Here is a 142,980-nt window from a genome sequence, read left to right as displayed (position 1 = left end):
TTAGTTTCATGTTTGTGAACATGGCCCCTTTGTCTGTAACTGCTCTCCTATTATTCTCCACTATTCTTTCTTTGGTGAGCATATTTGTAGAGAAACCTCTATTGTTTCTTTCTTTCCATACGATATACACACTAGCTCCCAAGCACAAATTACAAATTAAATGGTTAAGGTCGTTTCCTTTCAAATTAGTCGTCAATTTTCTAATATAACTCTCCCAATCTTGAGTGCTGTATGTCGTAGAGGCCAAGAATGTTCTTCCAAATGAAGGAGCTAAACTCACATTAGAAGAAGAGATGGTCGAGGGTTTCATCCTCTCTATTGCAAAGGTTGCATGTGGTGTCTGTTGGGTATAACCCCATATCTTACAAGTTTGTCTTTGGTGTTGATTCTCTTCTTGATAGCAAGCAAAGGATCAAAGAGGTTCTGGGATATTGTTTTTGTGCCATACAAGCCCGTGCCATCCTATTTATCTTTTCTTGTGCGAAATTCCTCCCATGCTAATCTTATGGAAAGGTTGCCATTGGGCTGAGGGTCCCTTTTACCCAATCCTTGCCTCCAAGAGGGTTAAACCCGATGTTATCTTTAACCCCCACAAGATCTCTAGAATTGGTGACCGGCCAATTCCATTGCCCATTTTCAATAATGTCACCAACTTTTGTCTTTTTTGTAAGACCAGAGTCATCTATGATTCGGTCACCATATCTTCTATGGAAGGGCTTAACAGGTGTCAATTTTCATACCACAAGGAAGTATCAGTAACATCTCCAATAAGCATCTTTATTTTACATTTAATTTCTTCTTTGAGTTTTATTAGTTTCTTCCATAGCCAAGGGCTTTAACCTCCCATTTTGATCTCCCATAAGTTCTCCCTTCATAGCCGGTTCCTTTTGACCCAACTGGAGCTATTTGGTTGTACAAGATTCCACAAGTGTTTTGAGATTGCCTCCTTGTTCCATTCTTTACTAGACATTAACCCCAAACCCCCTTCATCTTTGAGTGCATACATCTCATCCCAAGCTACTTTGGCTTTATGATTATTTAAATTAACCCCTGACCACAAAAACGCTTTTAAAGTTGAGTCAGTCTCCTTGAAAATCTTGGAAGGAAGAAAGAAAAGAGAGAACCAATACACTTGAATGTTAAAGAGGATGACTTTCATAAGGGTAAGTCTACCCGTACAAGAAAGAGATTTGCTCCTTCACGAAGTAATCCTCCCAAGGATTTTGTTCATTAACGGTTTGCAATCATCACTTGAGAGTTTGGTGGAGCCTATGGTAACTAAAAGATATTTGAATGAAGGCTTTCCTTCTTCAAAGTTGAGAACCCTGCAGATGTTGGCATTTTCTTCACTACTCACTTCGGAAAGAAAGACCAACAATTTGAGCTCATCCCAATTTATGCTTCCACAAAATATGTATAATAAAGACCAACAATTTGTTTGAATTAGAAGCAATAGTACACATATTTTTTGAATTTGAAATTAATACAAAAATTAAACTTTAAAATATTTGGTTTATTTGCTTCTAAGAATAATTTTTTAATGCATTTTCTACATGCACATACCAAAATCCAAGAGGTTGAAATAATTAGATTTTTCCCTAAAACAATATCTGAACTAACATAGTCTCCAAGTTTGATATTCAGCTACAGCATAACGTCATTTAACTTGTACTTTATTTTTCATTATTTGCTTTGTATTCTTGTTATTGGATTCTTGGATTGTTATTTTAGTTGGACTTCCATTTTTTTTCATTATTTGTTTTATATTCTTGTTGTTGGATTTTTGGATTGTTGTTTTAGTTGGACTTCCACTTTACGATTTCAGTATTCTCTGTTATTGAGATTGAAGTTGAAAAGAGTAAGCTTATGATTGTGTATTGGATTGTTGCTCGAACCTCCTCCTTTTGGCATTTTCTTGTATTGGCATTGCGTTTGAAAAGAGAAAGCTTTGTTTTCTATTCCAAAACAATGAACTTCTTCTCTCTATTGGCTTTCGGCACTTTATTTTATTTCTCCTTTGTTGTTATCTAATAATTTCCATAAGAGTTTGTTGAATCTTAAGGGATGATTCTCACTCATAGAATAAAATCTTTAAGGACAATGATTTATGATCACACCTTAAATTTTTTTTCTTACTGTTTTGTCTCTGATTTCTGACTTACATGGTTGAGTCTAGGGTCAATTCACTTCCACAAGGTTTGAGGATAGGATTGAATTTGAACCAAACTTGTTTGAGCTTAAAAATAAGCTCAGTTCAAACAAACCCGAAATGAGTGCAGTTCAAGTGAACTCAAGCTTGAGTTCGAGCCTGAGAGTTAAATATTTTTTAGCTCTAGATCAAGTTTTAACAGTGTTAGACTCGCCAAGCTTATGAGTCTGAAAAATTTACACATATATCGATTAAAATGATATCATTTTGACTATTATATATTAAAACGATATTTTTTTATTATCAAACCGAGCTTAAAGCTTGATTCAAGTTTTAGCTCAATTTCCCTTAAGTGAGCCGAGCTTGAATAACATTAAAACAAGCTTGAGTTTGGATGATAACATATCGTTGTTATTTTACTTTTTAAAGTTTGTATGCATAACACTTACAACTGTACAAACATAAAAACTTTGAAACTAGGATTATCGAAATCGTAGACACGAGGAAAATATTTCATTTTGTCCAATTGCTTCATCATCCAATGCCATTTTTCCAACTCAGCAACATCGTGGAAGGCTACAAAATTCGAGAGAAGATTGAATAACATAGTGTTTTGAAAGAAAATATCTCAGAACCCTAATGCTCTATCTCAACTCCTACTTATTCTACCTTCCCTTTCTCACATCTAGGTGAAACGGTGTAGTTCAACAAAAACTCATCGTTTTAACTCAACTTTTTCTGTTTCTTTAGGTTGTTAGTGCTTCTACTCCGTTACTCAGTTGTCAACCCTCTTGTACAACTTCTTTCAGCTTATTGAAAAATAATTTAATTATTGATTAATTTTCCATTCTAATAGATTTCAACAATTTTTTTTTTTTTGTGATTGGGGTTGAAGTTGAAAAGAGGAAGATTATGATTATTTGTTGGATTACCGATTAGACTACCCCCTCCTTTGACATTTTCTTATATATTTTGGCATCGCATTCGTATAGGAAAGCTTTTGAGCCTTTGTTTTGAGTTTTAGTATTGCCATCCCATGGGGTACGATGCCCCTTGTACTCTGCATTTTTTCTTTATCTATAAAATAACATTTTCCAAATATATATATATATATATATATATATATATATATATATATATATATATATATATATATATCTGGAACTCTTTGAAGACAATAAGCACCCAAATGCTAAATGCAAGCCGAATGGTAATGGTTTCAAGTGCAAGGCAAGCAGTCTCTGGTCTACTTGCTGTTGGTGGTAGCAGTGCTACTAGATATCTTGCAAACAATAAATGCAGAAAGCTTGGACATAATACTTCCCATTTATTCTTTCTCAACTTTTCAATTTTCAATTTGCTGAGGTAGATTGTAACTTAAAATAAGAACGTAAGCTGATAATGTTGTCATTTGATTATGTTTACCATAAGCTTTCCTCACTGCAACTTTTAATTTGCAAATCAACAAATTTATATATTTATCAAACTAACTTGTTCAAATGTTGATTTTTATGTCTTTTCTTTCATAACAATTTATTTTGATTTATCTTTGTGTTAATCAGTAACATTGGGATTACACATTCAAGGATATCATAAAATAAAGTATAATGATGGTTACATGTAGAGTTGTTGATGGGGCATAGTGTATTTGACCTGACTTGTTTAAGTTCAGGCACGTAAAAATATTTCAGGCTTATGCTTTGGGTTTGCCTACTGGGGCCTCAAATTTTTTGTTTAGGCCCATCATTAAAATTTTCAGAGCTTTGGGCTTATTTTGAACCTGCTCTACAACTTTAAAAACTTGTCAAAAACACTTTTGCAATCTCAAATATGTTTAAAAACTTAACAAATACACTCCTGCTTAATCTTATAATAAATTTTCGGGCTCTATCAAGTCCCAAGCTCAAACAACTTTTGTTTAAGTTTAAACCCAATAACTTAATAGGCAATTTTTTCATCTAAGTTCGTCAAGACCCAAATTTGTTTGGCCTAAAACTAATTTTTTTGGGCCAAACAACTAGGTTTCAGGCTTTCCCAGCTCAATTGACAAACATAGTTAACATATAACGATGATCCATTACTTTACATGCTATAATAATTTATGTACTAACATAACGGATACTAACAAATACTAGCTACCGACATGTTATTATTTAAATAAGTGATTTTGAAATTAAAAAAAGAGAACAAACATCAGTATGCGCTAGTACATACTCGGCTCAAATTGGAGATATTTATCTCCATTTGTAAGTCCACACTTTCCCCCAAATTGTTTAATTTATGGATTGACCAGAGGATTTGATCAGTATTTGATGGGAATGAAGATGGGGATTGAGCTGATAACAACCGATGAAATGGGATCTAAAATGCATTTCGAATGTAGACAACCAAACAGACACTGACTATTTTGAGATTATTTAGAGTGGGTAACATGGAAATACAGATATACATAACCAAACAAACAGTAGGCTTATCCAGTTCAAACATTATTAATGTAAATCTAGTCATGAAATAGAGAAAATTTCCCTCGGGGATTCATGACATTACGAGCAACCCAATATATTTCACAAAGTAACAACCACACCTGACAACAATCCAGGAAGGAACACGTAAAAAGAGCTACCGCATCAAAATAAGCAGGGATCAGATAACTTCTTGCACTTGCTCAAGACTCTGACAGAATCTCCAAGAATGCTGGAATCACTGAACAACAGGATAAGATACAGAAGAAGAAAAAGTCTGAGAAACGTATTGATAAAACACACATCATCATAATTTTTGTTAATCAAAATCTTGTAAGTTTGCTTTTGGATGTCTACTTTGGATACCCAGCTCATCAGCCAATCTTCTCTTAGCACAGCAAGCACTGTGGCAATATGGGATGTCATAATTCATCGTCCTTAGGATTCAAGGTTCACATACTATTTTACCAATATTCTCTTACCGGAGGGATATGGGATATCACAAAGCTGTTAATGTATATTGCAGAAAAGTTTGTGAAATCAACGTCACACACACACACACACATATATATGTGCAGGAAAATCTGTGAAAGAGACAATGAATTGTAAAGTTTAAATGATCATATATATTTCCCTTGATACAGCATGTATTATAGTTAAAATTTTGCATCATCTACAGAAACAATCCACATGTAAAGTACCCCAAACATAGAATCCAAATATTATGAACAACATTTTTATAGCTTAATTTATGGTGGAGACCAATACTTGCAGCCCATTTAAATTTCATCCTTGAATCCATAAATTTATGAACTATTGGAAAAAAAAAAAAAACCTGTAACCGATAATTGTAATTTAATCTGTGCATATAATTTGAACAATTTTCCAAGCTTATAAAGTGAGAACGAGAAGGGAGATATTTACACATACCTGAACATTCATTATTCCCTTGATGATGAAGCAACGGCAGGGTCAGAAGTGAGGGAGTTCCACTGCATCCCGTCTGGCAGCGATGACAATCCTGGGCAATTGATGATCTCTAGCGTTTTAAGTGAGCTGAGATATGGAAACCATAGTGGTAAGCTTTGGAGATTGCCACATGCTTCAATGCGTATGTAACTCAAAGCCTGAAGAGTGGCAGCTGAGTTAATGAAGAACTCGAATAGCATACAATTGTTAAACACTAGCTTCTCCAATCTCTGCAGATGTGTTACATCAAGTGCCCCACCCGCGAAAGTACAATCATGCAAAATCAATGTCCGGAGTCTGGTGAAACGCAAACTTAGTTCAACGTAACAACCATGTAAGTGCAAATATTGAAGAGAAGTTAAAATTGCAATTCCACTGACATGTGCAGTTAGTTCCAGATGTCTAAGTCCGATCATGCGCTCCATATTACAAGGTAACTCAAGCCTTGAACAACCAACAAGTGGCAGGGTTTGCAGACTATAAAGCTTACAAATATTTTGAGAGAGCTCTGTTAGTTTTTCTTTCTTCATGGCTTCATGCATGGTAACTGCTTTCTTCATGGCTTCATGCATGGTAACTGCAGCAGTTACTTCTTCATGGGATAATGGTAACTGCTTCATGCAGTTACTTCTTCATGGTGTAATGGTCTGTAACTCCCATGCATAACTCCACAAGTTACGTAGCATTCTTGATGGTAGAATGCTTCTTAAGGCTATAAATAGGGTCCCTGGGTGAGCTTTTTCTACACAGAAAACATACACCATACTATGAGAAAAAGAGATCACCTGGAAGAAGAAAGTTTACAACAATTTCCAGAGGATTATTCTGCATCAAATCGTCAAGCAATGGCTGGAGGTTAGTGTTTAATATTCCGCAATTTAATTTGGTTTCTATCTTGCATACTCAGTATATATATGCTTAGATAGAGACCATATCCATGATTCTAACATTTGGTATCAGAGCTATTTTATGCCTCTGCCTTGCTTTGATGTGTTAAACATGCATAATTTTATGAAATCCCGAATTTCTTTAGAAAGAGAAAGTTGGCTGTTGGCATTTTTTGAATAAAATTTTTATTTAGATGAATTCTACATCAAAAACTGAAAATTTTGATATATGGAACGTCAAAATCAGAGTTTTGTAGGCTGATTAAGAGTGCAAAATGTATACGGGTCTGAAACCGGGTCTGTCGACCCGAATCTTGACCCGGCTAGAGGTCAGGGACGATCTTCAGATGACATGTCGTTTGCTTTTGGTTTCTACAGACGACATGTCATTTGCATTCATCTCCAGTGGATGACATGTCGTTCATCTACTTTATTAAAATGTAAAATTTTCCTTCAGTTTCGTGTCTTGATCCCAGGCCACAAGGCATCAGGTTCTGAGTAAGACACTTGCCGCTCAGCCAGTTTCATTTTCATTGAAAATTTGGGACATCGTGCATTGTTATATGTTTTACCTTTAGTTGCCATGAATAATAACTTTGTTAGGGTTAAGTTTGAATATTTTTGGCCTTAATAAAATATATTTTTTATAATATGTGATTGCCAAAATTATTATTATTAATTTTAATTGGATAATTTAAGTTTCATTTATCCAATTTTTAGTGTTTATTAAATAATTTAATATTATTTATATGATTAATTTTATGCATAATTTTAGTTTAATTGAAATTATACTTTAAATAATTTCTTAAGGATTATATGCATAAAATTAGATGTTATGTGATTAGTATAATATTTGATTGATCATAGAGTAGCCACAGTATATTTGATTATATCAAAGTTATACATTAAGTATCTTGAAGTCATATTTAGTTATATGACATCAATTGTAATTAATTATGTAAGTATGATAAATCTTATCCCACAGGAATTTTTATTATATTTATGTGATTAATTAGGATGAAATAACAAATTATTTTTCTTAATCTACCCACAGGAATTAAGAAAAGGAATATAATTTGGTAGTTTTATCATACGGTTTATATATTTGTAGATAAACCTATTTAAATTAAAAACTTAGCGCACAGGCAGTTTTTATGTTATATGGTTTATATATTTAAAACATGTTTATACATTGGTAGAACATGATATTAATTTTGATAGCTTCAAATTTAGTGACTTAAGCGTGTATGTTAATATTTATTTGCAGTTATTCAACCTGTGAATTTCTCTGATAATGTATGTGATGTTCCTATTTTGAGTGGTGACAATTATAAAATTTGGAAGGAGAGAATTCTTCTCCAATTAGAGTGTATGGACATTGATTATGCTATTAGGAAGGATGAACCACCTACAGCTACAGAAACTAGCACTCAGAATGAAATTGCCCTGTATGAACGTTGGGAGCGATCTAATCGCTTGAGTATGATGTTCATCAGGACACGCATATCTGCTAGTATTCGTGGTTCAATCCCTGAGTGTAATAATGTCAGGCAATTACTGAAGGCTATTGATGAACAGTTTGAGTCTTCAGATAAAGCACTTGCCAGCACTCTAATAACAAAGTTTACATCAATGAAGCTCACTAGTGTTAAAGGTGTGCGTGAGCACATCATGCAAATGAGGGATCTTGCGACTCAACTTAAGGCTCTTGAGATTGAGATGTCTGAATCTTTCCTGGTGCATTTCATTCTAAATTCTCTTCCACAACAATACGGACCTTTCAAAATCTCTTATAACACACATAAGGAAAAATGGTCAATCAATGAACTTCTGACCATGTGTGTACAAGAGGAAGGAAGGTTGTTGATTGAAATGAATGAAAGTGCACATATGGTTACACAAGGGAAGAAGAAGAAGAACCAAGCTAAGTATAAGGGAAAGAATAAAATATTCAATCAGCCCGAATTTAAGAAGGAATCCAAATGTTTTTTTCTGTAAAAAGAAAGGACATGTCAAAAAGGATTGCAATAAGTTTAAAGCTTGGCTTGAAAAGAAAGGTAATCTAATCTCACTTATATGTTATGAATCTAATATGGTTGATGTTTGTCATAACACTTGGTGGATTGATTCTGGTTCTACAATCCATATTTCAAATACCTTGCAGGGCTTTCTAAACCAAAGGAAGCCGATGGCCAGTGAACAATGCATCTATTCAGGAAATAAGATGCGTTCACATGTGGAAGCGGTCGGAACGTGCAGATTAGTTTTAGATTCTGGTTTTGTTTTGGATTTAGAACGAACCTTTTATATTCCAAGTTTCTCTAGAAACTTGATTTCTATTTCAAGACTTGTACCCTTTGGATTTTCTTTTACATTTAATGAAACTGCATTTAGTTTGATTTATAAATCTGCAGTTGTGGGAAATGGTACATTGTCTGATGGTTTGTTCCGAATTCATTTACAAAATAATGTTTCATTTAATTTGATGTATGTTCAAGATAATGTTGGTATTAAAAGAAGTGTTATGAATGAAAATTCTTCTACATTGTGGCATCGGAGATTGGGACATATCTCCATAGAAAGAATTAAAAGGTTAGTGAATGATGGAGTACTAGATACTCTAGATTTTATTGACTTTAATACTTGTGTGGATTGTATAAAGGGAAAACAAACCAACAAGTCAAAGAAAGGTGCCAAGAGGAGTTCAGACATATTAGAAATCATACATACAGATATTTGTTATCCTGATATGGATGCTTATGATCAAAAATACTTCATCTCATTCATTGATGATTATTCACGATACATGTATCTCTACATGCTCCATAACAAGAATGAAGCATTAGATGCCTTTAAGGTTTTCAAGGCAGAAGTAGAGAAACAATCTGGAAAACAAATTAAAATCGTGAGATCAGATAGAGGTGGAGAATATTATGGTAAATACACTCATGATGGACAAGCACCTAGTCCATTTGCAAGGTTTCTTGAAGAAAATGGGATTGTTGCCCAATACACTATGCCTGGTTCTTCGGACCAAAATGGTGTAGCAGAAAGAAGAAACCGAACTCTATTGGACATGGTGCGGAGTATGCTTAGCAGCTCCAATCTTCCTAAATCACTGTGGATAGAAGCTCTTAAAACGGCAGTGTATATATTGAACCGAGTTCCAACCAAGGCTGTTTCTAAAACACCATTTGAGTTATTTAAAGGTTGGAAACCGAGTTTGCGACATATACGCGTTTGGGGATGCCTGTCTGAAGTAAGAGTTTATAATCCACATGAGAAGAAATTAGACCCAAGAACTATAAGTGGTTATTTCATTGAATATGTCGAAAAGTCTAAGGGTTATAGATTTTATTGTCCATCACATAGCACTAGAATAGTGGAATCTCGAAATGCAAAATTTCTTGAAAATGACTTAATCAGTGGGAGCGATCAATCTCAGGATTTAATTTTTGAGAAAGATCATTCAGGTACTCAACCACCCATTTCGAGTAATAGATTGGTTGTTATTCACAACACCCCTCAAGTTCAAATGGATATTGAACAACCAATCAATGAAGTTCCACAAGTTGCTAATAATACTTTAGTAGATCAAACTGTTCAACAACCTTCAGATATTGTTGAACCACCAGTTGTACACTCTACTCCACAAGAGGATAGTGTTACAACATTAAGAAGATCAACTAGAATGAAGAAATCAGCTATTTCTAGTGATTATATAGTGTATTTACAAGAAATTGACCATAATTTAGGAGCCGAAGATGATCCTGTTACGTTTTCACAAGCAATGGATTGCAATAAATCTATTTTGTGGTACAATGCTATGAAAGATGAGATGGAATCTATGAAGAGTAATGGAGTCTGGGATCTTGTCAAGTTACCTAATGGGGCAAAGGCCATTGGGTGTAAATGGGTCTATAAAACAAAGAAAGACTCATTAGGTAACATCGAGAGATATAAAGCAAGACTCGTTGCTAAGGGTTTCACTTAAAAGGAGGGAATCGATTATACGGAGACCTTTTCTCCTGTATCTAAAAAAGATTCTTTCCGTATTATAATGGCATTAGTAGCCTATTTTGACTTAGAACTGCATCAAATCGATGTGAAAACGGCATTCCTCAATGGAGATTTAGAGGAAGAGGTATATATGAAACAACCTGAAGGATTCTCCTCTAGTGATGGTGAGCAATTGGTGTGCAAGCTTAGGAAGTCCATATATGGATTGAAACAAGCATCTCGTCAATGGTATTTGAAATTCCATGAGGTTATCTCTTCATTCGGTTTTGAAGAGAATATCATGGATCAATGTATATACCAGAAGGTCAGTGGGAGTAAAATTTGTTTCCTTGTTCTATATGTGGATGATATATTACTTGCAACTAATGATAAAGGATTGCTTTATGAGGTGAAACAATTTCTCTCTAAAAACTTTGATATGAAAGATATGGGTGAGGCGTCTTATGTCATTGGCATTAAGATTCATAGGAACAGACCTCAAGGCATACTAGGTCTATCTCAAGAAACCTATATCAACAAAGTTTTAGAGAGATTTCGAATGAAAGATTGTTCACCAAGTATAGCACCAATTGTGAAGGGTGATAAGTTCAATTTGAACCAATGCCCTAAAAATGAACTTGAAAAGGAATAAATGCAGAACATTCCCTATGCTTTAGCTGTTGGAAGCCTTATGTATACTTAGGTTTGCACAAGACCTGACATTGCATTTGCTGTTGGGATATTAGGAAGATATCAGAGTAACCCAGGTATAGACCACTGGAGAGCTGTAAAGAAAGTGATGCGGTACCTTCAAGGGACCAAAGAATACATGCTTATATATAAACGGACTAATAATTTAGAGGTAGGTGGTTACTCCGATTCGGATTTTGTTGGTTGTATTGATTCAAGAAAATCAACATCTGGATATATTTTCTTGTTTGCCGGCGGAGCCATATCTTGGAGGAGTGTCAAGCAGTCATTGATTGCTACATCTACCATGGAGGTTGAGTTCGTTTCTTGTTTTGAGGCTACATCACATGGTGTATGGTTGAAGAGTTTCATATCTAGGCTTAGGATTGTGGATTATATTTCTAAGCCGATAAAAATTTATTGTGACAATTCAGCTGCTGTTTTCTTGGCTAAAAATAATAAAAGTAGTAGTCGAAGTAAACATATCGACATTAAGTATTTAGCCATTAAGGAACGTGTAAAAGAAAATAAAGTGGTCATTGAACACGTCAGCACTGAATTGATGATTGCCGATCCTTTGACAAAAGGCATGCCACCAAAAAGTTTTAAGGATCATGTAGAGCGAATGGGAGTTGGTCTCATGTCGTAATTGTGATGGGAGTGAGTTTCATCATGTGATTTGATGTATATACATTTTCTATAATAAAATTATTCAGTTTTTCAATTGATTAAGTTTTCTCATTTTATGTGCACATTTTGGTTGAGAAAATAATCAAATTTGGACCCAGAATAAACATAAGGTTTATTCATTAAGATATAGAGGAATGAATACATCGTGATACATGAAAGATAATACTCGTTCTTAGAGGACTTATCGCCATGATTCATGTATTTTATTTCTTTACTTCAGTATGTGGATTGATGGGTTACAGACAAAGTGGGAGAATGTTAGTTTTTCTTTCTTCATGGCTTCATGCATGGTAACTGCAGCAGTTACTTCTTTATGGGATAATGGTAACTGCTTCATGCAGTTACTTCTTCATGGTGTAATGGTTTGTAACTCTCATGCATAACTCCACAAGTTACGTAGCATTCTTGATGGTAGAATGCTTCTTAAGGCTATAAATAGGGTCCTTGGGTGAGTTTTTTCTACACAGAAAACATACACCATTCTATGAGAAAAAGAGATCCCCTGGAAGACGAAAGTTTACAACAATTTCCAGAGGATTATTCTGCATCAAATCGTCAAGCAATGGCTGGAGGTTAGTGTTTAATATTCTGTAATTTAATTTGGTTTCTATCTTGCATACTCAGTATATATATGCTTAGATAGAACCTGGGAGGTTCCTAAATTCTAACAAGCTCCTCCAAAATTAAATTCCAAGATAAGTCAAGAAATCTCAAGCATTTCAATTTACTGATGGAACCTGGGAGGTTCCTAAATTGTAGACTTTTTAAGCATAAGAATCGCAAGTACTGGCAATTCAATAGGCAAGTATTAATCAAGGATTCATCAGAACGTGTAGCATCCAAAATTGGAAAAATGATGGTCTTTACCCGTCTTAAACCCCTCAATATTCCTGGAACTTCAGAGAAAATTTCAGAGTGATTTATAAATGAGACATGTCGAACAATTTTGGCCACTTTTGGGTAGAGTCTAAGATCTACAATTGAGCACTCTGTTTGTCCTTCCTCCACTATGAAATCATGTATAAGATCATGAATTTTAAACGTAAAATAAAAACCATGATCTTCCACATCTTGAAAGAAACATCTGAAAAATAGGACCTTACACTACAGTAACCCAACATCTTCCAACTCTTCCATTTCATTATGAGGTGTAAGAAAACAAGCTGTCAGCCAACATCGAATCAGATATTCACTATTAAAACGATAACCCTTAGGAAATAAGGCACAATATGCAAGACATTTTTGTAAGTGATAAGCCACGTCGTCGGTCAACAAGGCTTTTAAGCCAAATCCTAAATACCTAGATAATGTCAGCCAGTGAACCACTACATGCGGCATGCAAGCAGAGAGGTGAGATGCAAGCAGGGAAATGGGACATAGTGGAAGCAGTTATGAGAAGTAGTGGAGGCAATTTTGTTTACGTGTCTGTGTTGGTTTATTTGTTCATGGCTTGGCTTATTTAAGCAGCGAAGGATTCTGTTATTGGATCATCAAGAAATTGCATTTCAATTGTGGTATTTTCTTACCCAAAGAGAAACCATTCTTAACACTTACATTATCTAAAGTTAAGATCTATCATTGGTATTAAAGCAGGTTACTAATGGGGACTAACAAAGAACGTATTGAGTACTTGGGGTTTGGATTGGGTACCGTTCAGGAAGGACTATAGTGGATGGAAGAAGCTCTCAATCGAATTTCGAGTATGTTGATTATAAATTAGGAGAATCCTAACAATGGCAATCCTCACTGAGAAGGCAACGATGGAGGTCGACAGATCATCTCTTCCAAAACGGCTAAGTTGTAATTTCCATGATTTTCAGGGGATGACCCAACCGAATGGTTCAATTGTGTGGAGCAATTCTTTGAATACCAAGGCACCGTCGAAAACCAAAAGGTTCCTATGGCCACTTACCATCTTGAAAGAGAAGCCAACCAGTGGTGGCAGTGGCTATGAAGGACTTTACAAGAGGAGGGACAAGTGATTACATGGGAAATATTCCAAGAGTAATTATGGGCTCGTTTTGGACCATCAGACTGTGAAGACTTTGATGAAGCTCTCTCAAGAATCAGGCAGTTGGGAACATTGAGAGATTATCAATGTGAGTTTGAGAAGTTGGGCAATAAGGTACATGGATGGACGTAGAAGGCATTGGTAGGTACATTCATGGGTGGCTTAAAGGCTGAGATTTCTGATGGGATTCGGATGTTTAAACCGAAATCCCTTAAGGAGGTCGTTACCTTAGCACGGATGAGGGACGAGTAGCTTACATGGCAACAAAGGTTAATGCGCCCACCACCTACAAGAACTTTAGCTCTTCCACAACTAAGGTAGCTCTTGCTACCTTAGTTGTTCTAGTCAGGCGTTTATCATGGGAGGAGATACAGAGGAAAAGAGTGTAAGGTCTCTGTTTTAATTGTAATGAACGATTTACAGTTGGCCACAAATGTCAAAAACCTCAGCTATTACTCTTGGAGGGTTGCGCAGGTGCTGGTAATATGGTCTGTGAGGACGTCACTGATCAACAAACGGGGGAAGTTATTCAAGAGGAGATACGAGAGAGGTGCAGGAACCTGAACGTGAACCAAAAATCACCTTACATGCATTAACGGGATGGACTACTCCAAAAACAATGCATGTGACAGCAACGATAGGTTCTCTCGGAGTAGTGGTGTTGATCGACACTGGATCAACACACAACTTTATTAGTAATCGTCTAGCAAACATGCTCTAATTACCAATAGTACCAATAGAAACATTTACGGTTCGTGTTGCAAATGGCGAGAGATTGAAATGTCAAAGACGCTTTGATAAGGTAAGGGCACATTTACAAGGAACTGAATTTTATCTCACCCTCTTCTCGCTGCCGTTATCAGGTCTTGATCTAGTACTTGACGTTCAATGGCTGGAGATGTTGGGTTCTGTGGTTTGTAACTGGAAGCAATCAACTATGGAATTCATTTAGGATAATCAAGTCCGAAAGCTATAGAGGATAGGTGAGCAAGCCATTCGGGAGGCTACATTGAAAGAAATAAAAAAAGACTATCGAAAGGACCACGCATTATTTGCCGTAAGCTTTTTGCCAACTACAGAAGTTACATCACAAAGGGGGATACACAATGTGAAACAACAAGACTTGTTGCGGGTACTACACGAATACAGGGAAGTGTTCAAGGAACCTTCATGTGTACCACCGGTGCGAGAGGTAGAACATTGGATTACACTTAAAGAAGGCAGCAAGCCAATCAATGTACGACCCTACCGATATGTCCATTTTCAAAAGGAGGAGATCGAAAAGCAAGTTCAAGAAATGCTGAATTCCAGGCTCATTCGTCCTAGCACCAGTCCATTTTCTTCACTAGTCTTGCTTGTAAAGAAAAAAGATGAAAGTTGGCGATTTTGCACAAATTATAGCGCACTTAATATTACCACCATCAAAGACCGTTTCCCTATTATGGTGCCTCTTATTTTACAATGGTGGATGACATGCTCGATGAATTATATGGTGCCTCTTATTTTACAAAGTTGGATCTACGGGTCGGATATCATCAAGTAAGAGTAAAATCCTCTGATATTTATAAAACCGCTTTTCATACTCACAATGGTTATTATGAATATCTTGTAATGCCTTTTGGCCTTTGTAATGCACCTTCTACATTTCAGGCCATTATGAACTCTATATTTCAACCTTACCTTAGAAAATTCTTCTTGGTTTTCTTTGATGATATATTTGTATATAGTTCAACTTGGGATAAGCATATAGTGCACATTGAACAAACCTTAGAGATTTTAAGGCAGCATAAGTTTTTTGCTAAGACAAGCAAGTGTGTATTTGGCCAGCAAGAATTGGAATATCTGGGTCATATTATCATGCCTTAAGGAGTGAAAGTTGATGACAAAAAAATTGCAGCCATGCTTGCATGGCCCCGACCTACTAATATTTCTGAATTACGTGGTTTTTTAGGATTGACAAGATATTATAGGAAGTTCGTTCAGAGTTATGGAATCATCGCATGACCTCTTACCCAATTACAATGCCAACGCCAAGACCTGCTTTTGTTCAAAGGAAGAGTGGTTATTCCTTCCCAAGAGGTGCTACAAACCAAGCTTATACATGAGGGTCACGACACCAAAATTGGGAGGCACTCATGAGTGTTACGAATGTTCAAGCGGCTGGCTCAACAATTTTATTGGCCTAAAATGTACCAAGCAGTCCATGAATACGTCAAACGAAGTAAAGTCTACCAGAAAATGAAGTCTGAGACATTTTCCTCTATCGGACTCCTGTAACCCTTGCCTATTCCATGCCAAGTTTGGGACGATATCACTATCGACTTCATTGAAGACTTACTGACATCTCACGACAAGGATACAATTTTGGTAGTTGTCGACAGATTAAGTAAATTTGCCCATTTCTTAACTTTAACACATTCTTTTACAGCTAAAGGCGTGGCTGAAAAATTTGTTGAAAGGGTTGTCAAATTACATGGTCTTCCTAGATCAATCACTAGTGATCAAGACCCTGTTTTTATTAGCCACTTTTGGCGAGAATTCTTCCAGATGTCAGGTACTAAGTTGCAACTCAACTTTGCCTACCATCCACAAATCGACAGACAGACGAAAGTGGTCAATCGTTGTGTAGAGCAGTATCTCCGCTGCTTTGTTCATCAATGGCCACATAAATGGAGCTCCTACATTCTGTGGGTAGAGCTGTGGTACAATACGACATTCCATGCCTCTACGGGAATGACCCAATTCCAGACGTTATATGGTTGTCTGCCTCCCCCACTTCTCATTTACCATAGCGGCTTATCTTCTGTGCATGATGTAGATTAGAGTCTCATATCTAGAGCAGAGTTATTGCGCCAACTTAAAGCTAATCTGGAGATTTCTAGTAATCGCATAAAGCAGACAGCAGATCAGACAAAAAGAAATGTGACTTTCGAAGTAAGTGATCTAATGTTATTTAAGCTACATCCTTATCTCAGCATTTCGTTTTCAAACACGCTTAGTAGAAACATGCTAGTCGATTTTATGGTCTATACCCAATGTTCCAAAAACTTGGAAAGGTTGCATACAAACTTCAACTGCCGAAGGAACTCGCATTCATCTTATTTTCCATGTTTCCTTGTTAAAAAAATTCGTAGGAGACATGGCGGTGCTATTTACTGACTTGCCACTAGTAACCGATGAGGGCACCTTTATATTAGAACCGTAACAAATATTGGACACTCGTTGGGTTAAACAAGGAAACAAATTTGAAGAAGAACATTTAGTCTAATGGAAGCGTCTACCACCGAAGGAGGCCACTTGAGAGACAACTCATTCATTGCTAGAGCAGTTTCCATCTATGGACCTTAGGGACAAACGTCTATTGGAGGAAGGGAGTATTGATAAGCCATATCGTCGGTCAGCAAGGGCCTTTAAGCCAAATCCTAAATACTTGGATAACGTCAGCTAGTGAGCCACTACATGCGACATGCAAACAGGGAGGTGAGATGCAAGCACGACATAATTGCATGCGACATGCAAGCAGGGAAATAGGACGTAGTAGAAGCAGTTATGAGAAATAGTGGAGGCAGTTCTATTTACATGTCTGTTTTACGTGTTTATGTTGGTTTATTTATTCATGGTTTGGCTTATTTAAGTAGCCAAGGATTCTGTTATTGGATCATCAAGAAATTGCATTTCAACTGTGGTATTTTCTCACCTAAAGAGAAACCATTCTTAACACTTACATTATCTAAAGTTAAGATCTATTAGTTAGTCAGGTGACAGAAAAGCATAACTCAATTTCAACGCGGTTGACATATTACGTCTTTCTACTTCACTTTTCTGGTCTAAATAATTCTTTATAATTAGCAACCCATGACTCCAATCATCAGTTTGATAAAGTAGAGTTCCTAAGCTTCTTATTATTAAAGGAATGCCATTTGATTTTCCTACAATTTCTTCGCAGTATGTATTATCACTTCTCTCATCCCCATCTCCAAACGCCAATCTCAGAAACAGTGACATGTAATGCTCATGAGATAGGGCTCCTAAAACATATAGGGGAATAGTTCCTGTTATTACTACAACATTTTTACTTCATGCAGTAACTAAAATTTTACTCCCATCGGCAGCAAAAGCAGCAAAAAAATCTTTGACTTTTCTCCATTTATCATCATTTTCATTTCTTACATTATCTAAGACGAGTAAAATTTTCTTATCTTGAATAGTTGGTTCCAAACTGTCAAGCAACTCATCCACTGTGAAATCAATAGGTCTTCTATCAGCTGCAAACATATCAACATTTTTGAAGAAATAAGCATACTCTGTATTAGTTGCAGAGGTATAAACATATTTGAGCAACCTAATTACGTCAAAGTCTTGGGATAAATTTACCCATAGTTTTAGTTGAAAGTGTTCATTGATTGTTGTGTCATTATACACTAGTCTAGTTAGGGTACATTTTCCCACACCTGCAGTTCTGAGTATCAAAATTGTAGACAACTTTTCGACGTAACTTGGTTGCTTTAAAATGTCTATGATATTTCTCACATCATGGTCTCTCCCAATTGGAAAAATATCCTCAGAATAGATTTTCTTTATCTCCTCTAAAGAAAGACATCTAACGACAATAATGTCGTGATTTGTTATCACTTCTCTCATCCCCATCTCCAAACGCCAATCTCAGAAATAGTGACATGCAATGCTCATGAGACTAGGCTCCTAAAACATATGGGGGAATAGTTCCTGTTATTGCTGTAACATTTTCACTTCATGTAGCAACTAAAATTTTACTCTCATCGGTAGCAACAACAGCAAAAAAATCTTTGACTTTTCTCCATTTATCATCATTTTCATTTCTTACATTATCTAAGACGAGTAAAATTTTCTTATTTTGAATAGTTGGTTCTAAACTATCAAGCAACTCATCCACTGTGAAGTCAATAGGCCTTCTATCAGTTGCAGACGTATCAACATTTTTGAAAACATAAGCATACTCTGTATTAGTTGTAGAGGTATAAACATATTTGAACAACCTAATTACTTCAAAGTCTTGGGATAACTTTACCCACATTTTTAGTTGAAAGTGTTCATTGATTATTGTGTCATTATACACTAGTCTGGCTAGGGTACTTTTTTCCGCACTTGCAGTTTCGAGTATCAGAATTATGGACAACTTTTCAATGTCACTTGGTTGCTTTAAAATGTCTATGATATTTCTCACATCATGGTCTCTCCCAACTAGGAAAAAATCCTCAGAATGGATTTTCTTTATCATCTCCTCTAAAGAAAAATGCCTAGCGACAACAATGTCGTGATTTGTTATCACTTCTCTCGTCCCTATCTCCAAACGCTAATCACATAAATAGTGAAATGCAATGCTCATGAGACAAAGCTCCTAAAACATATGGGGGAACAGTTCCTGTTATTGCTATAACATTTTCACTTCGTGTAGTAACTAAAATTTTACTCCTATCGACAGCAACAACAGCAGAAAATTCTTTGTCTTTTCTCCATTTATCATCATTTTCATTTCTTACATTATCTAAGATGAGTAAAATTTTCTTATCTTGAATAGTTGGTTCCAAACCGTCAAACAACTCATCCACTGTGAAGTCAATAGGTCTTCTATCAGTTGCGGACGTATCAACATTTTTGAAAACATAAGCATACTCTATATTAGTTACAGAGGTATAAACATATTTGAGCAACTTAATTATGTCAAAGTCTTGCAATAACATTATCCACATTTTTAGTTGAAAGTGTTCATTGATTGTTCTTTCATTATACACTAGTCTGGCTAGGGTACGTTTTTCCACACTTGCAATTCTGAGTATCAGAATTATGGATAACTTTTCAACGTCACTCAGTTGCTTCACAATGTCTATGATATTTTTCACATCATGGTCTCTCCCAACTCGGAAAAAATCCTCAGAATGGATTTTCTTTATCATTTCCTCTAAAGAAAGACGCCTAGCGACAACAATGTCGTGATTTGTAATCACTTCTCTCGTCCCTATCTCCAAACGCCAATTTCAGAAATAGTGACATGCAATGCTCATGAGACAGGGCTCCTAAAACATACGGGGGAATAGTTCTTGTTATTGTTGTAACATTTTTACTTCGTGTAGTAACTAAAATTTTACTCCCATCGGCAGCAACAACAGCAAAAAAATCTTTGACTTTTCTCTATTTATCATCATTTTCATTTCTTACATTATCTAAGATGAGTAAAATTTTCTTATCTTGAATAGTTGGTTCCAAACCGTCAAGCAACTCATCCACTGTGAAATCAAAAGCCTTCTATCAGTTGTGGAGGTATCAACATTTTTGAAAACATAAGCATACTCTGTATTAGTTGCAGAGGTATAAACATATTTGAGCAACCTAATTACGTCAAAGTCTTGGGATAACTTTACCTACATTTTTATTTGAAAGTGTTCATTGATTGTTGTGTCATTATACACTAATCTGTCTAGGGTACTTTTTCCCACACTTACAGTTTCGTGTATCGGAATTATGGAGAACTTTTCCACGTCACTCGATTGCTTCAAAATGTCTATGATATTTCTTACATCATGGTCTCTCCCAACTAGGAAACTATCCTCAGAATGGATTTTCTTTATCATCTCCTTTAAAGAAAGATGCCTAGCGACAACAATGTCGTGATTCGTTATCACTTCTCTCGCCCCCATCTCTAAACGCTAATTTCAGAAACAGTGACATGCAATGCTCATGAGACAGGGCTCGTAAAACATATGGGGGAACAGTTTCTGTTATTACTATAACATTTTCACTTCGTGTAGTAACTAAAATTTTACTCCCATCGGCAGCAACAGCAGCAAAAAAATCTTTGACCTTTCTCTATTTATCATCGTTTTTATTTCTTACATTATCTAAGACGAGTGAAATTTTCTTATCTTGAATAGCTGGTTCTAAACCGTCAAGGAACTTATCCACTGTGAAGTCAATAGGCCTTTTATCAGCTGCAGACGTATCAACATTTTTGAAAACATAAGCATACTCTATATTAGTTGCAAAGGTATAAACATATTTGAGCAACCTAATTACGTCAATGTCTTGGGATAACTTTACCTACATTTTAGTTGAAAATGTTCATTGATTGTTGTGTCATTATACACTAGTCTGGCTAGGGTACTTTTTCCTACACCTGTTGTTCCGTGTATTGGAATTATGGATAACTTTTAGACGTAACTTGGTTGCTTCAAAATGTCTATGATATTTCTCACATCATGGTCTCTCCTAACTGGAAAAATATCCTCATAATAGATTTTCTTTATCATCTCCTCTAAGTAAAGACGCCTAGCGACAACAATGTCGTTATTTGTTATCACTTCTCTCGTCCCCATCTCCAAACACCAATTTTAGAAACAACGACATGCAATGCTCATGAGACAGTGCTCCTAAAACATATAGGGGAACAATTCATGTTATTGCTGTAACATTTTCACTTCGTATAGTAACTAAAATTTTACTCCCATCGACTACAACAGCAACAAAAAAATCTGAGTTTTCCTCATTTATCATCATTTTCATTTCTTACATTATCTAAGACGAGTAAAATTTTCTTATGTTGAATAGTGGTTCCAAACCGTCAATCAACTCATCCACTGTAAAGTCAATAGGCCTTTTATCAGTTGCAAACGTATCAACATTTTTGAAAACATAAGCATACTCTGTATTAATTGTAGAGGTATAAACATATTTGAGCAACCTAATTACGTCAAAGTCTTGGGATAACTTTACCTACATTTTTATTTGAAAATGTTCATTGATTGTTGTGTCATTATACACTAATCTGTCTAGGGTACTTTTTCCCATACTTGCAGTTTCGTGTATCGGAATTATGGAGAACTTTTCCATGTCACTCGATTGCTTCAAAATGTCTATGATATTTCTTACATCATGGTCTCTCCCAACTAGGAAACTATCCTCAGAATGGATTTTCTTTATCATCTCCTTTAAAGAAAGACGCCTAGCGACAACAATGTCGTGATTCGTTATCACTTCTCTCGCCCCCATATCTAAACGCTAATTTCAGAAACAATGACATGCAATGCTCATGAGATAGGGCTCATAAAACATATGGGGGAATAGTTCCTGTTATTACTATAACATTTTCACTTCGTGTAATAACTAAAATTTTACTCCCATCGGCAACAACAGCAGCAAAAAAATCTTTGACTTTTCTCTATTTATCATCATTTTTATTTCTTACATTATCTAAGACGAGTGAAATTTTCTTATCTTGAATAGCTGGTTTTAAACCGTCAAGGAACTTATCCACTGTGAAGTCAATAGGCCTTTTATATCAACATTTTTGAAAACATAAGCATACTCTATATTAGTTGCAGAGGTATAAACATATTTGAGCAACCTAATTACGTCAATGTCTTGGGATAACTTTACCCACATTTTTAGTTGAAAGTACTCATTGATCGTTGTGTCAATATACATTAGTCTCGCTAGGGTACTTTTCCCCACACCTGCAATTTCGAGTATCGAAATTATGGAAAACTTTTTGACATCACTTGGTTGTTTCAAAATGTCTATGATATTTCTCACATCATGGTCTCTCCTTATTGGGAAAATTTCCCCATAATGGATTTTCTTTATCATCTCCTCTAAGGAAAGACGCCTAGTGACAACAAAGTCGTGATTTGTCATCACTTCTCTCGTCCCCATATCCAACCGCCAATTTCAGAAGCAATGACATACAATGCTCATGAGACAGGCTCTTAAAACATATAGGGGAACAGTTCCTGTTATTGCTGTAACATTTTCACATCGTATAGTAACTAAAATTTTACTCCCATCGACTGCAACAACAACAAAAAAATCTTTGACTTTTCTCCATTTATCATCATTTTCACTTCTTACATTATCTAAGACAAATAAAATTTTCTTATCTTAAATAGTTAGTTCCAAACCGTCAAGCAACTCATCCACTGTGAAATCAATAGGCCTTCTGTCAGTTGTGAACGTATCAATATTTTTGAAAACATAAGCATACTTTGTATTAGTTGCAGAGGTATAAACATATTTGAGCAACCTAATTACGTCAAAGTTTTGGGATAACTTTACCCACATTTTTAGTTGAAAATGTTCATTGATTGTTGTGTCATTATACACTAGTCTGGGTAGGGTACTTTTTCCCACACCTGCAGTTCCGTGTATCAAAATTATGCATAACGTTTCGACGTAACTTGGTTGCTTCAAAATATCTATGATATTTCTCAAATCATGGTCTCTCCTTACTGGGAAAATATCCTCAGAATGGATTTTCTTTATCATCTCCTCTAAAGAAAGATGTCTCGTGACAATAATATCGTGATTTGTTATCACTTCTCTCGTCCCCATCTCCAAACGCCAATTTCAGAAACAGTGACATACAATACTCATGACATAGGGCTCCTAAAACATATGGGGGAACAGTTCCTTTTATTGCTGTAACATTTTCACATCGTGTAGAAACTAAAATTTTACTCTCATCGGCTGCAGTAGTAGTAAAAAAATCTTTGACTTTTCCCCATTTATCATCACTTTCATTTCTTACATTATCTAAGACGAGTAAAATTTTATTATCTTAAATAGTTGGTTCCAAACCGTCAATCTACTCATCCACTGTGAAGTTAATAAGTCTTCTATCAGTTGCAGACGTATCAACATTTTTGAAAACATAAGCATACTCTGTATTAGTTATAGAGATATAAACATATTTGAGCAACCTAATTACGTCAAAGTCTTGGGATAACTTTGCCCACATTTTTAGTTGAAAATGTTCATTGATTATTGTGTCATTATACACTAGACTGACTAGGGTAATTTTTCCCACACCTACAGTTCCGAGTATTGGAATTATGGACAATTTTTCGACGTCGATTGGTTGCTTCAAAATGTCTATGATATTTCTCACATCATGATTTCTCCCAACTGGGAAAATATCCTCAGAATATATTTTCTTTATCATCTCCCCTAAAGAAAGATGTCTAGCGACAACAATATCATGATTTGTTATCACTTCTCTTGTCCCCATCTCTAAACACCAATTTCAGAAACAGTGATATGAAATGCTAATGAGACAGGGCTTCTAAAACATATGGGGGAACAGTTCCTGTTATTGCTGTAACATTTTCACTTCGTATAATAACTAAAATTTTACTCCCATTGGCAGAAACAACAGTAAAAAAATCTTTAACTTTTCTCCATTTATCATCATTTTCATTTCTTACATTATTTAAGACGAGTAAAATTTTCTTATGTTGAATAGTTGGTTCCAAACTGTCAAGCAACTCATCCATTGTGAAGTCAATTAGGTTTCTATCAGTTGCGAACGTATAAACATTTTGAAAAAATAAGCATACTCTGTATTAGTTGTAGAGGTATAAACATATTTGAGCAACTTAATTACGTCAAAATCTTGGGATAAATATACCCACTTTTTTAGTTGAAAGTGTTCATTGATCGTTGTGTCATTATACACAAGTCTGGCTAGGGTACTTTTTCCCACACCTGCAGTTCCAAGTATCAGAATTATGGACAACTTTTCGACGTCACTTAGTTGCTTTAAAATATCTATGATATTTATCACATCATGGTCTCTCCCAATTGGGAAAATATCCTCAGAATGAATTTTTCTTATCATCTCCTCTGAAGAAAGATGTCTAGCGACAACAATGTCATGATTTGTTATCACTTCTCTTATCCCCGTCTCCAAACACCAATTTCAGAAATAGTGACATGCATTGCTCATGAGATAGGGCTCCTAAAACATATGGGGGAACGGTTCCTATTATTGCCGTAACATTTTCACTTCGTGTAGTAACTAAAATTTTACTCTCATCGACAGAACCAGCAGCAAAAAAATCTTTGACTTCTTTCCATTTATCATCATTTTCATTTCTTACATTATCTAAGACGAGTAAAATTTTCTTATCTTGAATAGTTGGTTCGAAACTGTCAAGCAACTCGTCCACTGTGAAGTCAATAGGCCTTCTATCAGTTGCAAACGTGTCAACATTTTTGAAAAAATAAGCATAATTTATATTAGTTGCAGAGGTATAAACATATTTGAGCAACCTAATTACGTTAAAGTTTTGGGATAAATTTACCCACATTTTTAGTTAAAAGTATTTATTGATCGTTGTGTCAATATACACTAGTCTCGTTAGGGTACTTTTCCCCACACCTGTAGGTCCGAGTATCAAAATTATGGACAACTTTTCGACATCACTTGGTTTCTTCAAAATGTCTATGATATTTCTCACATCATGGTCTCTCTTTACTGGGAAAATATCCCCATAATGGATTTTCTTTATCATCTTCTCTAAGGAAAGACGCCTAGCGACAACAATGTCGTGATTTGTTATCACTTCTGTCGTCCCTATCTCCAAATGCCAATTTCAGAAACAGTGACATACAATGCTCATGAGACAGGGCTCCTAAAACATATAGGTGAACGGTTCTTGTTATTGCTGTAACATTGTCACATGGTGTAGTAACTAAAATTTTAACCCCATCGGATGCAACAACAGCAAAAAAGTCTTCGACTTTTCACCAGTTATCATCATTTTCATTTCTTACATTATCTAAAATGAGTAAAATTTTATTATCTTGAATAGTTGGTTCCAAACCGTCAAGCAACTCATCCACTGTGAAATCAATAGGCCTTCTATCAGTTGCGGACGTATCAACATTTTTGAAACAATAAGCATACTTTGTATTAGTTGCAGAAGTATAAACATATTTGAGCAACCTCATTATGTCAAAGTCTTAAGATAACTTTACCTACATTTTTAGTTGAAAATGTTCATTGATTGTTGTGTCATTATACACTAGTCTAGCTATGGTACTTTTTCCCACATCTGCAGTTCCGTGTATCGAAATTATGGACAACTTTTCGACATTACTTGGTTGCTTCAAAATGTCTATGATATTTCTCACATCATGGTCTCTTCTTACTGGGAAAATATCCCCATAATAGATTTTCATTATTATCTCCTCTAAGGAAAGACGTCTAGCGACAACAAAGTCATGATTTGTTATCACTTCTCTCGTCCCCATCTCCAAACGCTAATTTTAGAAACAATGACATGCAATGCTCATGAGACAGGGCTCCTAAAACACATGGGGAACAATTCCTATTATTACTATAATATTTTCACTTCATGTAGTAACTAAAATTTTACTCCCATCGGCAGTAACAACAACAAAAAATTCTTTGACTTTTCTCTATTTATCATCATTTTCATTTCTTACATTATCTAAGATGAGTGAAATTTTCTTATCTTGAATAATTGGTTCCAAACCGTCAAGAAACTCATCCACTGTGAAGTCAATAGGCCTTTTATATCAACATTTTTGAAAACACAAGCATACTCTATATTAGTTGTAGAGGTATAAACATATTTGAGCAACCTAATTACGTCAATGTCTTCGGATAACTTTACCCGCATTTTTAGTTGAAAATGTTCATTGATTGTTGTGTCATTATACACTAGTCTGGCTAGGGTACTTTTTCCTACACCTGCTGTTCCGTGTATCAAAATTATGGAGAACTTTTCGACGTAACTTGGTTGCTTCAAAATGTCTATGATATTTCTCACATCATGGTCCCTCCTAACTGGGAAAATATCCTCATAATGGATTTTCTTTATCATCTCCTCTAAGGAAAGACGCCTAACGACAACAATGTCGTGATTTGTTATCACTTCTCTTGTCCCCATCTCCAAACGCCAATTTCAGAAACAGTGACATACAATGCTTATGAGACAGGGCTCCTAAAACATATAGGGGAACAATTCCTGTTATTGTTATAACATTTTCACATCGTATAGTAACTAAAATTTTACTACCATCGACTGCAACAGCAGCAAAAAAATCTTTGACTTTTCCCCGTTTATCATCATTTTTATTTCTTAGATTATCTAAGACGAGTAAAATTTTCTTATCTTAAATAGTTGGTTTCAAACCGTCAATCAACTCATCCACTGTGAAATCAATAGGTCTTCTATCAGTTGCGAACGTATCAACATTTTTGAAAAAATAAGCATACTCTGTATTAGTTGCAGAGGTATAAATATATTTGAGCAACCTAATTACATCAAAGTCTTGGGATAACTTTACCCACATTTTTAGTTTAAAATGTTCATTGATTGTTGTGTCATTATACACTAGTCTGGCTAGGGTACTTTTTCCTACACCTGTAGTTCTGTGTGTCTAAATTATAGACAACTTTTCGACATAACTTGGTTACTTCAAAATGTCTATGATATTTCTCACATCATGGTCTCTCCTAACTGGGAAACTATTCTCATAATGGATTTTCTTTATCATCTCCTCTAGGGAAAAACGCCTAGCTACAACAATGTCGTGATTTGTTATCACTTCTCTCGTCCCTATCTCCAAACGCCAATTTGAGAAATAGTGACATACAATGCTCATGAGACAGGGCTCCTAAAACATATAGGGGAACAGTTCCTGTTATTATTGTAACATTTTCACATCGCATAGTAACTATAATTTTACTCCAATCAGCTGCAACAGTAGCAAAAAAATCTTTGACTTTTCCCTATTTATCATCATTTTCATTTCTTACATTATCTAAGACGAGTAAAATTTTCTTATCTTGAATAATTGGTTTCAAACCGTCAATCAACTCATCCACTATAAAGTCAATAGGCCCTCTATCAGTTGCAGACGTATCAACATTTTTGAAAACATAAGCATACTCTATATTAGTTGCAGAGGTATAAACATATTTGAGCAACCTAATTACGTCAAAGTCTTGGGATAACTTTACCCACATTTTTAGTTGAAAATGTTCATTGATTGTTGTGTCATTATGCACTAGTCTGGCTAGGGTATTTTTTTCCACACCTACAGTTCTGGGTATCAAAATTATGGACAACTTTTCGACGTCGCTTGGTTACTTCAAAATGTCTATGATATTTCTCACATCATGGTCTCTCCCAACTGGGAAAATATCCTCAGAATAGATTTTTCTTATCATCTCCTCTAAAAAAAGATGCCTAGCGACAACAATGTCGTGATTTGTTATCACTTCTCGCGTCCCAATCTCCAAATGTCAATCTCAGAAACAGTGATATGCAATGTTTATGAGACCAGACTCCTAAAATATAAGGGGGAACAGTTTCTATTATTGCTGTAACATTTTCACTTCGTGTAGTAACTAAAATTTTACTCCCATCAGCAGCAAAAAAATCTTTGACTTTTCTCCATTTATCATCATTTTCATTTCTTACATTATCTAAGACGAGTAAAATTTTCTTATCTTGAATAGTTGGTTCGAAATCATCAAGCAACTCCTCCACTGTGAAGTCAATAGGCCTTCTATCAGTTACGAATGTATCAACATTTTTGAAAAAATAAGTATACTTTGTATTAGTTACAGAGGTATAAACATATTTGAGCAACCTAATTACGTCAATGTCTTGGGATAACTTTACCCACATTTTTAGTTGAAAATATTCATTGATTGTTGTGTCATTATGCACTAGTCTGGCAAGGGTATTTTTTTCCACACCTACAGTTCTGAGTATCAAAATTATGGATATCTTTTCGATGTCGCTTGGTTGCTTCAAAATGTCTATGATATTTCTCACATCATGGTCTCTCCCAACTGGGAAAATATCCTCATAATAGATTTTCCTTATCATTTCCTCTAAAGAAAGACGCCCAGTGACAACAATGTCGTGATTTGTTATCACTTCTCTCGTTCCAATCTCAGAAACAGTGACATGTAATGCTTTTGAGACTAAACTCCTAAAATATAAGGGGGAACAGTTCCTGTTATTACTGTAACATTTTCACTTCGTGTAGTAACTAAAATTTTACTCCCATCAGCAGCAAAAAAATCTTTGACTTTTCTACATTTATCATCATTTTCATTTCTTACATTATCTAAAACGAGTAAAATTTTCTTATCTTGAATAATTGGTTCCAAACCATCAAGGAACTCATCCACTGTGAAGTCAATAGGCCTTCTATCAGCTGCAGACGTATCAATATTTTTGAAAACATAAGCATACTCTGTATTAGTTGTAAAGATATAAACATATTTGAGCAACCTAATTACGTCAATGTCTTGGGATAACTTTACCCACATTTTTAGTTGAAAGTATTCATTGATCGTTGTATCATTATACACTAGTCTCGCTAGAGTACTTTTTTCCACACCTGCAGTTCTAAGTATCGAAATTATGGACAACTTTTCGACGTCACTTGGTTGCTTCAAAATATCTATGATATTTCTCATATCATGGTTTCTCCCAACTGGAAAAATATCCTCAGAATGGATTTTCCTTATCATCTCCTCTAAAGAAAGACACCTAGCGACAATAATGTCATGATTTGTTATCACTTCTCTTGTCCCCATCTCCAAATGCCAATCTCAGAAATAGTGACATACAATGCTCATGACACAGGGCTCCTAAAACATATGGGGGAACAGTTCATGTTATTACTGTAACATTTTCACTTCATGTAATAACTAAAGTTTTACTCCTATCGACAGCAACAACAGTAAAAAAATCTTTGACTTTTCTCCATTTATCACCATTTTCATTTCTTACATTATCTAAGACGAGTAAAATTTTTTTATCTTGAATAGTTGGTTCCAAACCGTCAAGCAACTCATCCACTGTGAATTTAATAGGCCTTCTATCAGTTGCGAACGTATCAACATTTTTGAAGCAATAAGCATACTCTGTATTAGTTGCAGAGGTATAAATATATTTGAGCAACCTAATTACGTCAAAATCTTGGGATGACTTTACTCACATTTTTAGTTGAAAGTGTTCATTGATTGTTGTGTCATTATACACTAGTCTGGCTAGTGTACTTTTTCCCACACCTGTAATTCTGAGTATCAGAATTATGGATAACTTTTCGACGTAACTTTGTTGCTTCAAAATGTCTATGATATTTCTCACATCATGGTTTCTCCCAATTGGGAAAATATCCTCAGAACTGATTTTCTTTATCATCTCCTCTAAAGAAAGACGCCTAGTGACAACAATATCATGATTTGTTATCACTTCTCTCGGCCCCCCATCTCCAAATGCCAATCTCAGAAATAGTGACATTCAATGCTCATGACATAAGGCTCCTAAAACATATGGGGGAACAGTTCATGTTATTGCTGTAACATTTTCACTTCGTGTAGTAACTAAAATTTTACTCCCATCGACAGCAACAACAGTAAAAAAATATTTGACTTTTCTCTATTTATCATTATTTTCATTTCTTACATTATCTGAGACGAGTGAAATTTTCTTATCTTGAGTTATTGGTTCCAAACTATCAAGCAACTCATCCACTGTGAAATCAATAGGCCTTCTATTAGTTGCGAACGTATCAACATTTTTGAAAAAATAAACATACTCTGTATTAGTTGTAAAGGTATAAACATATTTGAGCAATCTAATTACGTCAAAGTCTTAGGATAAATTTACCAACATTTTTAGTTGAAAGTGTTCATTGATTATTGTGTCATTATACACTAGTCTGGCTAGGGTACTTTTTTCCACACCTGTAGTTCCAAGTATCAAAATTATGGACAACTTTTTGATGTCACTTGGTTGCTTCAAAATGTATATGATATTTCTCACATCATGGTCTTTCTCAACTGGGAAAATATCCTCAGAATTGATTTTCTTTATCATCTCCTCTAAAGTAAGATGCCTAGCGACAACAATGTCGTGATTTGTTATCACTTCTCTCGTCCCCATCTCCAAACGCCGATCTCAGAAACAGTGACATGCAATGCTCATAATAAAATTTGCAACCATTTAATACTGCAAGGTACGCGTGCACATGCAACGTAAGGATTGATGATTCATGGCGTTGTCATTTTAAAGGTAGAACGATTTTTTGGTGATTCACAGTTTGCATATATTTGGCGGTTGGCGTGGCAGTAGGAAGGGAAGACACCTGTTGAAAATAGAAAAAATCGGACGCGTAAAAAATTTCTCGACGGTTGAAAACTCTATACTCAAAAGACGTGTTGCAGTTGGTATTAAATGCAGTATGATTATTTTGAAATCAATGGTGGGAATTTTTTGGCATAAATCGACGACAATGGATTAGTCTAGGGAAAATAAGCAAATAAACATACGACATGTGAAGGGGCTTTATGTCATTTCACTCCAACTTGAAAAAGATTTTTCTATCTCATCAACAAACAATCAACATGTGTCCAACCAACGTCAAAATTCAAATTTGAACAAAACTAAGGCAACGCCTTTTGGCCTTCATTCTTTCATTTGACATTCCATGTGCATTATTGTTTCGACTGCCTTGTTTGATTTTACTTGAGTGTGATCACCGGTAAACTTTTAACTGTGACGACAAAGACGACCATGATAACACATTGTTCGATGTAACCAAGGGTGAACGAAGTAGTTTAGTACCAACGAAGACAAGAAAGTACAACTTGTTTGGTTGGGTATAACTTACTTGATCACTAACAATTCTAATGACGAACGTAGTGGTTTTTCATGGTGAGTTAAGAAAGGACGACGATGAAATCTGCTCCAAGAGAGGCCTTTAGAAAATATTTCGTGCCCTCGAGGTTTATTCTTTTGGCTACCTTGTTTATCGATGTTATTGAGTGCATTGTTTGCGTGACGTAAAACATAATATGTTTGTAACAGTTTTTGGTTTATTAGGGTATTTAGGTACTATAATAGTTTGTGTTATGTTATGGTTATGCATTATATGTATATTTTAGGGCAACAAAAAAAAAATTAACGTGGGGGTTTTGCATATGCACTGTTTACTTATTATTTAGGGTTTACTTATATTTTTGTGAGTTTTCAGTTCTATGTATTGAGTGTTATGAAGTTGATGTTTGTAATAGTTTTTAGTCTTTTAGGGTATTGTAATAGTCTGTATTATGTTAGGGTTATGCATTATATGTATATTTTAGTGCAAAAAGAAAAAATTAATGTGGGGGGTTTTGCATGTGTACTGTTTACATATTATTTAGGGTTGGCTTGTATTTTGGTGAGCATTCAGTTCTATGAATGAGTATTAACTACTTTTGTTTGGCTTCTGTATGAGTATTTTTGGTAGCGTTCAATTTTGTGTATGAGTTATATGTTAGGGCATGATCAGTTTTTGTGTATAAGTATTATGTCTCAGTTTCTATTTCATAATGTAGCATACTGTCATGAAGGCTCAAGTGAATGCCTATTTGCTTACTGTTTAGAGTAATTTTACACTAATGATATTCTTTTGTAATATTGCATACATGTTCAGTATCTCATAATAGTGCATACTGCCATGTTTCTATTAAAGGGGAGTTGTTGTTGTGTCATTGGGTAAGTTGCATCATTGTTACATAAGCTAGGAAACCCGTGAGTGTAGTGCTACTGACACGAAAGAAAAGGTTTCCTTAAACCTTAATTCTCTTTGGTATAACAAGGCTTTGTAACAGTGTTGCAAGTTGCAACAATAATTCAACAACAATGTCATATTGTCATGAATGCTCAAATGAGTGCCCATTTGCTTACTGTTCAGAGTAATTTTACACTAATGATATTATTCTGTAATATTGCATACGTGTTTAGTATCTCATAATAGTGCATACTGTCATGTTTCTGTTAAAGGGGAGTTGTTACTGTGTCATTGGGTAAGTTACATCATTATTACATAAGCTGGGAAATCCAAAAGTATAATACTACTGACGCAAAAAAGAAGGTTTCCTTAAACCTTAATTCTCTTTGGCATAACAAGACTTTGTAACAGTGTTGCAAGTTGCAACAATAATTCAACAACAATGTCATATTGTCATGAATGCTTAAGTGAATGCCCATTTGCTTACTGTTCTGAGTAATTTTACACTAATGATATTTTTCTGTAATATTACATACATGCTTAGTATCTCCTAATATTGCATACTATCATGTTTCTATTAAAGGGGAGTTGTTGTTGTGTCATTAGATAAGTTGCATCATTGTTACATAAGTTGAGAAACTCGAGAGAGTGTAGTGCTACTGACACGAAAGAGAAGGTTTCTTTAAACCTTAATTCTCTCTGGTGTAACAAGACTTTGTAACAATGTTGCAAGTTGCAATAATAATTCAACAACAATGTCATACTGTCATGAATGCTCAAGCGAATGCCCATTTGCTTACTATTCAGAGTAATTTTACACTAATGATATTTTTCTGTAATATTGCATACATGTTTAGTATCTCCTAATATTGCATACTGTCATGTTTCTGTTAAAGGGGAGTTGTTATTGTGTCATTGGGTAAGTTGCATCATTGTTACATAAGCTAGAAAACCTGAGAGTGCAGTGCTATTAACGCGAAAGAAAAGGTTTCCTTAAACCTTAATTCTCTTTCGTGTAACAAGGCTTTGTAATAGTATTGTAAGTTACAACAATAATTCAACAACAATGTCATATTGTCATGAATGCTTAAGTGAATGCCCATTTACTTATTGTTCAGAGTAATTTTACACTAATGATATTCTTTTGTAATATTGCATACATGCTTAGTATCTTCTAATATTGCATACTGCCATGTTTTTGTTAAAGGAGAGTTGTTGTTGTGTCATTGGATAAGTTGCATCATTATTACATAAGCTAGAAAACCCGAGAGTGTAGTGCTATTGGCGCAAAAGAAAAGGTTTCCTTAAACCTTAATTCTCTTTGGTGTAGCAAGGCTTTGTAACAGTGTTGCAAGTTACAACAATAATTCAACAACAATGTCATACAGTCATGAATGCTCAAGTGAGTGCCCATTTGCTTACTGTTTAGAGTAATTTTACACTAATGATATTGTTCTATAATATTGCATACATGTTTAGTATATTCTAATATTACATACTGCCATGTTTCTGTTAAAGGGGAGTTATTATTGTGTCATTGGGTAAGTTGAATCATTATTATATAAGCTTGAAAACCCAAGAGTGTAGTGTTATTGTTCTAACTATTAAGCAAAATCAATCTACCTTCATTCTTAAATTAAATATTATTGTTTTAACTAATTTTGTATTATAGGATGAGTTCTATAATGTTGTTCACTCTTAAATTTGAAGCTTGTGGCATATCATATGAAATAAGAAATGTTGATCTAGAGGAGTATAGCTTAATTGTGTCCATCAAGGATGTGAAACACTGTATTGCAAATGAAAATAAAGAGGTGCAACTTTATTCGAGTGAGCAGATAAAAGTAGAAGCTAGCTCAACTAATGGAGAAGGCAAATACATCATTGACAGTGATGAAGACATGATGTATGTCTTTGTAGAATATTATAAAGTAGGTCAATAGATTATTCAAATGTATGTTGAATTTATTCCAATACAGAGTAGAATTTTTCCACCTGTACCACTTCCAAATAGTCAACCCAACACCCAACCATCTGAACCTAACACACAAACATCAGAGCCCACCTGCACACCATTACACCTAAAAAGTCAACCTAACACCTAACCAACAAAACCTAACTCACCTAACACCTTCATAGCACTTGTAACAATAAGGTTGTCTGAAAGTTCTTATGAGGATGAAGTATTTAGCCAACATGATGATGACTTACATTGGAGTGATGCATCGCATAAAGATGAGATTGTTAGTCCTGCTGAAGTTAAAATCAGATATGAATCTATTGAGGATGATGAGGAGACATGAGGACGTTTTCCTTGTGCACAATTCACACAAGTATTAAAGTCAGTAAATTCTAGAGTATCTAGTACCTTATTATTCACTAACTTTTTAATTCTTTCTATAGAGATATGACCCAATTTCCAATACCACAACATAGAGGAATTTTCATTCATAACATTTTTTTTAATACCAACATTATTTTGAACATATATCAAATTAAATGAAACATTGTTTTGTAAGTGAATTCAAAACAAACCATCAGACAATGTACCATTTCCCACAACTACAGATTTGTAAAACAAACTAAATGAAATTTCATGAAATGAAAAGGAAAATCCAAAAGGCACAAGTCTTGAAACTGAAATCAAGTTTCTAGAGACACTTGGAATATAAAATGTTCGTTTCAAATCTAACACAAAACCACTATCTAAAATTAATCTACATGTTTCGACTGCTTCCATATGTGAACACATCTTGTTTCCTAAATAGATGTACAGTTCACTGGCCATCAACTTTCTTTAGTTTAAAAAGCCCAGCAAGGTATTTGAAACATTAATATGTGTTTCTATCTATGCACAAACATAAATACGCAACATAGAAACAAATATAAAATTAACAGAATATAAAATCTACTAACCTCCAGCCATTGTTTGATGATTTGTTGTAGAATGAACCACTAAAATCTTTGAATGTTATGTCTTCTAGGTGATTTGATTTTACAATATATGGTATATGTGTGCTTTTTCAAATCATTGACCTACGGACCTTGAAGATGACTTAAATACATCTTACCATAAAGAATGAAAAACTGAAGCATTTGTGGATGAGTTATGACATAGGAGTTACAAACCATTAAGGCATGAGAGTTACAGACCATCAATATTCATAACAGTTTCTTCATTTACTGCTTGAAGCAATTACCGAGAAGAAGAAACTAACAATCAACTGTTATGAAGATGCGACATTATGGTTTGGCAGGGTATACTTATGGATTAATGTTGTGGAACTCTTTTTTTAATTTAGACCATGCTTCGTTTGCGTCTGAGCTAGCGAAATTTTGGTGAAAATGTTATGATCCACTACATGGTGAAAATGCTATCATCCACGGCTTGTTGAAGGATGAAAAGTGTTGTTTTATCCTTCTGCATACTTTCTTTCAATTGCTTTTGTTGTTGCTTAGACTGAGATACAGTGTAGGTAGATTCGTAGAATCCATCATTAACAATGTCTCATAAATCTTGGGACAAAAAATATGTCTTCATCTTAATGCTCCAATTATCATAATTTTCCTCTTCAAAGATAGGGATTGGAACAGGGATAACAAGTGGATTGGAGATTCCTGCGGCCATGATGACAGACTCAAGGTTCTGATTTAACCTATTTCCTATGTATATATGTATTGATAAAAATTCATACTTTTTTTGGGTTGGTTGGATTTACCAGGCCCTCTCCCTTCTGCTAAGTTGGTAATCTACATTGAAGAAAGGTTTATAATAAGCTTGTGAAGAAAAGGCAATTAGTTGTAACAAATAAGAGACATTGTACCTGTGGATCAATGCTTTGGCACTCTTCTTTCAAAGCGCACCATGTTTTGTTCGCCATCTGAGCTAAGGAAATTTTGACGAAAATGTCATCATCCATGACTGGTTGAAGGACAAAAAGCGTTGCTTTATCCTTCTGCTTACTTTCTTTCAACTGTTTCTACTGTTACTCAAACTGAGATACAGTGTTAGCTGGGTTGTAGAATTGATCATTAACAATTTCCCATAAATTTTGGGATAAAAGATATGTCTTCATCTTAATGCTCTATATATGGTAATTTTCCCCATTAAAGATGAGGATTGGGACAGAGATAGCAAGTGGATTGGAGTTTCCTTCCACCATGACGAGAGACTCAAGGTTCAGATTGAACATGTTTCCTATGTGTATACATAATCGATAAACAATAATCAAAAGCTTAACTTATAAGTGAAAAGTCTGTTATTTATAGCCATCATATTTCACTTATTGATGATAAAATAAAATAAATTAAATAATGGGGTTCAAAGCTCTTAAAACTTGTTTTGGATAATAAGAGAATGATGGAAGGTATATTTAAAATAGGTAATATTTTAACAATGGATTAAACTATAAGATTAGATGTTATATATCATATCGAAATCATATTTCACATGCCTTCTTGAATAATAATGGTCAGATTCAATGCATTTTAATGATAACTGTAAATCTAAAAGGAAATAAATATAACACTTTTAAGTAAATCTCGTATCGACACATTATTTGGGATTTTAAAATGAACTTTATTAAATACTCTACTTCTAAAAGTTTTAGGTTGAAATGAATAAGTAAAATCATAATAGACTTTATGTAAAGTGAATAACATGTTGACATTGAATTGGACTATTATACCGAAATGTTATAATAACATTAACATGTGATTAGATGATGTGATTATTTACTTTTTATTACACTTTAAAATCACCTAAAGACATTGTCATTTTTATTTACATGGATAAATTAGTATTAGTAGGAATCATAGTTTTGTTCTTCTTGTTAAAATATGACTAGTTTTAGTTGATATTTGATTGGAATAGCATTTAAATTTTGAGTAAAATAAGAATTTTGATTTGGTATCTAAGAATCATTTTTAATTATAACAAGGGCAAAAGACTATGTACACCCAAGGTTGGATGAAATGACAAATTTTTGCTTTTCAAGTTTCAAAAAGTCAAATTCTCAGATGTTATCAATTTTTATTAATAAATTCCATTTAATTGTCTTTAAAATAATTGTTTTTATCTTTTTATTAAAATTACAAAATTACCATTAATACTTAATATAAATATCAAATTATTAATGTATTTTTATCAGTTTAAAAATTTATCAATTAAACTCTTAAATATATCAAAACTCTTAACTGTTGAGAGGCATATTGAAATTTAACAAATTTTAAAATCACTCCAAACCTTTTTTAAACTTCTAAAAAGTCTCCTAAAATTTTATTAATACCTCTAATATTTTCAAAAATCACTATTCACCCTTAAACATACATCATTTTAGATATGAAAAATACAACAAAAATTAATGCAAAATGACTTTTTTACAATTATACATAATAGAATTCACTTACAAAAATAAATGACAGGTGAGAATCCAATTTTTAAAATTTAAATAGTAAAAATTTATAGTATTTGGTGTATAAGTTATATTATTTTCGTTCTGATTTCACACAAACATATGCGCATATCATATGTAGGAGAAAATCACGAAAACAAATTCATGGAGATCCACAATACCTTCTGCGACTTTTTTAAATTTTTCATTATTTTAGAGTTCTTGGTCAACTATTGTCACATGAATCCATTTGGTTTTTTATCATGCTTCGATTTGTAATCTAAAAGATAATTGACTTCAATAAGGGAACACCAAGTCTTTTTGTTTTCTGGGTTCTTGGTCCACTAGTTTCATATGTATGTATATTTATATTAATTGTGCTTTGATTTTGTAGTCTCCTATATTTTTAAAAAATTATAAAATAATGTGCTAACCATTAACAAGAAAAGAGAAAGTCTTTCTTTATTATTTCTTAATCTACCAAACTCACATGTCAATGCAGCTATCAGTCAAGTCACGACTAACACTAGGTATTGATTGATATAATAGTGAACATGATATAAATCTTTGAAAAACATTTTCTAGAAAAACAAGTAAAAGCCACTGTCAGGTTTTGCGATAATAGTTCTGCAGTAGCTTCCATGGCAGGATTAAGCATAGTGAGATCAAGTTTCACTATATCAACAAGTTGAAGAAGAGTTAGAAGTAACACTATTTCATTGATAATATCTCATTTGAATAGCTGATTAACTACTTAAAATTGGGAACTAATTTAATCTATTCATGAGTATTAGGCAACCGACATTACTACTACTAGACATTACTAATACTATATGTTTTGCTCAATTAATGAAATTACATATCATCAAAGTGAGGAAATCAACCTCTGAGTCTTGAAAATAAGAAAGAATCCAACATTTCTCAGTAATTTTTTAATTTTTTAAATTTATTTATTTCTCTTTATATAAATTTATTCAACTTTTTTTATTTTTAATTTTATTTATAAATTTCTTAATCTCAATTTTTTCATTATATTTTTAATTTAATTTTCTCTTATCAACTCTCTTTCAAAAACTATCTAAAGTATTATAAATAAAATATTCGAGATACTCTCTTTGTTTTAATAATTAAAAAATAATATATGTTTAAAAATTTTAATTAATTTTTTTAAATATTGTTTAAATGGGTCACGCTGACCCGATTAAGGCTCGGCCCGGCTTGGCCCTATATATATAGGGTCGGGCCTTGGGCCTTCACAAATTAATGAGTAGGCCTAAACAGAAGGCTCATTATTGTATGGGTCTAGGGCCCGACCCGACCTATTATCCTAATAAGCCTACTAATTAATTTCACTATATCAAATTGGGTTTACACAGTTTTATTATTCTATTATTAACTAATTTAATCTACTCTTGATTATTAGACAATCGACGTCATTAATACTATAAGGGTGTTTGGTTGAGAGAGATTAAATATTACTCTTATAATATATTTTATATTATTGTTAGGAAATTTTATTTAGTTTTCTTTAAAGTGATTGTTTTATTTTTTAGGAATTTTACTTGATTTTTTAAAAAATAATTGTTTTATCTTTTTATTAAAATTACGAAACTAATATTAACACTTAATAAAAATGTTATATTACCAATATATTCTTACCGGTGTAAAATTTTATCAACTACACCTCTAAATCTTAACACTCTAATCAGCACATATTAAAGATTTTAACAACACCCTTAAACTTTTTTCTAATTTTCAATAGCTCCCCTAACAAATTTCAAACATAAGTCATTTTGAATAGATAAAATAGAATAAAAAAATCTATGCAAAATAATTATTATATAAATTTAATTAATAGAGTTCAACAATATAATTAAATAATAAGTAAAAATATAATATTTTAAAATTTTAAAAATAAAAATTTATCGATTCAACACATCGTGAAGTTTTTGGTGTTCTATTTTTTATGTAGTTTATGTTAACAGGTGTGAACATGTCGGAGAAAACCACAAAAACATATTTATGGGGAGCACCAAGTCCTTTTTTTTTTTTTTAACCCATTTTATAAGTTCTTGGTCCACCGGTGTCACTTGTTATGTATTTATTTTAAGGCCAAACGACTATTTCCCACCCAAGGTTTAGCGTTTTCTCAAAAGTCCCCCCTTTAACTATGGAAACACCAAACACCCACCCATGGCCGGTTAGATTTAACCAAACCCTAACGGCTGAAAATTTTATCTCCTTTTGCCCCCCTAAACTTTAAAAACTAAAATTTTCCCCTCGCTTAAGTTTTAAAAAATGGCAGTTTCACCCTAGGGTTTGGTTTTGAAATCTCCGGCGACCTCTCCGGCTCCGTTGCCGACGGCCGCTCTCTCCGGAAGCAACCTCTTCTTCCGGCGATCTCTTTTCTCCCATTTGGAGGTCCGATCGGCGCCCGGAGACGCCGTGGGAGACGAAGACTTTGTCGGGAAGACGAAGTTCTTCGTCTTCCCAGACGAAGCCGACGCCGTCGTCCTCCTCTGGGAAGACGGTCGTCTTCCCAGAGGTCTTCTTCTGGGAAGACGATCGTCTTCCCAGACGAAGATGACGGCGTCGGCTTCGTCTTCCCGACGAAGTCTTCGTCTCCCACGGCGTCTCCGGACGTCGATCGGACCTCTAAATGGGAGGAAAGAGATCGTCGGAAGGAGAGGTTGCTTCGGGAGGGAGCGACCGTCGGCAACGGAGCCGGAGAGGTCGCCGGAGATTTCAAAACCAAACCCTAGGGTGAAACTGCCATTTTTTAAAACTTAAGGTGAGGGAAAATGTTAGTTTTTAAAGTTTAGGGGGACAAAATTAGATTCTATTTTAGTTTATTTTTAATATTATAGCCAAAATGACGATTTTACCCCTACCACCGTTAGGGTTTAGTTAAATCTAACCGGCCATGGGTGGGTGTTTGGTGTTTCCATAGTTAAAGGGGGGACTTTTGAGAAAACGCTAAACCTTGGGTGGGAAATAGTCGTTTGGCCTTATTTTAATTGTGCTTGGATTTTGTATTCTATTATATTTTCAAAAAAAATATATAAAATAATGTCCCATCCATTAATAACTAATGAGAAAGTCTTTCTTTGTTAATTCTTAATATGCTAAAGTGACAGCCAATACTCAATAAAACAAACAGTCAGACTAATAGTTGGCACTGATTGTCATAGCAGTGCACCTAATAAACGTCATATCATTTATCATATTATAATTCGATCACATCTAACCGTCCTCAAAGCGGTGTCAACTCTCAAATCATGTAACAAAATGATTCAAAATGATTTCTTGGAACAATACGATATTCAACAAAACTTTAAATATCAATAAAATTTAAATGAAAAATAAAAAATCATCACCTAAAATAATTTGACACAATTTACGTTATTCATGAAACTCAATAAATCGTGCAATAACATAATAGTAAATCAAATTTTCCAAATTTTAATTTAGTTTTGATTAATCTTAAATACATACAACAACAAACATAATTAGCCAAAACTAATTACAAGTATATTTTTTATGAAAAATATGTTAAACATTGGGTTTTTAGGCGTCAATAACCTATAGTGTAGTAGAATTAAAAATTTTAAAATCAAATAATCTTGAAAAACCTTAATTAAGATATCTATTTTATACGTAAGATTCATAAATATATAAAACACTCATAAAATAATTTAGGATTATACTTGTATTGATGATTTTTTCAAACTTCATGTGTCTTGAGACAGAATATTATCCAACCTTTATGATGCAATGTCTATTAGATAATGAGGTTGTACCACCTGACTACAAAGAGAAAACAAATTCTAAAGGACAGACTCCAGCAACAGTATTCACTGAGGAACATAAGGAACTCGTTAAAGAAGGTGAGAAATGGATAAAAGATGCAGCAACGTCATGTTCGGTAGCAGCAGCATTCATTGCTACGATAGTATTTGCAGCCGTAATCACTATCCCTGGTGATTACGCTGACAATGGCCTCCCACAACTATATGGACAGGCAGCCTTCAAGATCTTCAGTGTTTCAAATGCTCTCTCTTTGTTCTTATCGATTTCTGTCATCATAATGTTTTTGTCTTTCTTCACTGCACGCTATCGCGAACAAGATTTTCTTCGCGTCCTGCCCAATATGTTACTTTGGTGTCTTTCCATGTTGTTGCTCTCTCTAGGATCGCTGATAGTAGCGTTTTGCGCCTGTGCTTATTTGGTGTATTATGACAGAAAGACATACTGGATAATTGCTTTGGTTTTTGCATCAGCTTTGCTGCCTCTCTCATTGTTTGCATATTTTCAGTATGCCAGATTACATGACGTGCTCATTTCCATGTTAGCTCCAGCGTTTCTCAGCAAGCGAAGAACCAGCGTCCTCTATTAGATAATGAGGTTGTTGGATGAATTAGACAGAATATAATGACACAATTTCATACATAAGCCAAGAGAAATGGATTTAATACCAAAATTTATCCTTATTATATTTGTTTAAATCTATCATCTATGTACTCGTGTCTAGAGTTTAGGGTTTTCCTCCTACGGCAATATCGCCAACAAATAACAGCAAAAGTACAGTTAATCGATGTCATCAAACGCATGGATGAATTAGTAAGGTTGTTGTGCAATGTACCCATGGAAAGTTTATACTAAAAAGAGTCTTACCTTAAACCATTTTAACTCACATTGCATCTGTTGAGCTGCACTAGAAATAGCGTTAAGTTTATTTCTGGGTGCCAATTTTCCAGCAAAGTGCAGGATGTTGTTCTTTTCAACGTCTTGGGACATCAATAACAAATGTTTGCGATCACTCATTTGATATATGAGTTGGAATACCTTTTCTTGACGGTTCATGATTGCCAAATGGAATATATTATGATTCTTTTTATTTGTAAACCAGATTGCATCAGGATATGACTTTATAATCTCTTCCATGACTTCGTAATTCCCCAATTCTGCTGCTCTAAGAAGAGGAGGTTTCAATAAGAAGGGAGCAAGGTTTAAATCCTTTGTAATTCCCTTGCACAAGTGCTTGACAAGTTCAAGTGCTTTGTCATGCATCAACTCTGTCTCTTCTCTTTCCTTCATGCAAATCGGAACTGCAAATTGAGCAGACTCAACAATGACAACCATACAGTTGAGTAAACAAGAAGAAAACATCTTATTAAAGTTTCACAATATATATATATATGTATGAATTCATCCAAAAGTGTACATACAATGAGATTTTACCTTCATATGTTGCTTGAAACTATAGTGTTTATAAGAATAGCTAAATGCAATACAAATGTTCACTCGTGATCGTGTGATCAGTGTTATTTTAACATTATACCATGAAGAAATATATACTCACCATTAGAAGGGGCGAGGAATTTCCAAAGCTTTAGCTTTCTTGATTCTCCAGGTGAAAATGCAGATGCCTTTTTGGTTATTTCACTCAAAAGAGACTCGCCACCATAAAACGTTTCTGTAGCTAAAGCTGGATCTTTTTTAACCAAGTTTAAAGCCAAGTCTGAGACATAATGATGTACATGAATTCAGGATCCTTAATCTCAATTTGAAGAAAAGTACTGAAAATATGTATCAATAAAGTGAAATGAAACTTTCTAATAGCAAAAGAAAGACATAACTCACCATAAAATCCAGAACTTATAAGCATTTTAACGAAAAAAACACCAGGTGTACGGTGAAAACTTGCAGCAGAAGCATAACCCAAATAATTATTGCTGATACTCTCGCTGATCCGCCATAAATATTCGATCATCTTCTTTTGGCCATGTACAGTGGCCTCAATCAAAGGTATCCTTCTAGAATCGTTTGAACTATAAAATAGACTTTTTTCTTTATCTGTCTCTAATATCATGGTGGCTGCTCGGACATTGCCAACAATTGCAGCAATGGAAAGAACAGTGTTGCCCTCTTTATTTCTCAGTGACACTTGATCCATTGACATATTCGTCAATAGATACTCAACGATATGATTGGCCTGGCCTGTCCCAACAGCAACATGAAGAGCTGTGTCCAAGTTTACTGTGATCCCCGCTTCTAATGCATGCTTATCCTGTACACAAAGTTCTCGTACATATTTCAGATCACCTTCGAGTATAGCTTTATATAGTGGCAGGTATTTCTTCCAATCGTCTGCAATAAAAAGAAATAGAAAAACATTCATACTATCATCCACGGCTTTTTGGGTTGGTTGGAATATTATTTATTTTTATATTCTACGACTAACCTGGCCGTCTCCCTTCTGCTAAATTGGTAATCTGCAATGAAGAAAAGGCCATAATAAGCTTGTGAAGAAGAGGCAATCAGCTGTTATAAAGATGCGACATTGTGGTTTGGTAGGGCGTACCTGTGGATTAATGATTTGGAACTCTTTTTTTAAGTCGGACCATGCTTCGTTTGCCGTCTGAGCTAGGGAAATTTTGGTGAAAATCCTTTCATCCACGGCTTGTTGAAGGATGAAAAGTGCTGTTTTATCCTTCTGCCTACTTTCTTTCAACTGCTTTTGCTGTTGCTTAGACTGAGATACAGTGTAGGTAGGGTCGTAGAATCCATCATTAACAATGTCCCACAAATCTTGGGACAAAAAATATGTCTTCATCTTAATGCTCCAAATATCGTAATTTTCCCCTTCAAAGATGGGGATTGGAACTGGGATAGCAAATGGATTGGAGATTCCTGCGGCCATGATGAGAGACTCAAGGTTCTGATTTAACCTGTTTCCTATTTATATATGTATTGACAAAAATTCATACATTTTTCGGGTTTGTTGGATTTTAATATTCTACTACTTACCAGGCCCTCTCCCTTCTGCTAAGTTGGTAATCTGCATTGAAGAAAGGTTTATAATAAGCTTGTGAAGAAGAGGAAATTAGCTGTAACAAAGAAGAGACATCGTACCTGTGGATCAATGCTTTGGAACTCTTCATTCAGAGTGCACCATGCTTTGTTTGCCGTCTGAGCTAGGGAAATTTTGACGAAAATGTCATCATCCACGGCTTGTTGAAGGACAAAAAGCGCTGCTTTATCCTTCTGCTTGCTTCCTTTCAACTGCTTCTGCTGTTGCTCAAACTGAGATACTGTGTCGGCCGGCTCGTAGAATCCATCATTAACAATTTCCCATAAATCTTGGGACAAAAGATATGTCTTCATCTTAATGCTCCATATATGGTAATTTTCCCCATTAAAAATGGGGATTGGGACAGAAATAGCAAGTGGATTGGAGTTTCCTTCCGCCATGACGAGAGACTCAAGCTCCAGATTGAACCTGTTTCCTATGTGTATACGTAATCAGTAAACAATAATCAAAAGCTTAACTTATAAGTGAATAAAGCATGGGTGAGAAGTCCGTTATTTATAGGCATCATATTTCACTTATTGATGATAAAATAAAATAAATTAAATAATCTGTGGGGTTCAAAGCTCTTAAAACTTGTTTTGGATAATAAGAGTGATAGAAAGTAAATTTAAAATAGATAATATTTTAACGATGGATTAGATTATAAGATTAGAAGTTATATATCATATCAAAATCATATTTTATGTGTTTTTTTGAATAACAGTGGTTAGATTTAATGTATTTTAATGAGAACGATAAATCTAAAACAAAATAAATATAATACTTTTAAACAAATCTCATATCGACATATCATTTGAGATTTTAAAACAAAATTTATTAAATAGTCTACAACTAAAAGTTTTGGGTTAAAATGAATAAGTAAAATGATAATAGACTTTATATAAAGTTAATGATACGTTGACATTGAATTAGACTATTATATCGAAATGTTATAATGACGTTAATATGTGATTAAGTTATGCGATTATTTACTTTTTATTACATTTTAGAATAACCTAAAGGCGTTGTCATTTCTATTTACATGGATAAATTAGTATTAGTAGGAATCATAGTTTTGTTATTCTTGTTAAAATATGACTAGTTTTAGTTGATATTTGAGTTGAATAGCATTCAAATTTTGAGTGGAATAAGAATTTTGATTTGGTATCTAAGAATCATTTTTAATTATAATAAGGGCAAAAGACTATTTCCACCCAGGGTTGGACGGAATGACAAATTCCCGCTTTTCAAGTTTTAGAAAGTCAAATTCTCGTATGTTATCTATTTTTATTAATAAATTCTATTTGGTTTTCTTTAAAATAATTGTTTTATTTTTTTATTAAAATTACGAAACTACCATTAACACTTAATATAAATATCAAATTATTAATATATTTTTATCAATTTAAAAATTTATCAATTAAACTCCTAAATATGTCAAAAGTCTAACTGCTAAGAGACATATTGAAATTTAACAAATTTTAAAAGCATTCCAAACTTTTTTTAATTTCTCAAAAGTCCCCCAAAATTTTTATTAATACCCCCCAATATTTTTAAAAATCACAATTCACCCTTAAACATACATCATTTTAGATATGGAAAACACAACAAAAATTACTGTAAAATAACTTTTGTACAATTTTACATAATAGAATTCACTTACAAAAATGAATTACGGATGAGAATTCAATTTTTTTTAATTTAAATAGTGAAAATTTATCTTACTAACAAATTGATTTAGTATTTGGTGTATTAGTTACATTGTTTTTGTTCTGATTTCACATAAACATATGCGCATATGTAGGAGAAAATCACGAAAACAAATACATGGAGATCCGCAATACCTTCTGCGACTTTTTAAAATTTTTCATTATTTTAGAGTTCTTGGTCAACGATTGTCACATGAATCCATTTGGTTTTTTATCATGCTTCGATTTGTAATCTAAAAGATAATTGACTTCAATAAGGGAACACCAAGTCTTTTTGTTTTCTGGGTTCTTGGTCCACTAGTTTCATATGTATGTATATTTATATTAATTGTGCTTTGATTTTGTAGTCTCCTATATTTTTAAAAAATTATAAAATAATGTGCTAACCATTAACAAGAAAAGAGAAAGTCTTTCTTTATTATTTCTTAATCTACCAAACTCACATGTCAATGCAGCTATCAGTCAAGTCACGACTAACACTAGGTATTGATTGATATAATAGTGAACATGATATAAATCTTTGAAAAACATTTTCTAGAAAAACAAGTAGAAGCCAGAGTCATGAATTGCGATAATAGTTTTGCAGTAGCTTCCATGGCAGGATGAAGCCCATTGAGATCAAGTTTCACTATATCAACAAGTTGAAGAAGAGTTCGAAGCAACAATATTTCATTGGTAATATATCATTTGAATAGCTGATTAACTACTTAAAATTGGGTTTGCACCATTTTATTATTAACTAATTTAATCTATTCATGAGTATTAGGCAACCGGCATTACTAATACTATATGTTTTGCTCAATTAATGAAATTACATATCATCAAAGTGAGGAAATCAACCTCTGAGTCCTGAAAATAAGAAAGAATCCAACATTTCTCAGTAATTAACATAATAATGAAATTATACATCATCTAAGGGAATTTGATTGGAATATGATTCAAATTTTGAGTAGAATAAGAATTTAGATTCAAACTTAGGTATAATTAAATATCAAAATTCATCTTTATCTATAATAAGGTCAAAAAACTATTTCCCACCCAATGTTTAATAAATTCTCACCCTTCAAGCTTTGAAAAGTCAAGTTTGTATTCGTCTTTCACTTTTGTTAATGAATTTTATTTGGTTTTCTTTAAAATAATTGTTTTATTTTTTAGAAACTTTATTTGATTTTCTTAAAAATGATTATTCTATCTTTTTATTGAAATAACAAAATTAATATTAACACTTAATAAAAATATTATATTACCAATATATTCTGACTAATTTAAATTTTTATTAATTACACTTTTAAATATTAACACCCCAATCAATTGTTGAGGGGCATATTAAAACTTTTAATAACACCCTTGAACTTTTTTCAAATTTTTGAAAGCTCCCCTAACAAATTTCAAACATAAGTTATTTTGAATAGATAAAATAAAATTATAAAAATTATAAAAAATTATTATCTTATTAATTTAGTTAACAGAATTCAACAACATAATTAAATAATGGGTGAAAATATAATATTTTAAAATTTTAAAGATAAGAATTTATTAATCCAACAAATCGTCAAGTTTTTGGTGTTCGATTTTTTATGTTGTTTATGCTCTGATTTCACGCAAACAAGTGTGAACGTGTTCGAGAAAATCACAAAAACACATTCATGGAGAACACCAAGTCTTTTTTATCAAGTTCTTGGTCCACTGGTGTCACTTGTTATGTATTTATTTTAATTGTGCTTTGATTTTGTATTCTATTATATTTTCAAAAAAAAAATATTACAAAATAATGTCCTGTCCATTAATAAGTAATGAGAAAGTCTTTCTTTATTAATTCTTGATCTGCTAAAGTGACATGTCAATACTCCATACAACTAACAGTCAGATTAACAGTTGGTGTTGATTGGCATGATAGTGCAAATGATAAACGTCTTATCATTTATTACGTCATAACTCTACCACATTTAACCACCAAGTTGACGTCTAGTGAGATCGAGATTGTGTTTGTTTTGTCATCCATAACACTAGATGAACCAGTTGTGGCTGGATCTCGTTGACTTGATCCACTTTGAATGTTTGACTCTCGTCACGATGTGAGATCCATAGGAGAATATGATTGTTGGGAGTTTGTGTTGTCACATGTCTATCCGTGGCCACTTGCATAAACGCTCAAGACCAATCACCGCCCTGCACAAGTGCGTCCAAATCCACAATCTACACATCTTCGATCTAGAATTAATCTTTCCTCTTTTCTAGTTCAATCGACTCCACCTTGTTGCTGCTCATGCAATTTCGTTTTTGTATTTTTTTTTTAAAGTTATAAGAGGTTAACATGGCAAATGAGATTAAATCTCCCACGTTCACTTATTACTACGTATATAAATAAATGTTATTAATTTATTCATATATCTAATATGAGAAATTGTTAATATATATTTAAATAATTTTAAATTAAAAATATAATAATATTTAATCACATAATAACACATTATTATTAATATTTAAATTGATATTTATTATAAATACACGACCATTCATACTTTAGACTGAACATAATAAATAGTGTTGAGAAATTGAGGCAAAATAGCACTAAGATAACCAGAACCAGATGTCTCTCGATAAGTGAGCTAGTGAACATGGCCATTACAATACCTGGCATCTTCTTCCCATTGGAACCCACATAAAAGTTGAAACAAGCTACAAAAGCCGAAGGAGGCAATGCAGATAGAATAGTCATGATCCGTGAGTATTAATATTCATCAACTGAAAGGAGATTAAAAATTGTGAAAATGACAACTTAATGTTTGAAAAGAAGGCTTTTTTTAACAGTTTAACTTGTCTGAAGTAAGTCCGTCCTGTACTGTGATCAAATCGGGAAGCACAACTGCACCGGATTTTTTCCAATCCTGAGCATCAGGTGTCTTGAACCTATCTAACAGTATTGCATGCATCCCCACACTCTTTGCAGGGACATAGTCTTTGCGAAAGCTGTCTCCAATGTGCAGAACTTCATCAGGAGCAATATTTCCAGCTTTTTCGAGGGCGATCTCATAGATTCTTGGATTGGGTTTCTCAACGCCTTCAAGACCAGAAAATACACCAAAGTCCCACTCAGTTCCCTGAATTGTAAATTGCAGGAAGTTTTTAGGATCTCTAGTGCTCAGGATCAAATATATTTTGAAAAAGATAATCTCTTTACCTGGCTCAAACCCAAGGCTGGAAGGATAACATCCTGATATCGGTACTCTGCATTGCTAATAATCCCAACTTTAAGACCCTTTCCACGCGCCCATCTTAAAAATGGTTGAGAGTCTGGGAAGACTGTATAAGGTGCAGATGAACCAAAGGATGCATATATGCGTCTAAATATCTTCTCAAATGTCTCCTCGTCATACTCGTATCCTGCCTGTTAGTGCAACAATTCATGTCATATAAATAAGTACAATCATAAAACTTATAGATAAGTAGTGTGTTCTTGAAAATTTTACAATTGAAGCATGCAAAGTGTATTCAGGATAGGGGCTCTGCTATCATCAATTTAAAGATAACAATCCCCTTCCCATCAGAACAAATAAAAAAAGTGCCTTCAAACTGTGATTCAATATGCAATAAAAAAGCCAAGCTAATCTGGCCAATGGCTCAATCATATATCTCACCCTGACAAAGGAATCTCTGACACAAGTTTTCCACCAGACAATGTTGGGCATTTTTGCTGCATAACCGAAACATGGATACTTTGCAGCCATCTCTTTATATGCCAGTTTAAAGCCCTCATGAACACGCTTGTAGTCAGGACAAGGGAGTCCAACAGCTTTGGCTGCCATACAATAGTAGTCACCAAGCTCCCCTTTGTAAGCCAACAGTGTACCAGTGACATCCACAGTGATACAGCTTAATCTTGACAACAATGACATTGTAGCAAAAATTCTGCAGTAGGTTTGAACAAACACACACTACTTGTATGGAGATAATTTTATTTTCAGGATCCCTCTCAATCGTGGATCAACTTCAGAGAATCCAAGAAGTTTGCATCTGCATAATTTTCCAGTGTTGGTTAATTATAGCCAAAAAAAAAGAGAGATGACTATCAAGCAACAAAGTTTATGGCATAAACCATCAATTTTAGTTTAGTTTTCCCTGTAGTGGCCAATGCTTAATTTGCCAAAAAATGTGACCAAGGTCATTGAAAAATCCTTCACCATTTTAACATCTTGATTACTAAATAGGGGAAAAATAGAAGCTTAAACTATAATAACAAAGTCACAAGTTCTATGATTTCATCTTTCATCAGGACCAACTTGGCATGTACTGTTGAAAAAAGTTAACATGAACAACAAAGCCAGGCAACAAAATCGGCAAACAAGGAAGAACCAAAATTAAAACATTTTAACAATCAAGTTTTCACTCACCATTATAAAAGTTTTCCATAAAAGGGAATCACTAATAGCCCTACATAGCTCTGATCATGATAAGAGCACCACCCAGTTAGTCAGATGCGATATGAAGAAACAGTAGACTGATAATCAGAAGACACACAAAGTAAATGTTAAAGAAGAATTATCAAAACCTTCGGCATATGAAAGAAACCACACTTGAATATAACAGCTACCAAGTTTATATTGTTCTTCCACCAAAATCTTAGAGTTGCTAGAACCTTATTTTTTTATTAATGACACAATGACATGAACGCAATTCAAATTGCCATTCTTTTCCAGTTATACAGGTCGTTGTAATACCCTTACAAAATCTTACATCGATAAAACATGAAAGAGATGTCGGGTATATGTGTGTATCCCATATCAATTGGGAATGATAAGGCAAGACTGCTTAAATAACTTGCAAATTCCTAAACTGTCAAAAGTCTTGACTCAAGACGCAAACAATATCTTGATAGTGAGTCGGATTATAAAGCGATGGTCTATTAGATTAGGATGTTACAAATGATAGGGCTGAATGTAACACCCCCAGCAAATCCGCTTAACCACGGAAGAGAGGGGCACAGTTCCCCTCTGGCTACTAAGATTATTCAACAAATTGGTCAAAACCTCCAATAATTGCTATTGATCACCTTAATACTAGCCCTTTTAATTTAAAAAAAAGGAAACATAATCACCATAAAGACACATTACAGAAATCCACAACACATAGCAAACCGCAACAAAAAAAGATCACAAAAAACAAATCAAAATCAAAACTTTGGACTCCATAAAGGCACAGTGATTTCTCATAAGCAATATCTGGACATTGCATAAAAATGCAGATAACCCAATTCACCTCCAAACTAGTTCAGAAAATCATTTCTTCATCCGATATCAAAGATAAATAATAGAGTCTATTCACAAAATAAACAACAGCAGGTATCAAAATATCAACTTTCTAAACAAAATCAAAACCTCATATTCATATATTACACACCGCCCCAAAAAAAAAACAGAAAAACACAACAAAATATAGTCAATAAAGCAACGTGAAAAGAACAAGATGGTAAGGCAAACTGAAATTCAAATAAAAAACCCACTAAGAGAAAAGGAAAGTAAGACATACCCAGAAGCTGAAATGCAGAAAAATCTTCAGTGTATTCCTGTCTTGTCCCAATGGAATAAGTTTACAAAAGCTACAGTTTCAGTTGCGCTGCTGTTTCATGAGTTCAATGAATTTAGGTGAAAACTGCCTGAAATGGTATTTAAGTATATGTTAACTTGCCTTGTTAGAAATCTTTGTTCAGTTTTACCTAATGTACCCTTCATTTTTGTCTAATTCAATTTTTTTCTATTTCAAGTTTCAGTTCCCCCCTCATCCTCTCGTTTTCGTATTCTTTTAGCCCTACCCTGTTGTGATCCTGCTTGAATTGCTTCTCACTTGCCAAATGAGTCACAAATGTTTTTTACAATAGGGTCCAGGGTAGATTCTAGTCAAGGTAGCTCAAACTTGAATTTATATTTAGTTCGAATAAGACAAACTTGATAAAACTCCAATTTGATAGCTTGATTCAAATCTAATGATTCATCAATGTTTTTACATTGGAACTCTTAGTGATTTTTCTTTTACTCCAACAATTTTTCTTCTTCTTGTCAATATTACTGGTCAACATTCTAATTTACTTAAGTTTGATGTTCTCGATATGATTTAAACTCTTGTTGTCCTAATTAATCGAACTGGTTTCGGTTTGAATTCATACCTAAATTTAGACTTGGTAGTTTGTATTATTAGATTATGTTTGTATTATGTTAATTCAAGTTTCGTGTTAGAGACATCTAACTTCAATCTAACTCAAATTAAAATTATATCAAAATTTTTTAACTTTAACCCAACTTTTTAATATTTGAATTAACTCAATTCGACCCAAAATTATTTATTGTTTTTACTCTTCAAAGTGTTTTATTATTTTAATTTTTTACTAAATTACCCTAACCTATCATTAATAAAACACACAATATAACATTTTGTTTTATTGACAAATCATCAAAAAATTTACATATAAAGACTTTTAAAATACATCAACAATTTGAGTAACCAAATCAAATTTTTATGACTTAATAACAAAATAAAATATTTAAATAAAACTAAAAAATAATGTGTAATTATAATTAAATAAAGATACAACTCTATGTAATTTGTAAAGATTTCAAATTTTTACTATAATGATACAATATATAATTATAATATAAGTTAGTCATTTGAAAAACATGTCTATAATCTGGCTAACCAAATCAAATTCTTACTATTTAATAATAAAATAAAATATTTAAATAAAAATAAACAATGCATGAATAGTTATAATTATACAAAGATACAACTATATACAATCTATTAACGTAATATTTCTGTAAAATATTTGTATCGATTCGGATTATATTAAGTTACTTTCATGTGAATCCTAATACTATACGATATTTTTCCTATCGTGTCGTGTTAGGTTAATATGTTATATCGAAAATTGTTAGTTCTACCTAAATTAGGCCATAATTCTCCTCTAATTATATTTTTTTAAACATTTGTATTATTGACAAACATAATTGACAAATAGACAAGTCGAACTAGGTTGATACAAATGCGAATAAAATATATGCAAGTCAAAACAGATTGAATATACAGGTAATAATCTCTAAAACTTGTACCGACCCATGCGGGTACGAGTCGACCTATGAATTACCCGTTAATATTAATTTCTCACTATATCTCTTTTGTTTTTGTTGTTTTAATGTATTCATTTTGTAATTTTTAATATTTTTCTCTTTAAGTTAATAAATATTATGTGAGGAAACAAAAATTTAAATCAGATTATAAAAATGTTTTCCAATAGAATTGAAGAATTTTAGGATTGAACACGGAATGAATATTTATAATAAAATGGTTAATACTAATATTTTTTAAATTTATTTTCAACACAATAAATTTTTTAATTTTACAATGGATTTGAGTTTATTTTATGTCAAAAAATAAAAAATATGTGAAATTTGTGTTGAATGTGTTGTAAATTTGATGTTAAAAATAAATAAAAAATAAACAATAGGTGAACTATGAGCATATCCAACTCACTCACAAAAATTCATTACCCATGCGTACGATCTAAAATGGGTGTAGATTTAAAAGTGTAAAACTCATATCCGTTTTTACACAGATTACCCTCATATATTGTGGATAATCCGCTCGTTTTGCCAAGTCTAATCGAACACGTATAGAGAAAAAAAATTTCGATTCTTTATCCAAGATAAAATAATTAATTCAATTCAAATATTTTTTTTTTCAAAATGCTCCTCATTTGCAATTTTTTTAGAATTTTAAAAAATTCTTAGTGTTGTGATGATATTTCATATATATTTGACAATTTTAACTTTCAATAAGATAAAAAAAATATAAAAGAAACTGCTAATAACCTTATTAATATTGAAAAAGGTAAATAATATAATACCCAAAAGCTGCATTACTACATTCTACATTGTTTCAATAATCAATATAACCAGGATTAATTACATAAATTTGGCTTCAATGTGTGTTGAAGATGTAAAATTAAAGATAAGGGTGCAAATGAAAGGAACTCCAATTCAAAGGGATGATAAGTAATTATCAGAAGTTGATGATACTTAAAAAAAAAAGGAAGTTGTGAGAATCTTAACCCAAGAAACAAGGTCCCAAAACCAGGGACTGTGGCCTGTGGTATTGTGATTTGCAAAGATTTAGGTACACACTATATAGATTTACTTATTTGATATTTCAAAACTCATTTTAATTCTGTAAATATCATTTCATTATCACCCATACCGTGAGCTCTTCCACTCTTTTGGTGGAGATAGGGATACATCATTGATAGTTCTTTCTCCTCTTTAATGACGGTGAATTCAAACATAGTTAAGAAAGAATAAGAGTTAGTTTGAGTTTGATTCGAATTTAAAATGACCAACTTTAGATCGAGCTTTGCTTAATTAACAATAAGTTTACTAGATAAACCATTAGAAAAATGTTAAAGAAAAAGAAGGTTCGTCAAAGACAAATAAAATAAATCATTAAAGAAAATAGAAAATCACTAAAAAAATATGAATTTTTTGACGATTCAAACTTACCCGAATTATCTTGAATCTCATCGAGGCCTAAATATGACATTTATAATACTTGTAAAATAATTTAGAACTCAATGTTGAATATTAATGATTGTGACAGTTCAGCTGGAAAAGAGAAAAAGAAAAGTAAGTCATCCCACAAGTTGTATATCCAATGCATACTCTAGGGCAACAAAATTGATAGGACATTGATTTATGGCAAAATTTGTAGACAAAAAAAACTTTATCTTTAAACATGTTGAAACATAGAAACTTTAATTTTGATGAAAGTAAATAAATCTATTTATGCCCCTGGTTTCATAGCATAAACCTGTTCTTGGGGTGTGCACATGAATCTTTTATGGTCAAACTTACTTTCACCAAGAAGCTTCGTTGCAAGTCATGACCATTGGATTCAGACGAATAAGTGAAAGCCAAAAGTGGTTGTTGGGAACGTGTTTTGGTCCACCCACGTGGTTTCCTTATTCTGACACGTGGATTAATCCAATAAAGTTTAATAAAATATTATAATAATTAAAAATAAAAGAAATACAAACATATAATATGATAAGGTAACTTATAAAAACATGTGTTGGTCTATTAAGAGCTTGCTAAGACATGACTTAAAAGACTTTAGGTTGTGTCATAAGTCTTAGCATACTTGCACCAACGATACAAACGAGCAAACTTTGGCTAAACATGGCCCATGTGCATAGATGACTGCATTAGAATTCAGTCCGATATAATCTATTATCATGTCTGACTCTATGACATGTCCAACATGGGCCTGCCCACTGGGAAAGCATGCCCTGTAGAGGAACAACCCGCAAAAAAATTTAAAAAATTTAAGAACCGAATAAATACATAATATGATTCGCTGATTTGCTAGAGCCCCAAGGCACGACATAACCGCTGGGCATTACAGGTCATACCAAATTCAGCCCAACAAGGCCGACATTCAATTCAGCCATCCATAAAAAAAGATTGGAGAAAACAACAACAATTCTCAGTTCCTGGAAATTACAATAAAAACTACTGTAACGTATATAATTCAATCCCTACTTGTAATGAGACAGAAAAGACAACCCAATTATTGAGCTAATATTCGAGGTCCAAACATTAAAATTTTGCACTTTTTGATATAAGAAAGTTAGCACTGTTACCAATTCATAATGGGTCATTCTGGCTACAAAATAAGAAGCAAGCAATCCTGATGATTGATTAGATCAACTATTTGAGTGCTCTTGAGTAGTCAGGCAGTTGATGCGATTTTCACACACAACACCAATCAAGAATCGTCATAAGATTAAGAATACATTCGAATCAAGTTTACTCAAGTTCGATTGCCAACACAACTTAGTCAATCTCGAATCATAAGTATGCAATATTATCAAGCTCGCATTCAAACTATAAGGGTGTTTGGCTCGATAGACTGGCAAGCAACTCGAATATGCAAATATAACAACATCACTTTGACCAACTAGTGTTGCTATATATAACGACTTCATTTTGCTATATAACTTAAAGTTTAAATGACATAATTTTACTCTAACTATATACAATAGAGTCAAAATGACATTATTTTACTCGTATCTACAATATCAAGTCCATGCAAGTCATGCTCGAGCATCATCTATCATATCGAGCTTGAGCTCATATCCTTAAACTAGCTGAGCTAGCTCAACTTCTCTTATGCCGAGCAAACCCAAGCTTGACCTTGGCTCAACTTGAATCCACCTCTACACAAGAGATGCTCTAGAAAATGTTTAATTTTGATCAAGTTCTGCAACTTTGAATAGCATTCTGAGTCAAATGGAAGATCTGAATTCATCCTGCTTTTTAACAAGAGGAATGTACGCAAGCAAGAATAAATGACATTTTTGCAAAAAAGTCATATCCAGTAAAGAATACAATCCACCAAACAAACATATAACATGATAGTCTTAAACTCAGTTCCAAATTGAAATAAGGTACTTGTGGAGTTAAGAGGCCTCGGTAGAAGGTTGAGTCACACCAAACTTCACTAGCAACTTGTTTAGGGACTCTGGTGAGAAGATTTGGTACTTCACTTTTCCAGAAGGTGTAAGGAAGACCTCAGCCAATTCAAGCTTTTCTGATGTAAGACTTGTGCTATCCATTGTCTTCGTAAGAACCTTCAGGGCAAGCTGAACTGCCTCTTCTCTTGTGATATCATCCTTGTAGTCCTGCTTAAGGATTGATTGCGCTGCCTGGTTGTTTGCCCCAATTGCTGCAGCCTTCCAACCGCTGTAGTTTCCACTTGGATCACTCATATAAAGCTGGAAACCATAGTTTTTATCCCAGCCTGCGAACAGAAATGAAACACCAAATGGACGAAGCCCACCAAACTGTGTGTAGCCTTGCTTTGTATCACAGAGAGATTGAACAAGCTGTTCCACGGGCATTGGCTCTTGGTAAGCATAGGTATACCGCTGAGCTTGCACTCTAGCAGTGTTGATGAGGATGTTAGCATCGGACATTATCCCCGCCACAGCACAAGCTACATGGTCATCAATCTTGTACATCTTCTCTGAAGATGTTGAGGTCTGAAGGAGTTTGGATGTAACCTTCTTTTCACCAACCAAAATAACACCATCCTTGGACAATATTCCAATAGCCGATCCTGCATTCCCAATGGCCTCCATTGCATACTCAACTTGGTAAAGGCGACCTTCTGGGGAGAAGATTGTTGTGCGGCTATCATACCTTCGAGACATTTTATGTCACACTAAAGAAGAAAGAAATCAGTCAACGGAAACCAAGAAACAAAGCCTCACGTTTATACTACCAAGAAACAACCTAACTCTCTTTCCTAGTATTTTTATTTCTTTCTCTTTTAAGTTTGTCAACAGTTCTAATCTTTTTCAAGGCAGTCATGCACAGACTCCATACACATGCAGCAAAGATGAGAAAGTTTATCAGACTAACATGGTACAACAGGAAACCAAGGTATGATGAAAGGATCTTAGGTCTTACACAGAGGATTCATATGACAAACTACAATTTATTTGTTCAAAAAAGAACCATATTCCAGTATGTAAAAAAGAATTGAGAAAATGGACATTGCTAAGAACTAATTGCGAAACAGGAATAATTTACAAGCACAGAAACAACTTCAAAGCTAAACACTAATGACCAATTGAGTAAATAAATCATTTCCACATTAGGGAAAACCTATAAGACATCCCAGAACGCATCTCAGGAAAGCAACTCTATTGGCTAAACTCATCAAAGCATACAGTGAACATAACCAGCAAGCATTCACCAATCTTATCCAAAATTTGGTATTTAAGCAAAGAAGAAATAATCACTAAAATATAGACTTAAATCAAGCAAAGCCCTAGCTCGATATCACCAAAAATACCCTCTATCAACGGATTTTGAAAAGCCACTATCACGCAAGAAACCAAAAACATATATATATATATATATATATAGTTTATGCTATACGAAGAGCAGAACTTCTAAATCCTTTCTGAACAATCACATTTCATTAAAATTCCAAACTTTATTTCCCAATATATTTACGAACTTTATTCATGACATAGCAACATGTTCAGGTTTCATAACGAACAAAACAACACATTACATTACATCAAACGCTAAATCAAAGAAACCCCACTTCTCAAAACAAGTATTTTTCTCCAGAAAAACCAAACAATCAAACTCAACGGCTTCTGTTTCCCTCATTTTCCCAGCAACCAAACAGATCGTTAATAAAAAATTTCACACGCAGCACCAAATCGAACCCAAAACAAATAATATTAGCATATGAAATAGAGGAGAAACGAAGTAAACGTTAGAAAATGGAAAGACCTAGCTTGCCTGAGAATCAAGAAATCTGAGACACGACTTTTGTGTAGTTTCAGTTCTTTTGCCTTTAAAACGATGAGAAAAACCTTTAACACCCTAAAGGTTTACTAATTAACAAAAACCCTCTGACTTTATAAAATCAGAAAGCACCCCAAATAGATGAATAAAATTACACACACTAACTATAAGTACTAATTTATAATATAGTGGTTCGGTAATAATTTAATTAATGATTCAATTCAAACTAAATTTTAACTCAGATATTGGAATTGGCTAAAACTAAGATCATTTATAAATACAAGTTAACTTTTTAGTTTAAACTTAATTTATTTGATATAAATTTAAAAATAAATTTGAACAATTTAAATTGAATTAACTTTAAATAACGGTGAGGGGAGGGTGATAGCTTTTTTTTAATCAATTATTCTAGAGGGCGTAAATTACCGTATATCTTAGGGTGGTTAGGGTGATTATTCCATAACATAAAGTAGCCCTTGTCCTCTCCCTCGCAAGCCGGGTTCTGGAACACTCAAACCGCCGCTGCACCTTTACTTCCTCCGTCAACTCGCGACACTGCCAACGGCCAAGAAGGCCTCGGAGCTCTAGCTCTGACGCCGCCGTCAGCTCCAGTTCTAAAAGGTTTTTTTTTTTTCATTTTTCTTTTCCGTTTCGAATTTTTATAGTATTGAAAAGAACATTGATTGTGATGAAGATTCATAATTCTGAAAACTAGACAAATTAGAAGCGCTTGACACTGATTTCAGTTGCTCGTGTTTTTGCTTCAGCAGGGATTGAGATCTGTAATGTTGAAAATCTGGAATTTTAAAATTGGAATTAAACTTATGTGTTACTTTATGGAATCCTTTCAAATTTTGATTTTTTGGCAATGCTTTCAGTGCTGAAATGGACCGGTGAATTATTTAATAAATGTTAAAGATAGTATTCAAAACAATTTCGTATAATTAATCATTTAATATGAAATTCAAAATATGTTAATATAAAAATGATACATAATAAAAATAAACAATAAATCAAACATGGTGTGGCCTAGTGGTTCTTTCCTACTTAAGCAAAAATCGAGTCTTAACCTTTGAAAAATAAAAAATTGCATTTAACATCATGTTGATGTTAGAATTGGGAGGATTCAAGTGGTTGGACTCGGTTGACCCTCATCCAAAAGCTAACCCTGGCCAGTTTTCAAAACCTTGCTTTTTAGCTCATATTATTGCGTTGAAATATTGAGTTGTGACTTATCTTTATTTATTGGCCAAACGACTATTTCCCACCCAAGGTATGCTGCAATCTTAAGTTTTCACCCTTTAATTATGGAAACACCAAACACCAAACACCCACCCATGACTGGTTAAATTTAACAAAACCCTAATGGTGGTAAGGGTAAAATCGTCATTTTCTCTATAATATTAAAAATAAACTAAAATAGAATCTACTTTTGCCCCCCTAAACTTTAAAAACTAAAATATCCCCCTAGCCTAAGTTTTAAAAAAATCGCAGTTTCACCCTAGGGTTTCATTTTGAAATCTTCGGCTCCATTGCCGACGACCTCTCCCTCCCGAAGCATCCTCTCCTTCCAGCGATCTCTTTCCTCCCATTGGGACGCCCGATCGGCGTATGAGAAGCCGTGGAAGACGAAGAACTTCGTTGGGGAAGACGAACCCAGTCGTCATCGTCTGGGAAGACGAACTCAGTCGTCATCGTCTGGGAAGACGATCGTCTTCCCAGACGAAGACAAGACGACTCATCGTCGTCTGGGAAGACGATTGTCTTCCCAGACGACGAAGACGATTGTCTTCCCAGACGACGAAGACGATTGTCTTCCCAGACGACGAAGACGAGATTGATTGATCTCGTTTTCGTCGTCTGGGAAGACGATTTATCTTCCCAGACGACGTCTCTCTGCGCCGGATGAGTTGGGATGGAGTTAAGGGGGGCCGTCGGTGGAAAAGAAACTGTCGGGAGGGGAAGATGGCTGGTGATGGCACCGGAGAAAGTGAAAGGGTTTGGAAATAAACCCTAGGGGGGAAATGCGATCTTTTCAAACTTAGCTTAGGAAAAAAATATTAGTTTTTAAACTTTTAGGGGGGAAAATGAGATTAAATTTATCACCATTAGGGTTTTGTTAAATTTAACCGGTCATGGGTGGGTATTTGGTATTTCCATAGTTAAAGGGTGGAAACTTGAGATTGCAGCATACCTTGGGCGGGAAATAGTCGTTTGGCCTTATTTATTTACTGTCTTTTAGCTTTTCTTGAGCAGCTCTAGTCAAAAAGTTTGAGGGAAATGTTTTTATCAGATGGTTAAGAAAGGTGATGAAGGGAAGAAATATGAGGATGATGTAAGGGATATGGAAACTGAATTTTAGTCTAATGTGGAGGATTTTGTCAAAGATAATGAGAAGAAAAGAAAGAAGAAACAAGAGATTGGTGGAGGTGATGATGGTATTCAGTTAAGTGCTGGTGAAAATGGTGTTGATGAGGATAAGAAGAAAAAGAAGAAGAAGAAGAAGAAAAATGAGAAGGAATACGAGGATAGCATTGATGATGTTGAATTAAGCAGTAGTCGAATTCAGGGTGTTAAAGAAAGTGATGTGAAGGATAAATAGAGGAGAATGAGGACATGCTGGAGAGTGGTGACAATGATGCTGGATTTGATGATAATCCGAATATTGTTGTAATGGGTAGGTATGTGCATAAGGTCAAGAACAGGAAGAAGAATAGCAAGAAGATGGATGAATGTGTTAATGACTTTGAATCAGGCACTACTCAAAGTGAGGCTGTAATTGAGGGGGATGTTGATAGGAGTGTTATGGAAAAAGCAAAGGATAAGAAGAAGAAAAAATTTGAAGAAATTTTTGCATGGCAGACAAATCAAGAAGAACAGGATTTTGCTGAAACTATGAAAGGGGAAAAAAATTATCAAAGGAAGAAAGAACAACATAAGAGGGACAAGGAGGGTGATGATGTCTTTGTAACAGACAAGGTGACCAATAGAGACGACAAAAGCGGAAGGGAGCAATTTGATGGAAATATTATGGAGAAAATTGAGCTTTTAGGAAGAAGAAGAGGAGAAAAAGTAAGAAACACATCGATGCAGTGGGTGATGTGAGCACTGAAGTTAGAAATGAAGTTGAAAATAATGATGCAAAGAGTAGAAATATAGATGGGTCTGTTTGTTATTGAAGAGGGTAGCAACAAAGAAAAGAAGAAGAAGGCCAAGTCAGTGGAATATCATTCAAAGGGAGGCAGCAAAAAAGTGCCAAGAACAGAAAAAGGTGTATCATCTGAAAATTCTACACAGAGAGAGAGCTCTAAGAAAGTAATTTTTTCTGATCAGGTGGAGGTTTTTCCTTTATCTGATGCCAAAAGTTCTGATGATGGCTTGGTGTATGCTAAGCGAAACTCTCCAGAAGAAGATCAAATTATTAAAAAGGCTGTTCTTAATTACAAGTCTCATAGATTCGGTGAGGAAGGTCTAAATATGGTTTTGTATTGTAGATATCACCCAGAAGTTAAACACTGTTGGAAGGATATTGGAGCAGCCTTACTGTGGAGGCCTTCTGATAGTGTTTATTGTCGAGCTCATATTATATTTGAAAGAGATCAAAACCATAAATGGGCCCCTGAAGAGTTAGAAATTATAAGAAAGTATCATGAAAAACGTGGCTCTGATTGGAAAAAGTTGGCTGAGGTGCTTGGCAAGCATAGGCATCATGTGAAAGATGCATGGTGGAGGATAAGATATCCTAATATGAGGAAAGAATGATGGTCTCAAGAGGAGTACCAGAAATTATTTGACCTGGTGAATATGGATTTGCTTATGAGGACTTCGGAAGAAAAGAAATCAAAGCATGGAATGCTGCGAGATAATATCCATTGGGAGGCAATCAGTCAGAAACTGGAAACCAGAACAAATTCTATGTGCTGCCTGAAATGGTATAATCAGCTAACTTCACCATTGGCTGCTGAAAGGGAAATGGCGTGATACTGATGACTACCACATGGCGATCGCTCTCTCCAACTTGGATGCTACTTGTATGGAGGATGTTGACTGGGACAATCTTCTCAATGGCAGGTCTGGAGTTATTTGTCGAAAGCAACGGAACCAAATGGTCAAACACTTGGGTCTAGGTAGAAACAAATCATTCGCTGAACAGGTTGAAATCCTTTCAACAAGATATTGCCCAGATGCAGTTGAAGCTAGGGAGGCCTGTAATAGCAAACCAGCAGTTGACTGATCAAGATTTTTTCTTTTTTTAAAGTAACCGGGAACCCCATCTGTCGAATGATGAAGATACTGATTGGCTAATAGTATTGCCTTACCCATAATCAAGACGGAGACATGCTGCAGGATTTCCTTGCAGAGGACATACAAGTTTATAGGCTTTGTACTTGTATTATTACCTTCTGGTAAGGGTGGCTTGGAGTCAAGTCAAGTCTAAATAAGAGTTGGCTCAAGATTATTTCGAATCTAGAAAGTTTAATTTAAGTGAATTTGAGCTAATGATGAGTTGTCAAACTAGTTGCTAGAGAAGAAAGGAAAACACCGGAGAAGATGGGTATTTCATCATTATCAATGAAAAGCCGTTGGAGAAGATACATTTTTCAGCGACTTAATTAAATTGAGCTGAATCAACTCAAACTTGAGTTGGGATTACCCTATCTAGAGTTTGAGCTCATTTGAGCCAAGTTAAGTTCGGATTCAACCCTACTTTTGAAGGTGTATTAATGATTGTTCTTTGTTATTGCTTAGTCCTTCAATTATATGCTTCATGATTTGGATTATATGAGGTGTGTTTACGCACTAATGTAATACCACCTGTAAAGATGATTTGGATTGTATGAGGTAACATTACCGCAATAAGTTTTGGCACTATTAGAATAGCACCTGAAAGAGATAATTTGGATTAATTGAGGTAAGGTTACTGGCAATGTCTAACACAGCACTTGAGCACCAGATCTCACAGTGGTATATGAAAGAGAATTTGCATTATATGTGGTACCCATCAAGGTCAGCACCAGTGCCTAAGGTCACTATGTCCAACTTATTTTATCACCGAACATTGGACTTCTAGTAGCGGTAAAAACTAAGTTCCGCCTCTCATTCCTTTCTCTATTTTTTTTTTATTTAACAAGTCTTTTTTTTCTTTTTTGGAACATCCCTTTAAGATCACAGCGGCTATACGATGAAATCCCATATCTAATTATCGGTTCCACCATTTATCTCTTTTCACAACCATTAACTTTATCTCTTGATTTTGGCCGTTAATCTATCGGGAAAGAACACTTTTTCACTTACAACTTCTCAATTTTAGAGTTAGATTTGAATTTTATTCACAATTTGGATGAAACAAGCTGAGTTTAAAGTCAAGAGTTGGGGATTGAGTCCATTTTCATGAATAATCTAAATTTGAAACTTAGTTCAAATCTAATCCAAAATCAATTTGCTTCCAAATTGACTTCAAGCTTTGATTATACAAACTAAGCCAAGGTTGATTAAAGAAATTTAGTGAATCGGTTTCAAACTAACTCTTTTAAAATCAAGTTGATTTAGATCAATTTTAACTTTACTTATTTTTTGATTCAAAAATACTGATATCACCTATATATATATATATATAAAATCACATGGTTAAAATATAGTTTTATTTTTAATTTAAAATTATTATATTACACAATAATATACATTATATATGTACATATTTTTGTATTTAAAATAAATACATATAATTTTATTATTAATTTTGATACCTAAATTTAGTAAAATCTCATATGCATTAATAACATATTAATATTTATAATCGTGTTTATATTTCCTATGTGAATTATTATCTAACGTCGTTTTAAATGATTGATGTTAAGAATACTATTAAAACTTGACATTTCTATTAAAAACTTACAATTAATTTGTTATTAAAAAAAAAAGATTTCACAATATTATTGAATGGGACCTTTTTTCTTTGGTTACAATATAATTATATATATAATAAATTAATATCAAGATCTTTTAATTTAATTAGAAAATCATTTTTGTATCGATAAATAGCATTAATTTTTTTTATTATTAATAAATAATTTGAAGTATATTTGGTTTAGAGGCAAATTGCTGCGAGTTCACTTAATCCCTCTGCACGCTCCCTCCGCCTTCGACAAACCGCCCTCCGCCGCCAGCGACTCCGAACCCGTCATTAACACTTCTTCGTATCCTGGTTGGCCTCTTCCTTTCTTGATTTTGATTGTTGTCCATAGTTCTTTAGCTGCCTCACGTTTTCAGTTAATGTCTAAATGCTCTTGAAATTAGAATTTTTTTTTTTTTGAATTTATGGTTTTTGAAGTTTCTTATGAAATGGGTTACGCAAAAAATTTAAACTTGGATTTATTTTTGTACTTTGCAGTGTTGGTCTTTCATTTTATTATAATCTCTGGTTGAAGGGACCTGAATTTTATTTTTTATTTTCAAATTTGAACTAGCGTTCATGCATTTAAAAGTTTCAGTTCAGTTATTGTGTTAATCACAGCGATGTCTAGTAAGTTTAGTTGGAGCATACTGGATATATTAAACTGAGCAATTGTGTTGATCTCAATGGGTTGGGTAACTTTAGTTTTGAGTATGGTAGGTATATTGAACTGATGTGTTGTGTATTGAGAGCATTGGCCATGTTACTGGTAGCATTGTGCAGCCCCGTTTGTATGAAATTAAGGTAAAGAAACATATAAGTTGATTGGACACATCTTCCATTAATTGCCAGTGTTAATCAGGGAAAGATGAAACTGAGGAGAAAACAGAATTCTAAAACCTTGGAGTCCTATACTAAGCTTTCTTTATTTTGCTTTATGTATGTCCTGATGTTGAAGCTGATTCTTGTTATATATTTTTATTTAATGCAATAGAAAAAAGGGTGTGTGTTGATTAAGAGAAAGATTGATGGAGATTGATAGAGCTGATGGCCGCTCACCAAACCAATTGAGGCCATTGAGTTGCTCTCGCAACACCCTCCACCGTGCTCATGGCTCTGCCAGTTGGTCTCAGGGTAAATGCTTCTAAGAAAAGCGCTTTTTTGATAAATAATTAATATTCATGTATTTAAGTTTTTTGGGGTTGATTCTAGGAGAAACAAAAGTTCTTGCTGCTGTTTATGGACCAAAAGCTGGAACAAAAAAGAATGAAAATCCTGAGAAGCCCTGCTTTGAAGTTATTTGGAAGCCTAAAAGTGGACAAATTGGTTAGCTCTTTTACTTTCCTTTATTTATTTATTTTGCGTGAAAATCATTCACCTTGATCAGTTAAGCACTTGTTCGTATGCTTGAAAATTAATTAATTTTGCTGTTGAGAATTGGTCTAATTGTAGGCAGAGATCTCACATGATGGTAGGATTTTTATATTGTCTCATAAAACTTAGGGAGATCAATCATAATCTTCCTTTTCGAATAGTTCATTACGGTCTCTATGATATAAAGTATAAACATTAAATACTGATGTTTTTTCCATCTAATTTTCCCAAATTTGCCAAATATTTAAGGGAACCTGGAGAAAGAATACGAAATGATACTCAAGCGAACTATACAAAGCATATGCATTTTGACTGTCAATCCAAATACCACAACCTCAATTATAATTCAGGTAAGGTTTTTTATTTTAATACTGCCACTAATTAATACTGTAGTTCTCTTCGAGTGATCCTGTTGCTTTAAATCTAATTCTTGATTCTGAGTGTGGTTCCTAGTTTGACTGACTAGGGTTCCTATGTCATTAGTGTTACTTATATTACATTTTCTACTTTATAGATTATGCAATCTGAACATTGAATATTTTTAATGGTGTATCTTTGCAGGTTGTCCATGATGATGGTGCTGTATCCTTTGACTACATATTTCAATGTTGTGTTTTGTTAGTGTCCAGACTGATATAATTGGGAATTATTATATTTCTATGGGATGAATTTACCTTGTCTTTATTTTTTAATATCAAGTTGATGACTGTTTCTTGACTGTATTTCTATAGCTTCTACCTTGTGCTATAAATGCAGCGTGTGCTGCTCTTGTAGATGCTGGAATTCCTATGAAGCATCTTGCTGGTAGTTTGTCACTACAACTGACTGTCCTCTCTCATATTTTTAAAACTTGAACACAGACAGTGATATTTTTTACTGGATTATGCAGTGGCAATATGTTGCTGCTTAGCAGAAAGTGGATATGTGATTCTGGACCCCACAAAGTTGGAAGAGCAGGTTAGTTTAATTTTCTTGCCTAAATTCACAACATTTTTTTGCTGATTTAAGTAAGGTTGCAGGAATTATCTGGCTAAAATGCAGTTTAATTATAACTGCTTCTTTTTACATTAGTCATTTTGCTCAGATCAAAGGCACTCTACATTTAGATAGTACACAAAGGATATTGATCTTGTAGTCTTATAATTACAGGTCGGTGTTATAGTGCCTTGAAGTGTGGTAAGAAGTATAGCCATTCTTTGCAGCATATGTGAAGCCATATACTTGCTGAAAAATAGACTAGTTGGGTGCTTATTAAACAAATGTAAATTCCTATTCCTAACATTCATATCTTATGTAACTGTAGAAAATGAAGGCATTTGCTTATTTAGTGTTTCCAAACTCAATACTCTCGGTCCTTCCAGAAGGATCGTCATTGGTGGAAGGTGAACCCATGGAGCATGGGATCATTACATCTGTAACACACGGTGCAATGTCAGGTATGTCAATTCCTGCTTGTCTATGTTTCATCTGTTAACATTTTTTAGTATCCACTGCCAAGGGGAAATATTGTGTTGCTAGATCTTTTTTCTATCTGATTTCTTGTGTAAATCTGATCTCTAGTGGATGACTATTTTCACTGCCTTGAAAGAGGCCGGGCAGCAAGTGCAAAGTTGTCTGATTTTCTGAGGAGGAGCTTGCAATCAAAATTCCCAAGTGACTCATCCAATGCTGCGTGATTTCATAATGATTGATTGAGAACATTATTCACAAAAATCTTCAAGTTAAGCGATCCATCCTTTGCCACCTGTTGTCTACTGGTAGAATGACTATTGTATTATAAGATTATATGCCTGAATGAAGACATTTGATGTAACTTCAAATGGTAACAAAACCTTTTGTAATGGTAGGGAATTCTGATACCCCAACATAGCTGGCTTATTGTACCTGGAAGCACTTCACACTATTTTGCAGAGATCTGATTTTTGGCCATTTTAGCCTATTTCATTATTAGGGTTTTTCTTTTCTCTTTACATAATTGATAATACATGACCTGAAAAGCGTGTTTTTATAAATTCAATAATTTTGTACATACAAATGATGAACACTAATGTGTATAAATAAATTAATACATTATTATACAACTAAGTGGGGATTTTGAATAAGAGATAAACATATTGTTCTTTCTCTGTTGATTTCACACATTCTCCACTTTGTTCACTCTTTAAGATTTTCTTCAGTTGGGGGGAGTAATATTGTCACGATTTAGACCTTTTACTAACACATAGTAATATCTATAGCCATAACATTCACCACTGGATCAGCATCATTTTAGTATGATCAATGTTAACATTTTGATGCCTTCTCCTTTCTTAAAGCATCCCATATAGAATTTAGAGTGGCTACACTCTGCAGCTCATTGAAACTTCAACAGTAGTTCACTTAACAATCTTTAAACATGTAATAGCAGCATCGGAAGCCAGAAGCAACTGCTTGGTAAAGCTATTCATATTATACACATGGTGCAGTCAGTTATAAGTTGTCACTTGATCTAGACCAGAGAATCCAGACATACCTGACGTAGGAACGCAGTACTTATTCAGTATATAAAAAATGAGGAAAAATATACATATGTAATACCAGCTGAACAAGTGCAAGACCAAGATGAACTCAGCTGAACAAGTGCAAGACCAAGATGAACTAACTTAAAGACTCTAAGAAGCTCCCAGATTTCATTTCTAACCAGATCCTGCAGACAGCTATGTTTTTCTGTAGAAACTTCGATGGTTTTTTATTATTTGACAATGCCTTCACCTAATTTTACAGTTCCAAGCCACCTACAAATTTTTGCTCATCTGAAAATGGAAGCTGTGAAAAGTTGGTGCTTCACAAGTAGTCCTTAATAAGCTATACCATTTTATTAAAGGCAAAATAAAAAGAACTAATAATATAGTAATGTGTTTAATTCAGTAAATGCAAACATATGGATAAAAATTACAATATAATTTTTCACCTTCCACTACCTTGGTAAGATGATCCCAACAAATTTAAAGTTCTACTTGAATTAATAATACAGTTTAGCAATATATTACCTTCGCATATTGGTGAAATTCAGTTTGATGAGACTGTTCTTCCTAGTTTTGTAGTAAGACTTGTTCTCTAATAGGTGCCTACACAAATCAACAATATGTGTCAACTCCTCTCAAAGCCATAACCTCAGCCAAAAGCTGTTCAAAACCTAAAAACAACATTCATCGTCTCCTCCCTCACTCCCACTGCCTCCTTATAGTCTTCTAGTTATCTTAATCTTCAATTATTAATTCAATTAAATTATTATCTTAATCTTCAAATAATATCCTAATCCTAATCTTAACTTATTCAATTACTATCCTAATCCTAACATTCACATACAGATTTACCCAAACCATATATTAGCAGGTGATCTTTTCAAAATGTCTATCTCAATACTCAATTACAGTTACTAAGAGTTATAAATAAGAGATGGTTATGTTGGCTGTAACCCCAGTTGTTTCAACTGATCAAACCGAAGCAGATTGGTTTCAAAGAAGTCGAAAGCAGGGGCTCAGAACTGTTTTTAGCCAAAGACTCACCTTAAATTTATTTAGTTGCATCACAATGTACTAGTAACTAGGGTGAGGAATGGTCAGTGAGATAACAGATCTAAACAACCTGCTTCACTCATCAAGCAATTGATCAAGAATTATAGTGTATGCATGAAAGGGATTTTGTGCTAAATTTCTAATAGTAGAACTCCAGAATGATGCAACTGAAAGTGATACAACTAGATACTGAGAAATAATCCTTCAACTAGATCAAGTAAAACATGCCAACAAGTCATACACCAGCCAATCTTGTTTGTAATGCTTTTCCCTATTAACCTTACCAGCTCAGTTTTTTCTATGTATAGAGATAATGATTTATTAACACATTCACTGTAAAAATTCATCTATACAAATATGTGTCAATGTTTGATTTCTAACACCACAATTCTTGATCAGCTTTTGTTATGTTACAGAAATCAGCAACTCCAAGGAATTGCTGTGATTCAATGGTTATATATGTTCTCCAGTCTCCATCTTTTCAAAATCCAAACTCAAGCACAATGTCAATGAAACAAATGACAATTGTAAAGAAATTGTCAAGTCACTGATACACTAGAAAGAAACAAATGCTACACAAGCAAAAATCAAATCTTAAGAAGAAACAGACTACAATTTTAAACTAATATCATTTATTCCCACTCAAGATAATCGTTCAAAATTTCTAGAACTAGTACTCCTTTTTTTTTACACATCAGAAATAGTACTTTCTGTAACTCAAGATCCATGAAAGAATGTCATTTCTATCTCAATGATCCAAATAATACAAAAAGTTCATTCCCACATCATTATCAATCCAAAATAAATATTTTATAGAGAAAATCTTATACAAAAATACAAACAGTATAATCCCAAGTAAACACAGAATACGCCAATAGACTAACCTGTTCTATTCTGTCCAATTAGCAATAATCCGATCCAACAGAGCCAACACTTTCTCCAAACCCTCAATTTCACCATTCTCAACACACAATAAAGCTTCATCCAATTCTTTAGCCTCCTTAATTCTAGCCTCTCTCAATAAACTCCTGAAAACCCTTTTCCTCAAACCACTTCTCACCACCAAATTCATCCCCAAAATGCCCCTCAAAACCCTCAAACCCTCCACAACCAACCCACTTCTACACAACCCATCAACCAAAACCTGATACACCACCCTCTCCACCTTACATGGAGAGCCAGGCCTCAGCATCCAGTTGTACACTTTCAAAGCATCTTTTGGCCTACCCCTTCTGAGATATGAAGAAACAAGAAGTGTGGCGATCAATGTGAGATGTGAATGTGCTTGAGGGGTGTGTTTGAGTTTGGTTAAAAGTGCCATGGGGAGGACCAAGTCTGGCTGGGAAGTGAGAGAATGAGTTAAGATGGAAAAAGAGAGAGACTTGGGAGGTGGGTTTGCTTGTAAAGCTGTGAATGTGAGATTAATGGCTGTGTTAATGTTGTTTGTGAGGCATAAGCGTGGGATTAAGAGGTTGATTTTGGCGAGTTCTTGTTGTGTTAATTGAGGTGTTAAAGTTTCAGTTTTGGATTCTGGGTTCACTGAATCATCTTCAATTGTTGAAGATGAAGAAAAAGACTGAAATTCTAAGAGCTTCGAGGTAGAAGAAAGGATTTGGAAGGGCTTTGTTCCAAACGATCTGATTTTTACGCTCAGCATAGTGATGTTGTGAAGTTAATCAGTTTGGAGTCGCTAAGCCGCCATAGACAGGCATGGAGTCTCTCACACGTATAAGAAATTTGAAATTGCAACAAACCCTGGTAGATTTAAGAAATTTACCTAACATCTCTTTTTTTTTTTTGGCCAAATATCATAAAGAAAAAATGACATTTTCCCACAAAAGCTTTGGCCTAGGAACGCTTTTACACCCTGATAACATAAATAATACTTTCTCACCTAATATCAAACTTTGTTATAAAAAACTAAGTTAGTAAAGCTAAAATAATAATTTCAATATTTATATATTTAAAAAAATAAAAAATAACTCTTGTATGAATTTCACTTAAATATTTAAAACATGACAGATTAACTCTTTTATAAGTTTTAAAGCTTGTAATTTCTATAATCTAATGAAAATCCTAGTTGTTAATGTCACTTCTTCATTACCACAATCTCGTTGTTGTTGTGAGTTTTGACCCCCACTACCCTCTCTCTCTCTCGTCACAATTTTAGCCATCATTGATGACTCTTTCATTCAATTAAATTGTCAACGACTTAATCGAGAGGAATTGTCAACAAAAATTGTAACAACTCTCTCTAGCTATATATCCTCTCTGAAACATGCATCCATAGAGATGTGTTAGCGTGAAACTTTCCCACCACATACAACAGACATTAAATGCATGGTCACATACTCCCCCACACACACAAAAAAGTGTACTCAATAATTCAAACAACACTAATAATATAAATAATTCATATACAATCCACAAACTTACATACAAAATTATAAAAAGAACACAATAAATGAAAAACATTTAATAAATAAGTGATTTTTCGATATTTTACACATAACATCAAATATAATCATAAATCATATGTGTTTTATTCTCAATCCTATCGTGGTATTTTCAAATACTTTCTCAGCATCGCAAATTCCCATCTACATATTTCGATAGATAATATCTAATCTTCAATAACGATGTCATCTCAAAACACTAATGTCAAAAGATATACATAAACATTTTAGACGTTTGGTGAAAACATGACCTAACATATGATCTAGGTAATTTTTTCATTATTAGAATAGGTCTTTATGTATTGCTACGAGAGTCCAGCACAAAAAAAATATAAATAATTTGTGCTAAACTATTATTATATACAAGGAGTAAACTATACTATCCAATCTCATGATATGTGCTAAATTAGTGATATGCACAAAGAGTAGTGTCAGAGAGGTAAGGGTTAACTGGCCCTTAATTTTGATAAATTTTTAGTTTTCTATATATATAAAATAAGAATATAATCTATAAATTTTGCTTGACATCCTTGGATTTTGTATTCCTTAATTGACCATCTTATATTTTGTTTTTATTCAACGCTCACACCTCTAAATTTTATTTTTGGTTCTGTGACTGCATTACATTGGAGTTTAATTGACATAATTTTAAATTGTTTTATGTCATATTATTACTTCAGAAGCATTGGATTGACGGGGACAAGATCAACAGTTTTGTGTTGTACGTGCGGACTCGAGCAATCCTTAATGGTGATGACACAAATCATTGGAAGCGAACTACCGAAGAGGAGAGAAGGTATATACTTTATCATACATTAGCTCTGATTATACTATTTATTTTACATATATTCCTCCTTTGATACTGTACACTAGATCAAATAAATTTAATTTAAAGCTCAAACTAAATATTATAGTTTCAATTCGAGCTTGAGTCAATTGTAGGTTTAAATCGAATCTATCTCTAATTTTAATAGGTTTCTCCTTTAGAATATTATATATCATTTTATATTTTTATAATTTTTTGATTATAATATATCTTTCATTCATCTGCGTATGCAGACGTATAATGTTGAACTATGTTAAATATTGTATCTTTTGTGTGATTGATGATATGTTTTTGCAGCGGTGTTTATGTGGAAGTGGCTGAATGGTTAGAAGATTGTTGCGCTGAGGTTGGGGGAAAATTCAACACAAACAAGCTCACTGCAAGGACTTTGTACAAGCTTGCATTTGTGGTCAAGTTTACTGACCATGCTTTCGGATTGGACGATGAAAATCTATTGATTCTCATACTCCTACTCCCAAATTGCACCAAGATCGATGCATAGAACACTTCCATAATATCCCGAAAAACCAATGGATAGGGATCCTGGTTGGTGAGTTCAGGATTAAAGATGAGGAGCAAGGGGAGCTTGAATTTTTCACGACTCAAAGCATGATGTTCCTTTGGAAGAACGGAATTGTCCTCAAGGGAGTGGTGATTGAGCCAGCGAAGTAGTGTGGTTTATCAGAAATATTTGGACGTTTGCATGCTTCAGCTAAATTTGCAGACACACTATTTTGACCTTGAATAATGATGAATTAGGTTGCAAGTACATTTTGTAAAGATAACTTGCCTCCAACAATCTGAATAATAATTCCTTTTTCATTTTTTTGACCGTCAGGTAACACTCTGGATGATTTTTTAAAAAACACTTATTCTCGGTCATGTTACCGAAGTAAAGCATGTGGTGGGGACTCATTGAGGATATGAACCAAACCAAGCCTAAATGCATCCTATCTCAAGTTCAGTTTGAATAAAAATGGGTTAGCTTAAGTTCGATTTAAGTTTATTAAGTTGAAGTTAAAGACATATCAAGTTCAATTTAGTTTTTAAGTTTTAAGTTTGAACCTTGACTCAAATTTATGATTCGGATTCGTAAATCAAATTTATAACTCATTAACAAAATAATTATGTATTATCAAATAAGGGGAAAAATAACATCATTTTGACAATTGTTTGACATGATAGAATTGAGTTGTAAGTCAAGCTCAAACCAAATCAAATCGTCTACATAGCTTGTAAGCAAAATCGAACCAAACTTTTTTTAACTCAAGTTTAACTTGGTTTCAAAAATGAACCGATCCTCTCAATTCGAGTTTGATTCGATTTCAATCTAAACGAATTTTATCCAAACCGACTTTCAAGACCAAACTAACCCCATTTGAGTCTGAGAACATTGTTTGTACCCTGGATGTCCACCAAACAAAGTTTTGTCCCAATGGATGTCCACCAAACAAAGTTTGAAATTCTTAATTTAAATCACTAACAAACAACGTTAGGGTCGGTAGCATATTATTGAAGTTCACTTCTGGCTGGTGTTCATCACTGCCAATCACAATAAACTAATGTGATGTATATAGTTATTAAATTGACAATACAGATCTCAATCAGCTATAAATACGACTGCATGGTTTTCAAAGATCATCATCATCAGTAAGATCAGTTTCTTGCAAGAGTTGTCAAATAGTAAGAGAAGATGTCGCTTCAGCTTCCTCACAACTACCATGGAATTGTCCAAGATGCTTTCCCACATATTGACATGTCCTCGAATCAGAAGTTCTACGATCAGCTGTTCTTGGGAGTTTTCTTGAACAATAACCAGACGGCACGTTCCTTCTTATAGTCATCCTTCTGTGTTTGTATGTATATATAAAATATATTGATATCATTTTAAATTGTTTAATGTGTACACAGAAGTATCGGGTTGATGAGAGCAAGATCAACAGCTTCGTCTTGTATGCGAAGACTTTGTCAATCACATGGGGAGATGACGAACGATATTGGAAGTGGACTACCGAAGAGGAGAGAAGGTATGCATACATACATATCTACGAATATATTCTCTAGTCAGACTTGAGGGACGCAAACGAGCCAAAAACCAAGTATTGCTTAGCTCAAACTCGATTTGATGGAGTTCACCAAGGGTTCTAGCTGGACAAATTGGGGCATTGCAGGCTAGAGATTGCGGTCCAGAGCGTAAATGAGGACTCAAGTTTGGTTCGAAAAAAAGATTGTGGGGTTTAGAAAGAACCGATACTTGAATTTGTTGAAGCTATGAAGCTGTGAAGTTGGCTGCTGTAAATTCTGAATTTTTGAAGATGGTTCTGCTGCAGAAAGCTGAAGATGATATGGATTATTTTTTTTTTGCAGCCTTTAAAATGGTGACAAACTTCCTTAACCATTTTGTAATGTTTTTAGTTAGAATGCAACCAAACTAAATTATATTTGTTATGTTAGGTGTACTTTGACTTAAAGTTTGGTTGGCTTGTAAGAATTTGTGTGGATAAGCTTAATTTAAGCTGCTTTTGTACAGGGGTTAGGAAAGCTATGTAAATATACATGTATGGCAAAGAAATGATATGTTTTCAAGTCACAAAAACAGAAAAATAGCAGACCTCCGTTCCAGCTCTCTGTTTTCTCCTCTGCTTTTTCATTTTTCTTGCTTTCTTTGCTTCCAGATCTCCATTAAAAAATCAACAATTGGTATCAGAGCCTTCAGTTCTTTGTAAAGACCTGTGCCAAGGAAGAAGTTTGAAGAAAAGGAGAAGAAACTGAGCACACAAACCATGGCCTCAAGCAGTTTTACAGGGGTATCTGCACCAGTTTTTTCTGGTGAAAATTATGTAGCATGGGCAGTGAAGATGAAAGCCTACTTAAGAGCTTTTGATTTGTGGGATGTGGTTGAGATAGATAAGCAACCAAATCCACTGCCAGAAAACCCAACACTGAATCAAATCAAGCATCATTCTGAAGAAGTGGCTAAGAGATACAAAGCTTTGTCTTGTATCCATTCTGCAGTTTCAGAGGTGATGTTTGCAAAGATCATGGCTTGTGAGACAGCAAAGGAAGCATGGGATAAGTTGAGACTGGAATTCCATGGAAGTGACAAATCAAAGCAAATGCAAATTTTCAATTTAAAAAGGGAATTTGCTCTGCTTAGAATGAAAGATGGTGAATCAATTAAAGACTACATTGATAGGCTAATGAAAATTGTGAACCAGTTGACTCTTCTTGGAGAGGTGATTTCTGAAAATAAGGTTGTGGAGCAAGTATTGGTGAGTTTGCCAGAAAAATTTGAGGCAAAGATCTCATCTTTGGAAGATTCGAAAGACATAAGCACCATGACAATTTCAGAACTTTCAAACTCTTTACAAGCTGTGGAATTGAGACAAGCTTTCAGAGATGGAGTCATAATATCTGAAGGAGCTTTTGTTGCAAACCAAACAGCAAAAATACATGCTGGTTCCAGTTCAAATAAGCAGCAATTTGGCAAGAAAGGCAAAGAAAAGAAGGAGAGCTTTGATAGAAGACAAAAAGGGAAGAAAGGTAGATTTCCACCCTGCCAACATTGTAAAAAAACCAGCCATACAGAGAGGTACTGCTGATATAGACCTGAAATACAATGTAGAGGGTGTAAAGAATTTGGTCATATGGAGAAAGTTTGCAAAAACAAAGGTAAAACAAATCAGCAGCAAGCTCAAGTTGCTGAAAAGTTACAGGAGAAGGAAGAGCAACCTGAAGAGCAATTGTTTACAGCAGGCTGCTATGAAGCTCAAGTCCATTCTCAAACTTGGTTATTGGACAGTGGATGCACCAATCATATGACTTCAGATGAAAGCCTTTTTGTCAACATGAAGAAGAGCAGAATCTCTCGAGTAAAAATTGGAAATGGAGATTTTTTGCAAGTGAAAGGAGTTGGTACAATTTCTATCACTACATCATCAGGTACAAAAATGATTAATGATGTTTTGTTTGTGCCTGGTATAGCTCTTAACTTATTGAGTATTGGTCAAATGCTAGAGAAGAATTACTCCTTAAAATTTGACAATAAAAAATGTCATGTTTATGACTCAAAAGGAGTAGAATTAATGGTGGTAAATATGATGCATAGAAGTTTTTGTTTAGAGCTAAATGAGTTGAATGCTCAAGCACTTGTTAGTAGTGATCAAGAGTCAATTAAGTGGCATAAAAGACTAGGCCACTTTCATGAAAAAGGGCTCAAACTTTTGTATGAAAAAGAGCTCACTGTTGGAGTGCCAAAGGTGGCAATGATGAAAGGAGTATGTGAAGCTTGTCAATTAGGCAAGCAAACAAGATTCTCATTCTCAAATAATGAAGCATGGAGGGCCAAGGAGAAGCTGCAGTTAGTACACACTGATGTGTGTGGCCCCATGACAGAAAATTCCTTAAATGGCAGTAGGTATTTTGTTCTTTTTATTGATGATCTTAGTAGAATGTGCTGGGTTTACTTCATTAAGCTGAAATCTGAAGTTTCAGATGTGTTTTTGAATTTTAAGAGACTTGTAGAGAATGAAAGTGGATGCAAAATAAGAATGGTAAGGAGTGATAATGGAGGGGAATATACCAGTGAAAAATTCAGAAAAATTTGCATGGAAAATGGCATTAAACATCAACTCACAACTCCTTACAGCCCTCAGCAAAATGGGGTGAGTGAGAGGAAGAATAGGACTGTGATGGAAATGGCAAGATGTCTTTTGTTTGAAGCTAATTTGCCAAAAAGCTTTTGGGCAGAAGCTGTGAATACAGCAGTGCATTTACTCAACAAATTACCAACAAAAGCCTTGAAGGACATGACACCTTATGAGGCTTGGTTTGGTTCAAAGCCAAATGTGAGTTATATGAAGATATTTGGCTGCATTTGCTGGACTTATATACCAGAAATGAAGAGAGAAAAGTTGAGTAAGAAAGCTGAATTAGGCATCTTTGTTGGCTATAGTGACTTGTCAAAAGCTTATAGAGTCTATCATCCTTTAACTGGAAAAATTAGCATCCACAGAGATCTGAAATTTGATGAAAATTCAGTATGGAATTGGGAAGCCAATGAAGTTCAAGTGAAGGTGAAAAATGAGCCTAACTTGCAAAGTGAAAAGGTGGCAGAAGATAAGCTTCAAGCTAGCAGTGATGATGAAGATAAAACACCCAAAATGAGATCACTTTCTGAAATTTATAGCAGGTGTAATACAGCCATATTAGAGCCTACAACATTTGAGGAAGCATCAAGGTTTCCTAGTTGGAGGGCTGCAATGCAGGAGGAGATAAAGATGATTGAAAAAAATCAGACTTGGAAGCTTGTAGAAAGACCTCCTAATAAGCATATAATAGGGGTTAAATGGGTGTACAGAACAAAAATGAATGTTGATGGTTCTGTAAACAAACTAAAGGCAAGGCTTGTAGTGAAAGGGTATGCTCAAAAGGAAGGTGAAGACTACTCTGAAACCTTTGCTCCTGTTGCAAGGTTTGACACCATTAAACTCCTTATTGCATTAGCAGCACAAAAAGGTTGGAATCTTTACCAACTTGATGTTAAATCAGCATTTCTCAATGGTGAATTAAGTGAAGAAGTGCACATTGAACAAGCTCCTGGATTTGTAAAGAAAGGTGAAGAAAATAAAGTGTGCCTACTTAGAAAGGCCTTGTATGGCCTAAAACAAGCTCCAAGAGCCTGGTATAGCAAGGTGAATGCATACTTGCTGAAGCTTGGCTTTGTAAAGAGCTTAAATGAGGCTACATTATATGTGAAATTTGTTGAAGAAAATGTGCTAATTGTATCCATTTACGTGGATGATCTTCTGGTCACAGGAAGCAATGAAGAATTGATTGCTTGGTTAAAATTGGAGATGCAGAATGCCTTCGAAATGACAGACTTGGGAAAGCTCAGCTTCTTTTTGGGAATTGAAGTAATTCAATCTGATGTTGGGACCTTTATTGGTCAAGAAAAATATGCAAAGGAGATATTGAGAAGGTTTGGCATGGAAAATGCAAAAGGAGTTGACAATCCTTTAGTGCTAAACCAGAAGCTGGAAAAGAATGATGGATTTCTGGAGGTTGAACCATCTGTTTATAGAAGCTTGGTAGGTTGTTTGCTTTATCTAACAGCAACTAGACCAGATATAATGTATGCCACAAGTTTGCTTTCCAGGTTTATGCAAAAGCCAAGCCAACAACACTTCAAAACAGCCAAAAGGGTACTTAGATATGTCAAAAATACAGCAGATCTTGGAATTTTTTATAACAGAAAATTGGAGCTGAATTTATGTGGCTATGTTGATAGTGATTGGGGTGGTTCAATTGATGACTTTAAAAGCACTTCTGGTTACATATTTTCTCTTGGATCAGGTGTTATATGCTGGAACTCTAAAAAGCAAAGTGTGGTAGCTCAAAGTACAGCAGAAGCTGAATACATAGCTGCTGCTTCAGCTGTAAATCAAACCATTTGGCTGAGAAAAATTTTAGATGATTTGAATGAAAAGCAAGTGGAAGCTACACCTATTTATTGTGATAACAAAGCTGCAGTAGCCATAACAAAAAATCCTGTTTTCCATGGTAAAACAAAGCATATCAAGATCAAGTATCATGCCATTAGACAAGCAGAAGAAGAATCAGAGGTGAGTCTAATTCACTGCAGCTCAGATGAGCAATTAGCTGACATTTTGACCAAGGCATTAAACACCAAAAGGTTTGTTCAAATGAGAAAGAAGTTGGGAATGATAAGCAAGTTTGTCAAGGAGGAGTGTTGAAGCTATGAAGCTGTGAAGTTGGCTGCTGTAAATTCTGAATTTTTGAAGATGGTTCTGCTGCAGAAAGCTGAAGATGATATGGATTATTTTTTTTTTGCAGCCTTTAAAATGGTGACAAACTTCCTTAACCATTTTGTAATGTTTTTAGTTAGAATGCAACCAAACTAAATTATATTTGTTATGTTAGGTGTACTTTGACTTAAAGTTTGGTTGGCTTGTAAGAATTTGTGTGGATAAGCTTAATTTAAGCTGCTTTTGTACAGGGGTTAGGAAAGCTATGTAAATATACATGTATGGCAAAGAAATGATATGTTTTCAAGTCACAAAAACAGAAAAATAGCAGACCTCCGTTCCAGCTCTCTGTTTTCTCCTCTGCTTTTTCATTTTTCTTGCTTTCTTTGCTTCCAGATCTCCATTAAAAAATCAACAGAATTGACCTGGTTGTTCGGATACCTGATTTTTTAGATTGAACACACTCCTGAAATTTTATTCTATAAGATTTTGTTATTCTAATTAAGATTGGCCTGTGTTTTGCAGTGGTGTTTATGTGGAAGTGGCTGAATTGATTATGGTTAATTGGGTTGAGGTTAAGGGAAAATTCAACACAGACTATCTCACACCAAGGACTCTGTAGAGGCTTGCATTTGTGGTCAAGTTTACCGACCAAGCTTCCGGATGGGAAGATCAAAATCCAGTGATTCTGAATCTCGAACTCCCAAATGGCACCCAGATACAACGCAAAGAAAGCTTCAAGAATAAGCCAAAATACCAATGGATCGAGATCCCAGTTGCTGAGTTTAGAGTTAAAGAAGATGAAGAGCAAGGGGAGATGGAGTTTTCCATGGCTGGAACCAGTGACTTCCATACCGAGGAAGGCGTTGTCATCATTGGAGTCGTAATTGAGCCAGCCAATTAGTATGGCTAATCAGCTATATTTGATCTTACTCTATCTTGAATAATAATGTTTGAGTTCAAGTTGCATGTGCTCAAGTTCATGTTCCTTTTTTTATCTTGATTGTCAGAGAATACTCAGGATCATTGTTATTTCTCTCTTTATAAATAAAAAACCATGTTTGTTTTTAACACACTTTAGTCGCGGTTCTGAAGGCAATGAATATAGGTTAAATATCTTAAGTTTTCACCACCTCTCTGGAGGACAAGCCTTGAGCTGCAGCCCCAACCAGCTGAGTCTTGGCTCAATGGACCCTCCTACTGTACTTTTTTCTCCCCATCATAGGCGTCTTCACTCCTTGATGCGAAAATGTAAGTCTAGTGTAGCTATATCTACCGGTGACCATAAATGGTGAAACATAGCGCTATCAGAAACTTTCTGCGACTAATCGGAGCTGGAGCTTTTATTGTATATATGCATTTACAAAGCTTCCCCATTTGTAACTTTCCAACTGTTAACCTTACTACATAAATATTCTTGGCAAACTTTATCTGTAAGAACAAAGTTTAATTTCTGATAAATTACTGATTTCTACACTCCATTGCATCATTTGCCAGGCCCTTCTTACAGCTCGACCTTTGTATCTACAAAAGTGAAAAAAAAAAAAAAGTCGTCCCATGAATAATAAGTCTGTATAACGTTCACCTATACAAGGCGCAGATAGAGCGTGAAGAAAACCTGCGTGGTTTGTGCTACATCGATTCTAACATGAAAAGCTTTGCAGTATTTTTGTAGCATAAGTTGCTTTATAATCTACTTCTGCAGATAGCAAGACAAGACATTTAGTCACTTTCAAACGACCGCTTGTAAAAATAGGTTAGAACATTGATCCTATAGATGCGAATCAATCACCTTACACATATGTTTGTTGAAAAGGTTGTGCTTCGCCTGATGCTTCGTTATTGTGCTGGTTTTCAAGTGGCATGTACTGTGACATTATGGCCATGATCTCTGAGTCCATGTAAGACTGCAAATTGAACAAGACGCATGATTAGAAACATATGGGAAGTGATTTGGATGCAGAGAAAGAAACAAAGATTGTTGAACAAATAAGAAATTAAACATGTGTAGTCATACCCGAAGTCGGTATTTGTAGAATACGTAACCAGCTAAACCAGCAGCGGCCACAATTACTAGGATCACAGAAGTGAGTAACCATCTGAATTTCGATCCACTTCTTTCTGTAGATTTGATGAACAAAGATTAGTACATGACAGTTAGATGTTTTTGATTTGCAATTTGCGAAACCTCACTACATAAAATGGATCATTGCCAGTACATCAATGAAGAATATTTAAATTTCCTTATCTTACCAATACAAGTATCTTGTTCCTTTATGTAAAGAAGATCTCCTTTACACTTGCACTCATATCCTCCCCAGGTATTCTTACAGGAGCAGCCATCGCACTGACAGGCGGAATGCTCCTTGCACTCATTGATATCTGGTGCAGAATGGGAATAATACAACAGAACAATTCAGATATAAGATTTTGAAAGAGAAAAAAGCTATAATAACACTGTGAGAAGAAATGCACCTTCGCATGTAAGACCATTCCCTCGGAAGCCCTTTGGACACTGACAGCCAGTTAACTGGGACTCCTGCTCCACATGAAATGAATTCCATTATGCTACTAAAGAAGAATAAAAAAGCATAACAAAATACAAGGATAACATCACTGAACTGAGCAGGCTGAGAAGGTTAATCCATCTTTGGAGTCCGACCAGCAACCTCCATTGTTTAATTCACATCTTCCAGGTCCATAGGCTGTAAATTAAGGAGTAAAAGCAAATAAGAATTGAAGGTGGACAAATTAGCAGAGTTTGGAAATAAGTAGTCATCTCATTGCAACAATTGTACCTTCACAGGATATATATCCGTCTCCCCTGAACTGGACACCCTTCACGGTAGGGCACTCACAGACTCTTCCCCTAAATGTGTCCTGAAGAAATTCCAAATTCCCCTTGAATTAAAAATTTAAATAAATTACTTTAAAAAAATTGTGAAATCTATATTTTGTACCTTGCAAGCAGTAATGTTGGCTTTGGTGTCCTGCCAACAGCCACCATTCCTTTCAAGGCACTCATTAGTCTCAAGATCTGCCAAAAAAATTAGGCAAATTCAGAAAGGGAAAAAGAAAGGCAAAACATTTCCTGGGCACAAATAATATAAGGTGTCAAATAAGTATAACAACCTCCACTTAAACAAATTGGAGGATCAGTTGTCTCCCGGAATCCAGCACATATGGCCTTGAGCACAGCCATTCTATCTAATTTTCCTGCAAAGAGTTAAAATTAAGGGCTTCGGCATCTGGATATAGTCAATATTGTTGACTTTATAGTAAAAGGATAGCAAGAATTGCATATAATGATGATCATTAAATTACAAACCTCGATATTGTACATTGTTGATAACTAGTGTTGGCAAGATTGTAACATCACCACGAGATCCTCGACCAAGCTAAATTTTAAAATGGAAAGATAAAACAATGAGTTAATTAACTGACCCACATATACCACTTTGATTTCCTGAGAAATTAAATTACCTGGAGTTCTTGCTCTGTTTTCAGCACTTCATTCTCCACATCAGCTTCAGGATCTCCCATACATTTCTTGATCTTCTCGATTGGCAGATCTGTGTTAATAAGAAGGAAACCATTAGAAACAACATAGTGAGATTCCAGTTTAGCACTCTAATCAAGCATATAGACATACCAAGTGATTTCATGACATCCTCAGCACATCCTTTGCTGTACTTCTTCCCCTTCATGGAGCATCTGATATGAAAATCAGTTACATAATCCCACCAAACCAAGGACCGGTTACTCTCATTAGCGACTCTGTGCACACAAAGCTGCCTCAAGTTCTCAAAAACCACATCCTTTCCTTGATATCCTTCTCCAAAATCCTGTTCTGGATCAGGCGCACAATATCTCCCGTGGTTTATGCACTGAGACTTGCATTCGCTGCTGTGAATAAAAAACACAGGGCAAAACCAGGTTATGTAGTGTGGTGTAAACAAAGTGTAGCCACCCTTCTCCAGGATTTGAGCATGGCCCTTGAAACTTTTGACAAAGTTCATCTGCTCATCGCAACGAGTTCCACACTCATCATTGCTGTTTGTCCACAATTCATACTCAACTCTCTGATCAGGATGGGGCACTGACTCTCTCCAGTCCAATTTTATGACAACATCTTCTTCTCCTTTCTTCAAGGCCTGCTTCAAGCTCTCACCAAAGGAGCGATCTATTAGCGCCGAGGGAATTGCAATTTTCTCCACGTACCGATCTGCAACAGTGCTGTCCTCAGGAGAATCCATGGTGATCAGAGGTTCATCCATGTTATCAGCAATTAAAACTGCCGCTGCTCCTGCCTGTTGACCATTCCATACCTTCAAGACAAAGAAGCACTCTAAGAGTGCAAGAAAAGGGGAAAAGAAAACAAATCAACAAAAGATAAAACAACAAAAACTTTCATGTTTCATTTGCTCTAGCTCAAACCACTCAAGAAACTTAAATCAAAACATCAATGTTACGAAACCAAAAGAAAAAAAACAGCAAAAATGCACAAATACTCAAGATAACCCAATACAGGAAACACCACAGGCAGACAATGGAAAAAAAATTTCACTATGAATGAATAAGATTACAAAAATTCTCTCTATTTTGTGGCACACTGACACTCTTTTTAGGTGCACTATAATACAAATCTCCTTCAAAATTCACCTTTCCAAATCCGCACTTCCTAGTCTAGATTAAAAGGGTTTCTACAATGAGAAAAGAGACAATTTTGTGGCCAACAGAATGCTATAAAACAATTGTAAAAGTAGAAACAGGGGAAAACAAAGCACCTAAGTCCAAACAAGACTAAAAAAACTCTTACTAAATTCATATAAAATCCAATCAACAGAGGAAACAATATTTCAGAAAGCATATGAAAACAGAACAGAAAAATAAACGATAAAATTAAAATATTAATTCGAAAACAAATCAAACCTTATAAAATCAACCCATGAAAATTTTCGCAGAAAAAACTCACCTCCTCTATCAAGAAGCAGAATGGTTGGTCTGTGAAACTTAGATTTGAAAGGCTTATCACCCTTAAAAGCTTCACAACCAAAAGTTTCTTTGTCAGGATACACAACAGAACCCACCAGAAATCCTCCATAGTCAGGAATCCCAAAGTTCCCAATTGCACCATCATGCTTTGAACGCAGGCTCAAAGGAGACAACACGCTCAAACTACCCTTCTCAACCACAAACCTCGCACACACAGAGCTCAAAACAGCTGTCAAAATCAGAAACAACACTGCGAGCTTCTTCATCAACATGGCTGAAGAAAGAAAAAGGAGAACTGGGTTTGTTTCTGTTTCGGGGTTCCCTTAGTTTAGTTAAGGAGGATACTTAGAATGGAAGTTAGGGAGCAAGAGTTGTGGAAGGTTTAACTTAAAGGAAGTTTGTATAGAAAAATGAAGAGTCAAAATCAGAGCATGACGTGAACGAGACGAGAGGAAAAGTGCGGTGGACGACAAAGTCAGCGGAGCTAACATCTCTTGGAACATGGCAACAACTAGCAAACACTCCTCAACTACTAGCTGCTTGGAACAACATCGGAACCAAGGAGAGATTATTACCCGTTTTGCAAAATTTTGGCACATTCGGAATTCTGGTCATCAGGGTGAAAAGATCAGAAACTTTTTTCAGTAAAACAAATATGTGCGCTACAAAGTCATTTCCTCCTTAACAATGATGCATCATTTTATAATTTTAAGATGGAATCTAACTCAAATTGATTTAGGTTTGGATATGAGCTCAATTTGATTAAATTTAAATTGAAATTCTAGATTTAATTGGTAAACAAATCAAACTCAAAGTGAAAAATATTTAGCTCAATTTAATGCATGAACCAAATGTTTGGCTCAAGTCAAGTTTGTATAGATATTTATTTTGACAATTATTAAAATAGTGTTAATTTAATAATATTATTTTAATACTAAAAAAATATTATTTTAATTATCAAAATTCGACTCACAAAATTGAGCCAAATTAACAAGCTACAAAAGATAAGTTAAGCTTGGAACTTCCAATTGAGTTGAAGTTGAGTTTCCTTAAATTAGTTGACAAATTTGAGTTATTTAAATTAAACTCAAATCAATTTATATTTAAATTTAATTTAATTAAAATATAATTTTAAATTAAAAATAAAATAATATTAAATAATGTGATAATACCATAATTAATGCCTATCATCAATACTCTTCTAAATTGAAATTGAGTATTGACCGGGCTTCATTGAAATTGAATTAACTTCGCGTGAAGATGGGGTTGGACTAAAATGTTCAAAATTGATTGATAGATGTGGAATTTATTTGAATAAATAATTAGTAGAATTAAATTAAATATTTTATGGGTTTTGTGATTCTCTTAAAAAAATAGTCATTAAATTAAATAGTTTACATCATAGTTGACTCGACTTTCCACTGGCTGAATACACAATGAGTGACCGATAAAATTTCAAAGTTTTAATTGTGACATAACCTTTAAAATATCTCAATGAAGTCCAAGATATTCATTATTCTTGTCTTGGAGTTTTGCATTTTAGCCCTAATAATTTTTCTATCCAGAGTTAACCCCAATGTTGTATATGTAAATACCAATCTAAAAATATAATAATAGGAAAGCCAAAAGACTTATCCCCCCCACCCAAAGTTTTGTTGAAACCCAACTCACGTGCATTAAATTTAGAAAACCTAAATGTTCACTCATCGGTTGTTAAGTTTAATAAAATCCATTAAATTTAAAGGTAAAACTATCATTTAACAAATAATATTAAAAAAATAAAATGTTATTTCATTTTTTCTCTTAATTTAAAAAAATAATAATTTTTTCTACTAGATATTTTGAAAAGTTATATTTCCTCTTAAAGTTTGTAAGTTCTTCCCTTTTTCTTTGACGACTAAAATTCAACCCTGAATTAATAGTGCACGAAGATGGAGATGAGACAGATAAAATATGTCAATGGAAGATGAAGATCCGACAACAAAAAAGGCCAATGGATAAATGAATCGCAAAATCAAAGCTGATGCTTTGATTATTCAAATTATAGTTTTTTGTCATTGATTTCCATTGAATTGGGTTTGACAAAAGATGAATCAAATGATGGAAGCACTTTCATCTCTGAATCTAGTCGATTCAGCCATTACTTCGATTCAACTATTCTTTAGAAGTCGTTCTTTTAGGAGATCATCGGGAGGAGGGTAGAGACCGAAGAAGAAGATGGGTGGGAAGCCAAAGTCATTCAACGACAAAGAAGGTTGCTAAAAAAGGAAGGAGGAAAAAACTAAACTTTAAAGAAGAAAAGTAAAATTTTTAAAACTTAGATATAAAGAAAAATGATTAGTTTTAAAACTTTAAGAGATGAAATCCCATTTTTTAATATTAAATAATAAATAACAATTATACTCTTTAAACTAATAAATTATATTAATTTTAATAGTTGACGGTTAAATATTTAAATTTTTAAAATTTAACAAATATAAGTTTGAGTTTACACTAAACTTGGATAGGAACAAGTCTTTTGGCCTAATGGTTTGCGTATGAATATATACATGTTTTTCTTATCTTCTTAATTAATATATTTTTATGTCAACCAGTCGTATCTATGGTGTTTATTTATTTAGATTTATTTAGTGGTTAGTCTATTTTAAGTCTTGGAAAAGATTATGCTTTTCTTTTTCATATTGATATTGAAATACTGTTACTATCCCAGTCAACCTAACATTATTTATTGATGGTTGGTTGCCTAGTCTTTGCTTGACTTGTAATCTACGGTCAAGTTTGGAAAATTTTATGTGATTCATAGCTGCCCATCAATCAAGTTGGTTTGATTTTTCAGGTTCAGATGTAAGACTAAGAAAAAAAAATTGAAATAAAATTATGTGTATTAAAAAAATATTAATTAATTATTAATAATAATATATCATCATATCATTAAATAATTTTTAAATTAAAAATAAAATAATATTTATCCATATAATTATCTATTAATTTATATTTATTATTTATACATATACCGATACTCAATAGTTTTTAGCCCTACTCATTTAAAAAAAAAATTTGGCCTGATGATTTTAAGTCTTATTTCTCATATGGGTCTAGAGATGAACTCCTACGCAGACCTACAATGGCCTCATGAATGGATTTAAATTATAAAAAATTATTAATTTATCATGAAAAAATACATTATAATATAATTATAAAATATTACATAATAATAATGCCATGACTAAAATGGTTATGCCAAGCCAAGTGACTTTGAATACAAAAGGTGTCATCATTTTAAGATTGTTAAGTTGAAATTGATGATCATTTCGTCTTTAAAGTGTTATAGTGATATTTGTAAAACCCCGTTATCTAATAGATAATGATATGAGAGACAATGCTCTCAAGTTTTGAATTGATATAAACTTAACTAAAAATTAGTCCATTTAAGAATTTGTTTTAGGAATAAAAATATTAATAGAATTTGTCGTAAATATAAGAATCTTAATGTATAAAGATATTAAAATCAATCTGATTTTACTGTAAATAATTATGTTTTAGGCGAACTAAGATAAATTACGTGAACCTTAATCAAAAGAATAAAAAATTACTGTAATAATTTATATTTTATTATTAACATTTTATCGTTTAATTTATTAAATAATAAAATATTAATATAGTATTTTAATATCAAATTGAAGAGATAATTAATATAAAAAAAATCTAATTATCATTTTCCCTTTAGTCATTAAAAGAATAATGAAATAATCTTAATTTTATTATAATTTTATAATAAATAATAAATTTGATTTAACATATTTAATTAAAATAATATTTCATCATTCTTTTTATTATTACTAACCAAATATAATAATTAATTTACCTAATTAATTGAACCCTAAGAGTTGTTATAGCCTCTGCCCAAATGTGAAACCAGCTGGAAATGTTAACCGTGATCACAAGGGTGGTCGATACCAGCAGAAGAGTGTTGAGTCTCTCCTTATGGTAATCTATGGTACTTGGCTCAGGAGTAAAAATCAAGAAAAAATGACTTCTCAGAATAAAGAGGAGATGACAGAGACCTATTGTGTGCAGCAAGCATATATGTTAAAATTATTGGTTGGTGAAGACATGCTGGTTCACTTCTACAAGGTTCAACTTTATCCATGTGTTACATGTAAACTTATAAAGGGGTGGACTTGAGTCAGCTAGATTGCCAACTTGAGCCTAGGGGATGTTGAGCTCAAACTCGAGTTTGGAAGGTATTCAATTCACTAAACTCATGAGTCTAAAGTTCAATTCAAAAAGACTAAAACGACATCTTTATAACTAATACGTATCAAAATAACATTGTTTTAATTGATTTTGACTTGATTACAATATTGAGCAAAACTCAACTCAATATTGTAACCAAACTCGAGTTTTAACTCCCTTCAAATTAGCTCAAGCATGAGTTCGATTCGACTTGAATCCACCCCTAAACATATATATCTCCATACATAATGGTAAGATGTAATAGCTCAAACTTCATTTGCATCAACTTGTGCTTGCTCAACAATATTGCAAGCCAAACATTAGCTCACAACTCATTTCTAAGGCATTGTAATATCACAATGTCAAAAAGGTAAAATTTAAATTGCCTCACTACAAACAGGAAGAGTAAGTTTATAAACTCAGAATCTTTTATAAAACTAATAATCTTGCTTCTTCCAGCCCTTACCACGGCGCTTGTTTTTCTTAAGTTTTAACTTCTTTAGAGACTTCTTTCCTACTCCTCCAACAGGCTTCAAGGAGCTTTTGTTTTGATTGCCATCAGCCATCTCCACGTCTGTAAGATGGCAATATTAATATACATTGAGCACTATAAAATGCTAACAGGAATTATGATTGGGCTGAATAGTACAGAAATGATGTGTTCAGTCTGAATTTAAATAAGAAACAATCACACAAATGCAATTTCCTGCACACAAATGACAAACCAAAGAAATCTACAAAAAACCTAAACAAAGTATTCAATGATAACAGCAATTTCAAATAAAAGGAGAACCATTTTTTTTTCATTTTTCATGAAATATTTTAGATGATTCCAAACATGTTCCAATATTTACCATGAAAAAAGTTTATCTAAATCTAACACAAGGATCCAAACCAACTTCAACCAACAAACATGCCAAAAATTCCAAACTGAAAAATATACTGAATGTATAGGGATCAGAAGATATGTTAGTGTCTAAAGTAGAGAAAAGTGACTCAATTTCACCAACCAAAAAGGTTTGGGCTCGTATCTATAATAGATTATGAGAAGGTCGGTGAAAAGGCTTCTCCACCTCTTACAACATTAACTGAAAGAATCTTTCTTAAACACAAGACAATGCTTCCTTCAGCAAGTGGGAAACATCAACCTCATTAATGGTAGGGAACTGAACTCCATTAACTTTAGGCCAGTAAACATCAATTTATTGGTATAAAGTCTAATTATTCATATATTAAGGCCACAAAGTATCTGGAGGAATTAGCTAAGAGACCATGCAAATAATCCACACAAACTTCTGTCAATCTACAAAGAGATAACTTCAAACAGCACAAATTCAATATCTTTCCTTTAGCCTTTCCAGCTTAAAAGTTCTGAATTATAATGCAACCTGAATTTCTCATACAATAAATTAATTGCTCATCGACCAAACGAAGCTGAGCAAACCATACTAAACAGGCAATACATAAAAGACTCCCAATACCAAGAAATCAATTTTTTTTTTTTTTTTCTGAATTCGATCAAGCTTAACCTCCCATATATTTGAGAGTAAAAACGAACACACTTCAAGCTTAAAATCGAGTATTCACGGAGTAAACATAAACAAAACAAATTTGCTCAATAATTAGGCCAAAATTGAACAAAAAATTGAAGTTTTCAATTCAATACCGAAATAAAAGCTTCAGCTAAAACAATATAATAATTTTCTCGGAAATAAAAGCATCCAACACACAAGAAGAAGCAAAATTGAAAAAATAAATTAAATATTGGCAAAAATAATTTAAAAAACAGCTTTCACGACCATATGGCCGACCTAATCCAGAAACAAAAGCACCGGCGAAAAACTGAGAATTAAGCCATGAATTCAAATAGGTATTGCGCCAATCAATCTAAGCAGAGGAAATAAGCTTACCCATATCATTATTCGTTGAAACAGTAGTGGTGGTGGTTGTGTTTACATCCATAGACGTGTCACTGTTTTGTGGAATACGAACAGGGAGCTTAGGAGCGGCAAGGGCAGCTTCTTGAGCGGCGAGTTTAGCTTCGTCTTTCTTATCGTATAGAGGCGTCACTAGCTCCCGCCTTATGGCTCTCAGCCTCTTCTCTTTCTTGGATCTCATTGACTTCGCCATCTTTGAGCTTCGGATTGCGTTAGGGTTTTGTCTTGGTTAGGGTTTTTGATGTTTGAATTTTATATCGAAGAGATTGTGTCGGTTGGGTGCTTTTGGATATTTTGGAGGATAAAATCCGAAAAGCCGCTTTGTAATTTGCCTACAACCCGTAAACCCAACTTCTTTTTCTTTTTTATCAAAGACATCCTCATTGTGAGGGGTAATAATATACAAAGGAAAGCTCTCCTTAATATGAAACAAGAACTCATAGATAGAGAGGTTTGGCTATGGAAAAAATTTCCTTTCAATTAATATGAAACAAGAACCGGCAAAAACTAATATATGTGCAATCAGTGAACCATAATAAAGGTGTAATTAGGTCGAGTGAAGTTGAATAGTATTTGGCTCGATTATATTAAGACATAACTCAAGCTTATTAGTTGTTAAGCTAAAAAAAGAAAAAAAATCATCATTAAAAAAAGAAAAATCATCGAAAAAAAAAATCTATTGGCAACTCGCTCAACTTAAGTTAAGGCCACAATTCTCAATGGAAAAAGTCCATGTATACTTCTCCACCACCAAGAACCAAAATTTGAATGAGTAATGTTACATATATACAGTGGATATATTTTTAAATACACAAATGAGTATACAGATGATGTATTATTATATAATTAGATATTATTTTACCATTAATTTAAAATCACATAATGATATAACGATACATTATTTGTGTATATAATTATATAAACAAAACTATATATATGTAATGTTATTGAATTTAAATTGTATAAAACTTGATAGACCTATGCTACAAGGGTAGTGGAACTACTCAATAATTTGTGACAAATACCAGGTCCAATTTGAGTTAGGCCCTAGACCATAATAAGCCCATGTTTGTCCAAACGTCTTGAGACTAGAAGAGTAAAGTGTCTTCACCACTTTTAGAACTTTGTTTCAAGTAAAAAATGAGTTAAAGACAGTTCTATAAATGGAAAAGATACATTATTTTCAAAACAAAAATTTTAGTAGGAATTTAAAACAGAAAAAAATTTTCAACAAAGTTTCTCAAAAGCAATTTGTTGTATACTTTCATTCCTTACGCAAATGATACATATGATTCAATATTTGGATATGTTTGAAATCGCTTTTGTTTCATCGATTCTTCAATTGATCTGTAAAGAAATATATATAGTTTCGAATTGGCCTTAATTGCCATGCAACAATGAAGTAGAAGAAGAGTAGAAGTATGTGTGGATTCGAACCCAAATAAGTACCAAAATTATCAGAGGATTGTCAACAATATGAATCTATGACATTAATGAAATAAATAATATCATTAAAAAGATAAACAAAATCACAGAAAATGGTAAAGAGTATCATCAGAGATACAAACGAATCGAATTACAACTTCAATTTGAGTTCTTCTCATTCATGTCAAACGTAGATTTGACTCCAATCTGATTAGACTCAAATTCACCCATGTATTAAAGTAGTCTACAATGAGTAAAGAGTTGAAGTAATTGAAAAAGTAAAGAGTTGAGTTTAAGGGAATTAAAGTTGTTGAGAGGAAAATCAGGAAAAAGTTAAATCAGCTAGTCGAACTAAAGTAAAGAGTGGATGTATTTGGTTATAATAATACATCCACGTGATCCACATACACTTTTAAGTCAAGTAATCGAACTGAAGAGTTTATAATATTGAATCGAATGTCATTATGACTTCTAAAGAGGAAGAAGAAGAAGACTGTATATTACATCATTAACAATGCCTTATGCTTTATAAAATGTATTAAGGGTATCTTAAGGTATCATTAAGATTACCCCTAATGATACCCGTAATTTACAACATGGTTGGTGAAACTTGTAACAGCTTCAACATTTACGAATATTATATTACCAAGAGAACATCACACATGTATGATCTCCATAAAAATATATAAGGACATCTTGACAAAATTTGCAGATTTCATTATTCAGATAAGATAGAAAGATTTAATATTTATCGTCATCTTATATTTGTCATAAATAAAAATGAAAAATGATTAAATGTATCATATGAATTGCTAAAATTTATCTTTTTTGTTGTTTTGAGTGAGGAAATTTCTATCAACACATTGAATTATTATAGATGATGTAACTATTTGTTACATACTATATGTATAGTTAATCACCTCAATTGTTGCACACTATTTGTATAGTTAATCGTTTCTTTGATATCAGTTTTGACTTTATAAATTTGTCATAAAAGGGTTTTGATCACACAAAATATATCAATAAAACTATATATTACATAAATAATATATGTAATTTTATGTATAAATAATGATATATTACCATATATATATATATATATATATATATATATATATATATATATACATGGGTTGAACATGAACATAAACAAAAAGTTAGCTAGAGAGATAGATGGGATGAACAATGAAGGATAAAGATGAGAAAAGACTAGTTATTAGAACATTGAAACTTTGAAAGTCGACAAGTGGGGATAATCAAGTTTGTTTGGCTTTTGAAGATTAAAAGTAAACAATTAATTAAAGAACTCAAAAGAGAAGGATTATCGTGGAGTCTGTGGCTGTCGGTAACAATAATTTATGGAGAAAAGCTTGCGATGGAATGGGGGTCCATCAAGCTTAATGATGCTTAACCCATCTTTAACACACAATCAGCTAGGGTTTGAAGAATATGAAGAAGAGAAATGAAGAAGGAGAAGAAGGTCCCATCATTTTGAATAGTAGCAAGTGTTAAAAAGCTAAAGCTTTAGCTTTTGGTCATATATTTTGGCTATGGAAAAATGGGATATCATCATCATTGACTTTCAAATTCCACGACATTTTTTCAGCACCCCCAAAAAGCTAGGCATACATGAGCACTCATGCCGATTTTAACATTTGTATCAATGGTCTCTACCTTCGAGGGAAAAAGAAAAACATATGTCTCTTTGTTTTGAAAATATTGAGAAAAAATAAATCCTATATAAGTGACTTATATTTCCAGTAAGCTGATTTTGTGGATCTGAACAAGTGAACTTAAAAGGAGAAGCTCAAACCCATAAGCCATAAAATAGTTTATAGAAAGCCTATAAGCATTTTTAAACTGTTCGAATAAGAATATTTAGATAAAATATCAGTATGTACATAATTTTATTCTTTTGTCATATAAATATAAAATATCAACATAGAAGTAATAACAAAAAAATAAAAGGTATGGCAAAAAAACTCTTCAACACTAGAGATCATACATATATGATTTTGTCTTATAAATATAACACGAAGTCTGTAAGAAAATAATTATAGACATAAACTTTCAAACATTAAACCAAGCCACGTTAAAATCTCTCTTATCTTTCTTATTTATGCATATAGAATCTCATATATTATCTCACTCATAATCTTAGCATATAGATATTTTAAAATATTGAAGTGTCCTCATCTCAAAATTTTTATATACGAAGAATTTCAGATAAAATAACTTTATTGTGCAAAGGTATAGTATAAAATCAACATGGGACAGAGATAAGATCATATATACGACAAATATATAATGATCATATCTTAAAGAGTTGGTAACTGTTTAGTTATGGAACAATTCTCCCTTTTATATATTTAATGCAATATTATGGTATCTTAATTAATAATAAATAATCTACAGAATCATGAGCCTGTATTTCTTCTAATTGAATTCTAAAACTAGCAGCCTAGCAGCACGCGCATGGAAGTCCCATGCAAGGAGAACTGATTTATTACTATTTTTTAAGCAAAGGTGAAAGTACTCCATTTCTAAAAGTAAATATTATGTTATTTTATAGAGCAGAATTAGTTGTTATGATATTTGTGTGTATAACTATTAGATTTGGATTCATGTATGACAGATTGATCCAATCTAATTACATAAACTATCATAAACAGTTGAAAATAGTTGGATACTTAATATTATAACAGAAAAAAAGAGATTTTCTCTTCCTTCTCTCTTCATAGAATTGCAGAGAACCAAAATACAGAAACTCCTCCGAAAGCAAACACTCCTCTTCCCATAGAATCCAAGCAAAGCACATAAAAGTAAACTGTGTTGTGGGTAATTAATAAATTACACTTTAGACTTCGCGGATCGTTTTCAATACGAATCAAATAGGCCAGAATTCCAGATATGGTTATTTACAATAATCGAACTAAAGAATTGGCATAATGATTTTTTCCTACAATAACTTGCCAAAAAAAATTTGTGTGTGTATGTGTGTATGTGTGTGTGTGTGTGTGTGTATATAAAAAACAAACACTATAGATAGTTTTTACAATTTTCAGTCTGGAAAATTTTGATCGAATTATTTGTTATTAGTATTGGATATTGATGTGGATAAAGCATTAACCGATGTCTTTTAATAAGGTTAAGTTATATGGCATCCATAGAGAAGATATATTGTCAAGGGTGGATATTTGAGCTGAGCAAAGACTTGTGTTTGAATTTATATTTGGTTTGAATGAGTCAAAACCAATCTGAAAATTCAAATTTATATTGACTCAAATTTGAAGATTTATTGATATTATTGTATAAGGGGCACTTTTTCTCTTAAGTATTTTTTTCTTTTATGTTTTTTTTTAGTTTCTTCTTTGATGGTTCTTCTTCATTTTTTATAATTTTTCTTTTTTTCTAGTGATTTATTGTCTTCTTCTTTAATTTTATTGTATATTAATCGATCAAATTAAATTCAAATTTAAACTAATTGTTTTAGATTTGAATTGAAATTCAATTTCATCCCTGTAGATTGTTTTATATTAACTTAAGTAGATATCTCATTAGAGAACCTCAGAGTGACAAAATTCATTATACCATTAATTAGATATCCATTTATTATCTTAATTTTCTAATAATCCACTGTTTGCATTTAAAAACAGAAAAGAAGCTAGTATAAATATTTATAAGCATTACAAGCCATCTCATGGGTCATCTTTTTAACTATTTGTCTAGAAATATTATCCCATTATATATTGTTTAACAATAAATTTAACAAGAACTTATGTCAAATGACACTATTTTAATCTTTGAATAGAAAATTGATAATTTTTTAAAATTTTTTTCTTATCAAACAACACCTTTTCAATTTCAACTTATTCAATTGACATTCAATTTTCATTTTCACTAGATCGTGTCAGAATATATTGGGTTTATAAGTATAAAGATTGAAACTTATATACATAAAACCAATTGACTTGTGTTAAAGTCTAACCTACCACACTTATATACCACTCACCTTACTCACTTTTACTGGATATGAGACATTTTCTTTTAGTCTCTAATAACCTCCCTTAAGTGCAACCACCATAGGTTGTTAGACTCGTTTGGTTGAGTCGTTTGAACAGGTGCATTGTCACTTGTATCCATGAATACTTTAGACTGTTAGACCTATCATTTGACTTTGTGCTCTGATACTATATCAAAATATATTAAATCTATAAGTGTAAAAATCGACACCCGTATTATACAAAATCAATTAACTTGTGTTAAGGTCTAATCCACTACACTTATATATTACTTACTTTACTTACTTTTATTAAATATGAGATCTTTTTTCTTTTAATCTCCAATATCCTCCCTCAAGTGCAACCACCATAAGTTGTTAGACCCACCGTTTGACTAAGTCTGTTTTTTGGATGGGAGTATTATCACTTGTATCCATAAACAATTTAGGCTGTTAAGCTCGTCATTTAGTTTGTGCTCTAATACCATATCGAAATATATTTGACCTATAAATGTAGAGATCAAAACCTATATTATACAAAACCAATTAGCATGTGTTAAAGTTTAATCCACCACACTTATATACCACTCACTTTACACATTTATATACCAACTGGATTGAACCTTAACAAAATCCAATTTATTTTGGATAACACAAGTTTTGATTTTTACACTTATAGAGCTAATATATTTTAAAATAATATCAGAGCACAAGACAGACAACTGACCTAACAATCTAAAATGTTTTTAGATACAAGTGACAACATACCCATAAAAAAAAACTCAGTCAAACGACAGATGTAACAACTTATAGTGGTTGTATTTGAAGGAACATGTTGGAGATTAAAAGAAAAAAAGTTATATATCTAATAAAAGTGAGTAGTATATAAGTGTAATTGATTGAACCTTAATATAAGTCAATTAGTTTTGTATTATACAAGTTTTGATTTTTACACTTATAAATCGAGTATATTTCGACAGATTGAAAATTAAAAGTGCCGGTTTAAAATATTTAATATTTTTTCTTTATATTAAAAGTAAAAAAAAAAAACTAAAAAATTAAGAAAAATGAACCAATTAATTACTCTCTTCTTTGAGTAATTTAATTATATTGAAAGAATATATAGTAAACAAAAGTCTGCCTTGGCGGCAAGTGAAACATCGGCATTGATAGCCTCCTCCAAGAAACAAAAAAGATTGATCAATAGTAGAGGGATAATAATAGATTTTACTTTAGGTCATCCTTGTAATGATATGATATTTAACAGCTTATAATAATTATATTTAAGAGAGTATATTAAAAATAAAAATAAAAAATCGTATATTTAATAAAAATAAGTAATATATAAATATGATCGATTAAATCTTAATATAAGTCAATTAGTTTTGTGTAATACGAGTTTTAATTTTCACATTTATAGGCTAAATATATTTTGACAAATTAAAAGTTAAAAGTCCCAGTTTGAAACCTTTAATTTTTTTTCTTTATATTAAAAGTAAAAAAACTAAAAAATTAAGAAAAATGAGCCAATTAATTACTCTCTTCTTTGAGTAATTTAATTATATAGAAAGAATATATAGTAAACAAAAGTCTGCCTTGGCGGCAAGTGAAACATCGGCATTGATAGCCTCCTCCAAGAAACAAAAAAGATCGATCAATAGTAAAGGGTTAATAATAGATTTTACCTTAAGTCTTCCTTGTAATGATTTGACAGGGGGAAAACCAAAATTGACAATAAGGAAAAAAGATTCAAGGGCTATCAATCCATCGACAATTATATAATAATATTCTTTAGAAATTTTATATCACGGCTTTGTTGATTAACTTTTCCACGTGATTTCCTCTCAAAAATTATAAAAAAAAAAATTCAATGAAAAGCATTGTTTATAACAGAAAAACTAGGAAAAAGCCAAGGGTTAAAATCATGAAAGTAGACATATCCAATCATAACAATCTTCGTTGACACCAAGAAATTGACTCCCTCAAGCAACGGTTGAGTGAAGAAAGGGCACACCCCTCTCTTGCTAGTTTAATTTATAATATAAAATTTTATTATATATGTAACTCTATGTGTAATTAAACATATGATATTTATATCATAAAGTCTAGAAGAAGGAGAGAGAGAAGGGGGGAGGGAGGGAGAGAGAGCTTTCTAATTAATTACATGTTGAATTTTGATGCAAGAAATGATGTGGGTTATCTTTGAATCATTAGGTCTCTTCTCCAAAATGGCCATATTATCATTCACCCTCCACCATTAATCATATCTCTTTTCCTTGTTTAGTATCTTTAACTTTTTAATTAGTCACAATGTTCATATCCTTCTACGTACCTCTCATGTACAATTTCTTATTAACAAATTGAACCCTTCTATACAAAGTAAGATGGGTATTGACACCATGCTTGGGGTAAATTATGTAATTAGTTTGATAAAATAATATGAACATCAATTTCAAGTGGCATATACACAAGACAACTTTAACTAGATCTTATAATTTATTAACAATGAGCTCAAAAATGTAAACAATATAGTTTAAGCAATTTAATCAATTAATGGTTACTAGCTAAATATGATTGTAATAAAAGGTGGACATAATTTAAGTCGAATCAAACTCGGATCATTGTTTGACTCGAGATTGACTCTCTGCCAATGTCATAATATCAAAACTTATCTTATTGATACTCATTTTTTTTTCCAACAATTCTTGTTTATTTTTTTCTTAGCAACTCTTTTTCCATAATACATACTATTATTGGCAATTTAAACTTCAAATTGAGGTTGAACTACCATATTCTTGTTCAAAATATACTCTACATGAATCTACCCTTACTTTTAATTTTATAATAAAGAAATGTGTGAATCATAGTTGACATCAAAATCTTCAAGTCTCTAATAAATATTAATAATTAGCATAATTAGAGTGAAGAATATTCACATTTGACCTACTTAAGACCTTAATTATAATTAATAGTGATGAAAACTTGACAAAGTTCTAATCAAGAAAATCAATTATCTTGAAGTCCTTTCAAGTTTCACCATCTTAGTGGTTAAGCTCTTGTTGCTTCTTAAAGGTTGTACAATAGTTTTGTATTACGTACTAATCAATACTTGATTTGGCTTTAATTTATTGATCAATAAGATTAAACAGAAAAAAAAATGGAAAAGGTAGCAATTGAGTTTGAAAACAATGGTTGGAATGGAAGCTACCAAAAAACACTCAATGAAACCAATGGTCCTCTAATGAGTACACCCCAAGACAAAAAATTTTCAAGCATTTTTCTTCTGCTTCCTCTTCTTCCTCTCTCTCTGCATGTCCCTATCATATTCATACATGTATAATACAGGCAAATTAAGACATGTTTAAAATTCCCAGTTTGGAGGAATTCATATATCTATATAAACAAGTGCCTAACTTTCACTGAACTGTGAGCTTTATTTGATAACACTATTGATAATTGATCATCAAGCTTGAGGTTGAGATGGTGCATCACTGCTGCAGCAAACAGAAAGTGAAGAGAGGCTTATGGTCTCCTGAAGAAGATGAAAAGCTTATTAAATATATCACCACTCATGGCCATGGCTCCTGGAGTTCTGTCCCCAAACTTGCAGGTAATTAGTTCTTATCGAATATATTTAAAAATTTATTTCCATGGCCAGTACTGGGCCCTCAAAATCTCTCTCAGGAGTTGGCAAGGGGCTATTTTGACGCAGCTTTTTCATTATAGAAATGAGAGGCCATTGTAGCTAGGATATTGTAGCGTAGAATAGGCTAGAATTTCTTAATTTGGGTTGTTTTGATTTGTAGGGTTGCAGAGATGTGGGAAGAGTTGCAGGTTGAGATGGATAAACTACTTGAGACCGGATCTGAAAAGGGGTTCATTTACTGAACAAGAAGAGCGGACTATCATTGATGTTCATAGAATTCTTGGCAACAAATGGGCTCAAATAGCAAAGCATTTGCTGGGAAGAACTGACAATGAGGTGAAAAATTTTTGGAACTCATGCATAAAAAAGAAGCTTCTTGCTCAAGGGATTGATCCCAACACTCACAATCTCCTCTCTCCTCCTCAAAATTTTCAGAATAATACTAATGCATGCAGCAAGCACCTTCTTCCTCCATTGTTCCTGCTAAATTCTCCACAAGTTAAAGAAAACAATTCTTCCATGGAGACCATGAATTTCAAATCACCATCTCTCAGCACATTACCTTACAAAAACATCATCCCCAACTCTTTATCGTTGCATGAAATTCCAAAACTTCCAATTATTTTGACCTCTCATCAGTTCCAAAACCCTAATATGTTCTGGGCTACAGAAGGCCAAACTCATTCCCAAAATGTCCCTCTTCCTTCTTCTTCTTCATTAAACCCAGGTGGGTTCGGCCTCATTGATGAGAATTGCATGTGGAATAGCGAAAATTTTGAGCTTGCTGAAGCCACTACAAAAGAGATCTATGAAGTTGCAGTTGAGAAACCTTGTGGGCAAATCAGCAACAACATGAACACATCATTTGAGAGATCTGGCTTTGATTCTGAGTTTGTGGAGTCAACAGTAATGGCTTGTGGAATGACTAATAACCTTAGTGCCGTAGACCAATTTGCATGGGATTGTTGAATGATTAATTAGGGATTTAATGTTTCTTTCTTTTACTATTAACTATGAAGCTTTATTGTCCGAACGTGGCCATCTCGAAACCCTAGATATCAAATCTTGTGAAATATGATAAACAGTTGCGTATGTCTCGTTAATGCTTTATCTCTTTCCTTGTTGATTGGTTTCTTTCTTGTTAATTACTTTCTTTTGTTAATGGTGGAGAAAGTAAAACACAGAACAGAAAGCACTTTTGATTGTTGGGTTTTTAGGAGAAATAGCGACATTTGAAAGGGAAGGGGTCAAACTTTCAACGACTTGTATAAAACTATTCACATTAGTAGGGGAGACAAAAAGAAAATCCATTTGCTTTCACTTTTTCCCTAGGGTTTGTTGATGGGGGTGGATGATTCATGTTGACTTGGTTCGAACCTATTGTCCAACTCAACAAGCTGATATTTAACTATAGCTCCAACTTAACAAGTCAGATAAAAAATGGTTTATTTGTTCATTTAATGATATAATTCATTCATGTTGATAATACTGTTTATTATGTATGTAGCTTTCAGATGACACTATATAACAACTAAGACAAATTCAAGATATTATAGATTTGATATAAACTCAAATTTACCCTAAGCTTATAAATGGATAGATACTAACAAATACAAATAAATTGATTTGTTATCATATAATTGATTGATTTTTAATTAATGATAAAAGTAAAAAATTAGATCACCGAATTAAATAATAATACATTAGTTTGTTGATACTCATTAGTATATTATTGTTTTTATATGTAATATTTCTCTTTAATTAATGTATAAATTATACACTTAAGAGATATGTCATCTTGAAAAGAGATGCATTTGCTTGGGTGCGAGCGATTTCACCTGCATGACCAAAGAAATGTTATACTCAATTATCAAGACACTAAAAGAGATGACTGGAAATCGTATAGAATAAATGATATGATAATCACAACCAAAATGTATCCAGATTTGGATATTGAATGAAGAAAAATAACCATTAGAGTTTTTATTATAATAATAATTATTATAATAATAATTCATTTAGTGATTAAATAATAATATTGCTCCTAGGACTGACCTTTAAATGGCTTTCTCTAAACCATTATTCCAAAAACATAAGAGGAAAAGAAAATTAAAATAAAATCACAAAATTATAAAAATACCCTTCAATAAAAAAAATCCAAAATCTTGAAAAGACATCCCTTGAAATATTTTTTTTAAAAAAAAAAGAAGTCCAAAAGCCCTATCGACTACGCTCATGAAAACACGAATTTCGTTCGATTGGCCATTTCGGCATTCTAACATTGTCAAGACTCAATACTATTCTTCCTATGGGACCTATTAAGATTAAACATGTAATGAGTTTTTCCTTTATTATACTTATGTACATCATAGTGTAGATTGTGTGATATTAATTTATATACAAGAGTTATCATGGATAGTTTGGACATGTATCATTACAATTATTATTTAATTCAATGATTTTAAATTAAAATAAATATTTAGATTAACAAATCATATTATAATAATATATTAATTTGTTTATATATGTAAGTACTCTACTTGTACATGTATTATCGGTAGACTCTAAAAAAGAAGGTTCACAAAAAAACCAATAATAGGATAAATTGTTGTTTCAAAAAGAAGAGGAAGAAGTGAAATAATAAAAGAGCTCAAGTGTAAAACGTTAAAAGAAAAAAAATAAAAAACGACATCGTTTAAAGTTGAAATGCAAAAGATACTTAATTAGCTGTTAAAATCATTTCACTTTTGCTTTACAAAAATTATTGCTTTTGAATGTGTTACCATGGCCATGCTATTAGTTCTTCTCTTCAGGATCAGTCTTCAGTTTCTGTCTGTATTTAATTTCTTCGTTTCTCTGCAGCCAGCCAAGTCATCTTGGATTCGTCACATTCAAATCTAAGGGGTTGGTATTGATAAAGTTAATTTGTCAGACTACAGGAAATTTTTCTGCGACACCTAGATTAAGAATTAGAGTTGAGGAAAAACTAACTAAAATAGAATTTACAACTTAGTTAGAATGTTTTTCCCCACATTGGACTAGAATAAAAGCTTAGCTTAGCTTGCTAGGAAATTTTCTTTATCGATATTTTAGGTGAATACCTTGATAATTAACCTTTCCCTATCAAAATCATCTTACTGTTTTTATTGCATTTCATGTGATTTAGGTTTTCAAGTTGCAGCCCATACATGTTAGATTAAACACATCTATGGGTCAAAGGGAAAGTGATATTGTATTAGCAGGCGGTGTAAATGGCACTTTGAGGTACATATAGAGTCGTAGTCTGATGAATTTGTTATTGCATCCTCTCTGAAATTAATGCAAGACCTTCACGATGTTCTTAAACAATTTTATTATCTCTTAGTTTCCTGTGATCATTAATTGGTGATTGGACAGACTCCATCCATCTTGGCTATGTGCGTGTGTGCATATTTCTTTTCAAATAACCAAGAATAAGTGAACTTGTAGTTTTTTAATAGGGCATGTGACCTTTGAGGCTCACAAAAAAATGGGTGAAAATGAGGTGATTGATGAAGATAGAGCAGTGATGTCGAAGTTCTTGGGAAGATTGCATTGTTTTGGGGTTGTTTGTGAGGGGATTGAGAGAAACAAAAGAATTTATGAAGATTATATTAGAGGGGCAGATCCTCTTCTCCTGTGGGACAAAGTTAAATTATATTATTTTTCGTTTCGTTTTACTATTTTACTTCCTGAATATACTTTGATATTCTCTTCTATCACTAGTGCTTTTTCAGTCTTGTCATTTTAATAGAGGAATTCATGTATTTAAGTTTGCCTGCTTAGATTTTGGTACATAGATAATGACTAGTATCCTGAGCTTTGTTAATGTAAATTCAAGGAGTAGGCAGACTTTTCCTTCGGTGAGTGTAAAGGAGAATAATATGATGGTTATCTTGCCCTTGGGAATTTGTTCAGGCGCATTATAACACCTCCCTTTATAAATACTTAGCCTAATTGACAATGTATTCACTCAAATAAATTCATTCATGACCATAACTCGTACATATGAAATTACAAATTTACCCTTATATAAATAAAATCAACCAAAACATATAAATGATGTTTTAATTCAACAAAATTCATCGTCCAATACGTAATTATAGTGTGTAGCTCATACATAATCATAAATTGAAAATGACATAAATACCCTCATGCTGAAACTATGTTTGTTGATCATTGTCTGTTTTATAGCCTTCACGATCACTTGTATTTTTATACACATAAAAAGTAAAAGAATAAGTGAAAAATTACTGTTTCTAAGACATATATTTGTATCTTCTTTTTATTTCTAATTTTCTCATTTCACCGTTTCTTTTTCTTTTCTTCCTTTTTAAATATGACTGCAAGCCATGGGACATTAGCCATGTGCATTTATAAGCCCCTTAGTGTGGGAGGCCTTGGACTACGTCCTGCAAACTAGGTGGTCAAGACCTGGCACAACCGGGTATCTTGGGCCAGCTCCTTGGCCAGGGGTGTGGGGCTAGTTGAAGCCGAGTTGAGCCTTTGCAAGCCACTCACATCTCTGCTTAGTTATTATCAAAACGAGCTTTGTCGTTATTATTATTATTGTTATTATTTTTGCATTCAATGAGTTCATAACTTAGACTTGGTATAATATCAAAAAAAACTCTTAAAAATTTAAAAAATTCTATATCTCCCTGAACTTTTACATCTTATAGGACAAGTTTTATTTGATTGTCAATTTTTAGAATGTGTTCATATAACCCAACATTAAACTTTTAATGTGTAAAAATAATTTATAAATATATAAGCTATAGTGTTTGACGGTAATTTGTTAAGTTGAATTTGAGTTGTGAACTCTCGAGTTTGTCAAATTTTTGATTAATTAAATCTTGTATAAACTCAATCAAACTGAGTTTGAACCTAATAATACTCGACTCAGCTTGGCTTTGAAAAATTATTATGTTATATAACTGTTTTTTTATTAACCAGTCTGGAAAACTAAAACTTTATAAATATGATGTCTTTGGTGGAGAGCACCACAATTTACGTAGTTGGAGTATCAAATCAAGGGAATTGTTATTTCATGAAAATGTTTCTGTTGAAAGTAAATTCACTTGGCCCCTTATTTATCACGTTATTTTTATAATAAAACAATGTTATTTTATCTTTAAATTATATATAAAAACAATACAGTTTTGATAAATTTATTATCAATAAAAATGATGTCATATGTATATATATTTATTTACTAAAAATAGGTATATATAATATTGTTTAAGTTATAATATAATGTAAATGTTATGTAAATAATATTTTAAGTTTAATAAAATGACATCGTTTTATTAAATTTGTATAATGAAAATATGTTCAAAACAATGACATTTTAAATTGAACAAAATGGCGTTGCCTCAACAAAAATCAAGCCATTTAGAGCTTGTTAAGCGGAACATCTTATGACTTGAGCTTATGTTATGACAATTTGTATCTATCTCTATCTAATTGATTTGACAATCAAGCTTGAGCTAACTTTACTTAAATCTAAGACTAATTTCGATGATGTAAAGATACTATTAGACTTGCTTGTTCTTTGTTTCTTTCCTAGTCACTAAATCTCCACTGCAGGGCCTCTTGGAAAGCTGGACGAAAAGCAGAGAGCCATAGATGGGAAGCTTGGTTTTGATCATTGGATGGACTGTACGTACCACATGCACTGGCCCTGATTCTTCAATCATCTTCAAGTAACAAGTATATTTAAAAAACAGATCGAATCGATCCTTAAACTAGGGCTGGATTCGAGCCGAGCCGAGCTCGGGCTCGGCTCGGTTTTTTAATGGCCGGCTCGAGTTCGGCTCGAGCTCGACTCGAGCCGGATTCGGCTCGAGCTCGACTCGAGCCGGATTCGGCTTGGCTCGAGTTTGGCTCGTTTTCGGCTCGGCTCGGCTTGTTTTACATATCAAAACGACACCGTTTTGTGTATATATGGGGATCAAAACGACGTCGTTTTGTATAAAAAATTTTTTAAAAAATATACCGAGCCAACCCGAGCCAGCTCGGGCTCGGCTCGAGCTCGATCGAGCCGAGCAGAGCCCGGCTCGTTTCGGGCTCGAACCGAGCCGAGCCGAGCTCGAGCCCGAGCTGGCTCGGCTCGAATCCAGCCCTACCTTAAACCCTTGCCAATGGCACATGGGCATGCGTATTTAATCCTTGTATAGGCAAATATTGTTTTGAAAAATTTTGCACTCGATAGAACTTGAAACCAGGCTATCTGATAGAGAATATGTACCGAATACTAACAGCCCATAATTTTGTTTGATTAAACAGTATTATAATATATACATAAACAATTTACTATAAAGATTTGGAATAATCCCATGGCAAAGTCAATACTCAATCCAAATCTAAAAATATCAGTAATAAATAAAAATTAATGATCACTAAGATAAATTAAAAATTTAATGTTGAAATACTATTAGAGGAGATTTAAACTTATATTTTTTTATAGGCCAAACGACTATTTCCCACCCAAGGTTTGATGTTTTCTTAAGTTTTCACCCTTTAACTATAGAAACAATAAACACCCACCCATGATCGGTTAGATTTAACAAAACTCTAACGGTAATAAGGGTAAAATCGTCATTTTCTCTATAATATTAAAAATAAACTAAAATAGAATGTAATTTGCCCCCTGAAACTTTAAAAACTAAAATTTTCCCCTAGCCTAAGTTTTAAAAAATGACAGTTTCACCCTAGGGTTTGGTTTTGAAATCTCCGGCGACCGTTCCGGCTCCATTGCCGACGATCTCTCCCTCCCGAAGCACCCTCTCCTTTCGGGGATCTCTTTCCTCTCATTTGCATTACTGATCAGCGTCGGAGACGCCTTGGGAGACGAAGAACTTCGTTGAAGAAGATGAAGTCGTCGTCTTCGTCTCCCAAGGCGTCTCCGACGCCGAGCGACAATGCAAATGGGAGGAAAGAGATCGTCGGAAGGAGAGGGTGCTTTGAGAGGGAGAGGTCGTCGGCAATAGAGCCGGAACGGTCGTCGGAGATTTCAAAACCAAACCCTAGGGTGAAACTGTAATTTTTTAAAACTTAGGCTGAGGAAAAATTTTAGTTTTTAAAATTTAGGGGGGCAAAAAGAGATCAAATTTTCAAGCGTTAGGGTTCTGTTAAATTTAACCGGCCATGGGTGGGTGTTTGGTGTTTTCATAGTTAAAGGTGGGACATTTGACAAAACATCAAACCTTGGGTGGGAAATAGTTATTTGGCCTTTTTTATAAATTAAACTTCTTCTATTATCACACAAATAACTCTTTGGAGGAGTACTCTAATTAGTTCTTATGAGAATATTCATTGAATCCTTGAAAGAGTTAGCGTGATTAATATAAATTGTTGTTTGCTTTCCTAATGGAATTGATCGGATGGAATGATTCTTTATCTCCCTTCAGAGCACAGATTTTGGATTGGGCCAAAGTGGAAGAAAAACAAAAGAATGAACTATCATATTAATAGATTTTAATGAAACCGAACCAAATATTATTTGATTTGATTTCAACGTGAAGAAGAAGGTATATTGTCAAAGATAAAATAAAAGCAAAAGAATAGTTAAAGAAAAACAAATATTATTAAAAGAGATAAAAAAGTAATCGAAGAAAATGAAAAGTTGTCAAAGTAGTTGAATGTTATTAACTATAAGGTTAGCAATGCAAATAAAGTTAAACTTGAATCAAACTGGTTTAGATTTGAAAGTCAGTTTAACTTGGTTTGACTTAATATGAATTTGTTTAATTTGAATTCAAGTCAAAGGTTCGGCTCAATTTTTTAAGTTGAGTCAAGCTTGAACAAGAGAGATTTCGGCTCAGTTTGGGCTGAGCACTAAGTGAATAACTTGATTCAATTCCAATTTAACTCATGACTCGATTTGAATTATATCAAACAATTATTAAAACGATACTGTTTTGTCTTTTATTAGATAAAACGATATCATTTTATCAATGAATCAGAAATTTGAACTATAAATTCAAGGTATAAATCTAAGTCATAGATTTGAATCATAAACTAAAACAAAATTATATTCATTTGACCAGAATTTGAATTATCTTTGATGAACTTAAACTAAACTATTTTTATTTAAGCTAAATTGGAGTTAAGAAGTGTTTGGACTCAGTTTAGTTTGAATTAAACCTTAAATGCAAATAGTATATATTTACCATAATTTCAATATTTGAAGTGAAATTATTAATGGTTTTAGAATAGTACTCAAAACAAGGCCTGCAAGTTATTAATGAGCACAAGAGGTACCACAGGAAAACCATGTGCAGCCTTTCCCCATAGTCATTACAGGTTGAAAGAAGGACAATAGAGGGGAAAGAACAACACAACAAGGATGGCACGGTAAAATCCAAACACAAAAAAACAAGGATGGCACAAGTAGACATGAAGGGGCCTTTTAAAGGGTGATTGGGCTTTTGAAAGAAGAAGGACTGAATATTTGTTAAGGTAATTATCACAAGAGAACAAGGGTTATTTTGGTAAGAAAAGGACCCTTCAACGCCACTGTGAGATGCCAGAAAGTCTGTGTGACTTTACACGAAATTCTATGGACCTCTTTACCCTTTTCATTATTGTATTTCAGTCTCGTCTACAACAAAGGCCCCCAAACCACATACAATTTTGCATCATTGTGTCTCTCTCTCTTCTTTTTATTTATCTATGACCATAATCAGAGAAAAAGTTTATAATTTGAATATGTCAATGTTGCGTTATTTGGGTAATATTTTGTGCTCTCGTGAACATGAGATTTCTCCATGTAATTTCTTAAGAATGTACATAATTTAATAATCACCGAGAAGGATAACATTGTATTATGTTATTAACCCATAAAACTATACACCATATTTTTAAATATTTAATTAAGTATTTAGATGATACGTAATCATGTGATTAAATTATTTTTAATTAAGAATAAAATAACATTTAATCATATAACGATTTATCATTTAGATAACTAATTAAATATTCAAAACTACGTGCATATAACTTTGTTTTACCAAGTTATATGAATAACGAATGTTTCGATGTTATTTTTAAGTTTTATCAAAGAGTTAGACCACATACATTAACAAGGAACAATCAAAAGGATGATAAAGTAGATTATGTTATATGTACATACGTATAAATATTAAGGTTAATGTGTTATCATGTGATTAAATGATCTAATTGTTTATTTTATATCTAATTTAAAATTATTCAATCATATAATGACACATCAACTCATAAATATTCATATCAATAAGTATATGAAGTATCACTCCCGGTGGTATATAATCCGGTTATTAGAAAACTTATTAAAATCTCGAATCAATGAAAATTTAACTAGATATGTCTATTTAAATTATAGATAAAAATCTTAAATTATTTTATATGTTCATTGCAAAGTAAAAACAAAAAAAAAAAAAAAAAAAACTATTTAGTTCTTTCAAGGGTACAAGTTATCATTTCTCTTTAATTTTGACCTTAAAAATGGTAAATAATCTTCTTGCCTAACATTCTAATTTAGGCTTTCCGATCTTTCATCTCTCTCTCTTTTTTTTTTTTTTAACAATAATAATAAGTACTTAAAATCAAATTTACAGCATCAACTTCAAAAAGAGAAATTTAAAAAAAAAAGAAGAAGAAGAATACATGTGCCATAATCATGAGAAAATATTCATAGAGAGCCAGAAGGATGATTACTAGAATCTCATAAACATGCTTAATAATTTAATGATTGGACGGTAAGTTTCTTCTCATTAGAAAAATAATAATATGAATAAACTGTAGTGATCTTACAACAATGTTGCTTAATAGTAGCAGAAATTTGTATAATAATTTAAGAAGATGATCTGGAACAATTATACACAAGATAGAAAATATGATAATAATCCAATATATGAGTTTTTTAATTTATAAATTTACCTATTTGAAATTGGATTTGGACCACTGGGAACTTCATGGGCACTTGCATTGAACATCATCCTTTCTTGTTTTGGCGATGGTGAAGAAGAAGAAGAAGAAGGAGTGTTTGTCTTTGTATTGAACTCTTTCTCCATGCCTTGTTTTCTTGAATGAAAAAATGGTGAGCTTCTTCTCCTCAAAGCTACTTCTTCTGCTTTTGATGTGAAAACATTTGGGAGATTATCATTGAAGTGATTTATTTCTGCAGTGGCTAAAGTGGAGTAAAAGAAAACGAGGAAGAAGAAGAAGAAGAAGGAGGAGGAGGAGGAGGAGGAGATCATGGTAGCCATGCAGGCAAAATATGTATAAATTTTTAAGTGAGGATCAACATGCATGAAGCTCTAAGGTTTGAGAGAGAGAGCTGAGAGTTCATTAAGAAGGGAATAATATTTTGCTTTAGGGTTTATGAAAAGGATATTCAAATGAGAGAGAGAGAGAGAGAGATTGAGAGATGAAAGAGAAAAGGAGAGAGTGGTGGTGGAGATTGCAGTAAGAGACTTTTGCGGTGAATCGAGGTGGCTTTCTGAATGGGGAACTGTTGTTATAGCTGTGTAAATACACAAAATAATGATAAAAATAAAAGGCAATGGTGTGAGACAGTGAGAAAGAGAGATTTTGTGTATAATAGTCTCCTGGGAGGAGGACCAAGGGTAGCCCACAAAAGACATTGGGGAATAGAAGAGACATACACAAATTGTCAAACCAAGGTATGGCTTCTTGGCAAAAGCCAAAGATGTATATGTATGTTTGTGATTTGTTTGGGACTTAACAGGTGGTTAGAAGAGAATTGATGAATCACAAGTGAAAAATCATGATACGAATTAGTATTGTTAAAACACATAGCTAGTTACATAGGGTTGGATATTTTCCGAATCAACCTGAGTTTGTAACCAGCTCAAGCTCATATTACATCCATAATGTCTAACTCGAGATATATAACTTATTTAAACTAATGTATAATCTCACAATAAAGATGTTAATTAGGTGAACATATTTGTCAAATAAATAAACAATGTTAACGACATAATAAACATTATTACCAGATAAACAAATAAAATAATCTTAAGTCAAACTTTTGAATTAAAAGCTCTAACCCAAGATTTATTTATTCAAATCAAGTCAATTTAGATAGTATCAACCCTTAAAATTACATATATTATTTTATGAGAAATACTATTTGACAAAACTCAATCACCCTTCTGGGTCAAAAACCGATCACCAAAACCTTTATATACATGTATTTATTTGTCATAAATATAATCCTATTAGATATCATTCTTCTTTTTAAGTGGATTTTATTCTTGTAACTTAAAACAATTTCAATTTGATCTTTGAAGTGAAATCTAGAAAGGTATAAAAATAATTTGAAAATCTTTTCGTAAGGCATTTGATATCTCTAACAAGTGAAATCAATTTGACTTTGTGGATGTTTGACATTTTGTCATATATTGTTTTTATTACTTTCAAAAAATTGAATTTAATGTTTTTAGTGAACATTGTCATTTAAAACATTTTGTCCAATATGATGGGTACATTTGACTAATTGGATTGAACACATCATTTGAAATTTCAAACACACAACTTTTCTTGTCTTGTCTTATCTTGTCTGGTCTATGCCATTTTATATATAAGTTTTAACTTCTTGTATAATTTATAATTTTTTAAAATATTTCAAAGACCCAAACTTTGTTTTGATTTGATTTTGTGCCATTATACTTTAAACATAACTCTAATGTTTGGTCATATTTAACTTTGTAGGTAGGTGAATAAGTTTGATGAGAAAATCAGAATTTTAGCTTGGAGATTGGATCAATGCAGCATAAATTGGTAGAAAAAGACAATTTTCAAGAGGAGCAGACATTCCAAATGAAGAACAATTGTTCTTTGGCTAGAGCTGGACCACCAGACCAATAAGTTATGTTGAGGCTAATCTAACAATCTATCATTAAAACTTCTCACTTTAATACAAGTATAATAGAAAGTATTAATTTATGTGCTCGTATCGATTTACAGAAAATAAAAGTGTGAAATCAAACATGAATCATCTTAAAAATGTCAAATGGGTTTAACCCTATACAACAAAGAAAAAAAAAATACTAAACCGGTGGGTTGTGCCTTGGGCTATCAACAAGAACTACTAAAAATGTTAAAAAATTATAAATAATGAAAATTTAAATATTAATTTAAAATTAAAAAATTATAATTAATGGACACACCCATAGAACGCGAGGGACAACCCACTAAAATACCTATGGGGGAACAATCTTAGGGGTCTTGGACTGTGTCCTAAACCTTGAGTTTTGTTGGACTAATCCAACACGAAGGCCCACCAAGTGACAAATCTCGACCTAACATGACATATAAGTTTGATGGATTGCATTGGGATCAACTTGGTATGGTTCGACCTAACCTATGCCACCTCTAGCTCTTCTAATTTACATTTTAATCCTTTGTTATACTTGTGGTAGCTTTTTGTATCTTTTGCTTGGTAAGATGTTGCAAATGTAATGATATTTCAATAAAAATAAGTTTCTGACTCAGAATAACAAGCACTTCTACCTTTAAACCACCACTGAAATTTTGATTTCAGTATAAAATTGATTATTGCAAAATGCATGTTTATGTATCCTTCAATGAGATAAATGTGGCTCATAATGGGCTTTGTGTAGCAAGTCATGACACTCTTGAGTCCCAAATTACTTGTCAGTCCATTTCAATCCCTGATTGATACATATGCCATCAAAATGTTTGTTGAATTAATTGGAAACTTGGCCTAGTTTAATTATTGCAATTGTATAGTAGCTGGCACAATTTCATTAAAAAAATGTTGAAATTGTTATCCATTTCGTTTATAAGGAGTGACACACACAGTTCTATTGTTTGGTCAGTGGGTAGAGGTCTCACTTTTTGGTGAGTAAGCGAGACAGTACCCTTAGACTTTGTAAGTGGTTTGAGCATAACCCATAAATATCTGTTTTAAGATTTTTCTCATGAATAAAAATATCAGTGGTAATTATTATAAGATAAAAATATATTTATTATAACGAGATATTATAACAATTATGATTTGTTTATCTTTACTGTTGATATAAATTTGAGTGTGATTATTTGTTTTATTAATTTTAACACACTTTTTAATTAGTTCAAAATCAACTCTTTAATTTTGATGTATGATCTCCAACAATTTGCATAGTGAAATCGGTAAAATGCTAAAATTAGAAACAAATGATAGACTATTTTAATTTAGTTCGAGTTTGAGTAGTGACATAACATTCTCTAAAAGATACATATACAAAAGTATAATGATTTTGATTTTTGATTTTCGCTTCGATATTTGCCTTCAACGTGAACCATATTGATTGGTTAGACTAATTTGATTGAGGCATGGTGATTAGTTTGATTCTGATTACATTTTCAACCAATATGAGTCATTAAGCTGGATAATCAAATGGATCACGCTAAGTCAAACTAACTCTAGGTCAACCGTTAAACTGTATACCCATCAACAATTGTAATGATATGCATCATATTACATTTGGATTTTTATTTAATTTATTTCAAAGGAATTGGATGTTAGAAAGAAAAATGTTTAATTTTTTTGCAATTTATGATGTCCGGTTAAACATTCTTCTAATATTGAGAAGAGAATGTTTTGTTTTAGATTTTGTATTTTATCGTTAGTTGGACCCTTACTTCTTATTTGAAAAAAAAAAAAAAAAAAAAAGGGGTGGATTTGTCACCTTTAGAATGATCTGAATATATTGAAAATTTACTCAAACTTAAGGGTGAAAACAAATGTCGTTTCAAATCTAGTGACTCTAAACACAGCAAAACCCTAATTCATAACGCTTACGGAAAACGGAAAATCGATCAGATTTAAACGAAGCCCTCACGTCTTTGGCTGGAGTCGACAGTTGTTGCTGCTCCGGCCGTCGAGCTGCCACCTCCTCCTTGCCGTCTACGGCCACAAGTAATTAACTTTTCACTTTTTTTCTTTTAAGTCGATGATAGTTTATTTATTTATTTTACCAATCTATCATGATAAGTAGTAAAACGGTTAAAAGTGTTCGAAATTGTTGGACTCTGCATTGAGTTAATTCAATTTTTACGGTTCTTAAAATATGCATTATTGGTTGCTGTTTATTTCCAGAGAGAATTAAAAGGTTAGAGAAGCAGCAATGCCGACTGTAAGTGTGGGCAGGGATCGTCTGTTCGCCGCCCTAGGCAAAGAATACAGTGAGCACTATCTTAACCTACATTTGCACTTGAATCAACATCTTATAATGCATCTTTTGTTTTTTCACTTAAACTGCAGTTTCTTTTACTGATTTTATTCTCACGTTTCACAGCCCAAAAAGAGTTTGAGGATCTGTGCTTTCAATTTGGCATTGAGCTTGATGATGTGGTGAGTCCTACTGAATCTATTTAATTTACTTCAATTTTCTTTTTTAATGTTTTGTGTTAATTGTAGTGAAGGCATTCAGTTTTGGTGAATTTTTTTTGATAAGATTATATAAATTATTGACTTAAACTTGTAATTGTTTGTTAGACAACTGAAAAAGCAATAATTAGAAAAGAAAAGCACTTGGATAAGGAAGAAGAAGAAGAAGAAGGTGATGAAGAAGTTATTTACAAAATTGAAGTCCCAGCCAACAGGTATCTTTCAATTTAATGTAATTTTTAAATAAAAATAAGTTTTGCATTCATTGGAGACTTTCATTTTATGATTGGAATTTGCTTTGCTACTATATTGACAAAATGTTAACCATGTTCGGCACTTATTATCTTTCATGTTAAAAAATATAACATTGACTATTAGAAAGTCTTTAGTCCCACTCTGCAAATTTCATCCCTTACAGTAGTGAGGTCATCAATGATTTGGTAATATATGATTATGCACAGATATGATTTGCTCTGCCTTGAAGGGATTGCTCAATCTCTCCGCATTTTCAACGAGCAGCAGGAAATGCCCACATACACAGTTGCTAAGATTGACAAGAAGGCAATGCTTCAAATGCATGTTAAACCAGAGGTATATATAATTGATTGTTCCTTTTGGATGAGTTGGTATGTTTTTATTTCAGTTTAACCTTTTTTAATTCTTGCAGACATCTTCAATTCGGCCTTTTGTTGTCTGTGCTGTTTTAAGAAACATGTCCTTCAATGAAGTGAGTTATAACAGCTTTATTGATCTTCAAGATAAGCTTCATCAGAATATTTGCCGGTAATATATTGTGGCACAATCTTTTTATTATTATGGCATTTTGAGCTCTTTGTTTTCTGGAATGTAACTGTATCCAGTCAGTTGCATTGATAGTTAAATAATTATTATAATTTGAAGCATTTATAATAAAATTTAATATCATTGTAAATTTAGAAAGATGGTAATCTGTAGAGATGGAGAACCTTTTCTACCTGCTAACAAATGCTGGCATAAATGATCACATAGTCTTACTTTGTACTGTTTTTGGCACTTACGAAAAGAATAAACTTATTCTTTTTCTAACATCCTGAATCTGCGATGTTAAAATCTTAGTGTGATAAGGTTGCCTCCTATGACAACTTGTCTAGGCTGGGTGGTTAGAAAAAATGTGGGTATTTCCTATGGAAGGGGTTGTCTTTAGATTTTGATATCCATTTTCCTGGCAGAATTTTAAGGTCTATTTGACCCTTGTGTTTGGTTAATCAAAATTGAAATGACTGTGTGTCACATTCATTATAATTTTGAATGATAACATGTATGCTGAAGAACATACGGGGTTGCACATTCTTCTTGATGAGATGTTGGGAATGGCAAGTTTGATTTATATATACCATTGGTATGATTTAATCTTTTTTTTTTTTTTCTCTTTTGGGTTTTAATTAGAATTAGAACTTATATCCTTGATGGGCACACCTGTAATACTTTTTGTGAGGCTGAGCCTTTTGCTATGCTAGCTTCATAATGATTCCTTCCGTGAAGTTTATGATTTGTTACAAATTTTTTTCTTTATTATGATAATGTTATTTGCCTTTTTCTTGTCACTTAATTCAATGTTGTTGAACATTTATACGCTTTATATTGGCCAAAAAAAATATTTGTTGGATGGTGTTTTATCATCAATTCACTTATTTGAATTGTGCTTTAAGATTCCATATGTTTCAGATAAAATACTCACATATTTTTGTTTGGTTTAGGCGAAGAACCCTGGTCGCAATTGGTACTCATGACCTGGACGCTTTAGAAAGCCCTTTCACATATGAGGTAGGCTTTGCTTCTGCAATGTATGCTCTTTTTCATTTTTTTGGAGAAATGATTATTTTAATCTAAATGAGGATCTAATAAAGCTCTCCTTTCAATTAATCTTGAAGTCTTTATGGACTGTAATTCTTGTTTTTGTGACTCCTTTGCTAAGAATAATAAATAATATTGGTCATTACTAGGACTAGATGAAGTGCACATTTATGGTCTAATGATTCTCTCTCATTAGGTGATTGGATTTAGTGACTAAGGGACATCCACCTTTCCTTACAGGAGTCCTGGATTTGGGGTTTAGTTGTTATATTTTTGTCCTTGTTTTCAAGTAGGTGATGAAATGGTCATCTAACCATATGTTCCCATTTAAGTTCTGGTATGGATAGTGGTGCTTCTATTTGCATTTCTCATATAATGGATTGTTTTCCTTATCCGGTTAATCTTTTGGGCTTTCATTTGTGGGGAGAGAATGCTTGTACTTTCAATAAGCAAATAATGGATGGCCTTTGGTCTGCTGAGTCATCTTTTATCTGAACTTGATTTTCCATTTGAGCATTGATTATCCTGTATGTTTGATTATGCTTATAGTTTTTTGCTTTCCAAGGACTTGTGTTCTCTAATTTATTGTCAATAAGTTATCAACAAAAGCCACTGAACAGAAAAAAAGTGACATCATAGATTTCTCTGTTTTCAGGCTTTGCCACCTTCTGATATAAGCTTTGTGCCTCTGAAGCAGGTAACTGATTTTATTTGCAATGTGATTCGTTGATTATTTTGATATTTAATTTGAGCCAACAATATATGTTTGAGTATGAAGTGTATGTGTATGCTGCCTCATGAAATCAAAATTTGATTCTTTTCAGTTTGGTTTACATATCGTGTTATATTATAACTGATTCTTATATTTTCTGTTATGTAATTTAGACGAGGAACTTCAGAGCGGACGAGCTGATGGAATTTTACAAAGTTAGTCCTAGCATCTGTTATTATTTTCTGTGTTGCATCTGAAAGATGGGATTTGTATTTAAATTTCTATTTTTTATACCCTTGCATTACATCAACCCATGACACCTATATTTGTGTCTGGCACACTGAGCCACATCCTTTTGTTAAAGTTCTAAATGCTATACCATTTCTGCTATCAATTAACAAAAATGGTTCTATTTTATCTAACACTCAGTCTGGTGGCTAATAGTCAGTGTAGGTCTGGGGTAATTAGTTTTATGCATCTTAGCTAATCACCAGTCACTTTGGTAGATGTGATTGTCAAGTATCCTCCAATTTTATGCATATTCTTGTGCATGAATTATGTTTCTTTTATTTAATTTTTTTTAAGAGTTTATATCTTAGAGATAGCTGTAGTTTCTAATGTTGATGTGTTTTACCATGACAACATTTGACAGTCAGATTTGAAATTGAAAAAGTATTTGCACATAATTGAGAACTCACCAGTATACCCTGTCTTGTATGACCAAAAAAGGTACGATCTTTTTATTTGATAATGATAGTGTGATTATCATTATGTGGTTTTGAACTTGCAGTATAAAATTCTGTTTATCTATTGATCCTTTGCTGATTGATCCTATTTTTCTGAATCAAATTTAAATTACTAAAAGGATTTTGAGTTCAGATGATTGCTTTTAATGAGGATGCATTGTATTATAAGGTTTTTATTTGTTGATTCTTGTATTCTCTCAACATATTTATCTCTTCTGCTTGTCCTTTTGGACTGCTTGTTTTCTTCTGTATGGCTCCATTTTATACATACAGCTTTCAAAGTTTCTTAAAAATATTAATAATATTACTTATATAATTCTTTTTGCCTCAACAGAACTGTACTGTCTTTACCTCCAATTATTAATGGTGCTCATTCAGCAATCACCCTAAAGACTAAGAATGTGTTCATAGAATGTACAGCCACTGATTTGACGAAGGCCAAGATTGTTTTGAACACAATGGTACCTGTTGCCAAGCTCAAGTTTGATTAGCTTACCAATTTGAGTATTTTAGCAAATGATAGGTGATAATTGGTTGGTTTCCTTTGTTCTCCTAGGTAACGATGTTTTCTGAATATTGTGAAAGAAAATATGAGGTGGAACCAGTTGAAGTGATATATGCTGATGGGAAGTCATATGTTTATCCTGATTTATCAGTCTTTGGTATGGAAGTTCCAGTATCTTATATCAATGGTACAATTGGGATCTCTTTGGGGGCAGAAGAGGTTAGTTCCTGTTTTCTGTCATTTCTTACACTCAGTTGTTTCACGAATTGCTAAATCTCGTGGTCAAGGGCTGTTGTTGTCTTTCAGTACATGATATGCTTGAGATCATAATTTGGTGACTTTTTCTTTCGTCTGATTTTCACATGTATAGCAAAATGCAACAATTTCTGATTCTGTGATCTTCACTGCTTGCATGGCTGATCCCTTCTAAGTGATTTTTTTAATTAGATTATTATTTAACCACATAGGGCCTAATCGTCAAAAGTTGCTGATTTGAATCACTGACTTTTTCAATATTCAAGAACAATTTATTTAGAGTTAGTAGGGAAACTTTGGGTTGCTTCCTATGCTTTGAGGTGACTTGACATTGGATTTTTTTGAAAAGAAAAAGGTAGCTTAACATGGTACTCTATGATGATTCTGTCATTCATTCTTTACTGATCCTTAATAGTTTTACATGCCTGTTATCTGAACCTTGCTTGCTTTATTGCTCCCCTGATAATTAGATTTATGGTCAATTATCTTGCATTGTAGACATACCCTGAATTTATTCTATGCAAGTTATCAAATGATTGCAACATATTTTGTGTAACTATTATATGTTTTACCTTTCCTTCAGGTCACTAGCTTGTTGAACAGAATGCAATTACGTGCTGAAAAGATTGTATCTTGTGATAATGAATGCCATATTAACGTCCTTGTGCCACCAACGAGAAGTGATGTTCTGCATCCATGTGATGTTATGGAGGTAAATTTTTTTTGTGGTTAAGACAAAGAAATTGATTGAAATAAATTTAATTTACAAAGTTTTGATCAGTAATCTACTAAGTAGTTGACAAAAAAAAAAAAAAAAACTTTGCATCTATATTATCCTCAATTGGGATGTTGGAATTGAGAAAATTAAGACTAGTCTAATTCCTTTATATAAAGAAAAAGGAAATTCTCTTAAATTGCTTTTTCAAACAAAGCCTACAAAGAAGCAAAAGATTTTTCCACATCATCTTCATCCTCACCCTTGGCTTCTTTAGATATTCTTTTATTTCATTCAATCCGGCTAATCCAAATCAATGTATAGCATCTCCATATGATACGGTATTCCTTACCTCTTAATGAATCAAATCAATGTTGTAATTTGATGTATATCAGCCTCTGGAATAATCTTGAACCGCAGCTTTAAAGCTGCTGTGTAGTGAATAGACAAATTGCTAACGCTTTTAGCTCTCTTTGTACACAACACGTTGTTTGGAGACTGAAATTTCAGGCCACCAAAACTAAATCACACCATTCACATTGATCTTTCCTTGAGCTACTAACCAAGACAGATTGAACATTATAGTGACATTCAATTTCCTATACAAGATAGAGGAGATGCTGTCTTATTGACTTTCTGATCCTTTAAATTTTTGGCAAATTCAAAATTCCACTCAAATGAATCTGTCAGCTGTAAATCCCAGAAAATATAAAATTCTATTAACTTTATCAATACCATTTTATAAAATGTTTTAGAAATATTGTAGATTCTTGATATTGCTTTCCATACCCTCTTTTGAAACTCCTAATCACAATGTTTGTTTCGCACCTATTTTCATGAATCTGATGTATAATTTCTATAAACACTTTTTATCTGCACCAGTCCAACAGCCTAAAAAAAAGAGAGGGAGAAAATAACTTTCTATGAACCTACCTAATGCCAAAGAGGATTCTTTCACAAGAACTCCACAATGACTTCTAGAAATGCCACTTCTCTTTATTAAAATGATAGACATAATTATATTTAATATCTTAAGAGATTTAGTTAGTGGGGTTTATGACAAGGCACATTTTTCTCATTTTAGGATGTTGCAATTGCTTACGGGTATGATAACATTCCAGCAGCAAAGTATGAATCTGTGAAGCCACTATCCTTGAATGAGTTCAGTGATCTATTAAGATTGGAGGTACAGAAATGAGAATGCTTTAGTTCATAGTAAGGCTGTATCTTTTCGTAGCACTAGTACCTTTTCTTGATTAATTTTTCTATTGTATTTTCTTATAGATTGCAATGAATGGATTTACAGAGGTGTTGACATGGATTTTATGCTCTGCAAAAGAGCTTTCCTCTATGTTAAACCGAAAAAGTGACAAAAGAACAGTTATTATTGGAAATCCTCGCTCATCTGATTTTGAGGTTTGTATTATCTGTTGACTTGTCTTGGTATGTACTCAACTAGACATGTATATCATAAATCATGTAATGATAAAAGGACATAATTTACATAGTTAATCAGCTTAACTACTTGGGCTTTTTCTGCTATTTATTTCTTCGAATGGATTTTTTTAGTAAAACAGTGAATATGCATTTGGCAGCTATTACGTGGATAAGTTGGGATCTGTTATAAAAGTACCAACAATAATTAATTGTGTAACTTATCTATTTGGTTTATGCCAGTACTAATTAAGATAATCCTAAACAGAATCTTGTCCATCCAATAAGATGATACTAGTTTGCAGGTGCTTTCTTTAATGTTTTCTTTCACTTTTTTCAACCCTTTATATACCCATCAGTGGTTTCTTCCAACTCATGTTTCTTCAAATCCTTGTAGTAATTTGATTTGCTTTTTCCCCTTGTCACTTGCTCCCTCATATGTTTTACACTCTTTTTACTTATCTTTAGTGACTCAATCACTTAAAAATTTAGAGTTATATTTGTGTCACTTGGTTCATCAGTTTCAATTCTGTACATGCTTGTTAGTGGTAGATTCATTCTTTAATAATTTTTTGGAGTTTGACTGCTTCATCCAATTTGTCAGGTTGTCAGGACCACTCTGATGCCTGGTATATTGAAAACTGTTGGGCACAACAAAGACCATGCAAAGCCTATTAAGGTAAAAAAAAATCAGTTTTTATGTAGCACATTTGTTCTTTTATTGTTGGAATTTTGTGATGTATGGACATGATTGGTTTTGACTGAGGGAAGGTCAGTTGCTAGTGGCATACAAAGTTTTTACAGTAGAAATATATCCGATGTTCTCTCTTATGAAGAGGCATCATCATGTACTCTTTAAACAATTTTTAAAATAATTTTTTTTGTGTTTGGATTATTTTGCAGCCTGGTTTTATATTGTGTGCTTCATTACTTATTGGATAATGCTACCTGCTTTTCACCTGTCATTTTTTAGCACAAGAAAGCTTTCTTGATATTTAGGTTTTTGTTTCAGATCTTTGAAGTGGGTGATGTAGCACTTCTGGATGATAAGAAAGATGTTGGAGCATCAAACTGTCGCCATCTTGCAGCACTATACTGTGGTGCTAACTCAGGATTTGAGGTACTATCTTCTCACTTATCTTACAGAGACTTTCAACTTCTCGAAGTTGCAGTTTTATGATTGTTTATTAATTTATTTTCCTGGCAGTGATCTGTAAATATAATTTTTGTTCCGGCAAACATCTGAACTTCTTGTGTTTTTTGTTCAGAAGTATTATTATCTATTTTGGTCTGGCAATAGTCCCTGATTATGACTCTACTGGATGCACCAAAGGATATCTGGCATATTAAAAGAAAATTATTTTTGACTTTTAGAGTTAGATATTTTTAGGTATTATGTTGCTAAACCTATGATAAACATGTTTAGATGTGCAGCATAGTTGGTCCCCTTTATTCTGATAGGAAAAAAAAGGTTGCCAAGTGATGGATAGAAATTTATACACATTCATGTGCATTTTTAGTGTTAAGTTTGAGCTATATGTGTTATTTATATGTAATTTTATCTGAGTTTACATAGTTATAATTATTTTTGCACAATATAATTAAAAGAGCAAATAAAACTAAGTGGACAAGCTCAAATCAATGGAAAAAGAGAGAAAGAACCCACAAGAAAAAAGAAAGAAAGAATTAGAAGGGAATTATTTTAATTGGGGGCTGAAAAGAAGAGGAGGAAAAATAGAAGGGGTGTTGAGAAATTGGTGGATGGGTTTTCCTCTCTTTGTAGGACAGAAAAAAAGAAAAAAGGAGTTCTTTCCGTTTTATACCTCCTTAGCAATTTGAACATCTTTTTCTCCCTTGTTTTGGTGTTCATATTGCAGAATGCACATGGTTTTTCAGTGTGTGTATATATATAAAATTAAAAAATAATTACCTTTGAACACGAGAAACTTCGCTTTGCATTCTGCTCAACTTTAACTTGATTTGCTTTAAATTATGAGTAAAATTATGTGTATTAACAATGAGTACTAATTTTGTACTAACAATGGCATGTCACTATAGTGTAGTGTTGCTTTATTTTTAATTTAAAATTACTTAATTATATTGTTACTTGTCATTGTTAGTACAAATTAATAAACATCGTTGGTATAGAGAATTTTATTGTTATATCATCAAGTTTAGTGTTGAACGTTCCTTTTGCTTTATGTTGTTTGCTCCCATAATTCATGTTTGTGATTCATTGAATGTCATAAATTTTTACTGTGTAATCTGTACATATTTAGGGTGAATGTTACACATTTTGTTATTACTGGTGCAATAACCATTGTTATTCGTTATGCCAACCAACACACTAACTGGTTGGCTCACCAATGTAACATGTCTAGATGTCTAGAAGAAATATGGTTCACAAATGTTAAATATTTTGCCCAATGTTTAGTAAGTTGTGAGTCTACTTTGGTTTACCTCTGAAAAATGGAAATCATTGTGGCCATAGATGGGCAACGATTTTTCATGTTCAAGTTTTAGAAATATTATGAATTATTTATTTATGTTCTGCACTCAAAAAAATGTCCTGAAGTATTCAAAAAAATAAACCGAAATTAGCATCATCATCTCTAAAAATTCGTTAGAAAATGAATTACCTTAAATCTGAGCTTTGAGATGTGCAAGCATAAGCAAAGTGGTAGCTTCTAATTGCAAATCAGAAGATCAAGTTAGGGAATCATTTTTCCTGTACACTGGATATAAATTATTTTGAGTTACCCTTACTATATTGAAACAATTTGACGTCCTATAACCTTGTTGTTGCAGTTGATTCATTGCCTAGTTGACAGAATAATGGAGGTTGTAGGGACTAGATTTGAAGCGGGTAATGATACTGCATACTATATAAAACAATCAGATGTAAGTATTTTCTCTGCGTCATCTTCATGCTATGTATGAGTATGTTTAATAATGATGCAATTGACTGTCTCATTGTTCTGAAGGAGCCCGAGTTTCTTCCGGGCAGGCAGGCCAGCATTATTTACAAAGGGAAGCACATTGGCTTTTTTGGTATTGTACACCCTGAGGTATTTACAATGGCTTCCTCATTCTAGGAATTGCCTCATGATATGATTTCTTTATCCAAATGATTTTTTGTCATTTATTTTGGTTATAATTTCACTCACTACAACTGGAAAAGGAAGATCATTTTTTTTTTTTCAATTTTTTGAAGTTGATAGAAGTTGGTTTTTCAGGTTTTGAGTAACTTCGACATCCCGGATCCATGCTCCTTCATGGAAATTGACATCCAGAGTATGTTGTAGGGCTATAACAAATGTAAGTTGCTTTAATCCTTGTCTGAAAGTACCCAATTTGAGCTTATTTTTATTTCTAAATTAATTTTCAAACAAAAGGTATGCAAATTTTTTAAGAAAAAAAAGAAAAAACGCAGTCCTATTTTCTGATCACTCCTTGCCTTCCTCAATTCCCAAACAGGATTCTAACCTAGTGTTGCTGATTATTTTTTTTCTCTTAGATTTCCGTGTTTATCGGCATTACTCTATGTTCAGACGAGTGAGCAATTGTGATACTGGTAACATAATCTCTTGTGGACAATTTACTGAAATTTTTTAAGTACTTGAAAGTAATACTAGTTGATGCATTGATAGTTTTGGTTTTAATTATAGAAATTGTTCAATATGAGGAAACCCTTCTATACAAAAACTGTATGATCACTTCTTTTATTTGTTTTATGGTTTAAATACTAGCAACTCGTTATTTAATAAAGAAAAAGCATTCTTTTAGTTAGGAAAATAGTCTAAAAAGTGTTGACTAGTTATCAACTAACAAACTAGTTAGCATCTTAGTTTGTTTGTATTCGTAGTCATTTAGACCCGAAGTATTTTTGTATTGTTGTTGCTAATATTGCAAATAAGATGATATGTTATTATGTGATTTAATGAATTTGAATTAGAGATAAAGTAACATTTAATTATCTGTTAGTATTAGATTTTGTATATGTAGTATTATTTAAGATCACATATTACAGCGCGAGGAAATTCAAATCTTAGCTAATACTTGTAAGAATCAACAACATTGCAATTAGTTTGAATCCAGCTTGTAAGAATCAGCAACATAGCAGTTAGTTCGAATCCGGCTTGTTGATCTTAAGCTGGTTCTTTTAGATTCGAGCTAACTCTTATTTAAGCTTGGTACAAATTTTACCTAGCTGGAAGCCTGTAATAGAAGATTTATTGATCAAATGATATGGTAATATTTGAGATGATGATAGATCATTTCAAGACGAAAAGTTGAAGATATCACTTGAATTATAGCATGCAAGTGATTGAATAATATAATTATTTATTTTATTTATAATTAAAAATTTTTTAATTATTGACTTAATATATTTATATTAGACTATATATTTATACATTAAAGAATAAGAATAATCTATATTATTTGTCCATATAATTGACAAACTATCAAAAGGGAAGAATCGACAATTAATAGTTAAGTATCTGAACAAATCCTTTTTTCTGCAAGTTCTTAAATCGGTTGAAGAACATACAAATCTGAATATCGCATTTTGAGGGTTATTTTGTGGGCTGCGACGCACAGGTCTTGGTAATAGGATAACTACACGAAGTTTATGAGTTGTTTGTGGCATTATCTATACTCTGTGAAATTAATGTCTAGATTAGCCAAACCACCATTTTGAGATCTTTTGTTCGCTATATCACACTGGTCCCTTTGGTGTGAGAACCACGCATAATTTTTTAGGTGTTTTTCACACCACCCATTGAACTGGGTCTCGGTGTTCTGCTTAAACAAGCAGAATGTGAGAAAGTTACCGGAATTTCTTCTATTTCGACAACTTTGCATTTTTTATATTTCCTTTCTGGCATTTCTTCTTTTTCTCTAATACTTTTCAATAGTTTATCTAGAAAACTCATCGCTAAGTTGAATTGGACTTTCTAAATTTGAGTTAAACTTAAACCAATCTTTATTTGAGCTTGGCTTGACTGAAATCAATCCCTAGTGAGAATGATCGAGGTTATTTACAAGAGCTTCTTTTAACCTAAAATCTGCAATTATTTACTTGAGACCGTTAAGCATTTTAAGAAACCTTCTTGTATATCTATGCAAACTAGCCAAATGCATGCATATAGAGGATTTTAAAGACCTCGATATATTTATCTTCTAATAAAACTATATGTACATACTTTTGAGTATATAATTATGTATATAGATAATATGTAATCATATAATTAGGTGATTTTAAATTAAGAATAAAAGAATATTCAATCATATGATAACCCATCATCTGTATGATTAATTGTATATTTAAAAGTATATATATATAAGATTACTTATTTATATTCAATGAAAACTTGGCGGCAATAAATTTTGATATTGCCTCGGATTACTATGGACGGTATTTTAGACTCCTTAGACTACAGAAGTAGCACAGAGCTTATAACAAGCCATGAATTAACAACTTGAAGGTCATATGTTATGCAAGAAAGCTGTTCCTCATCTTCATCCACACATGAAATAAAAAAGCAAATAAATGAAGAAAAAAGAAAGACATCAAAGTTACACTAAATATTTGCAACATAATTAAGAAATCATACCGTAAAACTATGTATACCTAATTTTAAATATTTAATTAGATATTTAGATAATATAATATCATATGATTGAGTGATATATCATTTACATATTTAATTGGGTACTCAAAATAAGTGAATATAACATTACTCGTAAAATTAATATTAGGACGTCTAACTAGGGACACTGAGATGACATTAAATTATGCTCTAGGAAGTTTCCATTTTTGTTTTTAGGGTTACCAAAGTTTGGTTTCATTCAAGATTTGCACTTTCTTTGGTTGAAGTGTTTGGTAGCATCACATGGAAACATTCTTATGTGTCACAATCAAGATTCACGAACTTTCCTAGAGTCCTATAACAGTAAAACTGTGTGTAGTAATAATAAGAACTAATTTATGTGCTATCAAGGAGGACTAAATTATTTATAAATAAAATTATGTGTATATATTTTTAGAATATAAATAGTTATATAATATATATGTGTTATCAAGTGATTTGATAACTTTGAATTAAAGATAAAATATATATTTAAAAGTGAGTATGCCTAACATTGCTCTTTATTTACTAACAATCATATATTATTGTAAGATTGAAAAATTTTAAATTGGAGATAAAATAATATTTAATTATATGATGACATCTCATTATTTGAATAGAAATTAGTACTTTCGTTAGTGTACATAGTCTTACGGGTACTTTGATCACACCAAAATTTTCTCTAAAATTAATTGTTAATGTAAAAAAAAATTCATTTCTATTTTTATATGAAAATTATTTTTGTTATTGTGATAGCAACAAAAAAAGCCAACTCTCAACCAGGAAAGGTGGCATGCATGCTATGAAGGTGCATGTGTGGATCAAATAATAAACTCATATGGTAATTTACATGTGTGATTTGTTAGAAGTTGGACATGTTTGAAATTATTCTTTTAGGTGAAATTGATACTCCTCGGTGATGGAATATAAAATAGAATTAAAAAGCCCCTGGTTCTATTAGTTTATCTCATTTCAATTTCACACATACAAGATTGGATTTGATTTGAGCTCAAATCAAACAAGTCAAATTTGACTGATTCAAACATTTGAATTTGATTCGTTAGATGAGCTCAAGCTTCGACTCATTAATCTTGAGAATAACCTTATTTAGACTCGATCAAGATCGAATCCAATCTTACACACATACCTCAAAACACAGACTATAAAAGAAACAATAAAATTACGTGTATCTATTTTAGATACACAAATATATACATACTTATATGTGTTGTCACATAATTGAGTAATTTTGAATTAAAGATAAAGTAACATCCAATTATATAATCACATATATAAGTGTATATACAATTGTGTACTCAAATTGAGTACATATAGTATTGCTCTAAAAGAAAAACTAGAAATGATTGAAGTAATAAATTTACATACAAAGTTAGTTGATGAAGTCTTATATTGTAAATAATGTATGCATCCCACTGCTTTATATGTTCTCGAACATCATTATTTCATTAAGTAATTTTACATATACTAACAATTGACACAAATATGAGTACAAACGTTGATGTATTATTATATAATTGTATGTTATTTTATTATTTATTCAAAATAGCTAAATATGTTGTATTATTATACAACATATTCCCATCTTTTAAGTTTGAAAACTCCATTTCCCCACCCTTTAACTGGAGAAGAAGTTATTAGGGTGAAGTAAACATTGGGAGGAAAAAGAATAAAGAAAATATTATAAGGTTAAATTATAATTTATTTGTACTATTTGGAGTGTAAGTAATATTAAAACTATCATAATACTTCAACAAAATGACATTTGAAACTAACAACTAACTTTGATAGAAGAGTGAGAAGATGAATTTTTTAAACTTAAAAAATGTGAGAACTTGTTGTTTCATCAAACCTTGGGTGAGAAATAGTTATCATTAAACCATTCAAAATCATATAATCATATGATGATGGACTTACATTTATATCGATGTTTGTACTATACCTTTATTACACAATTAACTTATCGTTGTTATTACTATTATTATTACTAGGGTAAAGGACGATAGCCCACATTTGATGAAATACCTATTCTTATCCTTTAAGTTTCAAAATTCATAATTTCACCTGTTATATATTTCCTTTAATGAATTTTGTTAAATGAAAGGGGTAGAATAGTTATTTTACATAGATTATTTTATTTTATTTTTCATTTCCAAAGCAACAGATATTTGGGGTAAATATAATTTTTGAAAATGTTAGAAATGCTAATAAAATTTTTAAAGATTTTTTAGAAATTTGAAAAAAGTTTAAGGGTATTTTTAAAATTTTAAAATGATCCTCGATAGATTTAAAAATAATAATTGCATACTCAAAAAATGAATAAAATATAATATTTTAATATTAATTAGAGTTTTGATATTTCAAGGTCCACCCAACAAATTTTTTTAAATTGATAAGTATAGATTGGTGATTTGATATTTGGTCGTTTTGTAAACAAAACAGTTATTTTCATAAAGCTTCAAGAAAATTGCTAATGGAAATTTGACCTTTTGGGAATTAAATGGATTTAGCCCTGTTATTAAACCTAGAATCAAGCCATGCAATATGTGTATATTCCAAATGAACAGTCCAAAGTCAAAAAGGCTTATTTCATATTTAGAATCCACATCCTGAAATGGCGCTCCTCTTCTGTCATCTTTCCAACTTTTCTCTGCTTCTTCTTCTTCATCATGGGGACCCTAAAATTCTCAACGGTTCAATCTCAACGTCTCCCAAATCCTTCCCCCTTCACTCTCCTCCTTTCCCCACAAACCCTTTTCCTCTTTCCCTTTATAAACCTTCTCTTCTGTTTTCATTCCGTTTTTGTTCCTTCCATTTTAAGCCAAGTTGTGCCCTATTTTTGGAGGGAAAAATTAGCTCCCTATATTTAGCATTGAAACTGGAAACGGGGTCCGAGTTTTAGTTGTGGTTGAGAATTTGTGGCGAAAAACTGATCGGTTCTTGATCATAGGAAAAGCAGGTTAGTTTTAGTGAATGTGTTTTTCCTTTCTGAGATTGAGTTTGTTTTCAATCTCTACCCACCACCACACCGGGCTTGTTTTCTGCAACATGGCTTGGCTGTTTCCATTTTGATATTTAATTATTGGTTTCTTTGCACAGAAGTGTTTTCAATTTCAATTCAATGGTCTCTTCCCAGGTTGAATTCGCTTCGTCTTCGCCGTTTTATTGTGTTTTGAGAGACTTTAACAGCAGGGTAGATAGATGCAGAGAAAGCAATGCCACTGCCGCCGCGTTTCAGAAGAATCTAAAAGAGCTTGTCCGGGGTCAATTTCAGAATCATATTAGCGTCCCTGTAGATGAGAATTTGAAGAATCCAGTGAGTAAAATCGATTCCTGTGGAGCTGAAGAACAAGGGAATGATAATCAGAATCAACACCATCATCGAAATTTACAGTTTCCGAGTAGTAATCATAGCAAGAGTAACAAGATTAAGAGGAGTGATGGCGATTCTAACGTAAATTCTTCCTCGAAACAGTCTCGGATTCGTGATAAGTGGGCTACGATACAGGCTCGAGTTATGCAGTCAAAATTGGAGAAACAGAGCCGAGAGGCAGAGCTTTTGGGTTCTTCGTCAGGAACGCCATCAATGTATAATGGAGAAAGTTCAGAAAATACTGGAGATTCTTGTCAGCTACAAAAGTCTCCAAGTGTTGGGAAATCTGGCGCTTCTTCTCTTGTTCAGATGTGGGAGGCGAGACTTAATCAATCCAACAGTGTGAAATTGAACCAGAGCTCAGAATCAAACTTGAGCAGGACACCTTCAGGTCAAAACATCACTGAAGTTAGTGAAAATCCTGAAAATGTTGAAAATAAAACTGAGAATGCGTCATCTGGTGTTGGTGAACCAATACAACAATCCGAAACCAGGGATACTTCAACTGATTCAGGGCAGCAGTCTGATAAAACAGCCGCCAATGAACTGCCTGCCGGAGTTGTTTCGGATGCTGGAGAGAGGGAAAGGCTTCGAGTCGTCGATATTATAAAGAAATTAACAAGTGGTACTGATGAAAATGATGGTGAAACGGTTGCGAATGCAAGCGAATCATCATTGAAAGAGCGAAAAAGCATTTCTATGCCAGATCAAGCAGAGCAAAAAGAGAAAAAAGTCCTTTCAGTGTCTGTGAGCATGCCAAAAATTAGAGGGCGACAAGCTTTTAATGATTTGCTTATGCAAATGGAGGGCCAAAAGCTTCGAGAGCTTGAATCGCTGGTAGAACGTCATGCAGTTTCGAATTTTGCACATCGCGGACGCATTCAAGTAATCTTCGTTCTTTTCATCCTCTTATTATCTTAAACATCATACAATTCTGACTTTTCCAGAAGCCTGTTAAGTGATGTTCTATTGATTGATCCATGTGCAGGCAATGCTTCGGGTTAGATCTATGCAACGGGGCTGGGCAATTCAAGAGCAGCAGCGTCAGCTAGCAAAAGGGTCTTCAATTATGCATCGCAGGTATATAATTAAATCTTTTGCCATTTTTGCCAATTTGTGACTGGTTAGCCATGGAGCTTGATTTCGGAAACTTTCATCTTTTGAAAAGAGAGGTTTCCTTTCGATATTGCTGCTATTCATTGACATGAAGTTCCAATCAAATGCAGGGAAAAATTTAACTCAGTTGCTGAGAATAGAGCCACAGCCCAAAGTGATGCAAGTAGTTCAAAAATCTGTAACTCAGATATAGCAGGCAACCCGAAACATTTGAGTACTTCTTCCTCCTCCAATCGGCTAGGCGAAAACAGTCAGAATCAGGAAGTTGTCGCTGTTGGGGAACAAGTTACAACTAAAATGGAGAACTTGGAACCGAAAACGAGCAATCAGGATAGGCAGAAAGTGTCTAGTCCAAGGAAAAATGTTACGACTGCTGAAGTAACAAAAGCCTTGAATGGTCAGAGCAGAAGTGAAATAGCTAAAGATCAAGGGGCTACTCACGGGCAAGAAGTCGATGACAGGTGCCTTGACTCCCAAGATACTTCAGAAATAGCTGAATCCTCGAATTGTGGGGACGGGACTGAGCTAGAAGAAGAAGAGATCTATTATCAGGGCCAGTCTGTAAATCCCCACTCTGATTGGATAAGTGAAATATCGCGCCCTCGAAGTTATTGGGAAGATTGCAGAAAAGAATGGTACCAAGAGATGCTAAGTAGTAGCTCAGGCAATAATGAGATACGCCAACTCATTGAAAGGTAAAATGAGTGTAACTTGGATGGAAAATCTTATACAATTCTATGCTTGTGATAGCCTGAAAATTTCTGATTGATGTATGCAGAAGGAGAGTGTCCACTTATCTTGCTAGTGACTTCCGAGAAACAATGGATCAATTGGTGACTACTCGTGTCGAAAGACAGATTGAACTAGAGGCTTATGAAAAAGAAGAACAGGAGGAGTTGAGTCGCGAGCGAATAAGTGAATTGTTGTTGGCTCATTTACAGAGGTGCATGCAATCAGCAGCTTCCCAAGAAGAGGAACAAGTAGTACGAGGAAATGAAGTTGAACAAGTAGACGAAGAAGAGCAAGAAGAGGAGGAAGAAGAAAGTTCAAGAAGTCACGAGGAACGTGAAACAAGTGATTATTCTGAGCAGTCCTCCTCACAAACAATGCAAATTGCTTCTACCTCTGCAAGTTATCAAGGCCAAGAAGTTGGTGATGAATCTGAATCAACTCCTGAACCTTTACAAGCTCAGGCTTCTTATCCAGATAGTCAGCTGTCCTCTTCTTTGACAACAAGTCTTTCATTAGTGAGTTCTATCACTCATTTTCTTGTATATTAGTGTGAGGAAAAACCTCACTCCTTAAACTAGCTTTTTAGGTGTGAGAGACCCAATAACTCCTTGAACTAAACTTTTTCTGTCACTTACAGGAAATGAAACTTATATATGAATTAAAAGGACAACTGGAACAACTCCGCCGTGAGATGAATGAGCTGAGAAGCTCTATAAACAGTTGCAAGGGCACGCAAGTGAAACCGCAACATTCCAATCCACAGGAACTTCATTCAGGTGAATTGAGTGACTCAGAATTTAGTAAAAGTTATTGCTAAGTTCTCTATTTCTCATTATAGTTCTTATTTTCAGTACGAGGAATGGGGAACAATCCACCAGATGGGGCACTAAAGAAACGTAGTTGTTGTATTTGCTATGAAATGCAGGTGGACTCACTTCTTTACAGGTAAGTCGTTTATCGAATTCTAATCGAAATGACAACACTTGAAGATGTTAAACTATTTCTTATTAAACATACTAAACTAATCACCTTGTTTGATTATTTCAATAGAAAAATATGAAAATACCCATTGTGAAAAATGTTTACGATACCATATTAAAATCTTGAACAGATGTGGGCATATGTGCACCTGCCTGAAATGCGCCCATGAGTTGCAGTGGAGCAGTGGAAAGTGTCCCATATGCCGCGCTCCCATAGAAGATGTTGTGCGCGCATATATGGATTCATAGATGACCGTCAAGACCTCATGAACGGCTGTCCTTTAAAAAACTTGATGCGAGAAGCAGGAATTGGACGTTACATATATGGAAGTTCTTCTTCTTTGCTTTGTACATATAAATAACAACAAAACCTTGACTCTATACATAGATATAAATGACAACAGTCACTTCCATATAAAAATGTTCCAAAATTTTTTTCATTTTGGAAGTGCTCTTTGCTTGATATGCTATGAAAAATTTAGTTTATTTCTTAGGATATTCATTTTTGTATAAGGATAATAACATCCGTAGCTATGAAACTGTTACTTTTTTTTCCCTCTAAATGAATGTATTTAAATTTGTTTTGTTTTTACTGAAAAGGTTAAACGTCCAAATTTTCTGATTGAAAGAACCGAATTTTCATATTTTTCTATTGAAGAGATTTGACTTTCACTATTTTCTATTAAATATATCAAACTAATCACTTTATTTCAAAAAAAAAATAATCATAATTGTTTTTATCAATATCTTCAATTGAAAATATTGAAAGCTTAATTCATTTTATAAGAAAATCTGAAAGTTGGTTCCTTTAATAAAAAAAATCCAAGAATTCAGTCCTATAATTAGATAAAAAAAACAATTTGATCATTTCAATAAAAAAAAGTGATAATTTGATATCTTCAAATATTGTTATCCCTTTTTTCTATAAGTTTTTAAATTATTTGAGGTGTGTGTCTATATGATATTGAGTGAGGTGTCTTTGTGATATTGTTTCATGATTTAAATTTTCCTTTTTGTACATGGCCAAAGTTGAGGAATACAAGCAATGAATTATGTTTAAAACTTGTATTTATTCATGCAATGAATTAAATATTTATTTAAGTTCATATTGTAATTTGGAGAAATATTATGGGTGCATTTGTTGTTTTGTAATGTAAATTAGCTTTACAAACAGTCCCAATTTCAAAAGTTAATCCATACTAGTTTTTAAAACTATTTTTCAAAAAACTCTATACAAAAAACTTTTATTGTTGGCATTGACAACTACTCATTAATAAAGTAACATGAACACATGTCAAAACATTATGTTATTATAGAATAATTCCATTTTGTTATAATCCAATTCACCAATTGAGCTATCTATTTCTTGGTGAGATACTTATGAAAATGACAATCTTCATAATCTTGAGCATTTGGATCTTGGATTTAACCACCTAATTGACCCTATCCCAGCTACTATATTCAACAACATCTTATTAACACTAGAAACTTCAATAAATTCTTTATAATTTATAAAAATAAGAAATTTGAAAAAATCAGATTATAATAGAAATTTGAAAACATACTATAATTCAGCTCCAGTAAAAAAAGGAAAATTTAAAACCCCCTATAATTTATCTTTATTACATTAAGGTCCATCAAATTTAAATTAAAACTCATTACAAGCATTTTTTTTTTTAATTTAAAGTTGAGCTTATAACATGAATGTACTTGTCATCAAACTCAGGCCTTCAAATTGATGGGACGTTGACTAGCTAGTTCATCCAGTTTTCTCTGCAAATCAAAACAATTATCCATAGTTAAATAACATAGCATAGGAAAAAGAAAGGTTTAAAGGTATGTGGCTAATCACCTGGATTAAAACTTTATGACAGAAAGAAATTAGCCTAAATTCAAAACCCTTCTGCCTCTTCTTGTTCCCATTTTTACAAGTTCAGCTTTGATTTTGGTGAGTCTTGTCACTACTTCTTTCATAGTGATCCTGTCTTGAGGTGATTCTCTTGTACACTCCATAGCCAAGCTCAATATAGATGACACACATTCTTCCTTGTTGGAGAAATGTTCATCATCACTTGTAAGCAAATTTGTGTCCACCACTTGCATCATTGTGCTGCATAATGATTCACCAACCCACCTCCTTAAGCTCATTTCTTCAGTAAACATTTCATTTGTTGGTTTCTTCTTTGTAAATGTTTCCATTAGCATGATACCATAGCTGTACACATCTCCTTTTCTAGATACTTTTCCTTCTCTTCCGTATTCTGATCATAGTAATCACATGCACTTTCATTGCTACACATATAAACAGTAAAATATCGAAGTTTTAAAAATAAAAAAAAGATAACACCACATGTCTAACTACCATATGTTTTTATTAAAGGAATCAAACTTTATTTTTTCTATTAAAGAGATTGAACTTTAGCTTACTTCAATAAGAAAATCTGAGAGTTAATAAGTCTATTCAATAGAACAAATAAAGTTTGATTGCTTTAATAGAATAATATGATAGTTCAACAGCTACAAGTGTTGTTATCTTAAAAAAAAAAAGAAACAGTTACCTGGTGCCATATAACCAATGGTAGCAAGGGTCTTTGTTTGTGTCATGGAGTTTTCTTCACCTAAGAGTTTTGCAATGCCAAAATCGCTCAAATGTGCAACCATATTTTCATCTAGTAAGACATTGCTTGGCTTTAAGTCACAATGAATGATTGGGACTAAATAGCCAAAATGGAGATATTCCACAGCTGAAGCAACATCGATCATTATATCCAGTCTATGAGAAATGCTCAATACATTTGTCTCAGAAAACAACAATTCCTCCAGGTTCCCATTAGGCATGTATTCTAGTATCAAAGATTTAAAATCATCATTTGAACAACTGCTGATGATTTTGATAAGATTTCGATGACGAAGACTTCTCATTACTTCACATTCAGCTTCAAAACTTGTAAGAGCTCCTTCAAAATCCAAGTGGAATACCTTTACTGCAATCTCCATCCCCTCATCTAATCTTCCTTTGTAAACTGAACCATAACTTCCTTTACCAAGTAGGTTGTTCTCATTGAATCCATCTGTTGCTCTCACAAGTTCCAGGTAAGAAATTCTTCTCCATGTTCCTCTTGGAGAGATATCAACATTGGTAGGTGGCCTTGTTCTCTTTTTCCGGATCATAAGAACCAGGACAACTAGAGTGATTACAATGCTTATTGGCAAAAGAATCGACAGGAAAACAATTTTAGTCCTCGATTTTTTATGATTGCTTTTTTTGCATGGTGGAACTTGCAGTTGAGGAGTGCCACACAATGCAAGATTCCCCATAAATGATTTAGCTGAGAAATTTTTGAAGGACCCTCCTTTAGGAATTTCGCCACTTAGTTGGTTGAAAGATAAATTTAGAAATTTGAGGTACAAGAGTGCCTCCAAAGACTTGGGAATCGATCCAGAAAGGTTGTTTCTAGATAAATCTAAGAATTCCAGACTTTTCATATTGCCAAATGTTTCAGGAATGGAGCCCTGTAATCTGTTGTACTCTAAGGAGAGAGATTGTAGATTTTCTAGGCTTCCAATAGCGATTGGAATCTCTCCTGAAAAATGATTCCTAGATAGATTTATAGCTATGGCAACATTAAGATTTCCAATGTCCGATGGAAGAGATCCATCCAGAAAATTTGATGACAATTCAAAGTACAAGAGATCTTTAAGGTTCCACAAAGTTGCTGGTATAGAAGAAGTTAACCTGTTTGAACTCAAAGACAATTTTCTCAGTGTAGTGAGATTGCCAATACATGCAGGTATGACTCCATAGAACTTGTTTCCAGCCAAATTCAACTCATTCAATACATTTAAATGACAAAATACGTCTGGGATGAGTACTTCAAATTTATTATTTTGAAGATGCAAACCTTGGAGATTCTGCAATTCATCCATGGTAACTGGAACTGGTCCAATTAATTCATTATCTTGTAATTGTAAGTTTAGCAAGTTTTTCAAATTTCCAATTTCTTTGGGAATTTTGCCACTAATGTTGCAACCATTTATGAAAAATTTTTCCAAAGAAATAGGAAGATTCCCTATGGAACCTGGAAGGATGCTATTTAGTGGATTTTCACCTAAATCTAGAGCTCTTAAACTCTTGCAATTTGTCAAATTGGAAAGAAAGCTCAGGTTAGGAGTAGATGTGAGGTAATTATATCCTAAATCTAGTATCTCAAGATTTTTTAAATTACCAAATGTATCAGGAATGAAGCCAGAGAATGAGTTAGATGAGATATCTATCCAGGAGAGCTTGGAAGCATTGGTGATGAAATCGGGTAACAGCCCACTGAAATTGTTCCTCCACAGGTAAAGATCCTCAAGGTTTGGAAAGTCTGCAGTTGATGGAAGAATTCCGGAGAGTTGATTGAGATATAATGACAGTCCTTTCATTGTTGAAATGTTGAATACAGTAGCTGGGACAGGGCCAACTAGGTGGTTAGATGCAAGTACCAACTCCTCAAGATTATGAAGATTGCCAATTTCATACGGTATCTCACCTAAAAGTATGATAGCTCAATTAGTAAATTGAATTATTTTAATTCATAATAACATGAAGTTCTGAGAGGGGTTTATTATTTACCTGTTAATTTGTTCCAGCTTAGATATAGACGCTTGATTAATGTCAAGTTCCCAATTTCTCTCGGAATATGTTCTTGCAATTGGTTGTTCGACAACAGAAGAGAACGAAGCATTCCACATAGCCCCAAGCTGCTTGGAATAGTTCCTGTTAAGGAATTATTTATCAGTGATAATACCTCCAGCTTCGCAAGATTGCCAAGCTCTGTTGGAATTTGTCCTGCAAAATAATTATAAATAAATAAGCAATATATAATTGAATAACAAGGAATATTAAAAGAATATCAGTAACAGCAGCTAAAACAAAGTTTCAAATAACATACCTTGGAGTTTGTTGAATCCAAGATAGACCTGTCTCAGTTGAGTCAAGTTTCCAATTTCTTTCGGAATGACTCCTATGAAATTATTGTTTGACAAGTTCAAGTGTTGCAAGCTTCTGCATTTTGATAAGATCGATGGTATTTTTCCTTCCAATATGTTAGAATTCAAATAAAGCAGTTGCAAATTGGGAAGATTATCAAAAATGCTTGCAGGGAGTTCACCCGATAATTTATTAAAACTTAAACCAAGGTATTTCAGTCGACGTAACTGAGCGTATTCCTCAGGGAGAGAGCCACAAAAGCTGTTGTTTGTGATGTCTAGCCTTGAAAGGAAAGATAGATTTCCCAGTTGAGGAGGAAGGGTGGCTGTGAGACCCAAGTGAGCAATATTCAAAGCTGTTACTCGAAGGTGACGAGCACCACAAGTTATGCCCATCCAATGACAAACAGAAGAATTTGTGGACCAATTGCTGGCCAACAAATTGGTTGGATCATGGCTTATACGAGCTTTCAGGGCAAGAAGAGCTTGCTTGTCTGTGGAAATGTCGGTTACTCGTGCATGAACGAAGGAAAGTGTCGAAAAATGAAGTAAGAAAGCTAAGAAAATGCAGAGAAATAGATATTTCTCCATGAGAGCACAACTTAGATTTGTCAAGTGTGGGCTTGGGGACATCTATAAGTAGATAAAAATGATACTTATAAAGAAACCATAGACGTGATTATTTCTACAAACCCAACTTGGACTTGTCTTCATCTCTCTATATATAAGTCAATTTCTACCAACGCTTCCAAGTCGTTTTGCCCCACACCAAGTCCCCTTCAAGACATTTTGCAAACGAACTCGAGAAGGAAACCGTGATATTTATGTTTCATTTAATTTCTCATAACTCCTCACATGGCTTGGTCGAAATATGTTGACTCATTTTGAGATCTTTTTTCTCTCTCTGAAAAAAGTCTTTTCTCTCTAGAATTAAAGGTGATGATCTATAAATCAGACTGTATTTAATTAATATTGAATAATAAATGATATACTTTGACAGTTGTTATAGATTTGTCAACTGTCAAAGTATTAAGTCTTTTTCCTTTGGAACGGAAGACATCTAATTTATTGAATTGACCTTTAAATTTTCTAATTAAATAAATTAAATTGTTAAATTTTTTAATTGAAGAGACTTAATATTTACTATTTTATATTAAAAGTATCAAACAAAAGTATCATACTTAGGGCTGGACTCAAGCTGAGCTAGTTCGAGCTCGAGCTCGAGCTCGGCTCGGTCAAGCCCGAAACGAGCCGGGCTTGGCCGAGCTCGAGCTGGCTCGACAGATTTTTTATTAAAATTTTTTATACAAAATAACGTCGTTTTGATCAATATATATTAAAAATGATGTTGTTTTGATAACGAAAAATGAACCGAGCTAAGCTCGAGCTCAAGCGAGCCGAGCTCGACTCGGCTTGAATCCAACCCTAATCATACTTCCAAAACAAAATAAAACATACAATCTTAATTATGTTTATTAGTATCTTTGATTTTTATGAAAAAATCTGAAAGATTGGTTCTTTCAATTGAAATATTTGAGAGTTTGATATTTTTAATTGAAAAGGTAAATAAATTTTGACCCCTTTATTTAGAAAAAAAAAATGGTAATTCGATACCTTCAAATATTTTATCCCTTTTTATATATGTTATGTTGATTATTTGAGGTGTGTAAAATTGAGTGTGGTGTCTTTGTAATATTGTTCTATTATTTAAATTTTCCTTTTTATATATGGCGAAGTTGAGGAAAACAAACAATGAATTATGCGTAAAATTTATAAATAAGAAATATAAAGAAATATTATTAGATATTTAAATTAAGTGAAAAAAAAACATTAGATGAACATATATATAGGTAAAAAGATATTTGGGGATTTTTATTTTAAAGGAATTTTCATCTTTCAAGATAAAGAAAAAAAAAAAAAAGAAAAAAAAAATATTGCCCCACTTCCAAATCCCTTCCAAGACGTTTTGCCCCACTTTCAAGTCCCTTCCAAGACGTTCTGCAAACGAAGACAAACTAAATTCAACCAGGATGTGAAATGAGAAAATATAGAAAAAGCAAAAAACAAAGTCAAGCAGGATTTCCCTTCAGCTTCTTATTTCAGATTTAATACGGCATTTTCAACCCCTACAAAGTCGTCTCTTCATTCTCCATCATTTCCAATTTTGACTGGACATTCTTCATCTAGACATACTCATTTCATACATGATTGAATGTTGCTTAGGATTTGATGAATATAATATTTTTCACTTAACAATTGAATTAATTCTTCAAGTGTCATTTTCTCTGAAATTTTAACTATTTTCATATCACATCTAACATAGTCCATTATATTTTCATCACTTTTGATCTATTCTCCTCCATATTGAATGAAAGCATAACCCATTATTATTGATCTTACAATGGGCAATAGCGATAACAAAATTTATCAAAAAAATTTATATTAAACTGTACCAACATTATCACCTTTATTTACTGAGCAAAAATTTAATTTACCAATTTTTTTGGTTAATATATAATTTATATGGTTCTAGAGATTTAAAGTTTCATAATAAAATATTTATAAATTACATCTATTCTAGTTACATGTATTCCAAAATTTTACTTGAAATCGTAATTAATAATATAAAATTTATCCTTTACTTCATATCTATTATACTCGTTCAATTTAAACTCCATATTTCGTGATTAATAGTATCTCACCTAAAAAATATACTAAATTTATAAAATATTATTTACCCCCCAATTTTTGAGTAAAATTCCATGTACACTTTACATTGACAATTATCATTTCACCCCATGCATTGTCTAATATCTTAATACCCCAAATGATAAAATATTATTTCACCCCTAATATTATAAAATTGAAATACCCCTTATATTTTTTTAATATTACAATTTTAAGTATAATTCTAAGCAAGTATTTAAAACATTACATAATTAATGGATAAATAAAGTTTTGGATTAAAATTCACATAAATATCTTGATATCACAATCAAATTTCCTTCTTATTGAATTCAAAAACCCTATGTGAAACCATTTTAAAAATATTTTATGCATTTTTATGGATTTACACCGTGTTGCACCCTTACAATTCCGTGTGCTTGCCATTACGGAATTGTGTTAGTGACCCCATGTGGAATTGACTAATTGTAAGCAAGAATTATGTTCCAGCTGCCGAGCAGGTTTGAATTCAAACAAAAGCAACTTCCTAAACCACTATTAAATGTTAGTCCTAATGATCTTGACCGTTGGAATAAGATTGATTTTCCCATGTGATGACAACATGTTTTTCGGTGTCTATCATTACGATACAAGTAATCTTAATCATTCTTCTCTAATCTATATTGTGTAACACCCCTCTTCAAACGTATATATCTAACAATAATTATCTCGAAACAACATGTTACATGTAAAGAAATATTTAAATTAAAAATACCTATTTAATGTGTGTAAATAAGTAACACCATATATTTATCGATAGGTCAAAAAGACTATTTTCCACCCAAGTTTTAACTAAATCTTAAAAACATATATACGACAGATAAAAAATCTAAACACCCACTCATCCTTAAACTTCTGTTAAAATTGCATTTAAATATAAATGTAAAATCGTTATTTGATAATAATATTAGAAAATATATAATTTTTTCTCATTTGCCTCTTTAGATTTTGAAAATTAACATTTGAAAAGTAACTTTTTCCCCTACCCAAATCCCTAGTTTCGAACTTTGTTGGACAATGACTCCTTTGTCAGTCGTAAGGCCGCCATTCGCTGAAGGAAGTGGTTGGATTTCAGATTTGGTATTTTAGAAGGGAAAAGTGAATTTTTTAACATTTAATCTTGAGAGAAAATTATTAGTTTTTCAAATAAGAGGGGAATTGAGATTTAATTTTTATTATTTTAATATTACTAATAAAATAACTATTTTACCCCTTAACTCTAACAAAAAATTTGCAGGCATATCTTAATAGAGTAAAACTTGGGTGGATGTTTGGATTTTTTAATTGTCGCAATTATATATTTGTCATTTCAGCAAAATTTGGATAGGAAATAGTCTTTTGGCCTTATTGATATTAAATTAGTGTGTTAAAAGGTGTCCCAAAAATGAACTTAGCAAATAAAATTAGTAATCCCAATGTGCATAATTTCATAAAAATTTAACTAAGACAATAAAATAATTACAGCCAGATATGTAGCTTAGCGTGCCAATCCACTCACCTCCCCATCTGCCTCGCTATCACTCCTACTTACAATTTTAAAACAAAGAACACAGTGAGTATAAATACTCAGTAGGAATTCTTGATTTTCCTTCTATTGGTATTCCTTATCAACCTTGCTCGACAGAGTATCACTATCAAATGCGTTCCCGACGCATTTGGCTAGACATTTGTCTCAAGTGTCTTATATGCCTTTGTATTGGATGGGGCATCCATCTCAGATAACCCCCTTACACCCATACCTAACGAATCATACACACATTTTAGGTGTTGTTTATTTCCCTCATGGAGATGGCCCAAAGGGATGCTTGTCTTAAATGCCACTTACATCATCATTCCCCATTGAGTAAATTTTACTTCCCTTATTAGAAGCTGAGACATCTCTTCAATCAGCCTATGTATATTCAAGACCAAGACATCTCATTAATTGGTCTTTAACACTTAACCGCTTATACACACTTTATTAAGATGTGCAATTTTATCAATTGAATTCGAGGAACGACCCACCCAAGAAGGCTCAATTCAAAGTAGTGAATCCAATTACAAAAATCATGCATTAATTCTCCTAATTTTTTCTTCAGACTTTCTCACAGCATTCATGTCATGGTGTATTACTAGATTTTGGAATTTCACGTGGTGAAGGTGCACCATAACATGTGTGGGTGCACACATGCCACAGCAACTCAAAGATATTCTACATACATGCCACTGTTCACTGATAAACAAAAAGAAGGTTGCCGCAGTTTCCATTTTGCCAGGCGTGCGCACCTCCTGCCACGGCGTGCACGCCACCTCACGGCCAGTGTGTGTGCCGCAGGGCTGGGCGAATGGCCAACCCGACGAGAGAAACGCACGACGACGCTCAAATGGATGCCAATCGTGCACCTTGCTATGAATCTGATTCCTAACGACGTTAGACGGTGATCCAGCGAGGACATCATCGCGCGACTTCGGTGCATGAATCTGTTTAGTGGTCATCACCACGCATTCCCGACACTCTCTGACTTTGAAAGCCATATTTATAGACCCACCATTTTCTTATATAAACATTTAATCACAACCCACTATATTCAATCCTCATGGCAGCCAACGAATCATCCAAGCATGAGAATTATGATTCGCCCGCATACAAGATCATCTGATATTAACTATGCTTATACCCAGATGCGACAAGCACAAAGTCCTTATGTCAAACACACACACACATATAAGAATTGAAAAACTACCTTTCCTCTGGTGATCACGATGGTCTTCCCATGGCAAAGTTTTCCCCAGCAATTTCCTTCCCTGATCGGTGCACGACAAGTTATCCTCGCTCTCCCTCTTTCTTTGTACGGGTGCCATGGAAAAAGAAATTCGTCATTCCCTTTTATAGTGCCGTTGCCTTGTGTTGAAAATATATATTGAGTTTACAAGTGTAAAGATTGACTTATGTTAAGGTCCAATCCATACACTTATATACCACTCATTTTACTTAAGTTTATTAGATGTGAGACTCTCTTTCTTTCTTTTTATTACAATGTATATATTTCTGACATGGTATCAGAGCACGAGCCAAACGGCGGGCCTAACAACCTAAAGTGTTCATGGATACAAGTGACAACACACCCAGTCAAAAATCGGTTGAGCCAAAAAGGTGGGTCTAATAGCTTAGGTGGTTACACT

The 142,980-nt window shown here is 33.2% G+C and overlaps 13 protein-coding genes and 1 long non-coding RNA gene across 28 annotated transcripts; 7 read left to right on the top strand and 7 right to left on the bottom strand.

The window, feature by feature from the left end:
• Positions 1-4,529: 4,529 nt before the first annotated feature.
• On the bottom strand, positions 4,530-5,607 carry LOC123226671. The gene is made up of 2 exons (XR_006504381.1): positions 5,542-5,607; positions 4,530-4,852 (listed from the first exon to the last, which is right to left on the bottom strand). It is a non-coding gene; the product is annotated as an uncharacterized LOC123226671 (long non-coding RNA).
• Positions 5,608-41,379: 35,772 nt separating this feature from the next.
• Positions 41,380-42,006, top strand: LOC123226816 (ankyrin repeat-containing protein ITN1-like). The gene has a single exon (XM_044651332.1). It carries the CDS (start codon positions 41,380-41,382, stop codon positions 42,004-42,006), a length of 627 nt encoding a protein of 208 aa, XP_044507267.1.
• A 6,721-nt stretch (positions 42,007-48,727) lies between these two features.
• LOC123228432 (haloacid dehalogenase-like hydrolase domain-containing protein 3) lies at positions 48,728-51,842 on the bottom strand. Of its 3 annotated transcripts, none has more exons than XM_044653860.1 (5): positions 51,699-51,812; positions 50,564-50,613; positions 49,811-50,186; positions 49,354-49,560; positions 48,728-49,273 (listed from the first exon to the last, which is right to left on the bottom strand). In XM_044653860.1, the coding sequence occupies exons 3-5, from the start codon at positions 50,066-50,068 to the stop codon at positions 48,977-48,979; spliced, it is 762 nt and encodes a 253-aa protein (XP_044509795.1). In that variant the 5' UTR covers positions 50,069-50,186; positions 50,564-50,613; positions 51,699-51,812; the 3' UTR covers positions 48,728-48,976. The 3 variants fall into 3 exon arrangements, with proteins under 3 accessions (XP_044509795.1, XP_044509796.1, XP_044509794.1); XM_044653861.1 differs by having other exon boundaries at positions 50,564-50,670; positions 51,699-51,807; XM_044653859.1 differs by lacking the exon at positions 50,564-50,613 and having other exon boundaries at positions 51,699-51,842.
• Positions 51,843-56,543: 4,701 nt separating this feature from the next.
• On the bottom strand, positions 56,544-58,661 carry LOC123228345 (proteasome subunit alpha type-4-A-like). Of its 3 annotated transcripts, none has more exons than XM_044653707.1 (2): positions 58,535-58,661; positions 56,544-57,437 (listed from the first exon to the last, which is right to left on the bottom strand). In XM_044653707.1, the coding sequence occupies exon 2, from the start codon at positions 57,424-57,426 to the stop codon at positions 56,674-56,676; it is 753 nt and encodes a 250-aa protein (XP_044509642.1). In that variant the 5' UTR covers positions 57,427-57,437; positions 58,535-58,661; the 3' UTR covers positions 56,544-56,673. The 3 variants fall into 3 exon arrangements, with proteins under 3 accessions (XP_044509642.1, XP_044509641.1, XP_044509640.1); XM_044653706.1 differs by having other exon boundaries at positions 58,526-58,628; XM_044653705.1 differs by having other exon boundaries at positions 58,508-58,576.
• A 345-nt stretch (positions 58,662-59,006) lies between these two features.
• On the top strand, positions 59,007-67,736 carry LOC123227496 (exosome complex exonuclease RRP46 homolog). 2 transcript variants are annotated; one of them, XM_044652358.1, is made up of 9 exons: positions 59,007-59,161; positions 65,428-65,567; positions 65,646-65,759; positions 66,057-66,157; positions 66,369-66,389; positions 66,539-66,611; positions 66,697-66,764; positions 67,111-67,243; positions 67,368-67,736. In XM_044652358.1, the coding sequence occupies exons 2-9, from the start codon at positions 65,462-65,464 to the stop codon at positions 67,481-67,483; spliced, it is 732 nt and encodes a 243-aa protein (XP_044508293.1). In that variant the 5' UTR covers positions 59,007-59,161; positions 65,428-65,461; the 3' UTR covers positions 67,484-67,736. The 2 variants fall into 2 exon arrangements, with proteins under 2 accessions (XP_044508293.1, XP_044508292.1); XM_044652357.1 differs by lacking the exon at positions 59,007-59,161 and adding an exon at positions 64,627-64,745.
• On the top strand, positions 61,700-63,447 carry LOC123227492 (cyclin-D-binding Myb-like transcription factor 1). The gene is given in 2 exon segments (XM_044652354.1): positions 61,700-62,506; positions 62,508-63,447. Coding segments are annotated over 2 exon segments (1,074 nt in total). The 3' UTR covers positions 62,775-63,447.
• A 57-nt stretch (positions 67,737-67,793) lies between the features above and the next one.
• LOC123227493 (pentatricopeptide repeat-containing protein At4g20090-like) lies at positions 67,794-71,110 on the bottom strand. Of its 4 annotated transcripts, none has more exons than XR_006504485.1 (3): positions 70,249-71,110; positions 68,837-68,914; positions 67,794-68,319 (listed from the first exon to the last, which is right to left on the bottom strand). XR_006504485.1 is itself a non-coding variant. In XM_044652355.1 (2 exons), exon 1 carries the CDS (start codon positions 71,019-71,021, stop codon positions 70,254-70,256), a length of 768 nt encoding a protein of 255 aa, XP_044508290.1. In that variant the 5' UTR covers positions 71,022-71,109; the 3' UTR covers positions 67,794-68,319; positions 70,249-70,253. The 4 variants fall into 4 exon arrangements, 2 of the variants coding, with proteins under 2 accessions (XP_044508290.1, XP_044508291.1); XR_006504486.1 differs by lacking the exon at positions 67,794-68,319 and adding an exon at positions 68,321-68,612; XM_044652355.1 differs by lacking the exon at positions 68,837-68,914 and having other exon boundaries at positions 70,249-71,109.
• A 3,157-nt stretch (positions 71,111-74,267) lies between these two features.
• LOC123227972 (protein PHLOEM PROTEIN 2-LIKE A1-like) lies at positions 74,268-80,484 on the top strand. Of its 2 annotated transcripts, XM_044653144.1 has the most exons (3): positions 74,268-74,468; positions 74,558-74,673; positions 79,939-80,484. In XM_044653144.1, the coding sequence occupies exons 1-3, from the start codon at positions 74,340-74,342 to the stop codon at positions 80,033-80,035; spliced, it is 342 nt and encodes a 113-aa protein (XP_044509079.1). In that variant the 5' UTR covers positions 74,268-74,339; the 3' UTR covers positions 80,036-80,484. The 2 variants fall into 2 exon arrangements, 1 of the variants encoding a protein (XP_044509079.1); XR_006504576.1 differs by lacking the exons at positions 74,268-74,468; positions 74,558-74,673 and adding an exon at positions 79,097-79,841.
• A 244-nt stretch (positions 80,485-80,728) lies between these two features.
• LOC123227971 (vacuolar-sorting receptor 7-like) lies at positions 80,729-84,916 on the bottom strand. Of its 5 annotated transcripts, none has more exons than XR_006504574.1 (14): positions 84,389-84,911; positions 83,066-83,761; positions 82,897-82,985; positions 82,742-82,811; positions 82,546-82,629; positions 82,374-82,450; positions 82,212-82,293; positions 82,036-82,118; positions 81,889-81,952; positions 81,667-81,795; positions 81,431-81,534; positions 81,211-81,320; positions 81,032-81,112; positions 80,729-80,937 (listed from the first exon to the last, which is right to left on the bottom strand). XR_006504574.1 is itself a non-coding variant. In XM_044653141.1 (13 exons), the coding sequence occupies exons 1-13, from the start codon at positions 84,678-84,680 to the stop codon at positions 80,841-80,843; spliced, it is 1,977 nt and encodes a 658-aa protein (XP_044509076.1). In that variant the 5' UTR covers positions 84,681-84,916; the 3' UTR covers positions 80,729-80,840. The 5 variants fall into 5 exon arrangements, 3 of the variants coding, with proteins under 3 accessions (XP_044509076.1, XP_044509077.1, XP_044509078.1); XR_006504575.1 differs by having other exon boundaries at positions 81,206-81,320; positions 84,389-84,906; XM_044653141.1 differs by lacking the exon at positions 81,032-81,112 and having other exon boundaries at positions 84,389-84,916.
• Positions 84,917-88,896: 3,980 nt separating this feature from the next.
• LOC123227095 lies at positions 88,897-90,826 on the bottom strand. The gene is made up of 2 exons (XM_044651743.1): positions 90,555-90,826; positions 88,897-89,218 (listed from the first exon to the last, which is right to left on the bottom strand). Exons 1-2 carry the CDS (start codon positions 90,772-90,774, stop codon positions 89,082-89,084), a joined length of 357 nt encoding a protein of 118 aa, XP_044507678.1. The 5' UTR covers positions 90,775-90,826; the 3' UTR covers positions 88,897-89,081.
• An 8,645-nt stretch (positions 90,827-99,471) lies between these two features.
• Positions 99,472-100,680, top strand: LOC123228385 (transcription factor MYB61-like). The gene is made up of 2 exons (XM_044653770.1): positions 99,472-99,616; positions 99,813-100,680. Exons 1-2 carry the CDS (start codon positions 99,487-99,489, stop codon positions 100,619-100,621), a joined length of 939 nt encoding a protein of 312 aa, XP_044509705.1. The 5' UTR covers positions 99,472-99,486; the 3' UTR covers positions 100,622-100,680.
• A 12,759-nt stretch (positions 100,681-113,439) lies between these two features.
• Positions 113,440-123,933, top strand: LOC123226837 (phenylalanine--tRNA ligase beta subunit, cytoplasmic-like). Its single transcript, XM_044651350.1, has 21 exons — positions 113,440-113,600; positions 113,781-113,866; positions 113,980-114,035; positions 114,180-114,286; positions 114,533-114,662; positions 114,739-114,854; positions 115,808-115,874; positions 116,560-116,601; positions 116,790-116,831; positions 117,269-117,345; positions 117,697-117,823; positions 117,919-118,086; positions 118,706-118,834; positions 119,922-120,023; positions 120,122-120,253; positions 120,876-120,950; positions 121,284-121,391; positions 123,080-123,172; positions 123,256-123,339; positions 123,508-123,589; positions 123,789-123,933. Exons 2-20 carry the CDS (start codon positions 113,809-113,811, stop codon positions 123,574-123,576), a joined length of 1,782 nt encoding a protein of 593 aa, XP_044507285.1. The 5' UTR covers positions 113,440-113,600; positions 113,781-113,808; the 3' UTR covers positions 123,577-123,589; positions 123,789-123,933.
• Positions 123,934-128,536: 4,603 nt separating this feature from the next.
• LOC123227361 (transcriptional regulator ATRX) lies at positions 128,537-132,670 on the top strand. Its single transcript, XM_044652134.1, has 7 exons — positions 128,537-130,180; positions 130,284-130,375; positions 130,522-131,106; positions 131,190-131,658; positions 131,781-131,919; positions 131,995-132,088; positions 132,255-132,670. The coding sequence occupies exons 1-7, from the start codon at positions 129,044-129,046 to the stop codon at positions 132,370-132,372; spliced, it is 2,634 nt and encodes an 877-aa protein (XP_044508069.1). The 5' UTR covers positions 128,537-129,043; the 3' UTR covers positions 132,373-132,670.
• Positions 132,671-133,975: 1,305 nt separating this feature from the next.
• On the bottom strand, positions 133,976-137,721 carry LOC123227395 (receptor kinase-like protein Xa21). Of its 2 annotated transcripts, none has more exons than XM_044652175.1 (4): positions 137,058-137,721; positions 136,739-136,954; positions 134,682-136,655; positions 133,976-134,384 (listed from the first exon to the last, which is right to left on the bottom strand). In XM_044652175.1, the coding sequence occupies exons 1-4, from the start codon at positions 137,683-137,685 to the stop codon at positions 134,005-134,007; spliced, it is 3,198 nt and encodes a 1,065-aa protein (XP_044508110.1). In that variant the 5' UTR covers positions 137,686-137,721; the 3' UTR covers positions 133,976-134,004. The 2 variants fall into 2 exon arrangements, with proteins under 2 accessions (XP_044508110.1, XP_044508111.1); XM_044652176.1 differs by having other exon boundaries at positions 134,250-134,415.
• Between the last annotated feature and the right edge of the window lie 5,259 nt (positions 137,722-142,980).

The sequence above is a fragment of the Mangifera indica genome, chromosome 10 (genome assembly GCF_011075055.1).
Source record: "Mangifera indica cultivar Alphonso chromosome 10, CATAS_Mindica_2.1, whole genome shotgun sequence".
Lineage (NCBI taxonomy): Eukaryota > Viridiplantae > Streptophyta > Magnoliopsida > Sapindales > Anacardiaceae > Mangifera > Mangifera indica.
The sequence above is the reverse complement of the archived record's forward strand: the minus strand, read 5'-3'. Positions and strand labels throughout refer to the sequence as shown.

Excerpts from the sequence above, each read along its gene's own strand:
- LOC123227395 (XM_044652175.1), bottom strand. The coding sequence starts at position 137,685 with ATGGAGAAATATCTATTTCTCTGCATTTTCTTAGCTTTCTTACTTCAT. Across the intron at positions 136,955-137,057 it reads TGGATTCAACAAACTCCAAG|GACAAATTCCAACAGAGCTT; the intron begins GTATGTTATTTG and ends ATTATTTTGCAG. Across the intron at positions 134,385-134,681 it reads CATTGGTTATATGGCACCAG|AATACGGAAGAGAAGGAAAA; the intron begins GTAACTGTTTCT and ends TACTATGATCAG.
- LOC123228345 (XM_044653707.1), bottom strand. The coding sequence starts at position 57,426 with ATGTCTCGAAGGTATGATAGCCGCACAACAATCTTCTCCCCAGAAGGT.
- LOC123226837 (XM_044651350.1), top strand. The coding sequence starts at position 113,809 with ATGCCGACTGTAAGTGTGGGCAGGGATCGTCTGTTCGCCGCCCTAGGC. Across the intron at positions 120,254-120,875 it reads CTCGCTCATCTGATTTTGAG|GTTGTCAGGACCACTCTGAT; the intron begins GTTTGTATTATC and ends CCAATTTGTCAG. Across the intron at positions 123,340-123,507 it reads TTGGTATTGTACACCCTGAG|GTTTTGAGTAACTTCGACAT; the intron begins GTATTTACAATG and ends TTGGTTTTTCAG.
- LOC123227095 (XM_044651743.1), bottom strand. The coding sequence starts at position 90,774 with ATGGCGAAGTCAATGAGATCCAAGAAAGAGAAGAGGCTGAGAGCCATA. Across the intron at positions 89,219-90,554 it reads TTCAACGAATAATGATATGG|ACGTGGAGATGGCTGATGGC; the intron begins GTAAGCTTATTT and ends GCCATCTTACAG.
- LOC123227971 (XM_044653141.1), bottom strand. The coding sequence starts at position 84,680 with ATGTTGATGAAGAAGCTCGCAGTGTTGTTTCTGATTTTGACAGCTGTT. Across the intron at positions 82,986-83,065 it reads GGATGTCATGAAATCACTTG|ATCTGCCAATCGAGAAGATC; the intron begins GTATGTCTATAT and ends TTATTAACACAG. Across the intron at positions 81,796-81,888 it reads GAATGGTCTTACATGCGAAG|ATATCAATGAGTGCAAGGAG; the intron begins GTGCATTTCTTC and ends ATTCTGCACCAG.
- LOC123228432 (XM_044653859.1), bottom strand. The coding sequence starts at position 50,068 with ATGTCATTGTTGTCAAGATTAAGCTGTATCACTGTGGATGTCACTGGT. Across the intron at positions 49,561-49,810 it reads TCAGAGATTCCTTTGTCAGG|GCAGGATACGAGTATGACGA; the intron begins GTGAGATATATG and ends TTGCACTAACAG. Across the intron at positions 49,274-49,353 it reads CAGCCTTGGGTTTGAGCCAG|GGAACTGAGTGGGACTTTGG; the intron begins GTAAAGAGATTA and ends TTTACAATTCAG.
- LOC123227361 (XM_044652134.1), top strand. The coding sequence starts at position 129,044 with ATGGTCTCTTCCCAGGTTGAATTCGCTTCGTCTTCGCCGTTTTATTGT. Across the intron at positions 131,107-131,189 it reads ATACGCCAACTCATTGAAAG|AAGGAGAGTGTCCACTTATC; the intron begins GTAAAATGAGTG and ends TGATGTATGCAG. Across the intron at positions 131,659-131,780 it reads TGACAACAAGTCTTTCATTA|GAAATGAAACTTATATATGA; the intron begins GTGAGTTCTATC and ends TGTCACTTACAG.
- LOC123228385 (XM_044653770.1), top strand. The coding sequence starts at position 99,487 with ATGGTGCATCACTGCTGCAGCAAACAGAAAGTGAAGAGAGGCTTATGG. Across the intron at positions 99,617-99,812 it reads TTCTGTCCCCAAACTTGCAG|GGTTGCAGAGATGTGGGAAG; the intron begins GTAATTAGTTCT and ends TTTGATTTGTAG.
- LOC123227496 (XM_044652358.1), top strand. The coding sequence starts at position 65,462 with ATGGAGATTGATAGAGCTGATGGCCGCTCACCAAACCAATTGAGGCCA. Across the intron at positions 66,765-67,110 it reads CCACAAAGTTGGAAGAGCAG|AAAATGAAGGCATTTGCTTA; the intron begins GTTAGTTTAATT and ends ATGTAACTGTAG. Across the intron at positions 67,244-67,367 it reads AACACACGGTGCAATGTCAG|TGGATGACTATTTTCACTGC; the intron begins GTATGTCAATTC and ends TCTGATCTCTAG.
- LOC123226816 (XM_044651332.1), top strand. The coding sequence starts at position 41,380 with ATGCAATGTCTATTAGATAATGAGGTTGTACCACCTGACTACAAAGAG.
- LOC123227972 (XM_044653144.1), top strand. The coding sequence starts at position 74,340 with ATGTCGCTTCAGCTTCCTCACAACTACCATGGAATTGTCCAAGATGCT. Across the intron at positions 74,469-74,557 it reads TCTTGAACAATAACCAGACG|AAGTATCGGGTTGATGAGAG; the intron begins GCACGTTCCTTC and ends ATGTGTACACAG. Across the intron at positions 74,674-79,938 it reads ACTACCGAAGAGGAGAGAAG|TGGTGTTTATGTGGAAGTGG; the intron begins GTATGCATACAT and ends TGTGTTTTGCAG.
- LOC123227493 (XM_044652355.1), bottom strand. The coding sequence starts at position 71,021 with ATGCTGAGCGTAAAAATCAGATCGTTTGGAACAAAGCCCTTCCAAATC.